This window comes from Pararge aegeria, chromosome 20 (genome assembly GCF_905163445.1).
Source record: "Pararge aegeria chromosome 20, ilParAegt1.1, whole genome shotgun sequence".
NCBI classification, from domain to species: domain Eukaryota; kingdom Metazoa; phylum Arthropoda; class Insecta; order Lepidoptera; family Nymphalidae; genus Pararge; species Pararge aegeria.
The window spans coordinates 11,572,507-11,674,344 of record NC_053199.1 but is presented as its reverse complement, the minus strand read 5'-3'; the positions used below and the strand labels follow the sequence as shown (position 1 = coordinate 11,674,344).

The 101,838-nt window shown below is 35.1% G+C and overlaps 8 protein-coding genes across 12 annotated transcripts; 4 read left to right on the top strand and 4 right to left on the bottom strand.

Annotated features, from left to right (window-relative positions):
• Positions 1-522: 522 nt before the first annotated feature.
• On the bottom strand, positions 523-19,106 carry LOC120632611 (ejaculatory bulb-specific protein 3-like). 2 transcript variants are annotated; one of them, XM_039902542.1, is made up of 5 exons: positions 18,916-19,106; positions 17,917-18,088; positions 15,906-16,024; positions 2,530-2,707; positions 523-1,039 (listed from the first exon to the last, which is right to left on the bottom strand). In XM_039902542.1, the coding sequence occupies exons 1-5, from the start codon at positions 18,919-18,921 to the stop codon at positions 900-902; spliced, it is 615 nt and encodes a 204-aa protein (XP_039758476.1). In that variant the 5' UTR covers positions 18,922-19,106; the 3' UTR covers positions 523-899. The 2 variants fall into 2 exon arrangements, with proteins under 2 accessions (XP_039758476.1, XP_039758475.1); XM_039902541.1 differs by lacking the exons at positions 15,906-16,024; positions 17,917-18,088; positions 18,916-19,106 and adding an exon at positions 12,272-12,616.
• A 3,332-nt stretch (positions 19,107-22,438) lies between these two features.
• LOC120632802 lies at positions 22,439-24,989 on the top strand. Its single transcript, XM_039902813.1, has 2 exons — positions 22,439-23,179; positions 23,603-24,989. The coding sequence occupies exons 1-2, from the start codon at positions 22,700-22,702 to the stop codon at positions 24,224-24,226; spliced, it is 1,104 nt and encodes a 367-aa protein (XP_039758747.1). The 5' UTR covers positions 22,439-22,699; the 3' UTR covers positions 24,227-24,989.
• An 8,747-nt stretch (positions 24,990-33,736) lies between these two features.
• LOC120632497 (protein pygopus-like) lies at positions 33,737-39,478 on the bottom strand. The gene is made up of 3 exons (XM_039902306.1): positions 39,239-39,478; positions 37,480-38,972; positions 33,737-36,926 (listed from the first exon to the last, which is right to left on the bottom strand). Exons 2-3 carry the CDS (start codon positions 38,823-38,825, stop codon positions 36,806-36,808), a joined length of 1,467 nt encoding a protein of 488 aa, XP_039758240.1. The 5' UTR covers positions 38,826-38,972; positions 39,239-39,478; the 3' UTR covers positions 33,737-36,805.
• A 294-nt stretch (positions 39,479-39,772) lies between these two features.
• Positions 39,773-44,912, top strand: LOC120632498 (39S ribosomal protein L2, mitochondrial). Its single transcript, XM_039902307.1, has 6 exons — positions 39,773-40,069; positions 40,498-40,610; positions 41,088-41,223; positions 42,518-42,598; positions 43,349-43,480; positions 44,651-44,912. Exons 1-6 carry the CDS (start codon positions 39,844-39,846, stop codon positions 44,854-44,856), a joined length of 894 nt encoding a protein of 297 aa, XP_039758241.1. The 5' UTR covers positions 39,773-39,843; the 3' UTR covers positions 44,857-44,912.
• A 588-nt stretch (positions 44,913-45,500) lies between these two features.
• On the bottom strand, positions 45,501-60,857 carry LOC120632496 (ubiquitin-like modifier-activating enzyme ATG7). Its single transcript, XM_039902305.1, has 11 exons — positions 60,581-60,857; positions 60,099-60,297; positions 58,457-58,906; positions 56,267-56,373; positions 55,992-56,136; positions 55,155-55,313; positions 53,277-53,465; positions 51,369-51,524; positions 50,117-50,232; positions 48,397-48,682; positions 45,501-45,832 (listed from the first exon to the last, which is right to left on the bottom strand). The coding sequence occupies exons 1-11, from the start codon at positions 60,781-60,783 to the stop codon at positions 45,791-45,793; spliced, it is 2,052 nt and encodes a 683-aa protein (XP_039758239.1). The 5' UTR covers positions 60,784-60,857; the 3' UTR covers positions 45,501-45,790.
• A 1,059-nt stretch (positions 60,858-61,916) lies between these two features.
• Positions 61,917-70,679, top strand: LOC120632809. 4 transcript variants are annotated; one of them, XM_039902821.1, is made up of 8 exons: positions 61,917-62,012; positions 62,902-63,727; positions 64,192-64,727; positions 64,912-65,811; positions 65,899-67,298; positions 67,399-67,599; positions 68,358-68,441; positions 70,435-70,679. In XM_039902821.1, exons 2-8 carry the CDS (start codon positions 62,925-62,927, stop codon positions 70,576-70,578), a joined length of 4,068 nt encoding a protein of 1,355 aa, XP_039758755.1. In that variant the 5' UTR covers positions 61,917-62,012; positions 62,902-62,924; the 3' UTR covers positions 70,579-70,679. The 4 variants fall into 4 exon arrangements, with proteins under 4 accessions (XP_039758755.1, XP_039758758.1, XP_039758754.1 ...); XM_039902824.1 differs by having other exon boundaries at positions 61,917-62,028; positions 66,031-67,298; XM_039902820.1 differs by having other exon boundaries at positions 61,917-62,028.
• Positions 70,680-71,052: 373 nt separating this feature from the next.
• LOC120632713 (40S ribosomal protein S6) lies at positions 71,053-74,777 on the bottom strand. The gene is made up of 6 exons (XM_039902689.1): positions 74,669-74,777; positions 74,146-74,350; positions 73,425-73,570; positions 72,832-73,002; positions 71,802-71,948; positions 71,053-71,170 (listed from the first exon to the last, which is right to left on the bottom strand). The coding sequence occupies exons 1-6, from the start codon at positions 74,672-74,674 to the stop codon at positions 71,084-71,086; spliced, it is 762 nt and encodes a 253-aa protein (XP_039758623.1). The 5' UTR covers positions 74,675-74,777; the 3' UTR covers positions 71,053-71,083.
• An 829-nt stretch (positions 74,778-75,606) lies between these two features.
• LOC120632872 (geranylgeranyl transferase type-1 subunit beta) lies at positions 75,607-89,370 on the top strand. The gene is made up of 5 exons (XM_039902912.1): positions 75,607-75,896; positions 77,296-77,423; positions 86,103-86,276; positions 86,710-86,873; positions 87,680-89,370. The coding sequence occupies exons 1-5, from the start codon at positions 75,790-75,792 to the stop codon at positions 88,160-88,162; spliced, it is 1,056 nt and encodes a 351-aa protein (XP_039758846.1). The 5' UTR covers positions 75,607-75,789; the 3' UTR covers positions 88,163-89,370.
• The last annotated feature ends 12,468 nt before the right edge of the window (positions 89,371-101,838 follow it).

Genomic DNA, 101,838 nt, shown 5'->3' with positions numbered 1-101,838 from the left:
TAATAAGTCGATGGATAAAAAAGTAGAACTAAATAGGTACTTTTGTACCATTTCAGTGTCTTTGAACTAAAAATGCGTTTTCTTAATTAGTTGAGCGGGTGAGGAGGTTCGATATGAAATTCCGGATAATTCCAAAGAGGATACAAACACCACCCAAAATATCACGGGAAAGACGTTTAAATTCTGCCATCTGGGTACTGTGTGGGCATGAGAAAAGAACATTCATTGCAAAAAAACACTTACCGAAAAAGGGAGATCGTTCGATCTTAAATATTAATAAGCATTGTACAACTTTGGAAGGTTTTCTAACCTACGTAAAGATAGTAACATAATTACACTACATTTTTTGTAACATGTCTTTTAGTCTTTTAATTACTTTTTTAGTGTAAAGTATACTTTAAAATTTTCTGAAAATAGAGCAATAGAATAAATAAAAACAAACAAAATAATAAGTGATTTTGTTTATGTAAGTGTGTTTTTATTATTTACCTTACAACTAGAAAATAAACTTTACACTAAAAAATAAACAAAAAGATTGTTTACATTATAAGACAGGTAAAAAAAATTTAGATATGTCCAAACACAAAATTAAGATTAACAGAAACCTCATTGAGCTATTATTGCATGCATTGTGCCCAAAAAACGTGAAACGCCGCGCGCACGTCTCAATTCACACCCGTGGAATGTTGCTAGCCCACAAACTTTCCCATCCCATTTTATGGTAAACGTTTAAAACATTGTAGGTAAAATAATGACTGTCAACCTCTTCAATGGTATGAAGTGACTAACCACCTGTTCGATAAACACTACTAAAGTGTTACGGTTTTTGATGCTTCAAAATTAGTCGTGTACACGGTTTCTGTATGTTCTCAATTCTGTGTGTCTAGAGTTTATTAACGTTAACCGGAATATTGTCGGACCAGCTTCGCCCATTGCTGCGGGTAATTCCTCTGCACGTAGGAAAGCGTTCGTTGTATTTGTTGAGTCTCTTGCGAGGAACATTGTGGGCACGCGCCTCGCAGCACCAATGGCGCCAGAGCTGAAAATTTTTAAAACTGTCATTAGTATATTCATTTTAAAACTACCAACGTAATTAACTGTGGCCCATCATCACAGCTTGGTGATTGTTCATATTTACATGGTCATTTACCACAGAGAATCACTAGAGCATAGATAAGCCTTAGAGCACAGAGAACCCTTAGTCCCTTAGAGGAGAGGTGACTACTGTATCTGACCTTACCACACGAACAGTGGCGTGCAATCCATACAAGCACAAAAGCACTGCATACCCTAACATTGATATATAACTCGAATAGGAGGAGAATTTGTGCCGTTTTATGCAATTTTCCTGGTGTATGCATACCCTGATAAGAAACCCAATGCGAACGATGAAACATGTTGTGGTCCGCCAAACAAAAAAGTTGTTTGGGTCACAAGAGTCGGTCTAAGTTTTTTATCGGCGTCTTCATTAAGATATGATTTAATTTGCTGCTAAATGTCTAGAGGACAGGGCTTCCCAACCTGGGCCCCGTAAACAGTGCATAAACGCAAGAAAAATAATTTGATATAATGCCCGACTCGTGCCCAGGTGACACGGCTTGGTCCACACTTTAAAAAATTGTTGTGAGATCACCAAGCCATCCCATTGTAGGGTAGATTTTTTTTTTTTAACTTCTTTGTTAAAATTTATTACTTTTCGTGGTTTTATTAGTTTCAGTATGATGATTTAATTTTTTTACCTACCAAGCTAACAAGTACCATTCTATTATATAACAATATATAATATAATACACCAATTTCTTAACTTGTAATTGGCTGGGGGCTTCTGTTATAGGAACTTTTCTCACCGGGCGCGGCGGTTAAATCAACCAGAAAAATTATAATAACTTTCTGAAAATGTAAGTTCGGATTTTTTTGGCAAATACGTTTTGTTTACTATAATTAAATAACAGAGTGGTTACCCAATCTAAGATATAATAAATAGAAATCGGTCCTCAGTTGCGCCATCGCTTTAAATTGTGTCATTAAATTTTTGAAGCTAATCGGTACGAACGATCTAAGCTACGTAGCTTTCGATTGTCTGTTTTTATTTTTGTCATTACCGCTTATTACTTACTTTGATTATGAGTGTTTAGAAGAATGGAATACGTTCGGTGTATCTTAAAGTAAGTATAAGTAGGTAATTGAGGCAGAAATAAAATATCACTGGCTTCAACATAAGGAAACCTACGTGCCTGAGAGTTCTCCATAAACATCTCAAAGGCGTATGGAATCCACCAATCCGCACTGGGCCAGCGTGGTGAACTACGGCCTTAACCCCTTCTCATTGTGGAAGGAGATCCGTGCCCTGCAGTTGGCCTATAATGAGTTGATATGTTGTCAGCAATTATAAATTCCCAAATTGCTCCCGCTGTCAATCAAGCTGAATTGAAGCAGACAGGTAGCAGGTAGGGGGATTTGTAAAAAAACCTTAGCAGACGCGGTGAAAACCGCGGGAAATAGCTAGTAGCTTATAATCTAAAGACTCACTTTTCAAGCGTTTTCCAATAGGGTCGCACGGTGCCTCCCCAAGAGCGCATTTGAGTTGTCTCTGTATAAACCGCTTGTCGTTGAGTGCGTCTTCAAGAGCTGTGTCAGAAACCGCGGGCCTCGCTGTCTCAGCCGCGAATGTGGCCGCTACCGTGCACAGTACAAATATGTAGATAACCTGAAATAAAAAATACTCTTTTAAATAACATTAAAAGAAAAAATAAGTGGTATTGCAAAGACACTTTATAGCGTCGTAAATAAATAATCATAATAATAAATATACTACAGCAATACATAGATCGCCATCTAGCCCCAAAGTGAGCGTAGCTTGTGTTATAATTGTGTGCGTCTAAAATGACGGATAAATATTTTATGAATAATATACATAAATACATATAATATTCAGATAAACAAACGGACACTGGAAACATTTATGTTTATCACACAAACATTTTCCAGTTGAGGGAATCGAAACCACGATCAGACCCAGAAAGCAGAGTCGCTGCACACTGCGCCAATCGGCCGTCAAAAATGGAATGTACTATTTTGTTTCAAATCTCAAATTCGTCCAAACTGGCACTTTTGGCTGTAAATAAAAATCAGTAGGTACCTAGATAGTTACTACCCAACCCCCCACTCCAGGTCCCAATACAGGTCACGGGTCGGGTGCATCATGAGACGATTGCTCAAAGTTCCTCACAATTAAATTATATCATATTACTTTAACTTGGAATAATAATTGCTCAACCGATCGCACTGCCTGATTTACACTGTGACAACCAAGTCCTTGACAAGTGAGTCACCTGTCAAGGATCATTGGAAAGGTGCTAGGGTGCCCTTGAAATGAACTGTACGTATGTGGCAGACGTACACTCACATATGATTATAATCAAAGGCTTGTAAATAACACTGACACCGTCGATACGTGCTCGGGAATATAATTGCTATTGAGTAACTCGCGCGGTCAGACTCAAGAACCGAGTGTATTTAGAAGAATCCTTACTAATACAAATTAAAATTAAAATTTTGAAAGATAAATGCGGAAAAATAGCGATGCTATCCTGAAGGAGCCGTTTGCTTTTCCGGGATAAACAGAAGCTATTCCAGGATGGTATTTTCCCCGGTGAAAATTTTCAAAATATATTAAATGTTCAGAAATCTTCCAGTTACATTATTATAAATATAGATAATATATTGCTCATATTGTACCGATTTCATTCGTAGTAACAACTATACAGTCGAAGACAAGGCTGAGACGAATCAACTTGACTCTACAGTCTGCACCTTACAAGGTGTTTTATTTATACATGTTTAACTGTTTTATATTTGTTTTATATAATAGTAAAATAAGTATTGACACACATTTCTTTGTATTTATTACACGGTTTTGTCTCGTGTATCGACGGCAGATGAATCCAATTAATTTATTGCTTTTACACACACACACGCACAGTCGCAGACACTCAACACGCTTATACACATAATAAATTGAATGTTGATAATGTAAACTTCTAAATATGTATTATCTTTGTTTTTTCTTTAATGTCGATGCAAATATAGGAAGACACTGACCCCCAAGACACGGGATATCCTAGTACACATTATTGAGTCTATAGGCATAGGAACATACATAATATTTTATATAGATCTGATCAATATAATTATATATTGTTCGTCCACAACTCAGTCGTTCCTTTAAATATGACAGATGACATCAAAGAGTCGCTGGGAGCCGCTGGAAGCAAGCGGCGCAGGACCGTAGATTTTGGAACTCCCTACAAAAGACCTATGTCCAGCAGTGGACTTCAATCGGTTGAAGTGATGATGATGACTATCTTTACTAAATACCACAGGTTTTTATATTTTTGGCATTTCCGGTGCTATTGAGAAACCTTACGTTTGGTATTTCAATTATTGGGGTAGATGTACTTATACTATGGAGTAGTACGCTGCGTACCGTAATTTACGCGGGTGAAGCCGCAAGGCACATCTAGTATTATTATATGTAAATTACAGGGCAAGATGCAAGATTTTTGAAGCAGTTACAATTTATAATGATCACTGTAGGTATATCTGTGTGTCTGTGTTTATAAGAAATTTTATTAGAATTATAGATATAAATGAACGAGTGTTAAAGAATGTCTGATAAGCTCGTCCCTTAAAACATAACTTTCGTTATAGTCCATTGTTACAAATGTAATTCGAATAGCCGTTTACTACATTTGGCGTAGTTATTTCCATTTTTCCCTCATGGGAAAATGGTAAGATTATGCACGTATTGTTAAACGAGGTTTGCAAACCACACTGTGACCTTATTTACTTCTCAAGAATTGAACAAAGCGCTATTGAAATGAAAAACCCACATTTCAAAACCGTATACAGTAAATAGCGTTTTCCCAATGATGGGTTATGGCTTCGAAATATGATCGCTAACTATGAGCATATATCTATTAGAAAGCTGAGCACGATCGATGACAAGTAAATAAATAAATAAATAAATATACTACGACAATACACACATCGCCATCTAGCCCCAAAGTAAGCGTAGCTTGTGTTATGGGTTCTAAGATGACTGTTAAATATTATTTTGAATAAAGACATAAATACTTATAATATTCAGATAAACACCCAGACACGAAAAAACATCCATGTTAATCACACAAACATGTTCCACTTGTGGGAATCGAAACCACGATTGGACCCAGAAAGCAGGGTCGCTGCACACTGCGCCAATCGGCCGTCAAAAATGGAATGTATCTAATTTGTTTCAAATCTAAAATTCGTCCAAACTGGCACTTTTGGCTGTAAATAAAAATCAGTAGGTACCTAGATAGTTACGACCCAACCCCCCACTCCAGATCCCACTACAGGTCACGGGTCGCGTGCATCATGAGACGATTGCTCAAAGTTCCTCACAATTAAATTCTATCAAATTACTTTAACTTGGAATAATAATTGCTCAACTGATCGCACTTCCTGATTTACGCTGTGACAACCAAGTCCTTGACTACTACGGGAATATAACGGAGAACGGGCAGCAGCGTAATCTGTGCTGCTACTACCATCTACAGCGATCACCAACCCGTCTGCCCAGCGTGGTGATTATGGGCAAACCAGTTTGAACCCGTTGGAAGCAGTTTAGCCCAGAAGTGGACTGTTATAGGCTATCGCTGAATCAAATTAGAAAAGAGGTGATCTGTATAAGAACAAAATTACTATTGGCTACGCCAGTCATACGTATAACTCGGAAGATTTTTTTAAATTTATTCCACTACGAGTTAGCCCTTGACTGCAATCGCTTAGCGGCACGTCTTTGTCGGTAGGCCAAAGCTTCCCACCAGAAAAGACCAGAGAAAATTCCAAATTTTTATATTTCCAAACTAGCCGTTCCGCACGACTTGGTCCGCGAATGAGTTGACTTAAAAAAATAGTCGTATGTTATCGCGGACTGTTTTATACTTTGTTTGGCGTAACGTTTACCGTTCACGCACCGCACACATTAGAATCTCTCAAAAAGGATATTTTTTGCAGTTTTTGCAACATTGCTCATTAATGATAGTAGCCATTGGTCGTAGCATGATGTTATATAGCCATAATTTTTACTACCAATCCAAAAATAAAATGAAAATCGAAACAGCATTTTCTGAGGTTAGCGTGCTCAACCAAATAAACTCAAAAGCTTGATCATATCTGTTGGAGCTGTTTGCTTTTCCGGGATAAAAAGAAGCCTATATTCCAGGATGGTACGCATGTATTCGATCGTTGTCCCATATGCCTTGCGATGTGCTGTGAAGAGTTATGTCCTTTATCTCCGACAATATTTATTAGATCTTCATTAAATTTAGACAATACATGCTTAATAGTTATACACTTTCAAATAAAAAAAGAATTATTAAAATCGATTCAAATTTAACCTAGTGTATGTTATGAAGTAAAATTGATAAAAAATTTCATCCCATTTCCCGGAGGAAACTTACTGTTTATCGGGATAAAAAGAATCCTATATGTTGACCCGAAATATGAGCTACAATTTTATTTAAATCCGTTCAGTAGTTTTATCGTGATGCCCGGTTTTATTATAAGTATAGATATTATATATATATATATATATATATATAGATATAGATAGAAGGACTAACCAACGCAAGAATATTTTTCATATTCGAACCAATGGTTCCCGAGATTAGCGCGGTCAATCAAACAAACTCAGCTTTATAATTATATATCATACTAATATTGAATTGCCCAGGCTGTTATGACATAAATACAATTATAGCGTACATTTTCGTAATGGCAAGGTCACTTTTGTAATTTGGTAGGAGGTTACATTGACTAATTTTGTCTGTTTTATTTACATCTAAGTACCACTATGAACTACCTTGTTAATTCTATATATATTTATTTATATCTATTTTATGTATGTTTATTTATTTAGTTTTGACAATGTATATTTAGTAGTAAACACTTTTGGCATCTATTCCGCTCTCATGTCACAAGTTCTGTCATTCAAAGGTTGCTTGCATCAATAAGACCGCCTTTAAATGCCTAATATATTTTTTAATTTCTTATTTTTGTTGTGTAAATAATACAGATATTTTATGTTTTCCTCTTCTTCTATTAGGATGTTTGAAGGACACGTGCTCTTGGGGTGCATTCCCAGGTCTGGGCAAAATTTGTTAGATATTCGGTTTATAATCAAAATTTTTGTCAGCACCAGCTATAGGGTCAATATTGTTACTAAGCACCTCTTTGTCGATGTATCATGTGTAAGTGTATTTGAATTCCAAGTCTGGACAAACCTTGTTAGGTATTCGGTTTTTAAGTCAGAATAAATATATAACCGTATCACTTACAGGGTCAGTATTGTTAACTGCATCGTTGGAAAATTAATTAAAAAACTCTTTTAAAAACTAAACCCTATTTTTTACAAGAATAAAACTTAAAATATGCTTTTTATAAATGCGAAAGTATCTCTATTGGCTGGGTAGTTTGTCCGTCTTACATGCAGCAACGCATCAATTGATCGCTTTACTTAATCTGCAGTAAAGCTGATTAGAATATGTGTATTCTGCTGCTTTACTTAATCTGCAGTAAAGCTCTGTATCAAAGGTCACAAATTATGTTCAGCCATCAGTTTAGGGATGTATTCATATCAACCTCTTACCGGCCCACTATACAGGGCACGGGTCTCCTTCCACAACGAAAAGATGTTAAGGCAGTAGTCCACCACGCTGGCCCAGTGCAGATTGGTGGACTCCACACACCTTTGAGGGCATTATGGAGAACTCTCAGGGATGCAGGTTTCCTCACGATGTTTTGCTTCACAGTTTAAGCAAAAATTACTTAAAACACAGAAAAGTTAGAGGTGCGTCCTGGGATTCGAACTCGGCCACTGCCGAAAGTGAAATCAAGCTCCTACCCACTGAGCTATCCCCGCTGTATATTAGTCATGTATTAGGCATATATATTTATACTCCGGATATCTCACTCTTGCGCCTTGGACATAAAAACGAGCCTTAACCAAATAAAACTATAGAGACGCACAGGAAATAGCGGGAAAACCCGCTTATAATACTTGTTTTAGGGACCAAGCAACCTTGAATTATTATTTTACATTGCACTTGAATTCTGCTACACAATAAGAAAGGCTTTATTTAAACTACGGCGAAAATTAACGTTTAGGTATTTATGAAAATTAACCTTAATTTGCTATACTCTGCGAAAAGCAGGAGAATCTGTAAGGTGTAATTTATAATTTCTTCAATCATTATACTCCACATCAAACAGATCTTCGGTAATGTACCTACTCTACGCACGTTTCGCATTTACCAGAACATTTAAACATAATGTTGAGCATTATATATCGTTGTCATAGACCATAGTATATTTATCACTGTTTACTTATTATAGGTAAATGTACTTATAACCACCTCTTATTTAAATGACAAAAGGTGTTTTTTGATAGTTACTGCTGGTATAGAAGGTTACTCTTTTACTGAGAGTCATGCAATTTACTACTTCCGTAACTAAATACTTTTTACGTACTCTTTTTGTTACAAGTTTTAAAGTACCATTACAAATTTATGATTCATGAAAATGTCACTTAAGTAGATAAAATACTATCGCCGGACTAATTTTAGTATCAGAATTCGTTACTCCAATAAAATTATGTTATTAAGTATGGGTTCTATATAATAACTTATATAACCCAAAAAGGTTAGCCGGCTACCAATTGCCATCATAGACTGCATCATCACCTACCACCAGATGAGATTGCAGTCGTTGGCTAACTTGTAGTGGAATCCATATTCCATACTTACATTATAAATGCAAAAGTTTGTTTATTTGTCCTTCATGCCCGCCCTAACTAAACAACTAAATTATGTTAGCACCAGATTTATTCTAGCTTCTCGATTGACTTATACGAGGACTAAGTCCATCATCATCATCATCATCTCAACCAATTGACGTCCACTGCTGGACATAGGTCTTTTGTAGGGAGTTCCACAATGCACGGTCCTGGGCCGCTTGCCTCCAACGGCTCCCAGCTACTCGCCTGATGTCATCTGTCCACCTCGTTTGGGGCCGACCTACGCTGCGTTTACCGGTGCGAGGTCGCCATTCCAGCACCTTAAGACCCCAACGTCCATCGGTTCTCCGAGCTATGTGCCCCGCCCATTGCCACTTCAGCTTCGCAACTCGCTGAGCTATGTCGGTAACTTTAAAAGTTCTTCTACGGATCTCCTCATTTCTGATTTGATCACGTAGAGACACTCCTAACATAGCTCTCTCCATCGCCCGCTGAGTGACTCTGAGCCTTCTTATGAGGCCCATAGTTAGCGACCATGTCTCTGATCCGTAAGTCATCAGGTCATCAGGACTAAGTCCGCTAGTACATAAATATTGTAACCATAAAATTATTTTATTTTAATATGTTTCTTGAATGTGGACACGCCATAACCATGAATTAAATTATGACATCTTGGCCATGTAACGCAAAATGCCAAAACAAGACAACCTAAAATTGAGAATAATTACTGTCAAGTTCAAGTAAATTATAAAAATGGCTACTTTTAATTGGACAGTGCTATCGCCCTTCACCTGCTTTATGAGCAAATTAATCCTAATTCAACGAGACATTTATACTTACTTTAGTGAATAGGGTTTTGTGTCGAGATTGTAATAACCACTCAGATTGAATTAACTGTTATAAATGCTGAATTTTGGAATGGATAAAGATAATGCTTACTGCATTTCAAATACAAAAAAAAATTCATGATAAAATCGGCAAAACGGAAAATCTTAATTTGAAAATATTTTATGTTATCAGATTAAATATTATATCAAAATCATCAATTTAAGTAAATGCAAGGACTTCGATCGTACATTAAAAAATAGGTTCTTATTTCTACATACGTTTCTACTCATAGGTAAATAAAAATAACAGCCCTTAACTCAGTTTAACAATGGAAAAATAAAATCAATATGGTTTATTGACGTTTATGTAAATATTGCTGAAAAATTAAAATGATTTCTCTAACGCACATTTTTTAGATTAGAAATAATCTTTTACAAGGTTTTTGGTATTTTCGCCATTTCTTTGTATTTTACTCCAATAAAGTAATTATCTATAGGTTTACGCTAATATATAAGGAAGTTATTTATTATAAATCGCTACAATAATTCAATGGAAATAATTACTCTGAGAATAATTTAAAGTGCGTTGATGTCTTTACTATGAGATCCTATCACGAGTGTTCGGATATATTTAAAGAGCAAATTAGTAGCGAAAAAAATCGGTGATTAATATGATTTTTAAAACGTTGTTAAAAGTATTTGCATGCCACAAGTAAATTAAGTGGCAAGGTCAGTTGTCACTGATTTATCAAAGAAAAAAAAATTAAAGAAAATAGTGGTAATTATTATGTTAATTTCAGTACGTAAGTATGTACTTAAAACTATTTGCCAGAGGTCAAATAACAAAAAAAATAATTTATCAGATTTGAGAATAAATGTTTATTATACGGACGGTCGATTGGCGCAGTGGGCAGCGACCCTGCTTTCTGAGTCGAAGGCCGTGGGTTCGATTCGCACAAACGGAAAATGTTTGTGTGATGAACACGAATGTTTTTCATTGTCTGCGTGTTTAACTGTATTATATTATTCATAAAATTATTCGTCAGTCATCTTAGTACCCATGACAAAAGATACGCTTACTTTGGGACTAGATGGCGACGTGTGTATTTTAGTGTGTGTTTTAGTTAGTATATTTATTTATTATTAATACAATGGCTGCCTTGTTTGTCTAATGGTAAGCATATTAGACTACGGATTTTGAACTCCTTTTTCCAATTTCCGGTTGGGCCAAAAATGCTTTGTTTTTGGGCGATTTATAGAGTCCATCTAGAAATTCTGTTTTCCTGTTCGCTTAATTATTACTAACCTGTGATAATTATCGTTAAAACCCGTTAACTCACATTAAGTAGTAAGTAGGATCTACTACTACAACTACTAATACTACGAGAGAAGAAGCCTGTACTCGTAATGATGCAGCAGTGCGCAAAAGAAGCTCTAAATCGCTTTGGTGGCTTTAGTGGCAGTCATGGTCGAGGCCTTCAAGTAGATCAGACCATTCAGAAATTATTAATTGCAGAATTGCCCCCTGCCGGCGGTCGAACCCAGCACCTCCCATTTCGGAGACCACAGCGCTCACCATTGCGCCATAGACATCGTAAATTTTTTGACAATAAATTTTGCAGTTGTCATGCCTTACCTCGTACATATTTCTTTTACATGACGTAAGGTTTATATTTTTGTCATCAGCTTAATGGCTATCATTATATCATCCTATTACCGGCCCCCTACAGGGCAAGGGTGAACTTACACAATGAGTCCACCAAGCTGGCCAAGTGCGGATTGGTGGACACCTTTGAAAACATCGTGGAGAGCTCTTAGGCATGCAGGTTTCCTCACGACGTTTTCCTTCAACGTTGAAGAAAGCTATTTTTTAATTGCTCAAAACTTTAAGTAAGGTGCATTCTGGGATTCGAACTCAGCCCCCTGAAATTGAAGTCGAGGTCCTACCCACTGGGCTAACACCGCTTATAATTATTATTATTTAAAGCCAATAATAATAATTTATTTGCTTATACAACAGAAATTTTATTACATGCGAGAAAGCGATAACAGTAGGTAGCTACGTACAGTAATAATATACAGATACTGTAACCATATAAAGTTATAAACAGATTGAATTAACATAAAACAATTTGATACCTAGACAGTAAGCCTAACCAAAGAAAAGTTTAAAAAAACAGTAAATTTGGCGTCAGATTAATTATTTCTGATAATAAAGATAACCACTTAGTTGGTCTTCAATATAACTTAAGTTTTACTGCTTTCTTAAGTCATTAAAAAGGGTCATAATAATATAGCGTTCAATAATATATCAGTAATAAAACTAAAACGTTTATGTATATTCATTAGTTTTTATTCTTAAAATTCTGGTTACTAATAAAATTGCAACATTTGACACAGATGGAGCGCAACAAAAACAAATCACGCAAATATTGGCAAAAACAAAAAGAAAACAAAAAGTGAATTCGTAACGAAAACACTCGTCACCGAACAAATTGTGCCCTCCGAGTACAGCAGACTGCATCGAAACATATCGAAAGCTCGAAAACAGGTCACAAACAGGAAAATGCGTAAGCAAGAAAACCAAACTCCCAACTCCACTCACCTGCATCTTTATTCCTGATAGCACTTTTACTTTCGTAACAAATGACCCGGATTTGTTATGATTTCTAGGTAGTACTTTGGCAGCGCGAGACACGTTCGTTTCGAATGAACGTGGAGAACGAGAATGCTCAAGAGGCGTTCGGCTGGCGGTGCTATGCCGTAACAACTTACTTAACTCCAACGGCCACCCCACCATCGCCAACTTCGGTGTACTGTGCATTCGTTACGTGATAATGTAAAGGTCTACACACTGGGCAATCGTAATCGTCGCAATCGACAAATCGCTCATGTATATACAATAAAACGTGTAACAGAATAACGAAATAATGTTGAAGGATGCATCATATATTTCATAAGGAATCACGCTTTTAAAATATTATATCAATAGAAGCATATTTATTTTTCCATCCAAGTGTATACTTATGACAACCATTAATTATAAAAGATAAAAGACTGACACGTGCATAGTACCTACGCTACGATGTTAGAAAATAGGCTGTATCTGATATCTTTCAGTAAAAACTCTTGCAGTGAATCACTCAAAAACTATTAGGTTTTGTGTTTCACAGATAAGTCTCAGAGACATCACATAATGTTCCTCTTAAGCCTGTGAAGTTTTTTTTCGGTTTTCATTTACAAGTTGTATAAACTTCAGACAGGTGACATTTTCTACATACGTTTATTCGGTATATATTGTATCGAGGGAGTGCCATCTAGGTTTCCCAGTATTGTATCTTGCTGTCGCTCTTTCGATACATATAAATCGTAGTTAACTCTCACTCGATCGAATAAGTAAAAGTAGACAGAAAATTTCAAAGAATACCGTAGAGGTTTTCTGGTCAACAGGTAACATTAAGAAAAGGATAGCACGAGTATACTTACTCTTCTATCTGTAAATTTTGGACATATTAATAATCAACTTCATGATATGCCTGAAGTTAATAATCAATCTCACCCAAAATTTCAGATCGAAGATAAAGTATTTTCGTGCTACACTTTACTTAAAGTTTACTAGACAAACATGAACTATTCTGTGACCTAAAGTTTTGCGATAGATTGATTATTAAACTGGACGATTAAGGCGATCGGAGATGCATGCAATCTCGAGCGTGCCCACCTGCAATTACACTTGCGTAAGTCGTGCAAAGTCATGCGGAGTTTCTTTCGCATACATATCGTCAAGATTTTTGCATTTTTTTCTGCATTGTAAACTCTACTGTCGCAACTTATTGTACACACTACATAGATAGCTACAGGTAACTGAGGCATTCTACTTGCACGAACTTTCTGTCATGCAACGTCCAGTTGCAAACGCGGAATAGCGATCGATCGCTGCGACGGTTTGTCCGTGAATGGGGACCTTTATGGGTAAAGCCTGGATTTCACCATTTCGTCGTTGGCAGTCCCAAATCGCGTAACAAATATCCTTACTATCCTTACTCATGCTATACATACTCAGGTGTTTGTAACTTTGTATTTCTTTCATGCAGCATCGGATTGACATGATTTTTCGCATATAAAATTTGGTATCTCAATTCTCAAGTCTTGGAATAAGAAATAGGATAAGTATATGTATGGATATAAATAGCAGTTTTATTATCGGCGTATAGTTTATATGCGGCATCGTATTAGAACGCTCAGTCGCTTGGCAGCATGTAACTAGCCACCGCCGAGGCCTTCCACCTTGAGAGAAAGAGAGAAAATTCAGAAAGAAGATTTCAGCCGGGATACGTTGGAGGCACTTATTAGGACTACAGTGCCTACCAGTGCGCCGAGCAGATCGCAAAAAGAGATTTTTCGAGAAAAAGAAATTTAAAATTAAATGAACTTCTAAGTCTGTTTTATTTTCGCATTCTAATCGGACATACCTATCTACTATACCAGAGGTAGAACGTCGTTAGTGTAAACCCAGCTTAAAAGAATAGAATTAAATGCTACACTTACCGCTTTTCATTATATAAAAGATTCTGCTTAATAGACGTCATTTTGTTTTATGTGTATCTGGGTCGTAAAAAACCGCAACGATTTGTGTTACAAAATAAAATGTGATTTTACTATCCGACTATAGCGTAGCGAGAAGGCTTTTATGTTCAACAGTCGATTCAACAATAAAAAACGGTTGATTTCTAAAATAATTCATAATTTAATTAGCAATAAAATAAGTTACAAAAATAAGGGTAAAAGTTCACAATTAAATGAAAGTTGAATTCAAATTATTCAATTATTGATTTTTGTGTATTACAATTTATTCATACTGATCGCAATATTAATACGTACACGTTCTACTAAAAGATGTTCAAAAACAAGTCAGCAAATTATCCATTGCCTCGATGTTATCGAACCTAAAGCTACAGCACAACTTTAGTTCTTGATTTTGGGAGGATTTTTTGAGAGTTCATATGTATACTGCGAGATTTTAAGGGTGGATGGGGGGAGCCCCCCCATGACCCATCCACCCTTAAAATCCCGCAGTATACATATGAACTCTCAAAAAATGTATGGCGTCCAAGTTACAGACAGACAGACAAAATTTTAAAAAATAAAGACGTGTTGGCTCTAGTATTGATCATAGAAGGCCCTCAAAAATAGACCAGAAGCTGGGTACGCCCATGGCCGCGAGGCCCACATTTTGGAAACCACTTTAAACCGGATAATTGTACGATATTTAACGCTACCATTGCAAGCGTCTTAAGATGAATAAAGCAACTTTGGAAACGAAAAGATACCAAACAAGAAATTTATTACAGAGCAGCAGGCGTTACTCTAGGATTAGACGTCCTTGTTATACAATCTCGGGTCGGGTGCTACCGATACCGATGATAATCAGGTTTTGTTGACTTTCTATAGCAAAATTACAAAATGCAAACTGATTTCGACCCTTCTCGATTTAAAATTATTAAAGAGTACAATTTTTCCGGGTTCGCGTGGATTATAACCAATTAAACTTTATACTATTGTTGTGCTAGTTCTGCTATACGCAAATTTCTATAGTGAAATAAGTCGTCAGTTTAAATTTTTACAGTGTTCCTAGAAAAGGATAGAAGGGTACTATTAATAGACCAGAGTGCAAAGTGTGATATTATCTACGTACGTCTACTTATTGGAACGCGTAAAAGTTAACTACGGTTTATATGGTGTGGAAGAAGCGCCATCTAGATACAAAACTGAGGAACCGTACTATCACTCGATGGCGCACCTTTGATATCATACAAATCGAAACTAACTTTCACACGAATACATCGAATAAGTAAAACTAGGAAAAAAGCTCAAACTTGGCACACAGTAGAGAAATAATTATGGCAGTGTATCATCTGCACTTCGACAATATTTGCTGTGCATCTTACAAATAAACTTGGTATAACGTCGGAATAGATATGCAGCGTTATTTCACTTTCTGTCATTTCAACGGTGCTGTCAATTGCATGCAATTATTTAATTCCATTGAAAAGCTTTCGGTACCTTAGAAGTAATATGTAAAAATAATACGGAACATTAGTCAGTTAACTCAATTGGTAGGTTTAAAATAGTGCGGCTGCAAAGTCGACAAAACCTCCAAATTCAAATATAACTATTTCGACGTTATGCCACGTTTATTTTTAGCAACCTGTGAGTTTAGATCAGCCATATTGACGGACAATCTTTGCCCACTCCCACGGATAGTTCCGCTGGACAAAGGCGAGCGTGCGACGTATTTGGTGGGTCTCTTGCGTGGAGCATTGCGGGCACGACCCCCTTAGGACCAGTGGCGCGAGTGCTGGAAATACAGGATTTAATATTTTAAAAGGTTTTTTGTAGTAGTAGACTTCTTGTGGCAAAGTTTGCCCGTGGAAGTACTATTGCTTATTTCTGCCGCAAAGCAGCATTGTTGCAATGCTGTGTTTCGGTCTAAAGGGCGTGGTTGTCGGTGTAGTTACAGGCACGTGAGGCTTAACACCTAACCTACGTCTAAGGATGGTCACCGGAAAGGACTTGTTCCTTGCATGCCCTGGGAAGTGTTGTTCTGTTTATGGGCGATGATTTTCGATGTTGTTCTGTTTAACTTAATTAAAATTATTTAAAAAAGTTTTTTTAGTCTATAAGAATTTTATTGCAAGAGAATTTACCGCTATGTTAAGTAATCTTGATTCCTTGCCCTAGCCCTTACCTTGCCTTACCTAATCTAGATGCGGTGATATCCCAGTGGTTAGGATTTCTTTACTTTCGGGGGGCCGAGTTGGAATCCCAGCACGCACCTCTAACTTTTCTAAGTTATGTGTGTTTTAAGTAATTAAAATATCACCTGGTTCAACGGTGAAGGAAAACATCGTCAGCAAACCTGCATGCCTGAGAGTACTCCATAATTTCCCAAAGGGGTGTGGACTACGGCCTGCACCTTTGTCGTTGTGGAAGGAGACCCGTGCTTTGTAGTAGTCTTAAAATAAAAAAAAAGTCTGCACCTAATCACGAACATTATCCTGTTACGATCCTTTATCAGGTGGGTACTATACTATAAACTACAAAAATAATTGTGTTTGTGGTCAAAAGTCAATTTCATATTACAATACAATACAAATTGTCGCGGTCGTTCTAAGAATTAAATGATACATACCTATTTAGTTATTGACCGAATGTATTTCGTAGTAAAAGCTTGAATATTACCTGTTGCGAGAATTGCGATAAATTATAAGTTATTCAAGTTAATTCGTACAACAAATTTTGTAGAAATAATCTTTAACGAGGACATTGTTGGATTTTCTTTAGGAGTTTCTAATTTCGATTGTTTTGTGCCACAATGTAGCAGTATGTTTTTATTCACAGCTGGTTTTCTATTCCTCTTGTTGATTGTTTTATTTGATAAAAAAAAAAAAAAACTTGTGTACCTATAGCGATGCCTTGTATTATGTATCTATCATTAGATGTCTCCGTCTACCTTGGGTGGCAAGGGTCAACCAACGCTTCGCTTTCCGGTGCGGGATTTTCATAGTAATCACAAGCAACACGCAATGTCAAAAACTTCAGGCTCTAACGTAAAGGTCACACTCGTGTTCCGTCGTGTGTCCGTCAAACGTCCGTAACCACGTTAATACACCAGTAACCACGCCCTTCAGACCAGGACACAGAAACGGTAGCAATGCGCTCTGTCACAAAAAACTCCAAGTACCCCAGTGCCAAAATTTTCAAATATGTACATATTTTGTAGTACCTTATACCTAAATACTATAACTGTCATTTTGGAAAATTTTTAATCTCTTAATCGCTCTTTCCTTTGGGGGTTGGGGGCTCTGGGTTATAATACTTGTAATATTATTATAAAAGGGATAATGATGGTGACATTATTATTTTTTTTTTTTTTAATACATAAATATACTACGACAATGTATGGGTACTAAGCTGACTGATGAATATTTTTATGAATACTATACATAAATACTTAAAATATAAATATACCAGACACTGAAAAGCATTCATGTTCTTCACACAAATATTTTCCAGTTGTAGGAATCGAACCAACGTCCTTGGACAAAGAAAGCAGGGTCGCTGCAAACTGCGCCAATCGGCCGTCAATTATAAGGTTATATATTTTAAGGCACTATAAGTCTTAAGTATAAGTAAGTCGTTAATAAGATAAACATATTAATAAAAGAATAAATAAACAAAACAACTCACTTCTTAGTCTAATACCAACTGGATCACACGATCCTTCTCCTAGCGCACATCTGATATGACGCTGCATCGTCCCCCGGTCGGCGAGGGTTTTCTCCAACTGGAGGTCTGTCATCTGCAGTGCTGAAAGTGTCGTTAAAAGGGAAACTGCCAAAATGGCGAGCGCGCCCAATGTCTGGAAAAAATTATATTTTAACGAACCTACAGTATCTTATTTAAATGCATCAAAATAACAGGTTAAAGTCGTGGTCTGAATGCCCAGCAAATTGAAATGTTTGTGTCTAAATCGAGGGCAAATTGAAAAACTTACTTCGTAGATTGTCACATTAAACTTCTACGTCTGACGCAATCTGACGCGACAATCGCGTATGTCATTATATATCTTCTCTCTCGTGTGACTAAATGAGCGGTATCTAACGTAACCTTGGTATTCAACGCTCAATTCTTACTCAAGAATATCAAACCGCGTCGGCTAAGAAGTTTTACTTCTAAAATGTTTTATGAACTACTAACAGAGACAACCTTGTTTTTTGTTCATCCGTCCGTGTTGCAAGATTTTTTTCTGTGTAGCCACTTGAGTATCAAACTTAATACTAAAGTAATCGATGATAATTGAAGTGGTTGACTGAAACTCACTAAAAAGATATCTTATTGCCATTATAAAGTCTATAAAAACCTATTCTTGAGTACGAGCCCTCATTAAAACCTTTGTAATTACTGCCGAAGATCAACAATTTATAACTTTGGTTTCCAACTGGTATATAAGTACCTATCTATTATTCTTTTTAAGCAGCCAAATAATATAACCAAAATTATGAATAAAATAGCTTCTTTACCCACAAAGGTTATATTAACTACATAGCTTCAATTAACGCATCAAGATGTTCAACATCAATTGAGTCTTGCGTGCTTTATCACGTAAATGTAACACCATGACCTACCTAAAGTGTCTAGACATAAAATATAAAAATACTGAGAGGAATAAACTAATTGTATAAATACCTGCATTTCCACACAAGATTATCCGGTATCAAACAAGTTGAAAAACCTCGTTTTGTTGTAACGTATTTTTATTTATGCTATTAAAACACACCAGTTTGGGCAACGCTCGGCCGTAGTCGTATAGGGACTGGCCACAATCATCGAATTAACTAATTCTGGACTCCCTCCCCCTGCCGGTGATTAGGCGTGAATGTGTGTTATGATATCTCGTTACTGTGAATTATGTTCGGTCTTTGTAGAGCTTTGCTCATTAATAAGCCCGAGCGTCGTTTTTCTTGTTAAACGGCTTTGTTTGAAGATTAAAACCGATAAGCCGGTCGCAGGATGTACCTGTCCCGTCCGTTTCTTTTTTCTAATCCGTTACAATCTCTTAAGAATGGTTATTAACTTATAAAACTTGACAAATTTTATTGCAATTGAAGGATGACATCCTTAAATCCTGACTCTGGATTATAACTTTATAGGTTAGGATTTTCTTTATCTATATATATATAATGAAAATGGTCTTCGTTTGAGGCTCAATCACGCCTAAACCACTGATCGTATCGACATGAAACTACCACCATTCGATGCGAAATTTTTCCTAGATGGTTTATGGCTATCTATTTTTTGAATTCCAACATTCCTTCATTTTTTTATTGCTGTTTTACTTTTATGAACATTTATCCCGCTAATAAAAACAAAAGATAAGCATTTTCTCTTGATTCTTTTGTTTTCATGGATTTCAACAGAGTGTATTAAACGGATTATGGTTTTTTACATTCAGCTAAGAATCTACTCACGGTAGTGGAGAACGGCTGGACCAATTGGGCTTTTTTTTTATCTTCAGAATTGTCAGGAGAAAGTTTTGTATGTGAGAAAATTTTAAAAAAGCCCGATAAAAAGTTAAAAATTTCGATGATAATCGAAGAATTCACATCTATATAGTCACTCACCACGAAATCTCGGGAACCATAAGACTTAGAAACGTGAAATTTGGTAGGAATATTACTTTTGCTATGTAGAGGTCAGCTATGAATAGATTTTAAGAAATTCATTCCCCAAAGGGGATTGCGGGGGCGTTAACAATGAACAATTCCCGTTTTTAAACTATAGCTCCTATAGACTTCAAATTTGGTAGGAATCTTCTGTAAGAGGTGTAGAAATAGGCTATGAACGAATTTTACGATAGCTCACCCCACAGGGGGTTGCGGGGGTGGGTATTAACAATTAATATTTTTAATTTTCCAGCTAAAGCTCCTACAAGCTCCAAATTTTGTAGGAATTTTCTATAAGTGATGTAAAAATGATTTATGAACAAATTTTACGATATCCCACCCCAAAGAAGATTGCGGGGGCGTTAACAATGAAAATTTTCAATTTCCAAGCGATAGCTCCTATAGACTCCAAATTTAGTGAGAGTGTTCTATATGTAATATAAAAATGATCTTCGAGCGGATTTTACAATGAATCACCTCCAATAAGGTTCGCGGGGGTGGGTGTTAACAATAAAAAATTTCAATTTCGAAATATAGCTTCTAAAAATTCTAAATATGGTAGGAATCTTTTATTATTCACATAAAGAACATCTCAAAATGGATTTCAATAAAGTCTACTTCCGACAGGAATTGCGGGGGTGGGTGTTAAAATCTAAAATTTTTATTTCTAACCTGTAACTTCTACAGACTCCAAATTTGGTGGGGATCTTCGTGTATGTAGGGATATTCGTGTATTTCCTTACAACAATCGTCTTTTTGGCAGCGGAGAAAAAGTCATTGAGAGGTTTCAAAAACTTAACTTTACATGTAGCTATCCAATCAACGGACTAAGAATTTTACATTCATTTTACTTTTGCAGACTACATAACCGACGAATTCTTTTATTGCGGGATCGCGGAAATGTAACAGATTAAAATGAATGCATTTTCCAAGCACATGAGATGTGGAAAAGAAATTTAGTTACTTATTCCAATAGAATTCATAAAAAACATGCACAATTAATTTTCTATAAAAAATTGATGTCACGGAGAAAATTTTAGTTAACAGAAAATTCGTCGCACTTGAACCTAGACAGATTTCAACTTCACATATGAGACTTGCAATGACTTTAACTTAAACTTTCAATGCTCATTTCAAATTTTTTTCTTCATGTCAATTATTATTAATTTTTGGAAGAAAGGCACGGAAATGTTATAATGATTGCACATTGAAAGTTACAATGAATATTAGTGAGAAAAATCACCTGGATGAAAGATACAGGCTAAATCGATGGAATTTGGAATTTGAGTAAGTCTAAACAATATCGATGCTTACAGTTCTATCCGCGGGGCCTATTTATGTTCATACAAAAATAAAAAAAAAGGAGAATAATAAAAATATGAAAAAAATAAATAAAAATGAAACATAAAATGTAATTTATTTCCTTTTTCAATTCGCCCAGCGAAGCGGGCGGGAAACGGCTAGTTATTCATAACTAAAGTGTAATAACTTAATGAGTGAGTAGGCATTCCTTTTTCTTACTTCTAAGGGTTACTCATGTCAGACTATTGTATAAAGCTCATTTTTATACTTTAAGTACCTATATGTACTTTTTTATAATATTTGAAATGCACCATGCATTTATATAATTAACCACCATGCATTCATTATTTTAAGAATTCGTACCGTAAATCCTGCTCTGAAAAATTTTCTCAAAAAATCTAAATTTGTGGCTAACCTTGCCATATACCTTATCATCATCATCATCATCATATCAATCCATTACCACCCCATAACGTATAGGCCTTAGCCAACCACGCCGATTTTGACATTGTTGCCGCCTTAAAACCCATATGCAGGCTTAGTTTATTTTGGGCAACTTCCCTGGTGACTAAGTTCTGTTTTGAGGCGCAGAATAGGTACCATATTTTTGCCCTGCGTCCGTAAGCTACCCGCGTCGCGCCGAAGTGCAGCTGTAGCAGCACCCAGGGTGGACGACGGATACCCGGTCGACGTTGACTTGTGAGGCACTGCTTTAGGTATATCCCCAATTGTTAACGGTGGGACTCCAACCGTTAACAAACAGTTGGTTCGACATTTTAAAGAGGGCACAAGGTTTCCTTATTAGATTTCGAAACCCTCGAAACTAAACCATGAGCTTTCCTCCCCATTTCAATCTACTATCACTATTCTGGAACAGTGCCTAGAGGTTAATAATAAGAGAACCCGGTAGTAAACGTATTTATAAAAAAAAATTATGTTTACACAAATTTCCTGAATTGGGTAGTTGGCACGATTTATTTCATGTAGGTATATAGCGGTAGCATATAGAGCGGTTTAAGCGGTAGAAATTTTGCTTATGTTGCTAGCGATTTTATTATTGGTACTTCATCAGAATGACTGTAACCAAAATTCTTTTAAATCTGATTTTTAGATAGCTTTTTTTATAAAATGTAATCAAATCTAAAAGAGATTGTGACAAATATAAAGCTCGTTTTGATTGTGTATCTATGCCCTACTAACCAAATGTCATATTCCGTGCGTCACAGATTAAACAACGACTCGAAGGTACCTACTCGTGCAAGCCTATTGTAGGCACAAAGAAGTTAATTTTGTACGATTTGCTAGTTTATCTTGATAAATAACCATTTCTTACGTTTAACATGTGTTAAACAATTGTTTTAGATTACTTTCATAGTGATCGTGGTTTAAAAAATGAAAAACAAATGATAAAACACCCTAATTAGCGACTTGTCATTCAATCATATGGTAGTAATTAATGATGTCAGTGTTTGTTTACTAATGACTGTTTTGATAAACATCTCGCGATGAACCTCCCTGGAACCGCAGCTGAATCTTCGTGTAAGCGACAAGAAAATGGCGACGGCACAGAGCCTCAACGCCCACTGAAGAAAGCACGCTTTGCATGGGAAGTAAAGGGGAAATATCATTTGAGAAATGAGTTATCCGAGGCAAAATCAAAAGCGGACACCGTCAAAGCCGGCTCATCGTCCGAATCACACGAATCTAAGCTAGTCGGAAATACTGAACAAAATCTCGAAATTTTGGGCGATTATTTACTGAAGCAGGATTTCAACACGTTAGACTCGATTACCGATAATAACGTTTTATTGCCCAGCAGTAGCATATCCACAGAAAAACTGTCGTATCCTAGATATCTGAGCACCTATGAAAGTAGTAGGAACTTGACTGAAAGTTGTAGTAGTAATGAACCACCCGCATCTAAATCTTCTTATTCCAATAAGGATTCTGAAGACCAGTGTATAGCAAAATGGCAAGCAAGACAGGTAAAACATAAACAAAATTGTGAATTTCAATCCTTATCCATTTTCGAAACTTAAGTATTGTTGGTTTGTAACAACTAAAACAAGTTCAAATCGCACAACGTATCTGCATTTTGAACATGTCACAAGAACTTTGAACAAGCCATTAAAAATATTCTTCAATGTACAACATCTATCTTTACATTTAAACAGACAAAAGCTGATTGCTTTAAACCATCATTGGTATGGTAGACTGTTTTTTTATATGAGTTTCAATATTAAACTTGGAAATATGATTGTGCATTGATTTATAAAGCAGCGTAACTGACTTATTCAAACAACAAATCTATTTTTTTTTATTTTGGTGTTACAAAAAATAATATATTGTTTTATTCATAGATTAATGTTCTTAATTTTTTCTTGCACTGAAAATTGTCTTTGTTTCAGATGGCTAAATGTTTTGTGGACAATACAATAAACCGTGTACTAGACAGCTGGATGATAGCACCCTTCCCTGCAGATATGGATAGCAACAGAGTTTTTGCTCTTGATGCTGCAGAATTCATCAACAACTTACCTGGCGACAACAGTATTGAAAATGAAGCTATACTTATGGCAATATCAGCACATGGCTTACAGAATAACTCTAGTTGTAGTAATGAAACAAATAATTTATCCCAGAGTAACTATTCAAGTAAAGATTTATGTATAACTCCCCCTAGTAGTCCCTTACCGTCAGATGATGAAACTGTTCAAGAATCCAATCCGTGTAATAATGAAACCAATCAAATTGATGAAAGTTCTTCCAATGACTTTGATATGACCTGGTCATCAAACAATGCAAAACAGAATGATAGCAACAATTTACCAGTGTCATTCTATCCAGATACATCAAACTTTTCATATCAATATTTCAGTGAGTCTGATAATCCAAATAGCAGCAATACTGGATATGACGGAGATGAAAATATAAACTCTAAGGACAACAATCATTATGATTTCTTAGATGCAGCTGTTTCATTTGCGATACAATATAAAGGATTGACATCATATGGTACAGACTATGGATAATTTGTAGTGTAAAGTTATTTGTAACTGCTGATTAAATTATTATAAGTAGGATGACACTACAACTATAAGTATTTAGTTATGATACTTAGGTGTTACTTCAGATGTTCTCATACACAAGGTAGGAGCATACATCATCCATGCATGCATCATGTAAAAACAAACTAAAAATGTCATGTTTTTGTAGCTATTAATCTGCCATAGTAAAGGGTTCTCTATGACGTCATGTGGAAAATTTTGATCATGAACTGTTTACTTTGATGTAATCAACCTTATCTGGTCTGGAGTTAGGGGGTTAGTTAGCATTGTTACTAAGAAATTAGAGTGACTTAGCAATTTCATTTTTTAAATTTGTTGTGCCCTTTATATATAGCAATTTAATTTCACAAACAATGGACTGTTTTAATGTTCCAATGAAGTATGGAGATGGGTACAAACAGAAGATTTTGTGCCCTTTATATATAGCAATTTAATTTCACAAACAATGGACTGTTTTAATGTTCCAATGAAGTATGGAGATGGGTACAAACAGAAGATTAGACATCTCAATGAAGTGTCAATTAGTTCTCATATTTTTTGTTTGACCTACCCTCTGTCTGATGTGCTGTGGTAAATCGGTGTGACGGTAAATCCAAATACAGTTGCCAATATAGCTTTTATTCCTGCGGGTGGCGTATGAGGCAAATAATGAAATTAGAATTAACTAGCTGTCCCGGCGAATTTCGTACCACGGATAATTTTTTTTCTTTGGTTAATTTTATCCTATTCGGCAGGGTGATTACGTATCTCGCGACAGCAGTGCGACAGGCGTTAATCTTGCCATTACTGCTGTCAAACGTCACTTTTGTTTATTTATTGTATGGACCCTACCAGTCTAAGAGGAATCCAAAAAATCTAATATCATAAAAATTGGTCCAGCCGTTCTTGAGTTATAAATGGTGTAACTAACACAAATTTCTTTTATATACGTATATATATATAGATATTGAAATACTGTTTTATACATTGGATTCTAGGGACATCCTAGGTATGTCATCCAAAACTCATATATTTATAATACTACTGATTATAATACAAATACAACTACTGCTACTACAAATCTAACCCAGGCCATATCAGTTTGTTGTGCTAGATCTGAATGTCATTGGCAATATGAACCCTGTATTTGTTACCAAGAATACTTTTCTATTTAGAACTTGAAAAAATTCATCTTAATAATAATCAAAAATATCTTAGGATTTACTCAATGTAATTTCTAGATAGATATATTTTTGGAAGATAAAAATCAAATATTAATTTTATTGTCTATATTCAATTTTTTTTCTATTTATTCTGTTCAACATAATTTTAATAATTTGTGTATTATGAATAGTTTTAATTTGAATCTTAGAATACTCTTTGTTTGACTAAAGCTAGGTAGTTTTATTTTGGGGTCAAAAAAAACATTTACAACAAGCTATTTACATTAGCTTAACATTAGCTAATTACATTAGCTCAAACTCAATTTTTAGGGGTGAGGGTGGGAGCAAACATCTTGTGATATTATTTTTAAAACAGATGCTTTTTAATTACCTATCAATTAAGCGCCGACTTAATAATTGGTAAAATTTTTTTTTTTAATAAAATCTAATTAATAGTTTGGTGTTTACGAAACCTCCCATATCAAGTGTGTCAGCGCGGTGCGATAGCGCTGTCAATTCAATGAAATGCAAAAAAAAATATTCGATTTGACATTTAATTTCATCAGCTGCTCCAAAGTTTCTAAATGCTGGAATTAAAGTTTTTTTTTTTACAGGTATAAAAAATTAAAACTTGCAGTGTACACTTCAATATTTTGAGTATTGCGTAGGGTAGGGTATTAAATGGGCTCTCCATGTTCGACGATAAAGAAAAAAAAAAAGAGATAAGTACAAATTATTGAGAATATCAGGATGTTAATGGATATGATGATGTATTAGGGATTGTTTGAATTTGTTGTTGTTGGTCTTGCTGCCTAAGTGGCGTCGTCGCCGCCGCGGTCAGAGTCGAGCGTGGACTAATCTTAGCATGGGTGAAGCTTCAGTGAGACCCCAATATTTCAGTACTCAACTTGAAGACCAATGTGTCAACATGATCATAATCGTTATCAACCCATTACATTAGTGGTATGCATTTGTTGTCCGTATGTATCAATAAGAAGTGATAGCGTAGTCGTTGGAACTTCGGCCTCCTTTTCGGGGGACTGTGTTCGGGCCCCGAATACCACTAGCTTTCCTGTGTCCTGGGTACTTAAAGCAAGTGATATTTTAATTGATTTAACGGTGAACGAAAACATGGTCTCAAAAGCGTGTTAAATGATCAATCCGCATTTCTCCAGCGGTGGACTAATGCCTAAACTCCACAAACTGTGAAAGGAGAACCGTGCCCTGTACTTGGCCGGTGATGGGTTGATATAAAACTTCTCCTGTTGCCATGCTTTAGCAGACACGACAGACATGCTAGCCTTGCAAGTGTTATTCATGATAATAAGATATAATTGCGCGGCGCATATGAAATGCATATTTAAAAAAATAATGTTAATTGACTTACAAGGGGACCTCGCGTGAGGCCTTGAGCCAGAAGTCACTTAGACCGCGCGAAAAAGCTCCACTGCCCGTGCCTACGTCATTTTGTTACTATGAGCATAACATCTTATCAATGCAACTTTGTAAATCAGTACCTGAAACATCCATAATGTTTGTCACACACATGAACCGATTGTTGGATATATGAAACAATACCCCTACTTTCCCCTTTGACGTGTGACTTTAAAAGATATTCTCAAAATAAATATTAATACATTTCGCAGTACAAAGTTCGTCACCGACTTACGCCGCAGCGGTCGAGCAAAGCACCCAGCATGGTTGAAAACTGATGTTTGTCATTCACTTTGTTCTTTATTCAAAGGTGCGACAAATGTCATTGACATTAAGTGTTCAGTCTCTTTAGACTTATTTTGTATTATGAATTAAGTTATGCGTTAAGTGAAATATTTTTATAAAAGTAGAATACTTTTAATATTTAATTTTGTACTCGAATTTTATTTACTGTACCTATTGTAAAAATATATTTTTTGCTGTTGTGCAATGGAAAATAGTTTAACAGAATTTAAATTTAAATGTTTTGTTTGTAGATTTAGATTGGTATGCCATATGACATACATACTAGATACTGTGAATAAAGTATGTATATCCAATGTAATTTGGGTTTATTCTTATATATATACCTTTATTTATATTTATACCTCAGCGGCCTTATGAAAAGAAAGGTTCGATTCTTTGTCAGTACAAGAAAAAATATAGTAGCTCCATTATTCGAGAGCTTCGATTATCCTAACGGACATTAAAACTATGGAATTGAATTTGCTTAAGTTAGCTTCATGTTGACTGTTGCTGTCTCAGATTAGAAGGTTTCATCACTTACCGTCGGATTCAATAGTGCCATGTCTTCTAAAGAAGAATAAAACAGAAATAATATAATAATGGCGGTAATCCTTTCAGGATTGTAGTGTCGTGTAGTGTCATATAAAATATTATTATTATTATATGTCAGAACCAGTGGCGTATTTTAACCAGTGTAGGCAGAAATCAGGAAGATGGCATAAAAATTAAAAATTGCTCCATACTAGTTATTTTCAAATTGTAGGATAGACAGTGCTTTTGTGCATGTATGAACGCCGCTGGTCACAACTTAAGGAATTAGACAAGTTGTCAAAGAAATGAGGATAACATAAAATAAAATAAAAATCTCAATAACAATTTTATTATTGCTTGTTATTATTCACATAATACAAAATAAACTATGCACAAGTTCAAGACCACTGATGTAATTCTAATTTGAGTTTATAAAATATTCTGAAATACAACTTCTTGCATACACAACAGTAGCGTTTTATGTACTGTGGGCCAAACAGATCTATATACTAATTTAAGTTTTATGTAAGGTTATCACCTACTACATACGACTATATGACGTGTGTGTGTGCAGTGTGTATACTGCACTTCGCTAAATGATTAATATCTTGATAAAAAAATATTGAAAATAATTATAAAAATATAAAATCGATCAATTTAAATTGAAGACTGTAAAGACTAACTCAAATAATTAATTACTTTTTGCAGTGTGTTTTTTTTTAATAAAAAATTAAAACCTGCAAGTTTACTGTACAGTGCAACTAGACTTGATTTATGTAGAGGTAATTTTTTTATTGCTTGTCATAACTTTTCACTCCGTTGGGCCCAACGTACTTAACACATAACACGTGTAACCAATATACATAGCAGCAGTCTCCCTTAAATAAATTGTGATGCTCTCACGACAATATTAATATTACAATACATTCATGGCCGCGTATCCTAGATAATCGATTTCTAATTTATAAGTAACTGTACAATTTTGCATTATTCCTTGATTCGTTAAATATATGTACAAAAAGTTCTCACATCAGCCAAATCTCTAAGCGATTAAATTTACCTACACTTATAAAATTCTCAAAATAAATTGAAAATAAAAGTTTCCGACTTGAGGGTCGCACACATTCATGCAGAACGCATCGCAACTCATTATATGAATTCACTCGTGACATATTTCATAGACTATGTAACTGTAGTTAGAACAGTATAAGCGCCGAACATCATATGGTTATTACAAACATACCGTAACTTTTGAGATGATCGTATAACAAATTTAATACATAAATATTTGAAAAACTCAACTGTCGTGCTGAGCCTTAACTCCTTATGTATTCCCCTATAGTGTGCGATAGAGACAGCTGTAGCTCAGAACAGTGTCACCTATATTTGATGAGATCGTATTCCCCTGTCTTATCAGAAACTGAGCAGATTTTAGGCAATACTCTTATTTTCATGACTAAAATATAAAGAGAAACCTTTAGTATTAGTTGGTAGGTTACTCTTACGCTCTTTTGTGATATTTCGTATTTGTCTTCGAGTCCCCTGAACGTGGCGGTAAAAGAGAGGAATTTCTAGTCATTCTACAGGGTCAGATTTTCTAAAGTAATTAGCTTAGCATGAAAATTATAATGATAGCGACATGTCTAATTTAGCATGATAATTTTGACGGCCCACAGTACGGTTTTGTAATCGTTGAAGAATAATCGATAATGGAATAGGTTCAATTCAAATTTGATATTTAATTTCCCCCACGATGAAATTATTTCCATCTATGAATTATACATGCCACACGACTGGCAATATTCACTTGTTATTTTAAAACTAAAATAATTTGTTGTATAGTAAGTTTTTTTTTAAATCAAATAATTGCATGCAACTTCAATAACAACAAGATATCTTAGATAATTGTGTTTATTATTAAATGTTCCATTTATATGGTTGTTCGTTATGCGTGGCATGGACTAAGCGGGCGGAACCTTCAATGAAATACGTCATCATCTGTAATAAATTTAACCGGAAAAAATTATCACCCTAAATAAGACAAAGCGTAGACTTTGATTTCACGAAAAAACTCCAGAACAGCTAGCATGGGCAGTAGACAACTTTCTCCCCAGGCAAAGGAGAAAACTCTTCTCCCACAGCTTTATCAACTCTCAGAAAACTGTGTAATAATAAACTGGAGTAAACTTCTCCTATACCCTGTCCCTGTGCTTTAGCGGTTAGCATTAATTATATCCCTTGTCAGGGGATATAATTTTTGTCCCCTGCCTCCTAGCCGGTAGGAAATAGAGGAATAAATTTGTATGGAGAATCTCGCCTGTACTCTACTCTATCCTCTTAAACTCATCACAAAGGATTAGCACACATTCTATTACACATTTTTTATCAGTTACACGTTTAGTCTACAGTTAATAAGCTATAGTTACGAAAATCAAGTGTAGTCTGGTCCGATTGAATTATCTGCAAATTAATTTAATAATATCTTCAGCGTTAATGCGACCAGAGAACTAAATTTGTAATACTAACCTTGCGCATACGCAAAGTTGGTATTATAAACATAGTACTATGTCTGTCTATCTATTGATACATTAATATCGCTCTTATAATTGTTTATACTGGCCAACAAAGCAAATTAACGTCTTAAAACCATAAATGTCACAAATCGCATTTGAATTGGATGTTAATTCTTTTAATAACTAATTTTAGACACCACCTCCGCTCAAATATCCGAACATTATTAATAGATAGATCCGCTTGTCTCAAAATGGCATATAGACGTCGAGTGGGTGAATAGCTTTATTTTCCATAATTACTTCATGTGTTACAATATGTCATGGTTGGTATTTAAATATAAATAATTTCATAGTTTAATAAGTAAAATAAATATAGCTATCAAAAAACATCAGTGTATATGGCTTAGGCACTATTTTGCTGCGTTTAATCTTATTTAAAATACATAATATTATTTGTAAGTAACCGTTTAAATATTTGGGATCAATTCACTCGTCATGAAAATATATAAAATAATAAAATACAAAAGAAATTGTAATCAATTAAGTAAAAATTTTAAGTAAATTATACTAGTTTAAAATAGTTTTCGTTCAATAAGTCTACCATGTAAACAGCACATTTCTAACAAAAGTTAATAGAAATCGGATACTTATTAATGTAAACGCAAACTGTTTCATATGAAGTTAATCTACTTTTAATTTAAACTCTACCTAAAAACATGTCAGACAACGTAATAAAGTACAGTATTCTTAAATTTATAGGTCGCCTTGGATTACGCTACTCACTACAAGGCGGCCAAAAATTTTGAAGACTACTGTCCACATCTCTTTTCAATAAAATAGCCAATTGCCAAACTTTGCACTCCATCAAGGTGTCGTCCCTCACAAAACCTACATTTGACTCCAATATGTAATTCATTTTAGCAAGAGTACCGAAATCTGCTTTAAAAAAAGTGTGAATCAGAAGTTTGGCAATAGCATGGTATTAAAACATTTTCTTGCACACTGGGCTAAAACTAATTTTAAAACATTTAAGTAACAGATACAAATTAATCATCACAACCGAGACATAAAGTTTGGACATGTAAAAATAAGCAAGTTTACAAGCTGCTAATAAGAATTCAAATTTAATTTTAAACTATTAGGAGAAATGGCACAAGACAGACGAAAGGTAAATTACTATATGCACAAAAACGTATTTCATAAAATAAAGTGTTGAATATATCCGCTCACCAATTCAGTAAAACACCAAAAAAAAAAATTACACGAATAATGCAATCTATGCACAGGGAGTTTTCTGCGGAAAAGACAGCAGAACTCTGTAAATATTGTTAACGATGTCGGAATCGATGTGCATAACCAATAAATTATGGACACAGACTGCGATATCGATGAAAAAGAAAATAAGATTGTTGTGAACTTCACCACTTTGAATAACAAAACTAAGATTCTCTCAAATTTGACTCCAGATAAAGATCCGTTTCGGTGAGTTAAGAATTCATAAAATAACTGCAGAACCATTCATTTAAGTCACAACCTTACTGGAGTCTACACTAATATAATCTCAATACATTATTCTAAAGGTCATCAATAATTTATACTGCACTGCTCCAGCATTGAAAAATGGCTAAGAACAAAGTCAAAAAATACAGAACACGACTTGCAAGCCCACATTAAAATGTTGATCAGCTGTCTGCTGTGCTTGAGCGGTGCGGTACAAGTCAGCGACAGCCTTTATCCTAAGCCCTACAATTGTATGTACATGCCTTATTTTTACATGCTTAGTTAATTATTACTTTTTTTTTTTATTAAAAATCTTCAAAAGTTTAAAAATTGACAAACACATTTTAACACTCTTATATTTAACAAAGCGTATGGATTCATCGTTATTTACATGTATTTTATAGATAACGCGAAATGTTACATGCAAACTAGGGCACCAAATAATAAGTACAATATTATCAGTAGTTATACAATATTATAGTAAGCATTGTAATTAGTATTTACATTATCGGTTTAGGCACTACCACTGCATAAGGCCTTTAGTATTTATAGAGCTTGTTTTATGATATTTTATACAAATGTACTGGACTTTCAAATGTTATCGTAGTTATTAAATTAAAATAACTCATACTTCTACTCAACTCTTTAGAATATGTTCAATGATTTACATGCCAAATTTTGTCTTTGACACCCGTAACTTTGATGTCTCGCAGTGGTTCCTAACGCACAGTGTAGGTTTCACTAAGCAGGGCCCGATTTTTTCTGACATGAAATTATAAACACGCACGGCGTCAAAACTTCAGTCACGAAAATTCGCACTGTTAAATTTCGACGTCAACAATTGCACAGATAATAGTGTGATACGGTATCAAATGTAATAAAGAATGATAGCCCAGAGTATTGAATGATGACGTGATTACCTCTTCTATACTAACGCGGAAGTTGGCCTAGGATTTTTTTTATTACCTATGTTTGGCTCAACAGGACAAAGCTTGAATCCTGCTTCTTTAATATCTGTTCTGGACGAAATATAGTTTAGGATAGCTGGGACCGAAAATCAAAAGATTCCTAAGGAATGCAGAAAAAACCGGGACAAACGCGAACGAATTCGCCCCCAATAGCTAGTCTTACAATAATTTGATTAGTGAAACCGATTCTGTGTGTTCCGATGAGCTGTGAGACTTCACAGTAATGCGGGTGTTAGTTTCAAAGCAGGCCTAATAATAGATATATATTCCAAAGAACAATTTAGTATGAAGGTTTTATAAGTCTATTAGTAGATTATGTCTCAAATATTGGTGCCAATTCTGTTGCACAAATCTACACTAAATTGACAAGTTTCAAGGAAGAGGATTGTATTTTATGAGACCTGTCAATTTAGTTTCGTTAACAGGTTTATGTACATGAGAATTGGCACTAGTATACAACTAAATAAATTAACTATCTGATAGTACTACTAGATCAGTGGTAGTACTTTTGGCACAGTGGTATCAATTCTGTTACGTGAATAAACTTACAGAACTAAAGTGACAACAGATATTATCAACCTATTTTATATTTAGTTTGGTATTGGATGGAATAACAATTACTCATTGTAAAGTACTTTACAATTTTTTATTGTTAAGTGAACATCTGAGGATGCTTCGGTATCGGAGCGATACGTGCGTACAGGGTGCATTGCTGAAGATTTGTATGGTGTGGAGTATAAAGATTGAAAGAATTATATATTACATCTTAAAGATTCTCCTGCTTTTCGAAGTATAGCAAATTAAGCTTAATTTTCGCAATCCGTTTGTATGTATGTAAACAAATTCTCACGTATTTTCGTGGGAGAAAGGTACAGTAAATATCTTTATCCTACACGAAATAACGACAATTTTTTAACATAAAATACCTCTTTTCAGTTTAGTTTTAGTTCTGTCAATTTATTATAACTATAATAATGTGTGCAACAAAATTGGTACCAATGAAAAATATTAAAATAGTTATTATATCTCAATTAATTTTATTTATTGCGAGTTAAATAAAAGTAGGCCCTTTTTTATTTAGTTTAATATTTTGTTTTTCGGATTATAATCTAATATTTTAGACAAAATTGAAAATATATTTTACCAGTACGCAACTTAACAGTCAATAATAACCGAATAAAAAACCTATTTAGTAGATTTTTTTTGGGTCTTGCTAGTTATTCTTAGTAGGGAAAAACTTTACCGGATGAGTTTATTTTTTGTTGAATTTATTATAGATTAAACTATACTACAGAACCGATGCATCTTTTGTGCTAATTTGACTGTATTTAAATTATTAAATTAAACTAAAGTGACAAATCAGAAAATCGTGCAAGCAATTCTCTCTATAAAAAAGGTTGCACTTTTTTAACAACTGTCAAATTAGTATCGTTCAGTGATTTGTGAACCTAAGAATTAGTACCGTGCAGATAATCAGGCTAGCATGTGCAGAAGACAATTTTCTCCTCGGGGAAAGGATATAAATGTATCTTCTCCCACTGCACGGGGTAAACTGCTCTTATCCTCTGTTGCCGCGCTATGGCAGGTGAACACGTTAATTTTATCCCTTGTCAGGGGATTTAAACGGGGATTATAATTCTTGCCTCCAGCCTGCTGTAGTATTAATATAGGCCCATATTAAATTTCGTATCGAATTGAGATTGTATTGATGCTGTTCGCGAAGACGAAATATTCGAGAGATTATAGGGCCTACTTAATATTTAGTATTAATGAAAATTATGTCGACAATATTCTTACGATTCACATTTATTATTAAGGCGGAAGTTTAGACTTATAGATTATTCTAGAATATATTTACAATATGCACAATGAATAAAGCGACACACAATGGGCCAAGGTAACCGGCCAAGGCTATATTGCTTGTTCCAGAATATTTTAATAAAACAGCTGCTGAGCTGGATTCACGACATTTAAAAACGTATGAATTTCGCCATACTCGTTTTAACTCATTTAACAGTTACTAATCCAAGTCATTTGCACCACAAACCATAAAGTGAGAATATCAACTTATAACAATGTATTGCGAGTGCTTGCCGAATTTTAAGAGAATATTTTGGTCGAATTCGAAATTATGTCAAGTGAGGAATTAAATTCTCGCTACACGAGAAAAGGATATAACTCTTCCCTCCAAAAACTTAATTGTATCACCTAATAATTGGCCTTTTACCTCAGAATTGGTACCGATTAAATTTTATGGGAAATCCCCACAAAATACTCGTCTAGAAGTGGACAATCGGTTGAAAAGACGAGGACATTTAAGATTATGCCGATTTTAATTGCCACACCATTGTAACATAATTTCTCTCACACTTTAGGGCTATATGTCTGCAAGATGTAAGACTAGGATTAAGAAAAAACACAATTGATTTTCAAGTTAAAACTCCTAAAAAAAATTATATTAAGTTGATTTAATGGGCATGCCATATGCACAAACAAACTTTTATTTTACCTAGAATAAAAATTAAATTTATAGATTTTTTACACGTTTTAATGTCACAAACATTGTTATTACCAATATCATTTAATGTTCTACATGTATCACATATTCGATTTGTTGTAAAACCAGTTACACGAGAGATCAGTAATTATAGTAACGAAGTCAACGAGTGACCCCTCACTTAACTGCTTCTATGAAACAATGTAAACATTAATGTGATACAAAATTAGATTGTATATTTTTTCATCTCTTAATCAGAATATACCGCATATTCTTAAGGTGCATTCAAATTAACCGCCATATGCCACGCGACTTATGCGGCAGCGCTAACTGTCACATTCTCAATTGAAAGGCCTGATATAAACGCTCAGAGTATGAGGGGAATGGAGAGTGCTGATTCTCTCAGAAATAAGGAAATCCGGAGAAGAACTTGAATACGATATAACTCAACAAATTGAAAGCTAAATTGACCATAGTTTGGAGTTTCAATAACAGCCAACATAGCAGTGAGCAGATAGACAATACCGTGAAATATGGAAATCCCTGTAAAAGACCAGCAGTGGACATCCATCGGTTGTTGCTTGAGATATTCTAACTTGTTTATAGTTTTTTTTTATGTACCACACAAATGATTCAAAGTTTCTAGCACATCAGCATCAGCACTCAGTTATAATATAACAGTGATGCGCTGCTGACGCGGGGAATATACAGGCTAATTTAAAAGTACCCTTAGACTTTTGTCATTACTAAAACATATCTAATTTCATATTAAAAATAAATATAAAACAGACTAGTTATTGACTGTCTGCAATTAAAAAAAATATTTAACCGCTCGCGAATTGCATTTCTTATAGTTTCCGAGTTTACGCATTCATATATCACGCATCTTAATTACCATGAGATCCTTCTTAGGGCTTTCACTGGTGCTAATTTGGCTGTGTACAAATACCAAACTGAATAGCAACTCCAAAAGTATTGCCAACCCCTTCTACCGGGAGGATTTAGAAAATGATAGCACTACTTTGAGACTTACGATTTAGTAAGGTTTTGTAACCAAGCGAAACGGCACCTTAGTCGTACGCAGCAGCTTTCAGGCACAACACAGCTTTCCATTCAAATATGATCTTTAAATCGCAATTATTAAAGCACATTTTCATATGTAGTTTTTTTTAGATTTAAAACACCATAAAGTCAAAAGTTGAATGTACCTAATATCCTCAGTATTAAAGTCGTAAATTCAATATAAATGTTTTTTTTCAGACGCTCCGGTGGGACCATTGGCTGTAGAAGTCTAGGCGAACTTAATTAGGTCCGACTTTTTTTAGTCGTTAGTGATTGGACAACTGATGAACACGTTTGTGAGCTTGCAAATCTACAAATGCCAGAAACCAATTTGCTCTTATATTTGCATATTGTGTGTAAAAATACCAATTATTTTAATTTTTATTTACCTAATGAAAAAGGGATTATACACTTAACGTAAACAATTTAAAACCCACATTCGAATGGCAAGCTGTAGTGCTTGAGCGGTGCGGTGCAGATTAGTGTCAACCTTTATATTGACCGATTCAATTAAATAAATTAATTTTAATTAAGTCCATGATGTAGTGAAATAAATACTTGTGATGGGTGTAGATGTCCACTCATACAAGGGGGGTTAGAATGGTGCATCGCTATGGTTTGAACTTTACAAGCGGTATGTTCTTAGAATGTAGGCACTTGTCACAAACCCACTCAGCGTAGACTTCCGCGGTCAATAACTGGAACGCAGGTTCCGTTAGGCCAGTGCACCCCCTGGAAGCGTAATACAGTAATGTTACCTACACAATAAAACTTGCAGTGATAGTCCAGTGGCTAGAGCTTCAGCCTAGCCTATTATATTATTATTATTTCAGAAAACTCTTATTATTTTAGACAATGTTTAGAAATTTGCAGCTTATCTTTTTTAAGAGTACTTGTTATTTCCCGCTAGTTTGCATATAAAATTTGTGCAAGCAGAGTAAGCAATTTCTGGGCATTTTAAACTCTTCTTCCTAACTAAGAGACAAAGTTCTATCAAAAAAGGTTCAGTAAATATTGTCTCCCCGAAATCTTCTAAGTATCTGCACACTAAAGTCCTCTTAAAATCTGTTCAGCTATTTAAACAATAAGTCCAGAATGAAACTTTTTTTTTTAATCTGTTGACTATGATCTTAATATGAGTGGTCTCTGAGATATTAAAAAGATGTGACTTCATATTGAATAGCATGAGCAAATTAAATGCCATTTTATAATAGATTAAATAGACTTAATAGATCATCTAATACTATTTGTGTACCAAATGAATAGCAAATAAAGTCATTCTCACCTGTGAAACCAAAAGTTGCACCCAGATTCACAAAGAATAGCTTGATCATTATCATGAACTTCCTTGTGACATACTCCACATGGATATATTGGTGGGGCATTGGGGTTCTGGGGATTGAACACCATAGGTTGGTCAGGAGGATACACCTTCCCCGCACTCACTGGCATAGGCTTAGGCCCAAACATTCCCATACTTTGCCCCATAGGGCCAACTCCTTGTCCCCCCGGACCACCCATTGACATTCCACTCATCCCAGCCAGAGGGCCACAATTTCCCATATTACCTGGCCCGGGGCCCATCCCCATAGATCCGCTGCCACCCATACCCATAGGCCCACCATGCCCCATATGATTTCCAGAATATGGAGGCCCAGGTCCCATGGAAGTCATGGGACCATTCCCACCCATTGGACCACTTCCCATTCCTGATCCCATCGGACTGCCATGTCTCATCCCACCACAATGTCCAGGGCCCATTCCTCCACTTTGCATTTGACTTGGTGACATTATTGAACTATTTGGGCCCATCGATCCATTTGAACAACTAGGCCCCATTGGTCCATTCATACGAGGGACGTTCATACCAGGACCACCTCCACCCATTGGTCCGTTAATTGGTCCATTCATTGATCCAGCACCCAGAGGACTGTGCATTGGTGGTCCCATTGGGCTATTACTCATGTGACTACCTGCCATTGAACTCATATTCATTGGACTACCCATTGGGCCTGATGACATTGGTGACCCCATCGGCATAGAGTTCATTGGACTCATTGGACTACCCATTGACCTTGATGTTGGGCCCATGCCTGGACCCATATTGTGGTTACTCATACCCATATTTGGACCACCCATAGGTGACATGCCACCCATGTGACCCATTGGACTCATATTTCCCATAGGGCTTATACCACCTCTAGGTGGCATCTGTTGACTCATTGGGCTCATTGAGTGAGGTAAAGGGCTCATGTGCCTCATTGGAGGTCCACCCATACTGTGCCCCATAGGACCCATCATCCCCATAGGACCGTTCTGACTCATCATAGGGCCATTCTGACTCATCATTGGCCCATTATGTGATATTGTTGAGGGTGAATCATCAAACGGGTTTGAAGCAACGATTGTATCTCCATATCCTGTTAGCGGAGGTGGCAGTAAGTCTTGGGCAGTTGGGGGTGGCTGTGGTGTTAAAGCATTATTTGCATTTGATGTTTTTCTCCTCTTTTTGGGATTGCTGGGTGCCGGTGCTGGAGGAGTGGGCGTATCCATCGGCGGCTTAAAATCTGGGGGCCCCAGCCCGGGGCCTGGTAGCCTGTATGACGGCATACCTGCCAGGTTGTGACTCATGTTGATATTATTCTCTACCAGCTCTAACAACCATTATGGAGAAGTTTAAGACTATAATGACTACTTTAGACAACATAATCACACATAAGCCACCTCATTGTCACGAGAAAGCGCAATAACGTGCCGGAAGACTGGTTAGGTCTATTTCTGTAACAAAAAAAAATACTACATTATAGAAGTGCATTTCCTACGCATACTTCATACATGAAATATTTAATGAAGCCATCGATTATTATGTTGTGTTTACAAATAGTAGCTGCAGGCGCCAATGGTTACGTTACGAAGAAGAGCAAGAATAGAAACACTGGTAACCTGCTCATTATAAATGCACAAAAGCCCTCCACTCACACGTAAATTGCTCACTCACAGTCACCATGCACCAGATTAACGGGAAATAAAAATATAAAACTTACAGCATTATCAATTTAGCATCGGAATTACTGATTATTTTTTGTCCTCATCAAGACTCCAAGGCAGGCGTGCAACATATGACAAAATACCAAAAGTAAACCACTTCTTAACTCCAGTTATCGCTATTCACTGAAGGTGTTCAGGTAGAGTATTGTTTTAACACACATGAAGTACACTTATAGTATGAAATACCAGTCCATTGAATGCATTTTTATTTACGACTCACGATATTCCAAACAACACACGCCACATTCACGATGTATTTTTATCAGAAAATTGCCGCTAGGGGTCGTCCTTTACTTTTTTCTATATTAAATAATTAGACAAAGGTAAACTAATATGCAGTCTTAGAAAATATGTACTGAATTTACTAAATCCTAATCGTGATTATTGCATTTAAAAATTTATCAAGTAATCTAAAATAATCGAATCCTATATTGGAAACATAATGACAAACTAGATTTTCGTTTCTGAACGATAACTGCTTACTACCTAATCTATTGTTTTTACATCTGTCAATTTATATACATGCCAATGTCACAGTAGTCACTTTGTTTTTAGGTTAAAAATTAGAATTATAAAGCAAAGGTATTTATCTTACTAAGCGATGGCTTTGAATAGGCTATTCGCAAATTTAACTATAAGCGTAACGCCGAGTTTAATTGGTAGAAAAGCTGTTCAAGTAACTGCTGTGAGATATGCAAGTAAGCCGAGGCTCGTGAAACCTAAACCTGGATACGGTATCAGCTATCGAAGAATAGTTCATTTTCCTGAAGAATATACTGTAAAACCTTTGGAAGTTACTAACCTGGCTGGGCGAGATCCAGATTCAGGTAAATAACTTATACCTATCCTTATCCAGTGCAGCATCTCCACCCGGAATTGAAACACTCCCTATTCTTAAGCTACACCAGTATTATGACGACTGTCTCATATAAGGATAGTATGTGATTCTTATGTTTTAGATGTAACCTATTCTCTCACAATGCCTGTGAACAATGCTTGTTCAACTTGTGTACCTTCTTCACAACGTTCATGTATTTACATAGGAAGAATTTTCCAAATTTTAATGTTCATCATTTTGAACTCTCATTCTATCTTCTGACACTCAAAGAGATGTCCCTAAGAGGAGTTTTTATTAAGTAAAAAAACTGTGATTTTGTCATTACAAACAGGCACAATTTTATTTATTGGTATAGTTTGCTACATTTATTTTCTTTGTATGATGAGGATAACCGTATTACTTTTTATATAATTTCAGGTAGAATTGTAGCAAAAGGTATTGGTGGAGGGATTAAACACAAATATCATTGGATTGCATGGATTAGAGATGGACCCACAGAAGGTCCACCACAGGAGGAAAAAGTAATTCAGGTAGATATGTTAATATCCTCTTATCTATTTACACAACGGGTGAAAAGTCACCCCTTTATCCTTAGACATGTAAGTAGAGTAGTCTAGACCCAAAAAACTTCTTGATTCTTGTTTAAAATCTGAACAACAATAGATAGAGGCTTTTACTTTTTTATTTCACACAACATTGTCTACTGCTAGGAAATCTGAGGCTGGCTATGAAACCTCCCACCAGACATGGTACAACCTGTGTACAATGTCTTAGCTAGTTACCATCCTACTAACAAAGATGTGCCAAGAGATTTAGTATTTAAATGTGATGCTGTATAGAAACCTATTATGGAACTGGTTAGTCTTAGACTAGACTAGTTAGACTACAATCTTAGAATACAACATAATTTATCAGCAGATTAGATTGCAGCCCGGGCTATTTAGTAGAGGAAGAATGAAATCTACCACAAGAAGTAAAATTTCAAAAATATTTATTCCTTATTCTAGATAATAGATTGTGGATGTAGAACGGCACACGTTGCACTGGTAGCCGTGGGTGACAAGGTGAAGTACATACTTGCAACTGAGAATATGAAGGCTGGTGATATAATTAAAACCTCCCGAAATCTGCCTAGGATACCAGGTAAAATCAAATATTCTACACTAGATATCATCTGCCTTTGCTTTAGTTTTATGAGCAGAAGTTTGTTTGTCTACTGGCTAAAAAGTATCTGCCTTTAGGATCAAAGCTTCAAGAATGTTAAATTTTATACAGATCAGTGCAGCTGTTAGCTGTGTTGCTTATGTGGCAAAGGTTTTTTTTATCCCAGGTTTTCAAGTTCAGGTAACAGATAAAAAGTATTCTATATCTGCAGAATACAAGCTGTTCTTATACCATATGATATCAAAATTGGTTCAGCGTATGCATAGGTGAAAGAAATTATGTGCCAATTTGAACATAACAACATCAATACATTGAATATTACATGTATATAGATCCGAATAGTATCTGAAAAGAAACTACTCAAATAAAGTGACACTTAAGTTAAGTCTTAGATATTCATCAATTGCAAAGATATATAAATAATTTATAATTTTAAAACCCCCCCACTTTTTATGTAGTGTACATTATTCTATTATTTGATAAATCATATTGAGGGAGTTATTATATGTTTTTTAAACAAAATTATGAATATATTTATAAATCATATTATTAACCACTACTCCACGTAATTATAGGGATTGTAAATTATATATATATATTTATTTATTTCTCTAATTGAAATTAAAGTTTTAACTTAAGTTTTACTTTCTGTTTAATTTAATTCCAAGTTGTGTACTACGTTTACATAGTTGTAGTTAAGATCAGAACTTATTATTTGTATTCAGATCTACCTGTAGTGATAACTGTTTTATGTACCTAATAACAATAAACAGTTGTGAAATAAAATGTATTCCCAACATGTTCTTTGACCAAATTTTCATCAAACATAGCTAAGAATACTTACAATGAATTCACGTTTCAAACAAAAAAAGACAATCAAAATAACACACAGACACTTCAAACTTATAACACCCCAGTGTTGTTTTGTGGGTGATTAAAAAGTACTGTTGAAATAAAAATTAAATGTTTATTATTAACACTTTTTGTTTAAAAGCAATTTTTGAATAAATAAAAATTCGCTGTAAGAAGCCTATATACAATAGTTGCACATTCAAGTTCTTGTTACTTTTTCTCAGTTATTATAAGTATTTTATCATTTTATTATTTAAAAAAAAAAACATGCACTTCAAACTGCAGAAAAACTTCTTTAACTATCTGTTGTGCTGGCATTTTATACTGTGTTCAACAAATTAGTAACATGATTTGGTTTATCAACCACTGTTGAAGCTTCGTGCCCCCGAAGTGTTAAATGAAAACGCTTTTTTGATTTCAGTTAGAGCAAATGAAGGAGATGCTTATTTATTGGGTGCTCTGCCACTCGGTACAATTGTGCACTGTATTGAAAAAGAACCAGGTATGATTAGTAATAATAATAGTAGTTTAGGTATTTGAAAATGAAAATGAAAATACGCAACAACGTAACAATGCACCATACAAGTTTCATTCGACGATTTTTATCACACTTGCGGGGAAAAAAACAGAATAAACTTTTAAATATTTTCTTAGAAAATAAATGACCCTTTTTTCGCTAAGTTAAAAATGTCCCATCTTCATACGTATAGTTTGCATTGAGGTACAAACTCAACTTAAACGGAGCACATTTTATATAAAACACGCGTGTCTTATATCTTGAAATATGACCTTTATATCCGTGTAATAAGGTCCACGTTACGAGCTAGTGTGATATTTATCGTACTCTTTTCGTATTAAAACTCTGTCCTAGTAAATATTATGTTCGAATTTTCTACTATATAGTATAAAAACGTTGTTGGTTAAAAGAATATTTTTTTATTGAGTGCATGTAATGTGGTGCCATTTGTGAACAACCAGTTCCATTCATTTATTTATTTATTTATTTATACTTTATTTGCACACTACAAGTTAAAAAAACCAGAAGAAGAATAAAAAAAACAGACAGAAGCAGCATACAAAAGGCGGCCTTATCATTTAGTGGCGATCTCTTACCAAAAAAAAAAATTTACGAATGGCTACCTACTGAATGTAATCAGCTGATCCAAAAGCATCCCTACGGTATACCAAAGGACTCCCAAAGTTGTTCAAGTAAACCCTAAAGGTCTGTTATAAAGTCTTTAATGTATTCTAGGACAGGGCGGGGTCTACATACATGCAGCGGGTACATATGGCACAATACTAAGAAAACAAGATGATCGTATTGTTATACAGATGCCGTCAAAGAGGCTGTTCAGTTTTGACGAACATTGTATGGCTGTTGTTGGTATGTATTAACTAATCGGATTTTGTAGGTATATTTCGGAATGCTCAGGAACTATTCAATTTTGTTCATTCTTCACTTTTCTATCACTTCACTTCACGAACTGAGAGGCATCATAAAAATCTGTAGTTCACCGTTAAATAGTTGTTATAGTAAATAATGTATGTATGTATGTAATATATCCCATACTCTCTAACAAAGCGCTTTACTTCCTCGTTTCTTGCACGCGTCCCCTCAATAAATACAATACAGTTTTTAATCCTAGAGTTTGAGATTGGCAAGCTCGCAATGAAGGAGTCGTTTTAGAGTATGGAAGTGTCTGAAAATCGGAATAAAATGGATCTTATTTAAATTTGTTCTAAAGTTCGAAATTGCTTACAATTCTTCAGCTCCGGCTTTTGCAGAACGTTTGTAAAACAAAAATCGGAAGAACAGGATTTGAGACTCTTTGTGAGTGATATTAGGTTCATTTTACTTTGGCGATACAGAGATTGAAACCTTTGATGTAATTCATCCCACCTATTGAGATGAATCAACTATATCACTTTCGTTTGTAAACCCCATAGTCTATATTTTTAACTTGGTCTTATAATGTAAACAATGTGCATGTTATATTAATACAAAACATCTAAACTAAAATAAATTGACGGATCTAAGAGTTGTTCTGACCTATATCCCTATTTTAAGTTGACGAATTTAGTTATCGCCATCAACTCACTTTTATGTTATATGTTATATTTTAAAACTTATTATCCTATTCCGGTCTAAGAGGAATCAAAAAAAAACAAATATCATAAAAATTGCTCCAGCCGTTCTTATGTTATAAATGTTGTAACTAACACAACTTTCTTATATATATATATATATATATATATATACATATATATAGATTTTACATGTAATGTACGTATCAAAAGTGCCATATATGTGCCTATTTGATTAAAGAAATATTTGACTTTGACTTTGATTTTATTTTGAACCTGTCAATAATTTATTTTAGACTTATGTTACACTAAATTATTGATAACCACTATTTCTACTGCATTAATATTTGATTAACCTTTTCGAGGAAAATTAAGGAGTGTGCGTGTAAATAATCTTGGATCTATGTTCTTATTATTTTATAATAAACGCCTAAAAAGTTTTTTTTTAACCAAATGTATATTTTCTTAGGTCGGCTCTCTAATGTAGACCACGGCAGCACCCCAATAGGATCGCCACAACGCAACAGATGGCTAGGAAACCGCCCAAGGTCGGGACTCTGGAAGAGAAAGGACGGCAGACACGGAAGGAAAATCAGACCTCCCAAACCTGTGAAAGAAATACACGCAAGAAAGAAATTCCCACTACCGGCGATTGTAATGACAATGACTCCATAATTTTTCTTAGAATATACTATAAGTGATGTAGTTTATCAGAATTATCTTAGAACATATTTTTATGAGTTTTATTTAAATCCTTTAAAGTAGGTAGGTAGAGGTACATCTCGGTCTGTAATTAAAAATCTAGTTTGTGGTCGATTAACTATAAATTTGACAAGTAAATTGAAGATAGAATCGCATTAGAATTTACTAACCGAAAATTCATTATTATTTGGGTCTCAAAAAAAACTCACTTACTCCTTTGTTTATACTAAGAGACAAGACAAGTTTTAACGATACAGATTAAAGTAGTCTGTAACGTGAATACATGTTCTAGTCAAGTAAATGTAAAAAAAAAATTATATTTTATCCACAATTTTACAGTTCGTCCGTATATACACTTTTAACTCTTTTCGAAAAAGTTATCTATTCGTTGATCCATATTTCATTCAAACCTCAAATGATTTCTTTTTTTTAAATTTTGTGAGCTAATCATAGGCATTTTCCAATTTCCTTAAAGCCCCTTTATTTTTATCATTAACTGCCTGTCCTTTTGGGAATTCTAATAATTACAGAGTATCATAATAATGAAAAAAATTGTTTAACAAATAAAACAAGATATTGATTTAATAATATATTTTAAATATTGATTCTTACATTAAATAAATAAATAGATTGCCAGTAACAATATTAAATGCTTTTATAATTTATTAAAATGGCAAAACTGTTTAATTCACAAAGTTTTAAGGCTTAAAGCAATTGATAGTAACATATACATACAAAAGCATATCACGGACACTGAGATTGTACTAGTTATGAGATCTTTTGTTAGTAACACTGAGTTATTATTGCAAATACCAAATTTTATTGTATACAAAACCAATAAAAACAGCTCTTATTATGAGCTTTTTATTTCATTTTGTTTAGAATAATTTTGGATTTTGTCATAACTTTACTCGTCGGTATCTTGATCTTCATCGGAAAAAGTGAGAACCTGTGAAATAAAAACGAATGTAAATAAATTTACTTACATAGAAACAGTAGCTATTTTTCATAATCCGGGAATTATTCTAAAGAATAATACAAGTAAAACTAGAAGTAACGAATTTTTTAAAAGAGTAACCAAAGTTGAATAAATACCAACTTAAACTGTGTATTCCAACGACCTTGTCCTGAGTCGTGGCATCGCCGCGCGTAACTACTGTGTAAATATGTAACGACCAGTGGCGTGCACTTCATACATGCACAAAGGCAATGCATACCCTAAAATTTTTGTTTAACTTATAAAGGGGAAGGATTTTTCCATTTTATGCCATTTTCTTTCTTTCTGCATACCGTGGTCAAAAACCCTGTGCACGCCACTGGTAACGACATACCTACTCAAAGACTTGCGGCTAACGTGCTGTGACACAATACGGGCTTTACCTGTACTATATAACTCTATAATAAAAATACTACGACAATACACACATCGCCATCTTGCCCCAAAATAAGCGTTGTTTGTATTATGGCTACTAAGATGCCTGATGATAATTTTAATGAAATATTTACATAAATATTTATAATATACATATAAACACCCAGAAACTGAAAAAAACACTCGTGTTCATCACACAGACATTTTGCCAGTTGTCGGAATCGAACCCACGGCCTTGTACTCAGAAAACAGGGTCGCTGCCCACTGCGCCAATCTGCGGTCAAAACATGGGTAATAATAATAATAATAAATTTATTAACCACAATAAATAAATTACAACATACTACAAGAGGACAGAGAAAAAGAAAAAAAAATATAATAATTTAGGCGTATATTGCTTCGTTGTGGTCAACGGGTCACCTTCTCAGCTCTGTGCCGCAGCACCATGTCAGTAAATGCCAAGGGATACTACAACGCTGATTTTCAGTAGGTACCAAAGGTCACGGGTTTTCGCGGACCGGCAGCGACATGGTCTGACGTAGTGTTTGTATACTCTATGAGTAACTTATTGATAAATAACAAATATAATACAAACACTACGTCCTTATAACTTAACAATAATTACAAACATAAAATTAGGTCTACAAAATAATAATAAAAAAAAAGAAAAAGAAAATTATTACGATGCAAAAAGAAAATCAAAAATAACGACATACTAATACTATAGATGCGTATATATATTTCGATATGGGTACGTAACTACCGCCATGCTTATTTCTGCCGCCAAGCATTGCTGTTGTCTGAAGGGCGCAGTTGTCGGTGAATTAATGGCTCATGAGTATGGAGGGTAGAGGTAAGGAGAGTCATCTGTGTATATGAAAAAGTGTCGTCAAAATGTATTAAATTAGGATGGCGCCACATTTGTATCAGGGTAACTCTTAAAAGAAGCGCCAAATATAAATATTGTTAGAGTAGGCCTGAAAAATAAACAAGGAAGTATGGAGATACAAGGAAGTAAGGTTATATTTACCACAATATTTTGTACAACGTAAGTTGTTGAAATTCTCAATAATTAACTACTTTAGTCGATAATGACATTAAATTTTTTAACTCGGCATACTTCAATTCATCTACGATTGCTACATTCATACCATACCCTGTGCATCCACCAGCGCCATTGTGGAGGATTTTTGAACTGTTATTTAGCGCAACAACTGGACACTTTTTCAACTTTTCTCCCATATAAGATGACTCTCCTTACCTCTACCCTCCATACTCATGAGGCTTTTAACCTACACCTCAGAGCTACTCAGTTTAAAGGCGATGGTTTTACACTTATCTGCTTGGTCTGTCAATTATTACTTTACAGAAATCATTATCATCATATCAACCCATTAACGGCCCTCACCAGGGCAATCATCTCTGTCTAAAATGAGAAGGGGTTAAGGCCGTAATTCACCCTGCTGGCTCTGTGCGGTAGACTCCACACACCCTTGGAACATTATGGAGAACTCTCAGGCATGCAGGTTTCCTCACGATGTTTTACTTCACAGTTGAAGCAAGCTATATTTAAAACGCACATCCCTACTAATATTATAAATGTCAATGTAAGTTTGTTTGTTACGCTTTCACGCAAGAACTACTTAAACCGATTATCATGAAACTTCGTACACATATGGTTGTTAAGTGTTAGAAGTAATATAGGATACTTTGTATCCCGACATTAGGCTCGGTTACTTTGGGAGAGGGGATGAGTGACGATTTTACACCATAACTCTGAGAAATTATCACCGATTTAAATAATTATTTTTGTACTATAGAGGTTATAATATGTGTTTAATTTGGCCCAAACTGTGATTGGAGATAGAGGACAGAACGCCAGCGGTCAGCAGCAAACCCCTCACTTAAGGCTTAGCGGTACTGAATACTTTATTTTTTTTAGATCTACAACAAAATTTATTGCCACATCAAAAACAAAATCAAACGCAGACGAAGTCGCGGGCAACAGCTAGTAACTTATAAAAGTTATACTTGGTGGGATTCTAACTCAGTCCTCCGAAGTGAAGTAGAAGTCCTACCCACTGCGTTATCACCGCTTTAAAAATAAATATTACTACTGCAAAATGGATTTACAAACTCACTTCACTCATTTCCGCTGTCAATTGCAGTTCAGTTAACCCGGTAACTTCCTCCAAATATGTTCCACTGTTGAAGACATTCAATAAAAAGTTTATTCCTTCCTTTCTATAATTGTCTATGACCACTTCGGAGCAGGCTATACACTGCTTGAATTTCCTGTATGTTGGCACCACTGTTTGGTACGAATGCAGGAATCCCCGTATGGAATGTGGTACTGGGCCCAGTACTCCTTCGAACTCTGGGTCGATCATTTCGTCTGATATATTGTATGGGGCCGGTGCTCGTACCCTGGATTGCGAAAAAATATACATATTATAAGCATAACATAATATGTATATTTGGTAAATGTATGTAGTATTTGGTTTATGTGATAAAAAATACGATATTACTCTTATGTGTAACAGTGCTGTTTGTTTCCCTGGATAAGCAAATATATAAATAATAAAAAATATCACCTGATAGGTATTACAACCGTTAAGAGTAAATTATAGACAGGATTCTCTATACAAACGTATTCACCTATTTCCACCCTGGATAATGTTTATTTAAAAAAAAAAATATATACTACGACAATACACACATCGCCATCTAGCCCCAATTTAAGCGTAGCTTGTGTTATGGGTACTAAGATGACTGATGAATATTTTTTTTATAAATAATATACGTAAATACTTAGAATATACATATAATATAGAATAACACCCAGACACTGAAAAACATTCATGCTAATCACTCAAACATTTTCCAGTAGTGATAATCGAACCCACGGCCTTGGACTCAGAAAGCAGGGTCGCTGCAAACTGCGCCAATCGGCCTTCAAATTTATTATTTATTTAGTAGCAAAAATTAAAAATGAACATTAAAAGGACATGACGTGCACAAGGACAACTGGGATTACTTGTCCTTATATTCTATTAAGTATTTCTTCTAGAATGTTTAAGACCAATGTGTTTTTTTCGTTAAATCAAAGTCTAGTGCAGACATGTCGCTATCATTTCTTTTTTTTTGAAAAGTTAAATAGGTACTTTCTTACTTACTCTAAAATGACCAAAAATTAATCATAATTTTTACCGCAATATTCAGAGAACTCAAAGAAAATTAGGAGAAAGAAATAACGTGAAAACGAGAAAGAGGAACCCAGACGTTATCTTTCTTAAAGTTTTCTTGCCAAAATAAATGAATCAGCTCAGCGCGTCGGCAAAAGTTTTTTCGAATACCAATTCATCAAATTTGTTGCACCCATACAATCGCATTAAGAGTTGCGATTGCAGTTGGAGAAAGAATAATCGAGTAATCAATCGCTTTCTTGTTGAAACCTTCTGTATATCACATGTCATCCTATCTACGCAAACATGTAAAAAATATCACTTTTCACTTAATATTCCAAAAATTTTTAAATAGCAGTTTCCCTCTCATATTCTAAGATAAAAGAAATTAAAAAAAAAAAGTTACTTTTGCAATCGATGGTAAGTTGTATCTATTGACCTTCGAGCGTCCTTTGAAAGCCGATATTTACCTCAATCATAGACACACAAAATTGTTTACAGACGCGTACCTAAAAAGTGCACTGTTCTGTATTCATGGCCGGTGTCTTATACCTCCTTTTTCAAATTACCACGCGAGCGAAGCCGCGGCTAAAATATAGTTTATAAATATTTTCTTGTTGGTGACGTCATGTTGGACTGTCTACTTGGCTTGGTCGGCTATTATTGTGATAATTACCCGAGTTTATGTTGTAACAACGAGGCTAGTAATTCCACGGCCAACGCTCCAGCAATGGCGGCCACACCGGGTCGAGTTACTGTACACTGTTGGTCTAATGTACGATCCTTTTGGGACTGCGAAAAAAAAAAACAAGATTGGATATTTCAACAGACGCAGTATATTTCTATAAAACCATTATAGGCCCACTACACGCTGCATGATAAGGATTGTGACAATACTGGACTTTGGCGGATTGGTAGACATCACAAGCCTTTGAGAACATTATGGAGAACTCTATGCCCGTTTTCACTGACGACGGACAAGACAATGCCCAAGTAAATAAAGCGTAATCAAAGAAGATTCCGAGGCATACATTTGACTTTCACCAATAGATTTCCACTACGCAACTTATATAACCTAACTTGTCTATGGTTCTTGTATTTTGTGTTTGTATTATCATATTTTTCATTTTCTGTATTGATTAAAGGTTATTAAAAAAAACTTCCAATCCGCACTGGGCCAGCGCGGTGGACTACGGCCTTTACCCCTTCTAATTGTGGGAGGAGACCCGTGCTCTGTAGTTGGCTGGTAATTAATGAATAATGTTACATAGTAATGACGGCCGATTGGCGCAGTTTGCAGCGACCCTGCTTTCTGAGCCCAAGGCCGTGGGTTCGATTCCCACTACTGGAAAATGTCTGTGTGATGAGCATGAATGTTTTTCAGTGTCTGTGTGTTTATTTCTAAGTATTTATGTATGTTATTCATAAAAAAATATTCATCAGTCATCTTAGTACCCATAACACAAGCTACGCTTACTGTGGGGCTAGATGGCGATGTGTTTATTGCCGTAGTATATTTATTTATTTATTATTATTATTATTTATTAATGTTATGTGATGATGATGAAAAAGAAAACCGAATTTGTATTGTTTTTTTCTGTCAAAGTGTCAGTTTACGAGTAATCGAATCTGCCGAATCGGCGTTGTAACATTAGACTGCGACCTACGTCCCATAAGAGTTTGTGAAACGTTTTTTTTTCTCTCGAAATCACCTAAATCACTACGCATGCGATTAAGGCGATTCCTACGCTTATTGAAAACGGACATTAGGCATACAAGTTTACTAATGTTACTCGGGTACACTGGCACTCCGGATTCGGGTCCACCGAAACTGAGGCTGTAGTCCCATCCGCTATATTTATCAGCTATTATTTATATTTATAGAAGTTATATAATCAAACTTAAGAGCGAGTGATGTGAGGACTTACGTTTCCCGGAGCGGTGACGTCATTGCAAAAGTAACAGCCAACTTGATCTCCCGGCACATATGTACTGTGGATTGTGGTACTTTCGGGGTTCGGCGACCAGATTCCGTGTCGCATCACTAGGTAGCTGTCGAAGCCGAGGGCTGAATTGATTACAATCTGAAAAATCAGAATTGACAAGTCTGCCGCGGATTAAGGTAGCAAACTATACTAGCCGCGACTTATAAGTACGGCTAGGAGACATTTCTCTCCCCCCGGGAAAGGATAAAATTATATCTTCTCCCACAGCTTTACCGAGAAGCGACCGAATGGCGCAGTGAGCAGCGACCCTGCTTTCTGAGTCCATGGTCGAAATGTTTGTGTTATGAACATGAATGTTTTCCAGTGTCTGGGTGTTTATCTGTATCTTATAAGTATTTATGTGTATTGTGTTCATAAAAAAAATATTCATCAGCTATCTTAGTACGCATAACACAAGTTACGCTTACTTTGGGGCTAGATGGCGATGTGTGTATTGTCGTAGTATATTTATTTATTTATCAACTCTCCGACCATTGGCGTACTTGAGTGGAAATAATATCCAAGTATTATACATCATCACAAGCAGTGGCGTGCATAGAGGGTATGCACAGGATATGCAGATGACATAAAATGAAGAAAATCTCCTGTACCAGTTCATACTTAAGGGTAGGTTTTATATAACTCTTACAATGTTTATCCTTTAGTTTTTCTTAACTCGTACTGAAGAGTTTTCTTCATTTTATATCATCTGCATACCCTGTACTGACGAGTGGCGTGCACTTCATACATGCACAAAAGCACTGCATACCCAAATAATTTTATATAGCTCGTATTGGAGGGGAATTTTTACATTTTATGCCATGTATCTGCTTTATGCATACCCTGGTCAAAAAACGATTACAAGGCAAAGGTATCCTCCCACAATGAGAAGGGGTTAAGGCCTTAGTCCACCACGCTGGCCCAGTGCGGATTGGTGGACTCCACACACCTTAAAAGAACATTACGGAGAACTCTCAGGTACGCAGTTTTCCTCACAGTGTTTTCCTTCATTGTTGAAGCAAGTGACATTTTAATTGCTCTAAACGCACATTAGTAAGAAAAGTTAGAGGAACTGGGACTCCAAAAAGTGAAGACGAAATCCTACCCACTGGTCTATAACCGCTACTTCAAAAAATATACGTGCAATAATAAAGGGCGGTAAACTTCCCCAATTCGCACAAGTTGAGAATTATATAGAGTTATGTTATTAAAATGTGGTACATGGCTTGATTGTACTAATTGATTGGTGTGGCTTGACTTTAATAATTAATTATAAAAGTGGTACATGTGGATAATAACAAAATTTATAAGAACTTTGTATGAATAAATAAATATACTACGACAATACACATATAGCCATCTAGCCCCAAAGTAAACGTAGCTTGTGTTATGGGAACTAAGATAGCTGATGAATTATTTTTCTATGAATATAATACACATAAATACTTATAATATACAGATAAACACCCAGACACTGTAAAACATTCATGTTCATCACACAAACATTTTCCAGTTGTGGGCATCGAAACCACGACCTTGGACTCAGAAAGCAGGGTCGCTGCCCACTGCGCGACTCAACTGCGTTATTGAGTTAATGAGTCAACATTTTTGTCTATAAAATCCACCTTTATTTAATATTATTTATTTGTTCATCACAAAAAGTAAGACATTATTTTTATTCTAATATAAGTTAGCCCTTGACTGCAATACTCCGGTCCGGTAATACTGATCAAACCAGAGAAAACTGCCACTCCACTGTTAAAAACACAGCGCGAACAGACATGGACATGAAAAGAAGAAACTTTACACTCTTCCAGTCACCTTAAGGATTATATTTTATGAAAAACAAACCTTTCCTAAATCCGCTGCGATTAGCGTTGGCAGCCATCTTGCTTCTCTCGTGTCTAAAAGTAGGAATATAACGTCGTGGGCCCGTATCTCTTCTGTTAGTCGTTCGATGTTGAGAATCGTTTCAGCCTTGAGAGATTCTCCTACCGGATGGCCGGGCATTGGAATGTGGGCTATCAGGCCGCCCGTATTCTGAAAGTAATATTAATAACTACTATATACCTAAGTGTTTAGTTAATCCGTGTGGTGACGGCAGATCAGAATACAGCTGCCAACAAAAAAAAATATGAAAATTTAATTTATGTCCATAAAAATATAACAAAATTTAAAAAGAAAATGAAATGCAACAATATTAATATTAGGAGCAAAAATAAACTCGTTGTGCAGTTTACTAGGCTACACAAAATTGCTAATTCATTCAAGGGCAATTGTATATTATTTTATAACAAATTACCAAATGAAATCTTTGATATGTTTCTCAATAAGTTCAAAGTTTATATAAAACGTAAGCTTACAGAAAATCCTATTTTAATATTAAGGATTACTTGAACGATAAAAAAGCTTGGGTGTGAATTGCTCTAGCTTCATAAAGCTATCTTCATATTAATAAACTGTGTGATGGTGATAACAAAAAAAAAATTACCCGGCTAAGTTTGTTGTGGGCTCTTCTTAGACCAGAGCGCGTTCGGAAGCTCGTAGCTTTAGGTTTAAGTTGGCGTACGAATAAAATAGGCAACGCAAATAATTTATTTATTTTATTTTTATTTATACACTTTATTTGTACACCACACACAATAGGAAAAAAAAACAATGGACACAACAAAAATAAACTTAAAAAGTAGGGATACATAGGGCGGCCTAGGAAAACCAATCTATATGTAATGTTTCCGACCATCATGTTGGAAGACAAGTGTCTGCTCCAAAGTACAATGGAGTATTGAGAAAAAAAAACCTTCCTTAACTTTTTTCCACGATTATAGACAAACCCTGTCTTTGTGCTGATTATGAACAAACCCTCCCTTTGTGTAACGGTTTAGTCCAGCAGTGGACTGTTATCAGTGGCGTGCACTACATACATTTACAAAAGCACTGCATACCCAAATTATTTTATATAACTCGTATTGGAGGGGAATTTCTCCATTTTATGCAATGTACCTGCTTTATGCATACCCTGGTCGAAAATCCTGCGCACGCCACTCACTGTTATAATGATGCTAGGAACAGGCTAACCACGAGACCAAAGTGTTCCAGACTTAAGGGCGTGGTTGAAGTGTAATTACAGGCGCATAAGGTTTAACACCTACGCCACAGGGTGACACGTCGTAATTGCATCCCCAGCTTCTTATAGCCGATGGTTTTCTACTTACCGTCCAGTGGACCATTTGTTTTATTACTATATAAAATAAGTATCGGAGTTTGAATTTAAAAGGCGCGCAGAGCAAGATGCTAGGCGTAATGAGATAAAGGCCAGACCATCGCCGGCCAGTGGCGTGCACTTCATACATGCACGAAAGTACTGCATACCCTAAAATTGATATATATCTCGTATAGCGGAAGGTCTTTTGCCATTTTATGCATTTTTTCTACTGTATGCATACCCTGGTAAGAAACCAAGTGCACGCCACTGTCGCCGGCCATATATTACAATATAATTGGTGGAGTACCTACTGACGTGCTGTCAATGTGATCGCACATTTAAAACAAAGAGTGGTTATGCCAGTCACTTGAGAGCACATCAGGTACTCTCATAATAGCTAGGAGTCGCTGTGGTCTGATACGGCCAGGAGGTATATATATATATATATATATATATATATATATATATATATATATATACTATATAAAAAGTGTGAACTTATTCCTACAGTTAGTTTAACTTACCACATCTGGATGTATGGACAACAAGCTTTCCGCGGCTGCATCCACCTTATTTTTTCCGCCGTCGCGACAGTCGTGGTAAGTGTACAACACTTGCCGCGTCGGGTTCGAATACGACACCTTTCCTTTGTCTACAAAGTGTATGTGACGGAAGCCCCATGCCTGTACAACATTTTTTTTGAATTTATCATATGGAAGACAATCTTTGTTCGTCTACGTCACATTTTTGACCCGCCGTCACATGGCGACAGTCGTGATGAGAGTCGCGACAGACTTGCTGTTTCGTAGTCAAAAACTACACCTTGCCCTTGTCTGTATGAATAAAGAGTATGCGACGGAAGCCGAATACCTAATAAAAATTAATTTGATTCATATATTATATGACCGACAGTCGCGCCGTCGTGTCACGATAGTCGCGATAAATGTAACACACTTGCCGCGTTGGATTTGAATATTACACCTTGCCTATGTCTACAAAGTCCCAGTTTATTTATTTATTTAATGAATTAATTATAAAAGCTACTGTCTGCGATTCCGCTCTATTACCTTACCTAAATTATTTTGGTTAAAATAATTTAAAAAATAAAAATTAACCATAAAAGTAAAATAGTTAATAATAATATAAATGCTAAAATTTGTTAGTTTTTCTTTGCTTCAACTGAACAACCAACTACAATTTATCTAATAAAAACTAACGGTTTCTAACGGATTTGCATAAAACCGTAATAAACGAGGACGTAGACCGAGCTACCTAATTAGAAAATAGTATAAAATCGAATACTCTTGGAGCATACGAACAAAAAATACATTTATGTGTTGACAGCCAATTATCAAACATACCAAAAGATTTCTTGCTACTTGGCATCCCAGTGTTCCAGCTCCTATCAGGAGACACTTGGTATTTTTCATAATTTCTATATTGAGATCAGGCACCAAACGCCACTGCATCAACTTTATGTTGAGATCCGCGGATTCCGCTGCTAATCTGAAGTAAATTGGACCATTCAACATTCGACATTCACAAATATTTTAACAAAAAGGTTTGTACGTGCAAATTTTAATTTTAAGTTTAGCACATTATAAACTATGGCTCTTTCTATTTTATTTATACTTGCTTCTTAGGACTCATTGATGCAGACATATCGGATAGTTTCGGTCCAAAGTTCCCTCTGTCGTTTCTTTCCCATCCAACCCAACCTAATTTCTGTAAGCATTGGACATTCTGAAATAGAAAATTAATTTTGATCAGGATTTTGATAAAACAATGTGTTCTCAATCTATAGCGGTTTTTAAATCCTGTGTAAGGAAATATTCTAATCAGCCGCTGATTTTTTTTAACTTATTTCTATTCTTTCTTGCTGTTACTTGTTTGTATTTATTTTGTATACATACACATATGTATTATGTTTAATGTTTATCTTAAAATTTTATTCTACGTGTAAATGAACACCTAAATATTACTTTACAGGCTTTAGAGGTACATTATTTACTGTCTCTGAGACTTATCTGTTAAACCGAAACACTAATGGTTTTTGAGTAGCCACTGCCAAGTGCCATAGATTATACTGAAGGAAATCAGATACAGTCCTAACAAAACATGCAAAATTTTCCTGTCCCTTTCTTAGGTACGTGTCGCGTAGAGTAGGTACTATGCGCGTGTCAGTCTTTTAGTTTCAATAGGGTTGTTATAAGACAAAATGTTAAAAAAAATTGAATTCGTTTGCACACAAAAAAAAAAAAAATGCTTCTTTTGATTTAATATTACAGGGTGATTCCTTATGAAATAAAACTAGGTTATTATCTAGCACGGAGTTATTGGTGTGTATATAAAATTTGTTTTATTTCTATCTCCCTCATCTCAAGTGTCTCACTGGCTCCGATCGTAAAGGTAGCCTGGAAGAGATCACTGTTAGTGATAAGGTTGCCTTTAGCTTGAAAATTATTTTAACTATGTCCTGTACTTTTTATCCAATTAAGTTATTTAAATAAATAAATGTGCTTTGGTAGCTACGATACTGTAGTGCGTCGAGATGTTTGGAGATGCGCTGTAGGACGATGTTTACGGGATCATCCGCAAACGTACTGTGTCAGTGAGAAGCAGAAACATGCTCAGTACATACACTGGCATTAAGATGAAGATGCTGGGATAGTGTGCAGGCTAAAGAAACGTCCAAAATATTGTTCCACTACACAGTAACTATAATTTGGCTCTCAAACTCGTGTCAGCTTCAGAAATTAAATTATTAAGCTGACTTCAAGAAAGGAGGCGAATGTTAATGTTATCTGTATGTATTTTCTCATTCACCAATTTCTCCATAAACTAGGGGTTGATTTAGAAAATTCTTTTATGGCTTCCACTTCTGACATCCCATGGAGATTCTCATTTTTTTTTTCAATGTATATAGACGAAGCGCTTGACTGCAATCACACCTGATGGTAAGTGATATTGCAGCCTAAAGTGGAGCGCTTGCCTTGCCGATGCCTGTTCACTCTTAATTTTATGGTACTCATATTATAGGAGAAAACGGAAGCCTGAAGGGCATTCCAGATCTTTGCAGTGCAAATCAGAACATGTCCATGGTATATCAAACTCAAAATTCAAATTTAAAATTTCTTTATTCATGTAGGACTATCACAGGCACTTATGAAGCGCATATGTTTACATAATTGTAAGGGGATGGTGATAACTTCGTACGTCAACTAAAAACTAAAGCTACGAGGGTTCCAAACGCGCCCTGGTCCAAGAAGAGCCCACAACAAACTTAGCAGGGTAATATTTTTTTTTGTTATCACCATCTCACAGTTTATTTATATTAAGTTATGAAGCTAGAGCAATTCACACCCAAGCTTTTTTATCGTTCAAGTAATCCTTAATATGATAATAGAATTTTTCTGTAAGCTTACGTTGTATATAAACTTTGAACTTATTGAGAGACATCTCAAAGATATCATACAGTTCAAGAGATATTTTGTAATTTGTTATAAAATAATATACAATTGCCCTTGAATGAATTAGCAATTTTGTATAGCCTAGTAAACTGCACAACTATCAACCACGTAGGGGATCTCACTACCGTGTAATTCTTATGTACGCATCAAAAGTGCCACCTATGGGCCTACTTGAATAAAGATATTTTTGACTTTGACTTTGATGCAGATCCTTACGGAGTCTCGCGGTACAATGATAAAAGCGTGGTGAGCGGAGAACGAGATACAATAGATTTCAAGCTCAGTCTCTAAAATATATATGATGTGAAACATGCCATACTAACCTAAAATATATATGTGAAACATGCCATACTAACCTCTGGCAGCATGACGTTGAAAATTTGACTACTCTGACACCCAACTTCCTTGCTGCTTCTTATACCAATAACTTTGATAACACTTCCGTGAAATATTGCACTATACTCCAGTAGGGCAGCTAAAAATATCCTCAAGGGCCAACCAGGGTTGCCATTATTACTAGGATCGGTAAAAGCAAAATACACGCTTGATATATCAAGATTACATGTATTATCAGTTCTATTAAATATATTTGATAAAGTTTCAACTTTAACTGTTTCATTTTCTTTTCGAATCACAAAGAAACATCTTTGAGAATGGTGCAAAAGTTGATAGTTCTGAGAAATTGTTCTTATCTCACTTTCATTGAATTCTGTCAAAATGCTTTTACTCTTTTCCTTTAAAAAAACTGTTGGTTGACTTGGTGTTGGGAATGCAAACCAGTAGTAATAATGGTACTTTTTCAGATCCTAAAAATAAAGATTAATTTTCATGAACACAGTATGAAGAACAGCTTGAGTATTTTCAAAAAATTCAAAAATACAAAAATGTTTTATTCATGTAGACCTTATTACAGGCACTTATAAAGCGTTCATACATTTAACATGTTACATTAATAGTTATCGATGGTGATAACTGCATTCGTTAACTTAAAACTAAAGCTAAGAGGGTTCCAAACACGCCCCGGTCTAAGAAGAGCCCACAACAAAGTTTGCCAGGTTCCAACTGCTCACATGCTAGACAGCATCAAAATCGCACAACACATTTTTTATTATATATGTTGTGTCTCAAGAAGATGTACAACAGATGTATAACAAAAATAAATTTAGCCATTAAGACATCAAATTTTGTAAATAAATAATAATAAATGCTTTTAATTCAGGCCAAATAATCAGGTGACAAAAATTAAAACAAAAAATACTGTGAAGATAAGCAAGTAAGCAAAGCAAAGCAAATTACTTATCTTCACAGTATTTTAGTTAAGTAAGTAGGTAAGTAAGTTTATGTTATTCCTTTTGATTTTCCAGACACCACAAATGCACTTTTAATCAAAATGGCTCTTCTCTTTTATGAATGATTAATCATTAATCTTGCACTTTAATATAAACGTATTTATAGATAACCTATTGTTGTGTCCATAAAAATAATAAAACTATGGCTGACTGATTAATCATCAGAGCTTAAAAATATCATGAGCATATCATAAAAGTTCTATCAGTTTCTTATTATATGGTTTATCTTATATCGGTTGACAACCTCCCTTGCTGTGGAAGATTCGATCCTGGGCAGGGGCAATTCGGGAATTTACAATAACTGAATTTTATTGGATCAGGTGGGAGTCTGCGGCTGTATCTGCTGCCATTACCAGAGGGTATGCACAGGGTAAGCAGATGATATAAAATGAAGAAAATCTCCAGTGCGAGTTAAAAATACTTAAGGGTAGACTTTGTATAACTCTTACGATGCCTATCCTTGAGTTTTTTATAACTTGTACTGCAGATTTTCTTCATTTTATATCATCTGGACATCCTGTGCATACCCTCTATGCACACCATTGGCCATAAACCTACCAGATTAGCCCGTAACCATCTTAAACAGCAACAACACTTACCAGGAGATGAGATTGCAGCCAAAAATATATTTTGATTCATTAATACTTACAGCAAATGAGAGAATAAAAAAATTTAGTAGACAACTCGGGTTACACATCCACAACCTTGTAATTATACTGTTATGCCATATTATTTCACCAATGCTATTCAACAGTGATGCTTTGTCGATTGATTTAAAATCATCTATTGTGTTTTTGTTCATGAGCGTACCTCTTATACTTAAATACATCAATTCTGCCTCTGGTTGCCTATAACAGATTGTGAGGATAAGAATTAAAACAGGCATCTTCGTTAATGCTGAATACAAGACGATAAGACAAAGAGAATACAAGATGAGTGTCTAAAATTCTTTTTTATTTATTAACTCTCAATGATAGTATTCTGAGTATGATGAATTATATTATTTAGACAGAGAACCAAATGCTTACCAGTACTATTGTGAGTTATTTGAGAAAATACGAAAGTACACATATAAAAAATTGTTAATGTTAGGTGATTAAATTAATAATTTGCGGTTATATTAAGACTTACTTGTTAAAAGCAGTTCCATCGACCTCAAACACGGGACCAATATCATTTGCATAGGAAAATCGGCCGTATATTTGCTTTGTATTTTCACTCAGTTTGTCGACATTAAATTTTATATCAGTAAAACTGTGCCAGAACGATGGATTAACAAACGATGTAAAGGGGACATACTGTATTATATCTTTGACATTTTCTGGCGTGGCCATAATTATTTAATTTTTGTAGTTTTGAAAGCACTAAGCAAGAACAAATCAATGTTTGGATTTCTATTGTGTTGTTTTCGGATTTTTATATTTTATTTGACAGGTGACATTAGCTGCTGTTTTTTTTTCCTTTTAGGACCGGCAAACAATATTGCCATACAGCCTACTTAAATAATCATTAATAACATACATTACTCATTACATCCAAAACTGTTGAACTGGTTGAACCTGAACCATCATAAGTAGCTACCCATGGTTGTAATAATTAATGTTATTTTAACTAATAAAAACACTTACCTAATACTTAAATCGTATTCTTATACTTACTTAACACTCAAGTAATATTTAAGTCTTTTAATTCAGTTTTAATCACTAGTTTTATTGAACCCGCTCTTCTACATTTCTACACTTAGGTATATCGGTTGTATTCAAATATAAACGCATCGATATGCATTTTAATATTTAAACAAATAATTGATAACAAGCTGTTGCCCACGACTTCGAACACCTTTGTTGAAGTCTCTTAAACTACCATAAGTCCTATTTTCCACAACCACTCAATAACAAATATTCCGCAACACTATCAATGCCAAATTAAATCCCGATTCCTTCAGCCCTTCTGCTGTGATTAAGTCAATAGAAATACATTTAACGAAACTTTAACATTACTATTAGTAGTTTTAGAATATTAACTGAAAGACTGGTTACTAAGTATTCTAAAAGTCTTGTTGTGACTCAAGTTAAGTGAAAGCCTAACAAATATATTGAAATATGAGCAATTGCTATATTCAAGAAGGCAATTTTGTTGCGTGCTACTCGTAAGTGCAACATTAATTATTTTTAATTCAACACTAGTGACTGTTATACTATCCGATAAAATAATATTACTAAGCTACGAAACTAAATTAGGATCGATTTAAATTTATACTAAGCAGTTTATATAACACAGATTTAGATCATTTAATATCTCAAGTTTAAAATATTTTGGTTGTTAGTACTTTTTAGGTTTTAGGTAAGTTCTTTTTGTTAATACATTTTTTAATGAAAAATAAATAAAAAACAATAAAAAATCATTCAATGTCAGTATAATTTCATTTGTAAACTTGATGTCAATGGCCTAATTTTTATATTTTTAACATTAAACTACTTATTTTCTACTATAATAAGTTTAATTCAATGTAGGAGTGTTTATAATTTAGGTCATTTCTGTCGAAATTATTGTGAATACACCCGTAAGATTTTTTAAGAGTAAGTGAACTACACTTTTGAGTTATCTATTCTGCACACAAACATAAACGCAATTCATACACCCATTTAACTGCAGCGGTGGTTCTAGTGGGGGTGACGCACTGATGTTAATTCTAGTTTTGCTGTTTTCTACAAATTAGGTCTTAACTTTAATCCCATCACGTTAGTAATGATGCAGTCTAAGATTGTTGGCTTATTGCATTATAAGTCCGTACTCCTAAGAGGTTTAACGCACGAAATGGCGCTTAAATCGCTTGGCAGCACGTCTTTGTCGGTAAAGTGATAACAAACAGAGCCTACCACTAGAGCAGACCAGTGAAAACTTACAAATTATAATTTTTTTTATCGCCGCTGTCGGGAATCGAACCCATAGGACCACAGTGCTTTCCGCTGCACCATTTAAGTCGTTAAGTTTAGATAGAGCTTGTTTTTCAATCGTTCTGAAGAATACATTAGACTGAATGCCTTGACATCGAGGCTTCAGCAAATATTGTTGTGATAAGGAGAGCCAATATCCCTGACAAATGGTGAGAAGTAGGTGGGTCTACTTTTACACTGCATCCACTTCACGAGCAGCTAGGTTTGCTAACGCATCAAGTTTATTAATAAGACCTTTCAATTTTAGTGCCTACCTACTTATTTAGTGGTATAATTATCATCATCAATAGCTTATATGCTGTATACAGTACTGTTGGACTAACAGCCTCTCACAACGACAACGGGAGGGTTTTCACGTGACCACCACCAGATGGATTGGTGACAGGTTATTGGCTGTAGAACTTAGAAGATAGTACTGCCCGTTCTTCTGACCAAATGCAGTACCTACACCGTACACGCATTTACGGCAAGAAGTAAATTTTTATACATTTACAGATCTATAGATGTAACCCTAATGGATGATGGCAATCAACTCATTCGAAAAACCGAGTGAAAAAATTGGACCAGCAATAGTGAAGTCATTCTGTTCAAAAGTTTCTAATCAAAATTCAAGGTGCTTATCACTAATTGACTACTCGGCGGATCATAGCATTTCGAGTAGTAAGAGTAAATGTGATAAATTCAAGAAAAAGAAGAACACATCTCTTTACCTTACTGAAGACAGAATTGAAATGCTCTCAAAGATTACCGAGAAGAGACTCGTGCATACGAAAACCACCGATTTAATTTCCTCTTATCCTTTGGCTGTTAAAATCTATAAAGCTAGCTCCGATGAGTTTAAGGCTTTGAAAAAAAGAAAAAAAGCAAAGAAATCCGTTTTGACGCTACCAAATGAGCAAGCTCCGTTGCCTCAATTGTGTATGGTTAGCGATATGAATGATTCAGAATATTACGATGAAATCAAAGATAAAAAAAATTCAAAACCCAAAGAAAGAACAATTCAGGCTAACAGAAAGCTTCGTTTAAACAAGGCAAAACTAACATTTGATAGAGATGCAGAATACTGCTCGCGACTTAACATTGATATGGATAATAGTTCAACGGATATGATAAATCAATTTACTGGTGATGGGAAAAAATCTGTGAAACGTCGAAACATACTAAAGAAATCTGATGTTAACACGCATGATGTCTGGAACATGCTTAGGAATATGAATCGTTTCCAATTTAGGCCATCGCCTCCCTTCTCTGAGAATAGTATTACCTCAACGAAGAAAAGGAATGCTAAAATTAAACTTAGAAATAACAAAATGGACACGAAGTACCTTTGACTTTTTTCTTTCTTTTATAACTAGCTTAGCCCATTACTTCATTTCCATTAAAGGCTGAAATTTAAAACTTATTTTTTAAAGTAATATAATGAAACCAATTGATTTTAAACTGGCGCTTGTAATGGTTAAATATATAAATCATTCTAATAACTCTAAATTTTCTGTTAACTTTTCTCCAAGATAGAGTTTCGCATTTATAAGATCTTTAGTCTGCTTCAAAGTTTAGCTCACGAATTCCTTGCATATTAAAACATAATTATATTTTGCTATGCCTCTCGACACAGATGGCATTTGAGCAGTAAAGTAGAACGCACCATAGCGTAACCCTATATTTTATCCATTTCTATTTGGTAAATTTAACTTATTAATTATAAGTTAAATCGATTGGAAATCGGTAAATTATTTTAAACAATGAAATAGCATATTTTACATTTATTTATATATTATATTTTAGGTTTATTGAAACTTGTACAACCGAAGAATTTACTTTTTTTTCCAATTCAGTTGATAAATCTGATCACAATTCGAAATCGAGCATAGATCGTATTACAGTTATTGATAAGAAGGATGCATATAAAGAAATCCAAGAAGAACTTAAGGTTGTAAAAAATAAAATTCCAACCAATCTAAGAAAATACAAAAAAAATAAAAAATATCAATCAAATGTAATATCAAGACTAAGCAGTGCCAAAGTTAAATGTGACGGGGAGAATGTGGGAACATTTTACCAGAACGAGGTTAATCTAAAGCCCGTATTGCCTAATAGTCTCCAAGATGAAGTGCAAAGTCAAGAAAACAAACTTATGCTCACATACGACGTTTGTAATAATCTCAACTTGGGATGCATTCATAACTGCCTGTATTGTCACGCTAACGAAATCGATAAACAATTTAATGGCAGTGATGATTTTAATCATCTTTATGGAAATTCAGATTCTAGCAAAGGAGATATAATAAAAAGACTAAGTGGCGCGACACCTCTGTTAGATGGTAATATTTTTGTGTAAAATTTAATTTATCATTAAGTATGATATTTAATAACTAAACATCTATTTTATAATTAATTTAAAAAATAATAATATATGCATTTTAAAATTTATAAAATTGATAATTCCTCCAAGTGTACGTAAAAACACTAATAAAAAATTATAAAAACTAAAAATCTACATTGCAGATCAAAGTAAAGCAAACAAATTGAGTACCTGTGTCTCAAAAGGCCAGATACATGGTATAACAAAAGTTGTTTTAAGTAAAGGACAAGATATTGTGTTAACTAAAAAAGTCAATCTTCCAAAGAGAAAACTACGCTTAGTGACTACAATGCCGAGTGCTGTATTATATCCTAAATTAACTCAAGCTGATATTAAACGGCGGTTAGCTAATATCAAATTCCCCTTAGTTATATTGTCAAAAGATCAACTTACCTCTACCCCATTTCAAGTACCGGCAAACCACGAACCACCGCACTTGGCAGGATTAAATGAGCATATCTGGCCTTTTATGCAAAGTTGGCAAAAGAGAGTTATAGCAAATCCTAGTACAAAATATAGTGGTAATTATGCTGAAAAAACTACCCAAGGCATTAAAGGCGATTGTATTGGGGAGAAGATGAAACTCAACAACGGAACTAACTCTCTTGCATTTAGAGCCAGAAATACAGTTCACCCAATTCCTCTTGATAATGTCAAGAATATTAATATTAAAGCTCCAAAGATTAAACCAATGCGCCAGCTAAAAGAAAGAATGCTACAATTTTTACACAAGAGATACTCTTTTGTAGGGGATAATAAGAAATACTTACCACAGGAAACTACTAATCGAAAAGAACATTTTTCTAATAATCTTGCCGATGTTGGTACTAATACAAAAATTAATTTCATTGTTTCAAAAGATCGAGACAAAATTATATGTAAGAAAGAAGAGAAGATGCTGAATTATACCTCATCTCAAATGAAACAGCCATGGGCGAAGGGCAGGTGGGCTAGTGAGTTTATTGATAATGTTATCAAGAAAATCAAGAACGGTGTTTATTATAACCAAGATGAAAAAGGAGTTTTCAGAAACCAGTATTGCAGTAAGTTACGATTTCATTATTTAAAAAAATATATTCTACTGTTTTTGTTCAGAAGATTTTTCAGTTTAAATGTTTTTGTTCTCATAGCTACAAAAGAAGATTCAGTTCAAACGGAAATCCATTTCACCCAACAAGATTATTGTAAAAATTGTGCTCAGAAATCCCAGCCATTAATTGACGAAGAAGATAAAACATACGACCTCTTTCAATCCATTCCAGGTTTTGATGAAAATCCTTCAGATTTGCAAATTGAAACGATTAACAAGAATCAAGTTGCAATTAAGCATTGCGTCACCAATATTGTTGTGCAGTTCGATGTTGCTATACCGTCGGAAATAAATACGGAGCTTCTCATCAATCAATCTATTTCCTTTGTACCAGTATCAGTGACTCAAAATCATACAAAGATATTTAAGTCGAATACAATAATTATAAATGCTATGCTGCCGGCAGAACTCTGCAGTATTTTGCCAAATACGATGAGAAGAATAATTGACAGTAAATTAGTCTTACCAAAAATTTTTGATAAAGTTGAGAACCAATTAACTTCTATAGCTGAAATATTTCCTTGTAAAAGCGGCAATTCATTAGAACGTTTGACTCCAGTTTTTAAAGGGGTATCCCTAGATTTGAAAATTATTGGTAAAGGGAAATTTTTAAATAGTAAAACGATAATCCCTTATAAGACATTTGATATAGCAAAAATAAAGAATCTTTCTTTCGAAGAATTTTATTTTCAGAAAAAATCTAACCTTTTGCCCCCTTTACTAACAAATCGATTATTAATGTGTCAAATAGGCCCGATGGCTTATAAACTAATAAGTTTGAAATCACATCGACCTCAAAAATTATTACCAGAACTCGATTTCAAGAGAGCACATCAAAAGATATCATCGATTATGGTACTACAACCATATGTATTATCTAATAAACAAGTGGTCTCTGCTTGTAAGTTTAAAATGATTGACATGGTGGTATCTGTAATACTAAGCAATCGTAGCTTTAATATTCAACTAAACATGCTACATATAAATCCACTTTATAACGTAAGTTACAAAAATGTACATACTATAAGCATGAGAGTTAAAAATGAGGAGAATAAAGTTACTTCGATCATATCCAATATAACGGTCAATTCTGATCACAACTGTTTTCAAGAACGTTTGGAAGATGTCAAGAACCTTTCCAATATTGTAAAATCAAATACAATTAATAAATATACAGATCGCTCACATAGAAATAAATTTGAAAATCGTAAAAGCGGCATTGAGTTATATGTTTCTAATAATAGAAATAAGAAAACGACTTTTGTAAGATTATACAAAAAATGTAAATCTATGTCAAACATCTGTAATGAAAGATCAGGCACTGCGCTAAGAAAAATAGCAAATTTAGATGATTTTTTCTTAGCTTTAGGTGCAACCAAGGCTTTGGCTAATGTAACCGATGGAATAATCGAGAGAAAGATTTTGACAGCAGTAAAAGAGGTACCAATTTTTATTACAATATTATTATAAGTATAGATGTACATTGCCATAAATGAGATCTAAAGAAAATTTTTCTTTCTATGTATTATGTTTATTCTAGGTCAAAAACTGGATAAATGAGATAACGCCAAGACAAGCTCTGCTCATTTTACTTTTAGCTAATAAAAAGGATACATCGAATTTATTGCGGTATCGCTTGGTTATACTTCAAGGGATTGCTGTAAAAAGGATCACGCGTGCTTCGGAACTAGATATGGAAATAGAAGTTATCGAGAGAGAAAAATTAAATACATTTTCACCGGTAAATTAGCAGACTTTTATAGTTTCAAAACAAAATCTAATATTAAGTAACTATATACTTTAAACTATTTTAGGATTAACTTGCTTGAACGGTGAAGGTACTCAAGGGTATGTGAAGTCGACTAATCCGCACTTGGTAGCTTTCAGCCTAAACCCTTATTATTCTGGGAGCCGTGCCCTATAGTAGGCCGGTGAAAGGTTGATGATGACACATGATGATCATTAGTCCTTACTCTCTCTACGTCGTGTTCCTCATTGCTGAGAGTCATGACCCCTTCCACTTACAACTTTTTGGACTGCTGTCATAGTGAGGGGTTTTCTTGGGAAGATAATAATACGGTGGGCTCCCAGATCCTTCCGCATCAGTCTTTTAAGTGAATTTAATTCCACGTGGCCACTGGAAACCACCTTTGATTTCGGGATATTTAGCTGCCGCCCGTTATTCGACATTGCTGCGCGTTTAGCACCACCCAGGGGGCACGTGTAGGGTGAATCTCTAGAAGGATGAGATGGTAAATCCTACGGACGCGCGCAGCAGGCCCCCCAACACATAATTATTTGTTTTGTTGTACTTGATATTCAAAACCATTTACTGAAGTGTTAATTCATGATCAATGTATAAGATAGCAAAATATGTCTACGCTATAAAAAAGTTTCTTAACCGTACGTTTATTCTTATTATTACTTCTGATCTGAAGGGTACAAAGGGTACTTCTAATTTCTTTTATTTGTGTAACTAATCAATTTTTTTTCGTACAGTATGAAGGAATTTCTTATTTACCGGCATCCGTTGAAAATCAGGACAGTCTCTTAGAAGAATTGTACTGGATTGCTAAAACAACCGTAAGATAATAATATATATTAATGTTTTAACGCAATTTCCTAGGGATTCAATAGTACAAACAGCCGAAGATTCCATAATCTTTTTGCGGGACATCTTTTTTTTTTATACATTTTTTTTATCGTGTTTTTCAGTATTGATGGCTAAAGGTATTTTAAGGTGACGCGAACTATATTATTTTTATTATTAATATTTAATAGAGCTTTCGCTGATGCGTCTTTTCGATGTTTGTCCAGTCTATTCTTAGTCTGACTCAGTGATACTGCTGAAATGCATGCCTGAGACCATAGCCCCTTAATCTCTTTCTAAAATATTTTTTGAAAATATTACTTTAAAATTTGGAATGTTGTAATACTTATTCAATATTTCATAAGTTACAATGAGATCGCCTCTTTCTTGCCTACTTTTGATGGTGCTGAGTCCCAGGTTTGCAAGCCTTTGCTCATATGAACGGTTTCTCTATTGTCTTTGAAGTTTAGTGGCTCATCTTTGACCTTTTCAAGCATTTCTATATCCTTAACAAAATAGGGACCTGAAAAGCGTACTCTAACAAAGGTCTTACATTTGACTTATATAACTGTATGAAGATTTCTTATTTATGTTAAAAAATGCTTTACTTTGTAAAGGATAGAGTTGCTTACTGACAATAGCCACAATGTGCGCTTCCTATTTTAGATCTTTGCTTTTGATAACTCTGATCGGTCTTTTGTGTATCCACCACTTTCAATTGCTTATTATCTATTTACGAGTAAAGAAGAACTAGATTTAAAACAGTGCATTTATTGACATTCAGCTATAGTAGCCATTCCTTCCTCCACTTTTCAATAGCATTCAAATCTTGTCCCTTATTAAAGTTATGTGATTAACAATAGCGCTACACTTTTGGAGCATAATAGCAGGAATGTTATGGGGGGCCACTGTTGACTAATCAAAAGTTTTAATAACCTTTCGAACATTTACCGGCGTAAACGGAATGTCTTCTAATGGAGTACTCTTAGAGTAAGCAGTTCTGGTTAAAGCCAAGGAGGCTCACAAACGTGAGCATGTTCAAATTGACTGCTAGAAATTTTGGCTTCTTCTACTGATCTTGTTATAATTATATTTGTTTGCGGATTGATAAGAGCTTTTGGTACGTTAACCCTAGTTGATATTTGTTTTCTAAAATATGCATAAAGGCCTTTATGACCACTTTCAACAATTTTCGATTCAAAATTAATCCTACTCTGCCTTGTTATTTTTATTAATTTATTATTTGTTACTTTATCTTGATCTAGTAAGTAAATGTTCGAAAGCTTATTTTTTAAGCAGTTTTTATAGTTCTTTATTTTTGGTATAAATTTGTCAATATTTAATTGGATATTTTCCTTAAACACTTTCCACGTGTCATCTATTGCAGCATTTTCTGGTATTTCAGATGAAAGCAAGTAGTCGTTAATTACGTTGTAGTCACTATAATTAAAAGCTCGCCTTGTAGATGTATGATTCGTAGCTTGGTTTAACTATTCTAGCCCTAAGTACTGTATGTTCGCTTTTTCCTATCAGAGGGTTATAGTTAATTTCACTGATTAGGGTCACATCATTGGGTCATGATCCTCATCATCATAAGGTCTCTTGGTCTTATTTTTTCTGGTATTTCTGGCCACTGTCTGTAATTATTTCGACAAAATTTTCTTGTAGTAAACCTGTAGTTTTCAGAAGAGGCCACTTTAAAGCAGGTAGATTAAAATCACCAATTATTAACAAGTTTCAGTTACCTACTGTTAAAAAGATGTTCACCAGATTTTTCAAGATTGGTGTGAGTGGGTCCTATACACACAAACAAATATGAGGTTAAAGGTTTGATATCTGACATCTAGCCAAAGTGCTTCGATAGAATCATGTAATGATTGGTTGAGCAATAAAGGGCTGGTTATTAAGTGTTTTAAGAGTATATAGGTACTGCAACTCCACCTCCTTTTTTAATATGAAGTATTTCAAATTGTATTTCTTTTGCAGGCTTCAGATTATCAAAAGCCCTTCGATGAATCCTCTGAAAGATTGTTAAAATCACTTTTGGAGAAGAGGAAAAAGTTGAACCCGTCCTATCTTCGCGTAATGGCCCGCTATGTCGGTCTTGGTTTGCTGAAATCGCCGAATTGAAAAAGATTTTCCAAAATTTAAATTATTGTAATGGTGATTTATTAACCTACATTTCATCGTTTGTATTGTTTTTTTTTAAATTAAATCATTTATTGATTTCACTGTTTTTTTTAATTCGCAGTCCTTAATCATATTGGCAATAGGAAACCTGACATTAGAATGGCTGCTCACTTTGATGATTTCTATATACGTACTTATTTGAACTTAGTACAATTACGTACATTCATCGTATATAGTTTCGGTCTACTTGGATATCATACACCCGCCGTTCTGACCGATAATACCAGGTCGCAGGTTTAGGTGCATTGTAGGCGCGCTATCACATGCACGCGGAGTCAGATATCGGCTTATAAATATTTATTAAAAACTAACCTATATAGTAACTAATTTGGGCCCATTATTAGTTACAATATAGGTTAGTATTTACTATTTTCTTCGCATATTACGATTAAGGATGAAAAATCAAAATAACTATAGGTTTTATATATTTTTATTGGTAAAAGTATCACTTTTGCGGGGCACTCGTGCTCGAGCTCTTGGAATCTCGAATTGAAGCTGAACGCCTGCGTTTGATCTCTTCTTGGCGACGCACCTGTTATGCAAGGGAAACCGTATTAAATAATATGTTACAGGTTTGCTGCAGTTTTTTACTGGTGGAAGGCTGCGGCCGTGGCTAGTTACCGCCTACCGACATAAATTTAGCTTTTAAGAGGTACCATGTCGCTGATCTAATACCTTAACTTATATTGAATATGTCAAGGGGTAAGAGACAGCACCTTATTCTTACAGCTTCGTATGATCACTATAAATTGTTTCATAGTTATATGATACAAGCTGCTATAAAATTAAAAAATAAAGTGATTGCACATCTTATATACACATTGTATTCAGCCACTGATGACGATGAATTACTAGAAATGAGTTGGTGAACTACCAGAAGTGTATTTATAGTACAGCCTTGTCATTGGACTTTGAGTAAATGGGACATAGAGACAGACAATTTCACTAATGGCACCTAGTTTGCCAAGCGAATTTTGTCTTTGATAACAGCAGTACATTCATCAAAGCATAATTTATTTACTTATGACCCACTGGTGACAAGCTATGTTCATAAGTAAATAAATTTTGTCCCACCCTTTTGTAACATGCAACCTAGAGCAGGTTGCTGTCTGATTTACAATCAGCTTTATTCATGAGAAATTAATTTATGATTGTTTTCTAACCTTGGATTCCTTCTTTCTTTGCGCAAGCAGTTTGGCATAGTCTGCCTCAGAGGACTTGCGCTTGGCTAGACGCTTCTTCTTGAGGGCCAGACGGTGACGTCTGCGTTGTAGGACCACAGGGGTTACTAACCTCTGGATTCTAGGGGCCTATGGATAAAATAATGTTAATTAGCACTGTATGTCAGTAATGAAAAAAATTTGATCTCAACAGGTATAAGAAATGATGAAACTGCCCAAATTTAGATAATTGAGAATTTACTACCATTCAGAATAATTGAACTGCTTAAACTAGCAAAACTGAGTATGCCTGTCATTTTTTTCCTCATTACCAACTTTCTTCTGAACTTTAACAAACAGATTTATTATTAATTATTTAATTTAGGCTAGCCTCTTTTATAGCGTTCCTGAAGCTAATACTAATAAGATGACCTAGATTAAAAAGGCCACACAACATTACTGCACTTTCTTTGCCATAACTGCACCTCATAAGGTACTTCAAAATATACCATTAGTTTATAATGCAGGCAGTGCAAAAAGATTTGTGTTATCATTATTTGAAATTTTTGTCGGTTACAAATGAATAAAATTTTATTAATTCTTTATTTTCCATTTTAATAATTTAATAAAAATGAAAAATATTTAAAATGAAAGATACACAGCAAACAATAGCAGCTTGGACATAATTATTTAAAGTTCACAAAGAATCACAAAATCTTTGAAAATTTTGATTCTTTAAAAATATTAACCAAATTTTTAGATGTTTGTTCAGCTCACTGTAAAAGTAGACAGACATTAATCTGAATCTTCTGCTCGGAGCTAGTTTAATTTACCCTGATTGTGTTGTTAACTAAGCAGAAAGCATAGCTAACAAAGAATATGTAGTCAGGGATATATTACTATTTAAATTAACTTAACATCGTCTTAGTTATGCATCAAAAACTTTAAACAAGCATTATAATATACAATAAAGTTTAGTAATTTTTTCTAAAATTAGTACTCTTAGAAAATTAAAGTACACCAAAGAACTCACCTTATATCTGGGTTTAGCATTTTCCTTGCCCTCTTTAGCAGGCAGCAGGCGTTTGACAACATAACGACGGACATCATCCTGTTTGGTCAGGTTGAACAACTTGCGGATTTTGGATGCTCTCTTGGGACCTAGACGACGGGGCACATTGCCATCAGTAAGTCCAGGGATTTCCTAGGAAATAATGATGAGAGTCAATAGGGATTCCCATTATTGTGACTGAAGACTCACAAATAATACTCTCACAGTTAATAAGTCTTAACTTAAAAAGTATGATTGTAGTAGAAAAGTAGATATTACACATTCTAGGTAATAGCTAGTGGGACAAAGTAGTATTAAATATGCTTTTTTTTATCTCTGGCCTAACTTTAGTAATTAAATAGTGAAAATAAGAATTTGAAATAGAGTTGTTAGGTTGGTTTAGAAAATCCACAACAAAAAATATTAGGAGTGGCTTATCTATCAACCTTTTACTATACCCTGCCGCATATAATTACACAGTTTTGTTTTTCTGAGAAACAGTAAGAACAGGGAAATCACATTTTTAAACTATATGTAGCAAACAGTAAGACTTTTGAGAGTCATGATTTTCTTACCTGAGCACCTTTGCGAACAATGACAAGAGCTAGTACTGATAAGTTAGCATCTACAATGCACCCACGAACAGATTTCCTTTTCCTCTCACCATCACGACGTGGTCTGTAGCAAGAGTGGCCCTTTGACATCAACAAACGAACACGGCCTGAAATAATCACATTTTAATAAAGGAGAAGAACTGTACCGTAAAATAACCTATATTTAAGGCCTAGCATATATCCATACAAAAACTCTATACCTTAATTTAGGCTACATATCTCAGCATTATCTAAATCAATATTACCCATATTAATAAACCAAAATAAAGATCAAAACAGGTTCAAGCACTATACAGTATAGCTATGACCCTTGACAACTTGTTCTCGGCTGCTTAATACTTTATTGACATTAAATTTTGCTTCATTATTGCACTACCTAAAATGTATGTTTACCCAGCTCTTGGGCTGCAGCACATGCATCAAATATTCTGCATACAGTCAATAATATTGACTGTGTGCAGGGCACATTGAAGATTTGCAGCATGTGAAAAAAAAAGTCAAGAATACTAACTGTTTCAGGCAGACTTAGTGATATTGCTTTTGTTTAAACCATTTAGAGGTTATGATTTCTCGAAAATGCTTTTGGTTGATGGCAATTGATTCACTACAAACAATTACAAGTTTTCCCTTCCGCAATTAGAAAAGTACAACTTAAATAGTTCTTCTAAAAATGTGTACTCACTGTTGGTTAGGACACCCTGTTTCATAGGGAATCCCTGCTTGTCGTTACCACCAGCAACACGTAAGATGTAGCCCTTCCATTCGTCTCCTAGCTGGTCGGCCTCAACCTCAGCGCCCATGCGCTTCTCATAGAAGATGCGGAGCTTATGCTCGTCCACTACTTCAAATAACTTCTGACATCCCGTCGCCGGGTAAGAGACGTTCAGCTAAAATCAACCAAAAGGAGGTTATAACACAAACTCCACAATAAAAGTCTAATATAACGTTAAATGCAATATGTTCTTTATAGTGACTGTAAAGCACTTCAATATTCACATAAAAATTGCTAAAAAACTTTATTTATTCGTGCATGATTATAAATTTGTGGACCACGGTAACTTCATCTAACTTATTAAAATTAATCACGTCACATATTCGTAAGAAATAATTAAAGATTAATAGCCTATAGTGTACGGAAATTAAATACAGACTTATTTCATGTATAGTTCATTTAAAAATAGAAATATTAAACGCTTATTGAGAACCTTCATGACTGCAGTTAGCTCCTTCGAACGTCAGCCATGAAAAAGAACCATAAACAATGTAGATGTCAATCGTCAACAGTGAAGAAAATTTCATAGACAATCTCAACTAACTCCCAGGTTTTGGTAATATTTTGTACAAGTTACTAGCGCAGATGTGTTTTGAAGGAAATTCCTTCAAGAGGTTCAGTACAAAATATTAATCTCTATTTGCTTGTTAAAACCCCTTTCAAGCTCTTTTCACCTAGTGCCCTGCAGTGGTCCTGTGATGGGTTGATATTAATGACGATGATGATGATGATAATGATGATTATATAAACTAACTCGTTTGACGACTAGTCAATGGTTATTATTTTTAAGTAAGGATCCCGAGGTTGGGGTTTCGATTCCTAGGTCTTGCCAAGAATTGTTAGGTATTGGATTACCCGTACCAGTGCCAGGAAATTAACTGTATCCGTCATATATTGACTGACATTGACTGTGTCAATATAAATTCCTGTGCCCGAGGCACGGGAATGTATATTAAGCTGTCCGTCCTATAAATTACTAATGTTTGATAATAGTCATTCAAATTCACCAACCTGCGCAGGATATTTATAGGCTGATAATGATAATCATGAAAAAAAGATATAAGCGACTTGCAGCATAAATCAGTCGGCTGGTCGGTTGGGAATGTTGAGTTAAAACATTTGATAATTTTTATTTAAATTTTTTAACATACGCCGGCAATGGTAAACGACACGTTACATTACACTCAGTTCTTATATATCTGGTGAGCCCGATAAAATATCAGCCTGTGCTCTGTTCAAATATTTGTGTAAACGGGCTCTACCTTGCTCTAAAAATAAGCGTTGCTTGACATTATTTATTTCATTGACATTTCAATAGTATTTGACAACTGACATTTGATGACTTGACATTGACCATTGTGTCATTGTACTTTCAACATATTTACACTCATTTTATTTAAATTTATTAAAAACCGGCTGTAAATTGCAGTTTAAAAGAAATCCAGTTATTCTGAGTGTTTTCTTTAGTACAAAATTAAGGTGTCATTAATTATCCAGTAAAACTTGTGGGTGGAAAGTTTATTTTTATTAAAAAGAAACAAATCTATCTAAATTATGAATAACGAAGAAAATAAAATTTTGTCTCATAGACAGCACGTTAAATATTTCATGAGATTTTTAAATGTGCTACCATCATCTCTCTCATCTCATGATACTACCAGGTTCAGTATTCTTTTTTTTTTATAATAATTAATTTTTTTATTCTCTTCTTGATCCCTCATTTCTGATATTTTTACATTGTTTATGGACATATTGGTCAGTTTATATGTTGTGTTAGAATTTGCTTGTTTTTCTATTAAAAAAAAAAGTTATCAATATTATCATAAACAATATTGTTTTAGACTCTTATTGATAAGTACCACACAATGCAGGCTTTAAATAATACAGTAAAATAGCAACAATTACTAAGTGACATAAATTTTAAAGTGGCTATTAACCATATAAATTTTTATATGTCTAGTAAGGATTAAAAAGTGATGTGATGTGGAAGTGTTATGCCCGTAGACATTCTATAGAATTACCAAGCATATGAGTTATCCATACTAATATTATAGTGCAAAAGTTTGTTTGTTTGTTTGTCCTTACTTTACACCCTAACAAGGCAAATAATCAACTTGATTTTTGGCATAGAGTTAGTTCAAAGGATAAAGAGTAACATTTTATCGATTTGTAAGAAACCTAAAAAAACAGGAAGAACTAATGCGGGTAGATAGTCATCCATAAATGAGTAGCTTCTTTACATCTTGGATACCATTGTATAAGTTGGGGAAAATGTTTGTGAATATTTATTGATGGATTAGTTTGATCTTTATCTATCTTTTTATAAGTATAGATTTATTTTTCTTGGGTCATGTAGATATAATTGCAAGTAATTTGTGTATTTAATTTAATTTTGTTTCTTGGTTCTTAACCTAATTAGGTTTTTAAGGAAAGTCACCCAAAGTGCAACTTATTTATTTATTGAATCGTAACAACAGCGTTACAATAAAAATATATTTATTAATAGTTTCACTTAAATCTAAGGCCACAAAGATTACATAAACATAACATTTTGATATAGTACAGTCTTGGATTTAACATAAAAATAATTAGTTATTTTGAACAAAGAAAACTATTAACACTAATCGAATATTACATTAAACAGTAAACTTAGGTATATTCTTTAAAAAAATGCATTATAAATTAACACTTTATCAGTGGACTATTTTTTGACTCAGTTTTATATATTGTTACACTAATTAGATTCTATGCTCATCATTCGTGTATCAGTTAATAGGCGATAGTGGTTTTATTTATCTATCCAATATAAAGTGACCATAAGCCATTTAAGAACAAAAAATTAAAAATTTTCGTTAATATATTTTTGCTCTATGAAACAACTGTAATTGATGGAATTGTTAATGCTGCTGCACTGCACTTGTGACACCTAGTATAGGATGTTTCATTTCAGTATTAATTTAATTCATTTTTTTTTTTTTTTACCAAAGAAATAGTAGATTGGTCAGATCAGTAAGGGGATTATAGTATATATAATCAATTTGTGTTTTTCTTTTCGTTTAGGGTAACCATAGCATATTTCTCCGTATCAGGACTAGATGTTCTTGGATCAATTTCTTCTATATCAATAGATCTGCAGACTAGGATAATCGACTGGCTGTATAGACTACAGGTCCATCCAAATAAAGAGAGTAAGTACAATTTTTTTTATATAATAGAGAAAAACATACTTCAAATAATCGTTAGAGGTAACTTTGGCATTTAATTTCTATTGATTTTTTTTATCCTGAATTTAGTCAGAAATATGGTGAAGATTATTATATTTTATTAGCTGTGTCTTAAGAGCTACAAAATTACTGATTGCAGCAATCACCTTAAATATTTTCGTTAACGCAGTGATTAAGAGTTTTCACAACATCAAAAGATGCCCTGAAAAAAGGGCAAACCTTATCAATATTATAAATGCAAGAGTGTGTTTGTTTGTTGGTTTCTGCTTTCTTAACGCAAAAACTAAGCCACTACTCAACTCCAATTTTGGCATAGAGTTAGCTGAAAGGATGGCAAGTAGCACAGGCAACTTTTTATCCAAGGAAAACAAACGATTGCCACCGAATTTGTATAAAACCGTTTTTAACGCGGACACAGAATACGGGCAACAGCTTTTACACAGTAATGTGATGAATTGAAAGAGAAAATGGTTCCGTTATTATTTTGACGTTAATTATTTTGACGGCCGATTGGCGCAGTTTGCAGCGACCCTGCTTTCTGAGTCCAAGGCCGTGGGTTCGATTCCCACTACTGGAAAATGTTTGTGTGATGAGCATGAATGTTTTTCAGTGTCTGGGTGTTTATATGTATATTCTAAGTATTTATGTATGTTATTCATAAAAATATTCATCAGTCATCTTAGTACCCATCACGCAAGCTACGCTTACTTTGGGGCTAGATGGCGATGTGTGTATAGTCGTAGTATATTTATTTATTTATTATGAATTTTTGAACCTTACAAAACACATTGAACTTCTCTAAGCCAGGGCTTCCGGAACTTTCCAACTTCTCAAAATTTTATCTGTAACGCCTTTGGGAAATTGCCATATTTCTGCGACGCCTTGGTCTTCTTGCCATACGTCTACTGGTAGTAGTTCTAGCCTAATAACAATTTGACAGAATAACTCCAAATTTGCTCAGACTGTTAACGAATGTATATATATATTCTCCTACTTTTTGTGGGAGGAGACCTGAGACCTGAGCCCTGTAGTGGGCCGGTAATTGGTTGATATGTGATAGATGTTCATGAATTGAGTACTTTTGAATTTGAATAGTACTTATATTTTTCTTAGAAAAAAAAAACATAATAACAAAGTTCGCTTTACGACGCCCCTGGGATAATACCGCGGAGCCCCAGGACGTCGTAGCACTCATTAAGGAAAGCTTGCTCTAGGCTTTCGTACCTTGGGCTCAAGGTAATTTCATATAGGCTGAGGAAATAATCTTTCCTCACACTTATGAAGGTCTTTAAAAGTCTCATAATATAATAAGTAGTATCTGAGGATTATAAGTTTATAACGAGTTTCAATTTGCATTAAGTTTATATTATAATATGCAAATAGAACATGTCCTACTGTTTCTTATCAAGGCGTTTTGTGTGCATTAGTTAATTTACCGGTTATTATTGTACAATTTGATAAGGATACTACTGTTTGAGTAAATTCATATTAAATCACTCGGTTTAAGGTTGTGATTATTTGAGGAAATATAAATATAAGCCACATTAACTATTAGGTTTTTAATGTAAATGAAATTAAGATATTCGTCATAAAGTACCAGATACTCTCTTATGTATAATGATTATAGAATAAAGATCGTCCAGTTGTCGAAATTCATAGATTTTACATTAATATAATTAATTTTTCTAAAATTTTTTTCCTCCGTTGATTTAGTGGTCAGCAATGGTATGTATCACGAGGGCCTGGGTTCGATTTCCGGGTCAGTCGAAACTAAAATTATCACTTTTTAAAAGAAAATACATTAAAAAAAAGAAAAAACACGAGATAAAGTGTGTTTTATTTTTAATTTTTAACGTAACTTCCTGATTTATTTTTGTAAGATTTATATATCGAAGAAGTTTTTACAAGTACCTATTGCCGTTAAAATTATTACATTCCTCGTCATTCTTATTTTAATCTGTAAGTACATTTACATATTATTTTCGCTCGATGAAGCCCAGGTACAAAAAATACCTGAAATATATTATGCTACTCTTGTTCAATTTTTATTACCTACCTAAAATACCTTCGCAGGTCGATTACCTCACGACATCTTGTTGACAAATATTGGTTTGGATCAAACATTTTGGAGTTTGCGGTTTTGGTGTATTTTCCTTGTCCTAAACGAGCCTTGTTTATAGTTTAAGGTTAAGGCTAGCTGTAGTAATGCTCGATTTCAAAAAATCTAAATTCTTTTATTTTACAAAAAAAGTAGCATGAAAACACATACATACAATACAATTTAAATTTGCGTGAGGATCAATTAAAGTGATTTATTTCGGGCAACCGTTAGGTACCTATGAGAAGTTAACTAACTTATTAAATTGAAGTACTGGTGCTAAAAGTACTTAAAATATATCTACATACATAATAATAATTACACAATAAGTACCTATATATATATTATATATAAAATAAACGAAAGAAGAGAAGAAGGACGGATGCTCGGATAAAATTACGAATGAGGATATCCGTAGATGAACCAGAGTTTCCGACAGAGCTCATAGAGTCGAGAAGCTGAAGTGGTTATGGGCAGGGCACATAGCTCGTAGAACCGATGGACGCTGGGGTCCCAAGGTGCTGGAATGGTGGCCTTCCACCGGTAAACCCAGCGTTGGTAGACTCCCAACGAGTTGGACAGGTGGACGAGTCGCAGGGAGCTGGACTCATTTATTTATACCACCACAAGTTTGCCCTTCTAAGATTTCTTGTTAGTCTAAGTTGTTAGGGAGTATGGCAGTTATATTAAACCCATACTCTAATCGGTTTCGACGCGACAACGTACCGGAAAGCTAAGTTGCTTAGCGGAACGGCTTTGTCTGTAGGGTGGTAACTAGCCGCGGCCGAAGCCTCCCAACCAGACTAGAGGAAATTCAGAAATACTCGGAATCGAGAAGTCGGACTTTTAAAATTTGGTTACTTTTAGCTTAAGTGGGACATCATACGAAAGGGCTTCATTTGCGTATTTTAATTTTTTTATTTTTTCTATACATATTTTTGTCTTTACCTTTTTATTTCATTCTCTGTAATTAATCTTAACCAACATTCCAATTTCAATTAATTAAGATGAATAAAACTGCTTATATCATAAGGTTTATATATTCACGAAACAGAAAAACTCAACCGAATTTCCAACGCTACCAAATTATATTTACTCATCAGTTATCTGAGTAAAAAGTTTATATAAATTCCCACATACACAACTACATATACCCATACCAGCAGTCTATTCTCCTCTTCTAGGATCGGTTAAGTAGTCTTTGCGTGAAAGCGTAACAAACAAACTTACATTGACATTAATAATATTAGTAGGGATATAATTATACTAGCTGTTGCCCGCGACTTCGTCTGCTTTTGTTTTTTGAGACACATGGACATTAAATTTAGGTGTAGTTGTACTGAAATTCTTATAAAAAGAAAACGCATAAACAATATCTGAAAAGAACTGTCTGACCAGTCTCAGCTCCTCCTATCACTTACAAAAAATAGTAATCGTTGTAGGACGAATCTAAATCGCATTGTTAGTTGATTTAAAGGTTAACGAAGAACATTTTTATATAGTCCTTTTGTAAATTCGTAAAACTTTTTCATCACCTCTCCCAATGGAACTGAGCTTAATTTCGGGATAAAAAATATCCTATATTATTTCTATTACCTCCAAGAATATGTTTCCAAAGTTTTATGATGATCGGTTCAGTAGTTTTTGCATGAAAGCGTAACAAACAAAGTTACATTCACATTTATAATATTAGTAGGGATAGGGATATACTAGGTTAGGAATAATTTATAAGTTCCTAAACATGGCCTTCACCGGAAACCAAAAGCGGGACCTTATAAGCCCTCAGCACCCTGCACCAGACTCGTTCCCAGCAGTGAAGCGGGGTCAGTGAGTTTATTTAATACCTGACACTGACAGCTTACTAGTTTTTGCACGCACCGATCATTGCCGTCTGACCTCTAAGATCGGTTAGGGCGATCGTACTATTCAGAATAATTGAAGGTTATAAACGAGGCAGGTGATATTAAAAGATATATCTTAGCTACCTTTCTGGAGCATGTGCGAGCGCCGTGCTATCTAATAAGTGGAAGTGGGCAGTATATATATAAATTAAACTCTTTATTTGCATACCACAACATTAAAATATACAAAATATAATAAAAACAGAAACATAAAGAAAGAAGTAGAATACAAGAGGCGGCCTTATCGCTTAATATAGATCTCTGGCAGGAAACCTTTGAATCAGGAAAAAAGAGAAGAGGACAATAGACTGCTGGTATTGGAATATGTAGTATGGGAATTTATAAACTTTTTTTTTGTGTGATGCTGTGCTAGATCGTGCCGCCGAGCGATTTAGCGTTCCGTTACGAGACCGCATGAAAAACGAGTGGGGGTTTGGGTTTTGTATATCTACTGCCATACCCACAGAATAGCCACCCATGCACTCAAAAACATTTATGTTCATCATTTCCGGGAACCGAACACACGGCTTTGGACTCAGAAAGTAGGGTCACTGCCCACTGCGCCAATTATCTTTCAAAAATATATACGTTTAGCGGAGGTCAGTTGATAAGTTTGATTTATTAACAATACTCAAGTCGGACAAACTCGTGACGTCCCAGCGTTTTCACTTGATTTCAGTGATACATTATATAAAAACGGCATAGAAACACTCGTAAGCCTAGGTGTTGAAACAGATGGCTACACCTTTTATTGTATCAGCGATGACGTCTACTTTACGTAACCAAGAAAAACTTTTTACTCGCAATACATTTATGGGCGTCCATATAAATCGATTGGAAGTGAAAGTATTTGGGCCATCATCGTGTTATCAAACCCATTATCTGCTCACTATAGTGGATATGTAGGGATTGGATGCGCACCAGGAGAGAGTTATGTCTACCCATTATTTATCTCGTCAATCTCGATAGAACAATGCGAGTATCTCGTCGTGCGCATGCTAGCCCTACTGGTATCATCTCAGAATGAGGTTGCTGTTCACCCCGCTGGCCAAGAGCGGATTGGTCGTCTTCACACGTCTTTGAGAACTTTATAGAGAACGCAGGTCTCCAGTACGAGATATAAAAAACTTAAAAGGATAGGAGATTTTCTTCACTTTATATCATCTGCATACCTTAGATACCTTAGATACCTTAGATACTCTTTATGCACGCCACTGACGCAGGTATCCTAACGATGTTTTCCTTCACCTTCAGAACAAGTGTTATTTGATTGCTTGAAATTAAAACCGCACATAACTCCGTAAAGGAAAGAGACGAGTGCCGGGATTCGAACAAACGATCCCCGAAGCCCTAATCATTAGCCTATCACCGCTTTAGCCAAGTCCTAAGTAACCTAAATAAGTTCGATCCCTTTTTCCACACCACAAAAATCATTTATTTCAAGAAGGGCCAGTTTATAAGCACTTTTGAAACGACAAGTCAGTTTTTTTGTATTGACTCTACCACCGGTTCGAAAGGCAGATTCCACCAAGAAGAGTTGGTAAGAAACTCAGCAGATTGCTCTTTTTCAACATAATTGTGCAGTTTACAATTTTTAGAATTTTTATAATTTTTAGAATTTGGTTTTAATTGGGAGGTCCCAATTAAAACCAAAGCGCTCGCCAGGGAGGTCATCAAAATGATAGTCCTTGCTAGACCAATTTTTCTCATATTTTGTTAGAAGGCAAAGCTCGTAATTCTTAACTACTGACCTAACGATCAAAAGGAAAATAATCAATGGCACCGTAATCGGCCGTATCTACTTTTTTAAAGGTTAACGGTAGACCTTTTACTATCAACTGACATTGCAACACCGAACACGTATGAATAAATTCATGAATTTACTTTTACCGTACACCAGAGATAAAAATAATTCAATTATAGATACCTAATTACTGCAATCAGTCTTGAATACTGTATTCAAGAATTTCCAAAATGTTTTCGTCTAAAATCTTTCATCAGTGCGTGTTGCCAGTGATGACTTTCGGATCTGAAAAGTGGTCGCGTACTCTCAGAGTCACTAAGCGGGCGATGGAGAGAGCTATTCTAGGTGTATATCTGATCGAATCAAAATTGAGGAGATCCGTAAAACAACTAAAGTTACCGATATAGCTTAGCGAGTCGCAAGTCGCAGTAGAATGGGCGGGGCACATTGCTAGGAGTACCGATGGAACTTGCGGTTTTAAGGTGCTAGAATGGCGATCCCGCTCCAGTAAACGAAGCGTAGGTCTTCTCCCAACGAGGTGGACAGACATCAGGCGAGTCGCTAGGAGCCGCTGTAGGCAACCTGTCCAGGACCGTGGATTGTGGAACTCCCTACAAAACTACTATGTACATCACTGGACTTCAATTGGTTAAATTGATGATTATGATGATTGGTGAATGAAAGGTTCCTTGTTTTATAATTAAAAGTGATCGGAATAGGTTGAGTATAATTGGGTCTTTATGACTTATTTTTTGGAAGCGGTGATATATTGCTAGCGGTATTGCCCAGTGGGCAAAACTTCGACTTCACTTTCGGGGGGCCCGAGTTCGAATTCCAGCACCTGTAACTTTTCTAAGTTATGTGCGTTTTAAGCAATTAAATTATCACCAGCTTCAACGGTGAAGGAAAAGATCTTGAGAAAACCTGCATGCCCGAGAGTTCTCCATAACATTCTTAAAAGGTCTGTGGAGTCCACCAATCCGCACTGGGCCAGCGTTGTGTACTACAGCCTTAACCCCTTCTCACTGTGGGAGAAGATCTCTGCCCTGTAGTGGTCCATTAATGGGTTGATATGATGATGATGATGACTTATTTTTTAAGTATATTTAAAAATGTTATTAAAACAGGAAAAGAATCGAATTCAAGTTCTTTTTTTATTTACTTTTGTCTATATTCCTGATTATTACAAAACAAGGAACCTACAGTCATAAATGTCATTAAAAAAGTATCCTCATATTCAGCCCACTGATGGCCGCTCGATACGTATAGCGGAAACTACCTTATTTTGCAGCATCAATTGTTGCTTAAACAATTGCACTGCAATATAAAATAGATCGTTCATTTATGTTGCAGTAACCTTGAGACTTTTTTCTGAACAAGGTCAGTTATAATACAAAGTTATATAGTACCGAAACAAAGCCTTGGTGATACAAAAAGTGCAGTACATGACCTTGGGTACGAGATTCTGGCTTAACACTAGAATTATAATAAATTATTGTTATCTTAAGGTTCTTTTTTGTAGTAAATCAAATCTTTTATTAGGTGCTTAAGTGATTTTTTTAGTTATTCCACGAAACGTTGTCAGGGTCTGTAGATATGATAACGAACTCCGGCTATAAGGTAACCTCTAAGTGTTGTCCGCAGCTCTGAATAATAATAGACCGTTTAACATGGGCGGAATGCAATGTCTTCCGTGACGGTTGCTGGGATAAATCGCAAGATTAACGAGAGATTTTAGAGTAACTACAGTAGTACAGCTTTTTGTGACAGACCTCATCCGGGAATGTACTATCGCCATTGTTATTTCTGCCGCTAAGAGGCACTGTGTTTCGCTGTTCCAGTCTGAAGGGCGTGGTTGCCTGTGTTATTACAGGCGCATGAGGGCTAACACCTAAGCCTCAGGTTAATAAACACATAGCGGCACTTTGTGTCTAAAATACCTTCTGAAGTGATGCTCTGTTTATAGGTCATGCAGTGGCGTGCACTTCATACATGCACAAAAGCACTGCATACACAAATTATTGTAAATAACTCATATTAGAGGGGATTTTTTCCATTTTATGCCATGTACCTGCTTTATGCATACCCTGGTCAAAAACCCTGTGCACGCCACTGAGGTCATGGTTGTCCACTTACCATCAGGTGGATTATCTGCTTTGTGTATCAACTAGTATTTATCTTATAAAAGAAAAATTTCCGAGCGTAGCAAGGGTGTTGCATCCAGGATTTTGAGTGTAAAGAGGGTTTTAGAGGCATCGAATACTAAGGCCATCATACGCGCTGTGAGATAATTACTACGTCTACGATTTCCTCGTCCAATTTGTATAAGACGTGATGAAGAGGAACAATACGAGATGACGAGGAATAAGACGCGATAATAGGTAGACATAATTATCTCATGCCGCGCCACTTATCTTAGCCTTACTGGCTAGTAAAATAGTCACATTCATCGGCGTGAGATAGCAACATTAAAATAACGGGAGCGGGATGAATACTGTAATACTTCAAAGCGAAATAGCAATATGAAAATGAATAAGATTCTTCGGATACGTGATGTTTCTTAATTCAAATCACATATCAATAATAGGAGTAATGGATTTCAGTATCAGTAGGTCATTACAACCCGCTAAGTCTTATGAATGTAACGGCGTCCTTTTTAGCTTTAGATAACAGGCTTTGTAATAAGGTAAGCGAGTGGCCTTATTACATTTGTTTACTTCCTAAGCTACCAGCGTTCGTAAAATTTGTTTAACCAGCGCTATTGGCGGATTTGGCGCTACGCCCATTCACTCCTCTTTCACCTTTACAAGCTACTATTTTAAACTTCAGCAGATATTCTGTATGGTTTTAATTCTTACTTTGATTCCTCTGTTTCATATTTTATATGGTTTTCATTACAGATGGTGATATGTCAGCATGCGGTTTCCAGGGTTCCTCTACGGTTAATATAAGGTTTAATACCGAGGAGAATAACTATCGTTGTGGTCATTTGGCTATGACTTATACTGGATTGTGTATTCTGTTGGCATTGGGGGATGACCTCTCGAGACTTAATAGGAAAGCTTTAATAGAAGGTAATATTTATTTTTCATTTGTTAAAATAGCGTTAGTTTTTTAATCCGTTAGCAAATTGTTAGACTTTGGCTGCAATATTACCTGACTCACGAAGCATGTGTTAGTTGGAAGACTTTTGGCTGTTCTTTTGGAACCCATCTTTTTTTCCTAGGGGCTAGATGGCGATGTGTGTATTTTCCTAGTATATTTATTTATATATTATTCTTGTTCAACATCCATGTGCTACGTAGATCGTTACAGAATATATACTAAGATTTTTCTATTTACTTATTAAATAGCCATCTATGTACAACACTGAGATACGGTTTTGTCACTAGATGTCGCTCTTTCCATTCAATCCAATTATATGGAAGTAATTGCGTGTTTATGTGTGTATTAATGTGTGCAAATGATTATAGATTGAGCTCTAAGTTATTTTTTTTAACTTTCTAGGCGTAAAAGCACTACAGACCGAGGAAGGAAACTTCTCAGCGACACTATCTGGATGTGAATCAGACATGCGGTTTGTTTATTGTGCCGCTTGCATTAGCTACATGCTCAACGATTGGTCTGGATTCAATATAAAGACTGCTACAGACTACATAATAAAATCTATAGTAAGTTTGACTAAAATAATCATTGACTAGTTATAAAATGTATCATGCTATATGCTAGGAGTTGTTTGAAATATAATATAAGAAGGTGTACATAAATTTCCTGTTGAATTCAGAGTTTAACTATGAATTTTATATTAAAAAAAAAGCCAAATCATTTACTGGCATAAAATCAAAGTCTAATTCTTAGTTTAGGTGCAAAAAATTGGATAGAAGCAGGCGTTACTTTTCGGAAATCCATGATATATTATGAAAATTAAGCTTAATTTGCGAAAAGCAGTAGAATCTGTATGGTTTTATTTATAATTTCGTCAATCTTTATACTCCACATCCAACAGATTTTCGGCAATGTACCCTCTACATCCGCGCACTCTACTTCGGAGCATCCTCAGGAGATGTTCACTTTATAATGAATAATTGTTAAGTCCTGACACCCGCGAGAATAGGGAGGGGTGACAACTGTATTCCGATCTGCCGTCACCAAATGGCAGAGATTATTATAATACATTATTCAAAAAAAGTTTAAGGAACTCCTAAAGAATATGGGCATCACCATCCTAATATCAAAGTAGCATGTTTTTACAAGACAAAATCAGGTAGTCAAAGAATTGGCCTGATATTGTGTTTGTTTAATCTAGTCTTGTAAAAAAAGTGTTTTTGCTATATTATGAGTTATCATAGATACATTTTAATAGATGGCGTTCGGATTTAGAATCTATTACGAATAGTTTCAGTTGAATTTATTTTAGGTTCTACCCAATAATAAAAAACCAAATAACATGAATGTAGTGCTATACTTATTGTTCCAGGGTTACGACTACGGAATCGCACAGTGTCCGGAACTGGAGTCCCACGGCGGTACAACCTTCTGTGCACTGGCAACACTAAGTTTAACTAACCAATTGGATAAACTAACGGTCGACCAGATAGAGGGCCTAAAACGCTGGCTTCTTTATAGACAAATAGACGGTTTCCAGGGTCGGCCAAACAAACCTGTCGATACGTGTTACAGTTTTTGGGTTGGCGCCTCTTTGAAAATGCTTGATGCCTTACATTTGACGAACTACCCTAATAATAGAAGTTACGTGTACGAAACTCAGGATTCCGTTGTAGGCGGTTTCTCAAAATGGCCGGACACTTGTACAGATCCAATGCACACGTATCTAGGTTTAGCCGGGCTTAGTTTAATAGGTGAGAACGGTTTGCTGGACATCGTGCCAACTTTAAACATCACCAAAAGGGCGCACGACCATTTGAAAACGTTGCACGAAAAATGGGCGAGTGAGTCATAGCTTAAAGTCAATTAATAGTCTGTGATCACAGATTATAAACGTGTTGTTGCCATTTAAAAATTATAAGTTAAGTTGTTTGGCCTTGAAAATTTAAAATGAAAACAGTTGTGTGATTATAGTTCGTAAATTTTTTTCGCGATTTACCTTTAATAAGGCTTGTGGTCAAATCTTCGACTTTTTCGTGGAGCCTTTAATGCTTAATTTTCATGTTTTGATTTAATTATTCCTCTATCTTCAAAGGATCCCAATACAGTTAAAATTGGTCTTTTAATCTGCAAAAGATTTAGATTTGCTTCATTCTTTTTTCCTACTTTTCTCTAGGTAATGAATATACATATGTTTCATTAACTTGTTAGTTCTGTATCTATTGATAATTTTTCGTATTTTTTTTTAGAAGAAAATCTTCAATATTTCAGCTAACAACTTTTCAGCTTTTTATCGGTACCTTTGCCTTTTTTTTAAAATCAATATTTATCAACATCTTTTATTCACATTAGTTTTATTATCCATTTATGTTGACCGAAATTTTATACCAACTGAGAGATGCCCATTGGCTGGATATAAATCTTTTTTTAGGGATTTCTAAATTACACATTACATATTGTTCCGCCTGGGTTAACGGCTCCCTGGGACTCGTTTTACTCGTTGAGCAATGTCGGTAATTGTATTTTTTTTAATTTAGTTTCTATTTGATCACGTGAGTTAAGCCTATAGGTATATTGCCAAAAAAATATACGAATTAATTATGGTGCTAAGTAGTCTATGTAAACATCTGCCGAATCTAAAACTAAATCAACAGATCTAAAAGAATTCATCCTTTTTAAAACGCTATCTGTGGAAAGGTATAGATATATTTCAGACCTTTTAATTTAGTTTATTTCAGAGATCTGTAGCACCAGTATTTTATTTTCTAATCGATAGAATCGCCGCCGATATATTTTTGAATTGCAATCGTTTATCCAAATGTTAGTACTTAAAACAATTTTATGAATAACCGGTGCTAAATGTAAGCTTTAGGCCTTCGCACCCCATATCGGCTCAACACGAACTCAACTCAAAATAAATCATTGAAATTGGGGCTTTATTACATATGTAAATATATATGCCCTATAGTAAACCTTTAAAAATTATTGTGATAAAAGTCTATGACGAGTGGACCGCGCGTTGCTCACACCTTAATTTAAGCAACTCATGTATTTTTTTTTTTTTTTTTATTAACGATAGGCCAGCGCTTGACGACAATCATGCCCGTTAGAAAGCAATGATGAGGTCTAGGTTGGAGCACGCTTGCCTAGAAAAAGCCTATTCACTCTAGCCTTGAAGGTACTTAAATTATATGTGGCAGGAAACACAGTTACCGGGAGGGCGTTCCACATCTTAGCGGCACGTATCAGAAACGTGGATAAAAAACGTTTCGTGCGTGTTGACGGGATATCAACCACATAAGGATGCCACCGCTCTCGGTGTCTCGCTGTTCTGTGGTAGAACGGGGAAGGGGGAACAAGATTACAGAAAAGAGCCGTACGATCAATATATAAACTTGGATCACGCGAATCGCTTCGTGAAAAATTTAAACAAATAGGTATTCTTACAGTAGCTTCGCAATACATTTATAGTAATATAGTCTTTGTGAGGCAAAATATTACTCTTTATAAATCAAAAGCTGAAATTAACAATCGACTTACCAGAAACGGTCATAAATTAGTGATATCTGCATATCGTCTGCGAAAGGTGCAGAACTCCTTTGTGGGGTTGAGTATACGCTTTTACAACATGATTCCTAAGGAAATTCTTGACCTACCAATGCATACATTTAAAAAATGTGTAAAAACGCATCTAGTACAGCGAGGTTACTATACATTTGATGAATTCCTCAATGACAAGGTAGAATGGAAGCAGCCAGCCTCGCTCTCATCTCCCGCAAGATAGCAAAATGATTGTAAATGTTGATGTTGGAAAAGAGCAACTACTGAGTTTCTTGCCGGCTCTTCTCGGTAGAATCTGCTTTCCGAACCGGTGGTAGAGTCACACAAACATGCATACTTGACGTTTCAAAAGTGCTTATAAAGTAGGCCTACTTGAAATAAATGAATTTGAATTTGAATTTGAAATTTGATTGTGAAGTTCCTGAGCACACTCACCGAAGTATATCCGGTAAAAAACCGATAAACAGGCAACATTGCGTCGGTGCTGGAGACTATGTAGTTTCGCCTGCGTTAACGAATTGTCGCCTATAATTCTCCATTAATGATATAAAGCTCTTAATTCAATGCTTTATTTTGAGTTGAGTCGGTGTTGAGTTCATATTGTGTGCGAAGACTCTAACCTGTCGATGAAATCAAATTATTGAACAACGATACAATGTCAGAATTAGCAATTAGTACAATATTAAATCTCGTGTAGTGCCATGTCAATATAAATATTGGCGTTTTATTCGACTACAAAACAGGAGGTTCTTTGTTCGTTATGTTTTTATTTGAATTAAAATGTAGTGATGGGCCGATTGTATGAAATAATAATAAATATCCAAGCAATGTTTCATAATACCCAATTGTAACAAAATGAGGGTAATATTTTTTGCCACCTTTTAGTACATAACATTTAGTAACTAAAGTTTTATTTTACTAGTTTAACAGTGCCGTACCTATAGTTTCATGATTTGGACATTTATCTAATTACTAGCGGACCCCAGCGCCATCTGTCGGGCTAATTTGTGAATCTAAACCATCCAGGGCGCCACTCCAACTTATACTAAAAAAATCATTCAAATCGGTCCAGCCGTCTAGGAGGAGTTCAGTGACATACACACGCACACAAGAAATATATATATAAGATAGTATTCAGGCAAAACTTTTTTTTTATATTTCTTCAATATTAGTTTTTATTATAGTCCCTTCAAAATATGAGAAGTTGATAATATTATGGACCAACTTTGAAAATTGTAAAATTAACTTTTTGCTAATCAGTTTCATACATCTCGGTCCATCATTACAGTGTACTAGTTAGGCATTTATAAAATTATTGCACAAATTTAATGTTAAATGATTTGTTGAATACTTAAGGCAAATAGATTAAGGAATGGTGATCCAATCAAGAGTCTTTCTGTTATATGGGTGTTGCTATGGCACTTTTGTTACGACGGTCTTAAGTTTAGCGCCATCTTGTATGAATAAATAGAAACAATCGAATCATTGAGGTTGAAATTATCATTAAACTCAGAGCCTTTTCATAAAGTCCGAATAAATTGTTACTGTTTGATGAACGAATAGAATTTTATCGTTTGCAATTGAACCTATTTTGCTAATTTATATACCAAATATATTTATAAGGACTTATCGAAAAAAGCCGTGTAAGAGTTGAAATCTATTTTGCAAACGGTTGTAATGTTTTAGAAGTAATATATCATCCATATCATTATATTATTATTATTGTATTCTTATTTCGGTTTTATTTTAACTTTTTCAAATATAAATATCGCCATAAAAGTCAGTGTTACCGTCAAAAAAGTTAGTGTTACTGTCTTTTAGGTAATGTGTTTATCTACTCTTTGAATAGTGGCAACTCAGTAGGTTTGGGGGAATATCATTGATGTGAGTTGTTTATAAAAGTACCAGTGAAAACGGTGGTATTAATGCAAAAGCCTCTTCAGAACACCCTGTTATAAAGTCTAAAGAGCACATAAAAGGGATGTGAAATATCAAAGATGTATTCTTTACTTATAAAGTTTAAAAACCATAGTTATATTATATTACGGACTATTCATTTTAATAAGAAATATTTTATTCATATTACTTGTAATGTTGATAAAACTATGGTATCAATATGACTAGAAAATCAAAAGGCGAGTACATTATATGGTTTAGTGCGTTGCCACTATCGGGTTAAGTAAAAGACTGCTTCGATTTAACTCAGAAAATCATACCATGCTCCGAGCTGGAACAAAATAATTGACGCCCTTTCCTTTACATTTGAAATTAAACCTAAAGAACTCACGAAAAAACTACTGTATGCTTCTAGATTTGAAGGGAATTCCCCTGGCAGAGACAATATACACGCGTTTAAACAGCAACTTGCTATGCGTTTATAAGTCAATTATTACGATGCATTCCAAAATGAAATGAGCAGTCGATACTTGCGACTTGCTCTGGATGCTATTCGCCTTAATACAAAGTGTAAAAGATCATAAAGTACTACTATGGTTTTCTTTGTATTGTTGCTTTGTGTTTTGTTGCAATCAAGTTTTTCTATAATCTTCTATTCTATTGTTTTCAAATACATGAACTTGGCTCCCAGGGCGAGTACATTCTTTTTTTAAATAAATAAACATACTATGACAATACGCACATCGCCATATAGCCCCAAAGTAAGCGAAGGTTGTGCTTTGGGTACTAAGATGACTGATTAAATTTTGTTTATGAATCTATCTACATAACTAAAATCCAGTCGTGGGAATCGAACCCAGGCTCAGAAAGCAGGGTCGCTGCCCTCTGCGCTGATCGGCCACACTTGATTTGGTGTTCTCAGATACAGTGTGTGGAATCAGTGGCGTGCATACAGGGTATGCGCCTGGCAGATTATATAAAATGAAATAAAAACTCCAGTACGAGTTATAAAACATAAAAGGATAGGCATTGTAAGAGTTATAAAAGGCCAACCCTGAAGTTTTTATAACTCCTACATAACCTCTTTGCACACCACTGCTTGAATTCTAAGATATTGATAATTAGCAGACTTTAATTGTGGTTACTTTCTATAAATCGAAGCAAAACCAAGCATGTTAGATAGATCGAGTAAACCTTCCAATGTTTGCAGCATTCAGGGTATAGACACTGTAGAGACTTATACGTACCTGGGTTCCTAGTTTCCTAGTTAATCTCTAGTGATGGCTCATGCGTTTCCGAAATAAAACGACGAATAGCGATAGCTAAGGATGCGATGCTTAAGTTAACAGATATCTGGAAGATTCGTAGCATACCGAATAGGACCAAATTGCGACTGGTACAAGCACTAATCTTTCCTATTTTCCTTTATGGCGTAGAAACTTGGACTGTTCGCGCTAGAGAATGACAGCGAATTGATGCGTTCGAAATGTGGTGCTGGAGGCGAATGCTACGCATACCGTGGACTGCCAAGCGCACAAATGTATCAATTCTTTCACAACTTAAAATTAAAACACGTCTTTCTACCATCTGCCTTAAGCGCATCCTTAGTTAATTTTGACAAATCATACGACGCGGAAACGAGAGCATTGAAAAGTTGATACTGGTTGGAAATGTAGAGGCAAACGTCCCCGTGGCAGATCTCCAACCCGTTGGTCAGATCAACTAAGAGAAACTGGTGCCCGTACCTTCTATAAGGCAATACAAATGGCCAAAGACAGGACCCGATGGAGAGAGATCATATATGACAAGATTACTCGCCATAGCAGTGATCACGATCCTCAGTCATGAGGCACCGAATAAAGAGAGAGAGAATTGTGGTTAATTAACCTTATTATTGTATCGAGGGTATATAGGTCTGGTAATTTGTCAAGTCATTCTGAACTCTAAGAGTCTCAGTGTAAATTTCTCTATAGTTATGGCATGGCTAAGTGCAACTGATATAGTTCCTTGATCGATATAAATTATTGCACAAATAAACACTAGTGGTATAGAATTTACAGGGCACCTTTTATTTAGAGTTTCTATTTTTGCTTTTTTGTGTTATATTTCTGTTCATGAATCAAGCTATGTTTATTAATTACGTAACCATTGTATTTTTTTTTGTATCCATACTAATTGATCAATTATATATTCTCAAACGCGATTTTGGTGCTAAATATTGTGTGTACTATACTTTGAGTATTGTTTGAAATAAATAAGTTTGTTTTCTATTACTCTTATCATTAATGACCAGAAGTCTGATATTACGATTGTTTGTCAGTGTTCCATTATTGGGGACAAAAGTACTAATGAAAAAAATCCTGTGCAATTTATTCACATACGGCAGAAGTGTAACTTCTGAAAAGTAGGCTACGAGAGATTGAGGTGGATGTAGAGTATCAGAACTATTAGGATATATGTAAGGTTTATTATTTAGTGTTCATGTTAACTGGAATAGGTAAAAAAATGTATAATGTTTTCTATCTCACTCTGTCCTATACATTTATGTGTTTGTTTCTTTACCTAGATATTATTCGCTTTCCTTGGTAACTTAAATAGGAAACAAAATGTTTAGTTTGTTCTATCTCATTCTCTCGCCGGATGAATCCTATATAGGTATTTATGTGTTTGTGTGTCTATAGACTTATTTTTTCATTCCATCGAGTTTGAAATCACAACGATTCTAAAGAAGTTTCACTTCAAAAATACTTTTATTTTACGTCAAATAACCTGACATAAATTCCAAAATTTCTGTTGGTATACACGCTAGGCTTAATTACTTGAGTTTGCTCGCTTGTTTTTGACGACCTCCCTGGCGCTGGGTGCTGTGGTTTTAACACGTTGGCTGCTGAAAACACAACGTTTGTGTTTTAAAACTACGTAACGCGTGTGCGGCTCGAACACGCTAGGCGTGTTTTTCCGGCGTTCTGCGAGTGCGGCAAACACAAACGCTGTGTTGTTTTAAATATACTGCTAGAGCGGCATTTACGCAACAAGTGTGTTATGTTGGAGGTCCCGGGTTCGATTCCCGGCAGTGGAAATATGGGAATTTATAATTTCTGTATTTTCTCTGGTCGGGTCTGTGGTAGTTACCAACCTACCGACAAAGAAGTGCCGCTAAGCGATTTAGCGTTCCGGTAACATGTCGCGTAGAAACCATTTAGGAGTATTGGTTTAACATAACTGCTATACTGCCTAACAGGTTATCCCCCTACCATCTTCGGCTGCATGTAAGATAGTAGCGGGATAAATTACTAAAAATCATCAATTACCACCAGGTGAGATTGCAGTCAAGGTCTAACTTATAGTGGGATAAAAAAGTATATATATAATACCCCTTCATACACGTAGAAACATTGCCGATGTTTGTCTCTTACTTAACATTGTTAGAGGGTCAATAGATAGTCCGGAATTACTTACTAAGTTAGATTTATTTGTACCCTCGCGATTACCTAGGCATAAAAAGATTCTGCACGTATCCGTGTCTCTCGCCTTCTTAATTCTGTTTACAATGACCCCGAAATTGACTTATTTTATGGTAATATGAACAGTGTACGTTACAACTTAGTAGATAAACTGTTGCATGCTAGGTAAACTTAACACTTTGTTATAGTTTGCTGCGTTATTGCTGGGTTCTATCAGGTACCCTTGTTTATATAAGACTTATCTGTGGATACCTGTTATTAGTTTTAAGTCAACCAATTTGTTAACTATTTAGTATCTACAACTGTTGGATTTCCAATTGAAGAAAAAATAAAATAAAATAAAATAAAATGAAATAGTTTGATATGCAAAAAGGAACCGAGCTGGCAATTATTGTACTAAGGCTACAGTAAAGCTTGGTAACTGGTAAATGTATGTTTCCTACCTCAAATTCATCTTCTCTCCGAGCATAATTGCCCGGGTGGCGATGATGTGCTACGGTTTTTTTTATTTGAAATAAGAACACCTTATTGCTCTCTAAAGACTTTAATCTTCTATGCAAAACAAAATTCGCGAATAAAGTTCCAATCGCAGTCTAGAACGGTAGTCGTGGCCACTATATGTCATACTTATCATTTGTTACACTGAAGTAGCACTTCGATGATACTTCACTTGGCTCTCAAAGTAGATACACATAGTCTCCAGCACCGACGCAATTTTGCCTGTTTATCGGTTTTTTACCGGATATACTTCGGTGAGTGTGCTCAGGAACTTCACAATCTTGTTCCTCCTTCCCCGTTCTACCACAGAACAGCGAGTCACCGTGAGCGGTGGCATCCTTATGTGGTTGATATTCCATCAACACGCACGAAACGTTTTTTATCCACGTTTCTGATACGTGCCGCTAAGATGTGGAACGCCCTCCCGGCAACTGTGTTTCCTGCAACGTATAATTTGAGTACTTTCAAGGCTAGAGTGAATAGGCTTTTTCTAGGCAAGCGTGCTCCAACCTAGACCTCATCATTGCTTTCTAACGGGCATGATTGTCGTCAAGCGCTGGCCTATCGTTAATTAAATAAAAAAAATTAAAAAAAGATTGACTTGGTCGCTTCTTTTTCGGAAGAAAACTTGCCGATAACAACCTGAGGCGTCACCAGGTGAGAGGGGTGAGCGCGAAAGCTCGATGAGAAGAGCCGATGAGAGCAGTCCCATGGCTCGAAGACTTTGGGGAGGCCCTAGGACTCCGAACATCAGGAACACCCGCTATTTATACCGCTTAGAAGCCCTAGAACATTATATTCTCTCAAATCGTAAACAAGTAAACAAAAGGAACGATGTAGAAACATTTGGAAGTATGCCTATTCTCGTATACATTGTTACATCTTAGGTACTTTATTCCCGACACAAACACACAAACCTACGCTACGACCACGCGTGATTATAAACTTTCCGCTCCTAGTATTAAGGGTCTCAAACGCGTGAAAACTTGTACTTTCCCCCGTTGCCATGCTTTGAATGGTGAACTAGTGAACTATATCCCATGTGGGATAATCTTTTTTTTTATTTTATCCTATGGGTGATAAAATTGTTGTCCCTTGCCTAAGCTAGCCGTGCTGCAAACAAACTTCTTTGGAGATTGTTGCTCATAATCATTTAATAATAATAAATGTTTATTTTTTTACTTGGATATTTTGTTATTGATCGACCAATGCGACAATAGCGATAACAGACTTGGGTCCTTGTGGCCATAGTGGCTCATTTAATTGCTTAAATTGTGTATATCCAAAAGCAGGACAGAGTCTGTTGGAAAAAGTTGTGATCATCAAATGAGTTCCGTACTTAACCCTCGTAATAAATCCACCTGGGAGCTTACTACGATCTTTTAAAGCAATATTCTTGTTGGCGTTGTGTTTCAGATTTATAATCTTTATTTTTTTGTCTTTAAGGTATGCCATTGTAACTGTCATTTAAAAATAATACTGCTTTATGCAATGGTAGTACGCCCCTGAATTTTATCGCATTGACAGTTTATATGCATCCGAGAATTTTCTTTGAAGGGAAACTGTTCTGTGCTTATTTATATAAATCCTAGTAAAAAATTTATAGTATCGATACTACGGGCACAGAAGTACGAACATACAGAATCCGTGTACACGACTAATACTGAAGCATCAAAAACCTCCGCACTTTAGCATTGTTTATCGAACAGTCGGTTAGTCACTTCATTCATTTAACAGTTGACAGTAATTATTTAACTTTAATCTTCTAAACTTTAACCATAAAATGAGGTTAATAGGGAAAGTCTGTGAGCTAGCAACATTCCGCGAGTGTTAAGCGGACGTGCTCGGGGCGTCTTTTCTTGGACACGATGCATTGTATTTTTGCATTCAATAATTTGACAGCCGGTTGGCGCAGTGGGCAGTGACCCTGCTTTCCGTGTCCAAGGCCGTAGGTTCGATTCCCACAACTGGAAAAATGTCTGTGTGATGAACGTGAGTGTCTTTTCAGTGTCTGGGTGTTTTTGTGTATATTATAAGTATTTATGTGTATTATATTCATAAAAGTATTCATCAGCTATCCTAGAAAACACAAGCTACGCTTACTTTGGTGCTAGATGGCGATGTGTGTATTGTCGTAGTAAATTTATAGTATATTTATTTATTAATGTCTGAATGAGGATTCTGTATGTTGTTAATTCTGTGGCTACGGGATCAAAAACATGTAACGTAAAAGACGATTTGGGTGTGCGTACTATGGGGCCAGCGCCAGTTTCCATAGTACGCACACCCGTTAGTTGAATCAGTTGTAAAGCAATCGACCGGACCTGAGCTGTCTCAATATTACTTTTATTAAGAAGAAGATAAGCCAAAGAAGTTTACACTTTACATATGAACATGTACCCTTATAATATTTATTTATTTTAAATCGTATAATCTTTTTATTGTATTCTGTTGTTGCATTTAATAATAAGATTGTCCGTAAGCAAATTTTCTTTTACCTCAATATAAATCGTACGAAAAGTTTGCAATTTAATGTATAAAAGTTCCCAAAGGCCGCGTGCGCACTGAAAGTACAAAGAATCTAAATATGGGACCTGACCAGAGAATTCTGGCTGCACTTCGTTTCAGATTTTCCTTCCTTCGTTGTTCCTTCGATATAACCAATTTTTAATGTCAAAGTCCGTCAGTGCGGACGTGGCTTTATAAATATTTTTTTGTAAAAAATAATAATAAAAATAAATTTAATAATACTAGTCTTTTCAATCATTTCTGTTAGAAGCAAGTTTCGTTATTGCTTCTAACGGTGCGTCCGCCACCTCACTCTAAGAACAGGTTTATTATTCTACTACATGTAAGCCATTGAACGTAATCTGACCAGGGTGGTAAGTGATCAGTGGCGTGCACTTCATAAATGCACAAAAGCACTGTACTACCCTTAAATGGATTTTTAATGATTATAATTAATTACTAAATTAATGTACGCGATTTGGTAAAATTTTCTCGATAGGAAGAAATGTCCAAGTTAACCCTAAAAAAAATTAGTTGTACCCTGCTACGCTTCACTGTGGCACATTTTTATATAACATTTTAATAATCTATATAGATTATTAAAACTTTGAGTAAACTAAAATAATACTATAAATGGAGAAATTACGAAAAGTATTACCCAGGACTCAAACCAGGCAATAATTGTGATCCTTAGTCGATTTTGCTAATAATAACCACTTAATAAACCAGACAAAATCCATGCACCCACCTGGTGAAAAACATGCGAAAATTGTTTAAGTCAAACCTAGCACTATAGTAAGGCCATAGACTTCCATTTTTCTTAAAAAAAGGATATCTCTAAAAATAAATAAACCAATCCATTCTCCAGACAAAATAATTTGAACCTCAGATGCACGCTTCGTCGAACAGAGATGAATGGACATCGTTTGTTCCGGTTTGCTCCCATTAACCTATCCTTAAGGTTATATCGGATTTCCATCAAACGTAATTCTGCCCACTATTAATACCAATGAGTAGGCTCACTAATTTATTGCGCTAGGTTTTTGCGGTAATCTTTTTTTTAACTATGTTAATTCAAAAAGATAGGAAATGTATCCACCTCTATTATCGGTATTACCTAGTAAATTAGCATGGTGGGTCTATGTTGATGATTTGATACGGAGATATATATAAAAACGGCGTAACTGTCTTCGGGGTATACTTACCGTGAGTTTCCAAAATTTTATATTCCATTCAATTTTATATTACTTAATAGAAGCGGTGGTAGCGCATTGGGTAGGAGCTCGACTTCACTTTTGGAGGGCAGAGTTCGAATCCCAGCACGCACCTCTGACTTTTCTTAGCTATGCGCATTCAAACGTCGCGCGTCGTGTGGAAACCTGCATACCTGAGAATTCTGCATAACGTTCTCAAAGGTGTGTGGAGTCCACCAATCCGCACTGGGCCAGCGTGGACTGTGGTGGTGGACTACTAATGGGTCGATATGACGATAATAGTTTTAGGGTTCACTATATAATTCTCGGCTTATACATATCTGGTGAAGTGGTTATTAGGTATTAAAGCAATAGCGACAAGGGATCACATTTGTCCTTCCTTTCAAATTCTGCTCTGTTCAATTTTGGAAAATTTGTCCTTAATATTTGTATTTCAAGAAATACGTTTTCATTGCAACGTCTGCCTGATGTGATAGATTTTAATAAATTCTAAACACCGATTTAGACTTGTCTGCAATGGTAAGGATCTTACGCTTTTTAAATTTAGATTCATAACTTATTTTATTCAAATAGACATACTCGTAATATCGTTGTTCTTTCGTTGTTGACTGTAACCGGTAACCACCTTTCAGGGTTGTTACATCTGTCATGTAATTAGATATTAGTGGAATGTGCAGCGTCCAAACAAACTCATGTAAATTTAAGGACGCGAAGAATATTAATTTAAGTAGTTTTTATGATCAAATATAAAATAGTGGATAAAAAAAACAGCGTCACCGGGCTCTGTAGCGATCTCGTAGCTCGCTAGAAGTTAAGCCTCATGGCTCCACGACGTCTTGGGACCCACAACTTAAGGATGGACCTCCTGTGAGGCTTGGACTTACACTTCGGGTGACTTAGGGTATGTAGGTTTGGTACTCTACATGGTCTCTGTATATGCATGCGTCCGCGATACTTTAGCGCCTTGGAACTTGGACTGTTTCTCAGTCAGCGAGTCCCACGTTGCCGCAGAAGCAGGATACTACTATATATATAAAACTCTTGTGTTATGGTGTTAATTACTGATTCTTATGATTTTTTTTGCATATTCGTTAGGTTTGAGAATCGGTCGTTATCCATTTATTCACGCAAGTTTTTTTAAAATATTCTGGAAGAAAATTTTTATACTATTTTTTAATGATTGGAATCCTAATCCCAAAATACTTTTCATTCCCCAAAACAAGCGCGGACGAAGTCGGAAGAGCTAGTTTTTAATGCTTTAATCTTTACTGATCTCTCATCATATCCTTAGACCCATCATTTGTCTCTTAAACTAGAGAGATCTATATAGCAGACTGAAATGCAATGAATATGCTAAAGACTGAAATTAGCGTAACTACTAATAGCTACGTAGACGCTCACAACTTTGTCTTGCTGCTGGGGGAATTAACATACTCGTAGCTGTCCCTTCTGACAAGTGTATGAGCGAGGAAATTGTCTGACTCGACATTACTCTATTAGCTCCGCATATTAGCTGTTCTCAATTCCCTATATGAACTTAATGAATATTGGTTAAACGTATCAAGATATGTCGGTGTGCACGCCTTTGTGCTTGTAAGCACTAATTATTTTCATATATTAACATAAACTTCATGTCCTTTGGTAGGTTGCTTGGAAGAGATCGTTTTTAAGCTGTAAGGCCGCCTTTTGGAACCTTATTTTATCAGTTGTGTTTATTATTAAGTACTTTACCAAGAAAGTTATCGATTAATTTCATCAACGTTAAAGGCTTATACGTATGCACTAGCTGTTTCCCGAGACTTCGTCCGCGTAGGAACAGTTTTCTCCCCGATTTTGTCTAGAGTAGTTTTGCTAAAATCCAGACACACATAGAAAATGCTCGTCAGCTGTGCGAGTGCCTGATAAAACGGTACGAAGTTGCAGGGAAAGATTACCACTATTTTCACTCGATTCGTATCGAGATATATATAGAAAGCTCGAAATGCTCCAACATTTCGCGCGCTCTCGTTTTTTAATAATATAACTGCTCAGCACCAACAAATTGACATATCTAATATAAGTTTAGCTAAGTTCCTAAATTATATTCAGACAAATGAACTAATATTTTTGTAATGGACATCTGTAACTGACTTAGTATACGTTTTGGCTAGCTGTAAGTATACTAAAAATAGATAAATAAAAGGCATCACTTTTTTAAACTATACGCGCGTTTGCTCTGCGCTCTATGATCTGCGCTCTATTCGTCTCTAGGATGCAAGTTATCACAGCAATTATAGAGCAAATAACATTGAAATTGTTTGAGGTTGATCCGAACATAGATAAAAAATAAACAATCGAGCAAACAGACTTACTTACGCATTTAACATTGCTCCACGTTAGGTCTGCAATAC

Coding starts and splice junctions, on each gene's coding strand:
- LOC120632611 (XM_039902542.1), bottom strand. Junction 16,025..17,916: donor AGTTGGTATTAGACTAAGAA/GTGAGTTGTTTT, acceptor CTGTATTTCCAG/CACTCGCGCCACTGGTCCTA. Junction 2,708..15,905: donor CGTGGGAGTGGGCAAAGATT/GTCCGTCAATAT, acceptor TTTTTATTTCAG/GTTATCTACATATTTGTACT.
- LOC120632802 (XM_039902813.1), top strand. CDS start 22,700: ATGAACCTCCCTGGAACCGCAGCTGAATCTTCGTGTAAGCGACAAGAA. Junction 23,180..23,602: donor CAAAATGGCAAGCAAGACAG/GTAAAACATAAA, acceptor TCTTTGTTTCAG/ATGGCTAAATGTTTTGTGGA.
- LOC120632497 (XM_039902306.1), bottom strand. CDS start 38,825: ATGAGTCACAACCTGGCAGGTATGCCGTCATACAGGCTACCAGGCCCC. Junction 36,927..37,479: donor TGCAACTTTTGGTTTCACAG/GTGAGAATGACT, acceptor TTACGCTTCCAG/GGGGTGCACTGGCCTAACGG.
- LOC120632498 (XM_039902307.1), top strand. CDS start 39,844: ATGGCTTTGAATAGGCTATTCGCAAATTTAACTATAAGCGTAACGCCG. Junction 41,224..42,517: donor AAATCTGCCTAGGATACCAG/GTAAAATCAAAT, acceptor TTTTGATTTCAG/TTAGAGCAAATGAAGGAGAT. Junction 43,481..44,650: donor ACATTGTATGGCTGTTGTTG/GTATGTATTAAC, acceptor ATATTTTCTTAG/GTCGGCTCTCTAATGTAGAC.
- LOC120632496 (XM_039902305.1), bottom strand. CDS start 60,783: ATGGCCACGCCAGAAAATGTCAAAGATATAATACAGTATGTCCCCTTT. Junction 56,137..56,266: donor GCATCAATGAGTCCTAAGAA/GCAAGTATAAAT, acceptor AATTTACTTCAG/ATTAGCAGCGGAATCCGCGG. Junction 50,233..51,368: donor ACGTCACCGCTCCGGGAAAC/GTAAGTCCTCAC, acceptor TTTTTTTCGCAG/TCCCAAAAGGATCGTACATT.
- LOC120632809 (XM_039902821.1), top strand. CDS start 62,925: ATGATGGCAATCAACTCATTCGAAAAACCGAGTGAAAAAATTGGACCA. Junction 63,728..64,191: donor AATAACAAAATGGACACGAA/GTACCTTTGACT, acceptor ATTATATTTTAG/GTTTATTGAAACTTGTACAA. Junction 65,812..65,898: donor TTTCAGAAACCAGTATTGCA/GTAAGTTACGAT, acceptor TTGTTCTCATAG/CTACAAAAGAAGATTCAGTT.
- LOC120632713 (XM_039902689.1), bottom strand. Junction 71,949..72,831: donor ATGCTAAACCCAGATATAAG/GTGAGTTCTTTG, acceptor TTTTATCCATAG/GCCCCTAGAATCCAGAGGTT. Junction 71,171..71,801: donor AAAGAAAGAAGGAATCCAAG/GTTAGAAAACAA, acceptor CTTGCATAACAG/GTGCGTCGCCAAGAAGAGAT.
- LOC120632872 (XM_039902912.1), top strand. CDS start 75,790: ATGAATAACGAAGAAAATAAAATTTTGTCTCATAGACAGCACGTTAAA. Junction 77,424..86,102: donor GGTCCATCCAAATAAAGAGA/GTAAGTACAATT, acceptor TTTTCATTACAG/ATGGTGATATGTCAGCATGC. Junction 86,874..87,679: donor ACTACATAATAAAATCTATA/GTAAGTTTGACT, acceptor TTATTGTTCCAG/GGTTACGACTACGGAATCGC.